This window comes from Phaenicophaeus curvirostris, chromosome 18 (genome assembly GCF_032191515.1).
Source record: "Phaenicophaeus curvirostris isolate KB17595 chromosome 18, BPBGC_Pcur_1.0, whole genome shotgun sequence".
NCBI lineage: Eukaryota > Metazoa > Chordata > Aves > Cuculiformes > Cuculidae > Phaenicophaeus > Phaenicophaeus curvirostris.
The window spans coordinates 3,241,564-3,383,330 of record NC_091409.1 but is presented as its reverse complement, the minus strand read 5'-3'; the positions used below and the strand labels follow the sequence as shown (position 1 = coordinate 3,383,330).

At 42.4% G+C, this 141,767-nt stretch overlaps 8 protein-coding genes and 1 long non-coding RNA gene across 13 annotated transcripts in view; 2 read left to right on the top strand and 7 right to left on the bottom strand.

The window, feature by feature from the left end:
* TFAP2C (transcription factor AP-2 gamma) overlaps positions 1-3,354 on the bottom strand; it is a 9,901-nt gene extending 6,547 nt beyond the window's left edge. Inside the window, exons 1-3 of the mRNA XM_069871868.1 lie at positions 3,123-3,354; positions 1,506-1,982; positions 1,041-1,092 (exon numbers count right to left, since the gene is read on the bottom strand). Of these exons, the coding sequence (XP_069727969.1) occupies positions 1,041-1,092; positions 1,506-1,982; positions 3,123-3,170 (577 nt within the window). The 5' untranslated portion in view covers positions 3,171-3,354. The remainder of the gene's footprint in view (positions 1-1,040; positions 1,093-1,505; positions 1,983-3,122) is intronic.
* A 14,704-nt stretch (positions 3,355-18,058) lies between these two features.
* On the bottom strand, positions 18,059-20,530 carry LOC138728510 (uncharacterized). Its single transcript, XR_011338713.1, has 2 exons — positions 20,481-20,530; positions 18,059-18,335 (listed from the first exon to the last, which is right to left on the bottom strand). It is a non-coding gene; the product is annotated as an uncharacterized lncRNA (long non-coding RNA).
* A 7,345-nt stretch (positions 20,531-27,875) lies between these two features.
* RTF2 (replication termination factor 2) lies at positions 27,876-50,683 on the bottom strand. Its single transcript, XM_069871666.1, has 9 exons — positions 50,547-50,683; positions 49,630-49,724; positions 49,436-49,529; positions 49,113-49,252; positions 48,224-48,302; positions 33,624-33,737; positions 31,935-31,989; positions 31,764-31,847; positions 27,876-29,299 (listed from the first exon to the last, which is right to left on the bottom strand). The coding sequence occupies exons 1-9, from the start codon at positions 50,613-50,615 to the stop codon at positions 29,115-29,117; spliced, it is 915 nt and encodes a 304-aa protein (XP_069727767.1). The 5' UTR covers positions 50,616-50,683; the 3' UTR covers positions 27,876-29,114.
* LOC138728443 (beta-1,3-galactosyl-O-glycosyl-glycoprotein beta-1,6-N-acetylglucosaminyltransferase 7-like) lies at positions 36,510-43,844 on the top strand. 2 transcript variants are annotated; one of them, XM_069871804.1, is made up of 5 exons: positions 36,510-36,941; positions 39,410-39,546; positions 40,933-41,964; positions 42,436-42,531; positions 43,255-43,844. In XM_069871804.1, exons 3-5 carry the CDS (start codon positions 40,989-40,991, stop codon positions 43,479-43,481), a joined length of 1,299 nt encoding a protein of 432 aa, XP_069727905.1. In that variant the 5' UTR covers positions 36,510-36,941; positions 39,410-39,546; positions 40,933-40,988; the 3' UTR covers positions 43,482-43,844. The 2 variants fall into 2 exon arrangements, with proteins under 2 accessions (XP_069727905.1, XP_069727906.1); XM_069871805.1 differs by lacking the exons at positions 36,510-36,941; positions 39,410-39,546 and adding an exon at positions 39,771-40,138.
* A 2,242-nt stretch (positions 50,684-52,925) lies between the features above and the next one.
* Positions 52,926-72,493, bottom strand: CASS4 (Cas scaffold protein family member 4). 2 transcript variants are annotated; one of them, XM_069871984.1, is made up of 7 exons: positions 72,073-72,493; positions 61,481-61,909; positions 58,246-58,350; positions 57,166-57,315; positions 54,975-56,300; positions 54,505-54,564; positions 52,926-53,827 (listed from the first exon to the last, which is right to left on the bottom strand). In XM_069871984.1, exons 1-7 carry the CDS (start codon positions 72,115-72,117, stop codon positions 53,414-53,416), a joined length of 2,529 nt encoding a protein of 842 aa, XP_069728085.1. In that variant the 5' UTR covers positions 72,118-72,493; the 3' UTR covers positions 52,926-53,413. The 2 variants fall into 2 exon arrangements, with proteins under 2 accessions (XP_069728085.1, XP_069728086.1); XM_069871985.1 differs by lacking the exon at positions 54,505-54,564 and having other exon boundaries at positions 72,073-72,491.
* Positions 72,494-73,457: 964 nt separating this feature from the next.
* On the bottom strand, positions 73,458-82,940 carry CSTF1 (cleavage stimulation factor subunit 1). Of its 3 annotated transcripts, none has more exons than XM_069871986.1 (8): positions 82,525-82,940; positions 81,432-82,353; positions 80,848-81,018; positions 80,102-80,297; positions 78,559-78,836; positions 77,570-77,767; positions 76,602-76,992; positions 73,459-75,126 (listed from the first exon to the last, which is right to left on the bottom strand). In XM_069871986.1, the coding sequence occupies exons 2-8, from the start codon at positions 81,549-81,551 to the stop codon at positions 74,867-74,869; spliced, it is 1,614 nt and encodes a 537-aa protein (XP_069728087.1). In that variant the 5' UTR covers positions 81,552-82,353; positions 82,525-82,940; the 3' UTR covers positions 73,459-74,866. The 3 variants fall into 3 exon arrangements, with proteins under 3 accessions (XP_069728089.1, XP_069728087.1, XP_069728088.1); XM_069871987.1 differs by having other exon boundaries at positions 82,541-82,940; XM_069871988.1 differs by lacking the exon at positions 80,848-81,018 and having other exon boundaries at positions 73,458-75,126; positions 82,525-82,939.
* On the top strand, positions 82,793-89,472 carry AURKA (aurora kinase A). Its single transcript, XM_069871989.1, has 9 exons — positions 82,793-82,890; positions 83,315-83,399; positions 84,701-84,995; positions 85,558-85,657; positions 86,335-86,526; positions 87,208-87,346; positions 87,688-87,836; positions 88,450-88,624; positions 88,779-89,472. Exons 2-9 carry the CDS (start codon positions 83,349-83,351, stop codon positions 88,968-88,970), a joined length of 1,293 nt encoding a protein of 430 aa, XP_069728090.1. The 5' UTR covers positions 82,793-82,890; positions 83,315-83,348; the 3' UTR covers positions 88,971-89,472.
* Positions 89,473-89,966: 494 nt separating this feature from the next.
* On the bottom strand, positions 89,967-95,834 carry FAM210B (family with sequence similarity 210 member B). The gene is made up of 3 exons (XM_069871863.1): positions 95,692-95,834; positions 94,170-94,342; positions 89,967-92,679 (listed from the first exon to the last, which is right to left on the bottom strand). Exons 1-3 carry the CDS (start codon positions 95,815-95,817, stop codon positions 92,463-92,465), a joined length of 516 nt encoding a protein of 171 aa, XP_069727964.1. The 5' UTR covers positions 95,818-95,834; the 3' UTR covers positions 89,967-92,462.
* A 29,120-nt stretch (positions 95,835-124,954) lies between these two features.
* On the bottom strand, positions 124,955-125,932 carry MC3R (melanocortin 3 receptor). Its single transcript, XM_069871857.1, has one exon. It carries the CDS (start codon positions 125,930-125,932, stop codon positions 124,955-124,957), a length of 978 nt encoding a protein of 325 aa, XP_069727958.1.
* Positions 125,933-141,767: the final 15,835 nt, after the last annotated feature.

The window sequence follows — 141,767 nt, the reverse complement described above, 5'->3', positions numbered from 1 at the left end:
AACCCTCCCAGGTCCTGCTGGAGTTCATCTTCCACCTCGCACACATATAGAAACCATCTTGGGAATTTAATCCCAACAAATTCACACCGGCAATGCCAGGGAGAGAGGGATGGAGCCTTGGAGAGAACTGAAAGTAAAACATCATTCGTTCCTGGCTTCAGACACGAGGACCACAAGGGCTCTGCAAGGAGCAACCCACAGATGCAGCTTTTCCATCCCCTTGCGCATCCACCCAGTTAACCCCCGCTGGTTTGCTGCTGGCTCACACGGACCGCAAAGGGTTAAAGAGCCGAGGTCGGTCCCGCTCCCCGGAGGGGGAAAGATTTTTCAGTGGTGCATCTGACAGCGAAATTATTCTCCCATGAGCTAAAGGCAGCAATCAGCGCTCTGACAAACACTCCTGCTTTTCCTCAGCTCGGTATTTGTTTGAAGTCTTCACAGGAAACTTCCACTGATTTTTTTTTTTAAGCACAAATTTGTTTAAAAACAAAAGTGTGTGTGCGGGGAAGACCGAAGTGACTGTAAATTGCATAAATACATCTTTCTCCTTAAAGCCTCAGCTACGAAACCACTTCGATTAAGATAAAGGCAAACAGGGTTACGCGAGGGAACGTATTCCAAATGTTGTAAAAAAGTTAAAGGGAATAAAATCAAAGAAACACAACCAAACGGTCTTCGAGGGCCATCAACAACAACAAAAAAATAATTTTTTTTTCTTGTTTGTATTATCAACAGCAAAGCCCCGTGTCTCTTCATATTCCCAGCAGCATTAAATCCGGTCCAAGGTCCCGGTTTCAATCAAAGCCTCACGGAGGAGCAGGGATCGCCCTGGGGGGGTCTGGCTGGTCCCAGAGGGTTGTCCCCACCGCCACCTTTCCCCGCATGGGGACAGAAAAAACCCAGCGTGGGAGAGGGCGTAATAAACCCCCTCTAGATCCGAAAGGATCTTTTAGGAGATAATAAGGCGTCAATTCACCGGTGCGTAAATTAACTTCAACAATTGACAAGGGAAAGTTAAACTGCAGTGCCACCTTACTGACCTTTCCTAATGACTGTCTGGTCGTGCATTAATAAGTGTGGATCCTCCACGTTCTGCAAAGAGAAAGGGGAAAGAGTTTAGCACCTCGAAATATCGAAAGGGAACGAACTAGGGGGGGCGGGGGGCTTCTGCACGACCCACCCCGCGCCCCCATTTTAAGGGAGGAAAAGGAGAAAAGGAGCGTTTCGCTACAAACATGGGGATGAGACAGGTAAAGGGGAGAATAAGAACGTTTCTCCGCAAGGATGGGACAGGTAAAGGGGACAAAAGAAGTTTTTTCGCTGCAAAGATGGGGATGGGACAGTTAAAGGGGAGAAAAGGAGCGTTTCTCCGCAAGGATGGGACAGTCAGAGGTGGGCTGCGCAGCAGGGATGCCTGGAGGAGCGCTCGGGCATCTCTCCGAGCCGGCAGCGCCCGTCCCCGCGGCGTCGGGGCGGCCCGAGGGGGGGGTCCGGGAGGCCCTCACCTGCACCTCCTCCATCTGGTGAGCCATGTCGTGCAGGCCCAGGTTATCGGCCAGCGCCGAGGCGTCCAGCCCGTGCCCGTGGGGCAGCAGCAGCTCGGAGCGGCGGTAGGTGTCCCTGCGGCCGCCGGCGGAGCCGCTTTCCAGCGCCGAGAGGTGCGGGACGAGCCCGGGGCGGCCGTGCGGGGCGAGCCCCGGCGGGTCCTGGCTCTGCCGGGCCGGCCAGGCGCTCTGCTGCTGGCTGGGGGGCGGCGGCGGCGGCTGGTGCAGGGGGTTGATGGAGAAGGGGTCCCCGAGGTGCGAGTAGGGGTCGCTGGACTGCGAGTAGGGCAGCGGCTGGTAGGGGGGGGGGAAGTAGGGGGGCTGGAAATCGGAGGCGCCCGAGTGGGAGAGCGGCGGGGCCGGGCTGTAGAGGTGCTGGCTGACGGCCGAGAGGTGCGGGAGCCGCGGGTTCCCGTTGCTGCTCCCATCGTGCCGGTCCTGGAAAGCAGACGGGGCCGGGGGAGAGGGGAGGCGGCGGTCAGCGGGGGCTGCGGGGCCGCGGCGCTCGGTGAAAGGGCTCGTCCCGCTCCCTCCTCCCCTTCCCCGAGGCGTTTCGAGCGAGGAACCAGCCCGGCTGCGAAGGGAGAGGTGGCAAACGAGCCCTTCCCGGCTCTCTCAGCGCGATAAACCCACCGCACGTCGCGGGGAGAAGCCCTCCCAGGAGAAAAAACGCAATGAGAGGCGCAACCCGAGGGCTGGCGCTGCCCCGGCTTGGGGGGGACCCCGGCACCCCATCTCCTGCCCCCCCCCCTACGGTGTTTCCCCCCCCAGCCGCCCCATCTCGGCTTTCCCCCCCCCCTCCATTTCGGTTCTCAGCAGCCCGATGTCTCCATTGAGCTGATCCAGGGATTTAGCAGCTTCTGGCTTCACGGTCGTTAAAACAACAGGGCTTGCTTAATAAGAGGTGAATGGGGTCCCAATGGAGCGTGAAGAGGGGATGAGGCTCATCTGCGGGAGCCCAGCGGGCTGACCCCGAGCCGGGGGGGGGGGAAGGAGGGAAAGGGGGGACGGGGATGGAGAGATCCGAGCCCGGGAGGCACCTCGGGGAGGGTGGGAAATGGAACAAGGAGGCGCTGGAGCCTGGGAGAGCCCGGCTCGCCCCGGTAGGATCCTCTGCAGCCCCCGGGGACGGAGGCGGCAGCGCTACCGGCTGCAGCCGGTAGCGCTGCCGCCTCCGTCCCCGGGGGCTGCTTCTTGTGTCCCCGGGGTCCCCGAGGGGTGCGGGTGGGTCCTGCCGGCTGGGACTCCCTCCCGCGGCTCGTACAAGTGTTTTCAAAAGTCTCCAGGGTGAGAGAGAGACCTTAAAATTCGTATCTCCAAAGAAAGTTTTTAAAAAAATAAAAATTTTTAAAATTTTAAAATTTAAAATTTTTTAAAAAAATAAAAATTTTTTAAAAAAATTTTTTTTAAAAATTAAAAATTAAAAAGAAATTAAATAAAAGGAAAGCGAGGGTGTTCGGGAAGGGATAACCCCGGCCGGTGGGAGGCAGGGGAGCCGGGGCCGGCTGGCAGGGAGGGCAGCGCGGCTCGGGGGGGACCCGGGGCTCGGACCCCCCGTTCTCCCCCCACGCTTCTCACCTCGCAGTCCTCCTCGTACTTGACATTATCTGCTAGTTTCCACAACATGGCGTCCAGCGTCCAGCCCAGGTGCTCGGTGCCGGAATGAGCCGCGAGCTGCGCTCCCCCCCTCGGGTAAATCCACGTCTGCGCTGGGGAAGAGGAGCTGCCCCCCGACGGAGCTCAGCGGGCGGGCATCGAGGCAGATGAGGGACTAAACCTCCGCTCTGACGGTCACTCGGGTTTTTTTCCCCCCTGCCCGGACGCCCTTAATGGCAATAGGATTATCATAACTCCTCCCCAGGGATGGTTTGGGAGCCGCGGCCGCCAGCCACTCAGGAGGGAGCGCGCAGCCTCAAGCCCCTCCTTCCGCGCCCGCGGAGGGCTGGGAGGCAGCGCACGGAGGGATCCCCCCTCGCAGGGACCCCCCCTCCCCTCCCAGCGCCTCGGAGAGCCCAGGGCAGGGAAGGGGGGTGGCGGGGACATCACCCAGCTGCTCCAAACGGCCCCCCCTTCACCTATGGGGAGGGATTTGGGGGAGTATCAACAGTGTCGGGCATCCCCCCCCCGTCTCTTGGAAGGGATTTGCTCGAATCCGCGTGGGGATCCCCCCCCATCCCAGGGATCCCCCCCCCAACCCCCTCCCCATCGGGTCCGACGGCTCCTGGGTGAAATCACCTCGGAAAAAGTCCTGGTGGCAACAGCGAGAGAAGCCCCAGCCCGAGCTCCATTTGCCTAATTGAGGAGAGTTTGAGTTACTGATTACAACTTGTAAGCTACCGATGTTTAAAGTATAATTTACTTAATTATCCGACGAGATTATTGCAGTTCCGTCGAAAAGCAGCGCTGATTCAGCGCCCCCGCTTCGGGGATGCGAGAACCGTGTCATTGATCCCTCGCATCTTTATTATTTCTATTCTTTTTAACGAAAACGCCGCCTCTCTCACCTTTTCGCTCCAAGTCGGGGCTGGGGGAGCAGGTGGGAGGTGAGAGAAGCATCTTGGGACCCCGTGCGCGCTTTCATCTGAGCCGAGAAAATCCTCCCCAGCCCAATTGCCACCTTTCTGCAGCCACTTGATCCGCGCAGCTCTGTGTGTCAGACAAAACGAGCAGCGTTTTCAGAAGCAACGACTTCTCCCAGTGTTTTAAGGTGCATCCGGATCGCTGCTCATTTCCAGGAGAGGGGCAAGTGTTTGTTCCTGGTGGCAGGGACAGAAGGTGCCCCCGGACAGTGCTGGCTGAGGAGATCTCGGCTTGAGAGCTGCTATTAAAGGCCCGAGATAGACCCACATCTCGAGATTTAAACCAGTTCACACTTCGCTTTTATTCCTAAGAATCAAGGGGGGAAAAAAAATAATGAGAATAATACTTAAAAAAACCTACCACGCACACGCACAAAAACCCCATAAAACCTCCATCCGACGAAATGAACGATCTAAAAATAAAACCGAGGAGGACGAGGGTGCTGGAAGTAACTGTTGGAGGTGTTATCTGCCTTATCTAGCAGGCAGGTGCTGATTTGCAGCAGTTGCATCAACCCATCATCAACAGGGACTCCGCATTATCATTTTTGGTGGAGTCTCTGTTTATTTTTTTTAAACGACGGTGTTTTTCTTCCAGGGATGTTTCTTTGAAATGCAGTTCGCGACGATTATTAGCAAGTGTGCTTGCGCTGCTCCTGGCGTCATTAAGACTAGGAATCTAAATAATAAAAGACAGGGGGAGCTTAAAGTTCATTTGTATTAAAGGGACAAGATGGGTTTAGAAAGAAACGAGGAAGGGAACAGCGAGCTTCCCAGGTTCGGGTTCAGCTCTTCTTCCTTTCTAAGAGACACTGAATTACATAGCAACGTTGGTCGGTTTTATTTATAACCTTAAAAGGCAGGTTTCCTTTTCGCTCAGAAATGCCACACCGAGAAGCGACCACGATTTTCTCATTTTTTACAACTGTCAAGGTCCGAACACCTTCGCTTTGTTTCTTTCGGTGACCAAAATCAGGAAGATTCAATCAGTTTCTTATTATTTATTGCGTGTGTATATTAATACAGTAGTGGAAGAGGCATTGAGAAGAAAACAAGGAGACAAAAAGAAGGGCTTGACTTCCTAGAAAACAAACCGTGAGGGCAGAGAGGCTAAATATGAAGAAGTTTGAGAGGAATTTTCCCGTCCGTCCCTCTGCTCCGCGGTCCCTGCCAGGGACAGGCGCAGGGATGCTGCTCCCGAGGGATGCTTGGAGTAAGTGCCAGCGCAAACGGCTTCTGCTCTCGGATCTTTGAGCTTTTTGAGCCTCCGAAGCGAGGTTTCCCGCAGTCTTTCCCGTTTACACGCAGTTCACATCGCACCGGGGCTGCCGGCAAAGTCCACGGGGCGAACCGCCCCGGGAACCCCCCTCCCCAGGGCTCCCCCGGGCACAGGAGCAGCCGGGGCTGCTCCGAGGACACGGTCCCTCCCCGGACACTCCCTCTGAGACGGGGTCAGGGCTGTGCGGGAGCCGAGGAGCAGCCAGGGAGACGGTTCCTGAAGGGTGGCGGCTTTATTTATTTACTAAAAAAAAAAAAATAATAAAAAAAAAACCATGCCCTTACTTCGGGGACATCCTCTGTTTCCAAAGGCAAGTGGCTGTTTGCTTCCTAGGGGCTTAGTTTCCCCGCACGCCTCTCTTTTTATGAGGATGGAATTTCCCATGGGGGACCAAAAAGCACCCCCAGGTGTGAACCTCGGGAGAGGAATCGGAGCCAGCTGCTGAGCCACTGTCACATTCGGTAGTTTTCCTATTTGGCAGCAATTAAAAGAGAGCGTGGGGATGCTAATTAGTTACATCCCTCTTCCTCTAAAAATTATTTAAGCGCGCACATCTGTATCATTAATGAGACCGAAGCAACCTGTCCGGGTTGTCCCTCCCGCGGAGTTTTGCGAAGGCAGCTGCTGCCCCGCGGCCCCGGGAGGCTTTTCCGCGTTAAATTCAACCCGAGACCGCGGGGAGGGGCGGAAAGCGGAGTATTCCCCTCCACCCCATCCTCCTGCACCCCCTGCCACAGCCCGGGGGGGGCAGGGACATCTCACGAGAGGGGGGTCCTCGGGCTGGGGGACAGGGACCAGCGCAGCTGCCTCTGTGCCGAGCCCGCAGGCTCTCCCTCCATCCCACCCTCCCCCTGCCTAATCCCTGGCCCCGGCAGCCCCCCGGCAAGGGGACGAGGAGGCCGCCCCTGGGCTCCCCCCCGAGCCGGGCTTCGCTCCCGGAGGATGCCCCGCAGCGTCCTTCCCCGCTGCTGCGAGGATCCCACGGGGTTGCGGTAGAGCTGGGACGTTTTAAAGAGCCGGGGTGGGGTTTTTTTGCCTCTGATCCGCCGTTTCTCCTCCCTTTGCGGCGCCCCGGGGGTTTTGGTGCGTGTCCCCGTGTGTGTTTGCCCGCGGCGACCCGCACCGGGAGCATCCCTGACCGACGGGAGCATCTTCCCGGCCCTCCGCACCCCGCGAGCGCTCGGGAGGCGCTGGGTTGGTTCCACAGACACTCACACACAATTCCCACCCCCTCGAGGCTCCCGCATCCCTGGACCGGAGCCTCGTGGCGGCCCGTGGATGCGCGGGGGAGCGGAGGGAGGAGATGCCGTCGAGGGCTCATCCCCTGCCTGGGCTCGCGGCCCCTGCAACTGCAGGCAGCGAGGTGAAACAGTGCCCGCACCGCGGCTAGTTTTCTCCCCGACCTATTAATTTGCTTAATAAGCACGACTCCAGCTATGTTTTCTCCCTGCTGCTTCCCGAGGGGCTGGAGGAGCAGAGTCCCCTGGCCAGAGGGTGCCGGGAGCTGCAGCGGGGAGGGTGTTTAGCAATCCACGAGGAGAAGCGACAGGCTCTGACACCAGGCGCTCTCGGGCCCTGGGTTGGATGCGCTTGGCATGTGGCAGAGGTTCAGCAGCGACGCGCAGCTGCCTCGGGCTCCGGCGAGGAGCTTCTCTGGCTCTGGTGTGCGCAAGAAGTGTTGTCGAGCTGGATGTTTTACAGCAGGAGACAGATACCTGGGAGGGAGCACACGCGAGCCTGCCTGCAGCCACAGGATGGGACACGGGAGGTGGAAACCTAGATTCACAGCCTGTCCTTGAGGCAGGGGATGACCACAAATGTGATGCGGCTGCATTTACCTCGGTCTCCTCATTCATAAAACGAGCGTAACAATCCCAGTTATGGCAAGAGCTGGATTCTTATTAGGTGGGACTAGAGAAAGGGGGTTCCTGAGACCACTGCATCTCTGCCCAGTGACCCTGAGATACCTCCCAAGGGCTCTGATGTTTTGCCTGCAGTAGTGTGATCACTCTGTGCTAGATATATACCCTCATATTTATTTTTTTTCCATTCCCTCCATTTTATGTCCATTAGGAGCAGCAGCGTCATGAGCTTCTTTGTTGTTAGCCAGAATGTTGCTCTAAAGGATGCCATAGCTGGATTGTGTGTAATTAAACTCAGTTTGTTAGTGCAGGAAGCAGACTCCACATAAAAAAAAATAAAACAAGATCAAACCCCCAAAACAGTCAAAATACCACAATGCTAAATGTGAAATCAAGGTTCATATATTTAGTCAGGCTCTTTTCTGAAAGCAAAAAGATAAACAGACTTTTGGCACAATATACATAATCCATACTTTAAAAAACAAAGCCTCGTTGGATCATACATTCTTACAGCTGTTTATACTACAATAAGAAAAAAAATCCCCAGTACCACAAAAAGAAATAATCCCATAGGCTAAAATGGCAGAAAAGCAAATATTTCAATTACAGACACAGAAATGACTTAAAAAAATACCACATTGCTCAGCCCAGTTCAGGGTGTAGCAAGTACAAATCTGTCAATGCTAATCTCCCATTCCTTTTGCCCTTTCAGAGAAAGGAGGGGGCATTGTCACTGAGCTATACTCACATTTTAAAAACATCTGCCATGAGATTGTCTCTTTCTCCTTCCCCTGCTTTCAGAGGACATGCAGCTTACACGACACCTTAGATGATGCACCATGTTTTAAGAAAACTGCTGGTGATGTTTTGGGGAAGGTTCCCCCACTGACAGAGATGGGCACCAGGTACAAAAGGTCTCTCCCATCCCCAGCTTTGAGGGGTCCTGCAGCCTGTGCACCTTCAGGGAATTAATTGTGTTAAGTGTGTTTTTTAAAATATCCACTTCTCCATGTACTTACTTAAATACACACAGACACAGACGTGCACAAGTTTAAAATCCTGATAGATAAATCATCTAAGCACTTTCAGAGTTGATTGTGAGCACAATATAAAGCAGTTCAGCAGAGATGCAGACAGCACCTGTACAGTAGGAAAGGAATTTACAGAATAGTCAGATGCCTCATTTCTAGTTACCTTTCACTCTTCAATCATCTTAAATGGGTGATGAAATCAGTGAACTGACCTCAATGTCAAGGAAACGGGTCATGTGAGTTGAAGCTTTTCCCTGTAGGCAATTTAAATAAGTAAAGAAAACAATTTCAGTTACTTTTTTTTTACTTCCATAGCCCAGTTTCTTGAAAGCTCCCAAATCCCTCTGAAGAGCCAGCGTTCCCTGGAGCCCCTCCATTAAAGCCTGGCCGGACAAAATCTGAAAGGTATCACACACAGGGGGGAAAGCTCAGTGGGGTGGGAGAACAACAAATTTTGAGACAAACACAAAACTCTTTGGTCTTTTTACCACCTGGCAGCAAAGCAGAGCACAAGGACACACTCTTCCCTTCCACTCCCCTCTTAATAGATAACCACAGGTGTTTGCTTAATCGTGATGCATTGGAAAATACACAGGGTTTGGGGGCACCACGCTTCCTCCACTGCTGGAAATAAGCTGGTGAGCTGCAGCTCTATCGCATGGCAAGATGAAGCAGAGCTGGGGTGAGGAAGTACTGAACTGCTGGGAAAAATTACATCGAGCAAAGCTCTACACCTAGTGCACTCTGTCATTTATAATCATGCTAATAAGGCATCAGTGAAGGGCTGTCAGCATTCTAAAATACCAGGTGCCAGCAAATACCTCCGAATTCTTCCAAACCTGCTCCAAGCTGCATTCTCAAGTACTTGATTTTGCAGGTATGTCTGAGAAGACAGGAGTCCAGGATGATGTTGCATGGTTAGCAAATCCATGTAGCAAAAATAAGCAGGGTCAGATGTTTATTTTTTCCAATAGCTCTGTTTCCTTGCAAAATTATTCGCCAAACCTCATGCAGCACTACAGCAGCAAAGGCACAAAGGAGATTCTCTAAGGTTTAAGAATTCACAGTACTTAGAAACCTCATCACTATATTCAGCAAATTGCATGAAGGTACAATTGCAGAAGGATGCAGACTTGGGATGTCCAGATGATTTCTCTTGAACTAAAAACCTGCACTCTTAGGTATTCAGTAATACGATGAATTCAGGCAGCCTTTCAGACGTACATTTCTACCTGCTGGAACAGTGAAAAGTGCCCAGTACATATCAGTCCAGAGATGTTTAAGTGGTGTAACAAAGGCATTTGATAGATTTCTAACCTCTGACAGCTGTTTCAGGAAAAAGCTCAGAGTTCCTGTCCCACAGGATTTAGGAGCCACAGTCCAGACACCACCAGGCCATACAGTTCAACCAGTTTTAAATTTCCTACAGCTAGTGTAAAAAAACATCACTTGATAGCACTGTCAGTATAAATTCACTCTACCAATATTTTAAAAAAAAGGGCTGATATTAACTTAGTACAAGTAATTTTATGCTGCTCAAGATGTCTTTTGCCCACACCACTGCAGCCAGACATGGTCCATCATCCTGTCACCAACACAAATTTACAAAAATAGTGACTCCAAAGCCGACCCTAGGTATGCACTTTGACTAACACAGCAGAAAGGCAGCAGTGGGTCCACACCTGACCCAGGTTAAATTCATGCTGTTAAGTAACTTCGTGGTCCAGAAAGCTGAGACTAATGACCCTGGGAGTACAATCTTACACAGCCTAGGAGGGGATCCAAGAAGAGCTGCTCCTTCCCTCTGGGGCTTGTGGGACTAAAATTTTACTCTGGGGAGCTGTGGGGTAAGGGTCTGTTGAGGTAAGAGAGGAAATTTGGAGGGCAGGGAAGAGAGTTTTTACAATGGAGAATCACATTGGTGCAAGGTGCGTGGTTGCCTTTGGAAGCCAGCCCTGATGCTAAGAGGAAAGAGGCCACCTCTTGCTTTTGCTGGGCTGCATTAGAATTGGAAACAATCGCAGCAGCGAAACAAAACCAGCTCAGCTGAAGAGATAGATGCAAATCCAGAGGCAGAGACGGGCGCAAACCAGGTCAGGCTGCACCCATGCAAATTATGGGTTACCCCAGAGCGCGCTGTGTCCACATCGAGGGTGTGTGCTGGGGCGCTGCCAGAATGACCTGAACTCCAGGCTGGGTCCAGGATGTCGGGCAATGCTTGCCCTGGGGGAAGAACCTGGCACGCTGCCCCGCGCGGGCATGGTGAGGCTCTCTCGCAAGTCCCCTTGCCGAGTGCCAAATGCATCTCTTCTTGGAGCCTTTGCCCTTACAGCTACACAGCAAAGCTCAGGAGAGAAGACTAACTAGCCCCAGGGGAGATTTGCCAGTATAGCTAGACCGATAAAGCACTCCTCTTGTGTAAACAGAGAATACACCAGCTAAAGTGCTCTTCTGTCAGCATAGCTTATCCCAGCATAGTTTTGCCAAAGGAATTCTTGCTTGCGTTTCAGCAAGACTGTAAATCAGTTGTAGCGCGGTTAGGAGCCGCTCAGAGCAACATCACCGCAACCAGCACAAATCTCTTCACCAATTCAAGTTTGTTCCTGGGTTTCCAGTGTTCTGGTAGGGCACAGATTGTCTGCTCTTTCCCAGCCAACACACAAAGCCACCGCAGCCACCACGGTGGCCAGCAAAACACGGCCACGAGGCCAAAGCTCCCCCGAGCCCCCAGTGCCCTGGGAGCACGCAGGTTCCTGTCCCTGCCCAGGGCACCAGTTGCTGCTTATGCCTGTGGCTTCTTTCAGCCAAGCAAGCCAAACCTCATCAACCCACAGAGCCTTCTGGAGCCCAAACCTGGCCCTGCTTAGTAATGGTGGCGTGTAAATAGGCACAGGGAGGCTTTGCAATGTATGGAAGGGAGGGACGAGTTCACGCTTCTGCTGTTGGCCAGTGGGGTTTTCTGGGGGAACAGGCAGAAGAGCCCCAGTCTATTGACTGATCTATATAGAACTGCCCTACTTGGGGAGGGGAAAGGTCTGAGCACTTGTTTTTTTAAATCCTGAGCCCTCCCTTCATAAAAGCCATGCCTCAGCTTCTCTGGAGAGCACGTTGTGCCCATGAGCCTGGTCACTAGTGAGAACCACATCTGCACTCAAGCAGGGGAGAATTTACCTCTTCAGCACTCTAAAGGATGGCTGAACGTCTAGCACTCTCTGACACATACGTGGCGTGCTGTCTTCCTGTCCCAAAAATTTAGGGACATGGTATTTCTTTGTTTATGGTGGGGAAGCAGGAAACATGGAAATGTAAAGCACTTCTACAAGCTACAAACATCTCCAGCTCGCCCTGCCCCTGCCCCAAGCTGGCCAGATGTGATGTGGGAGCTCCAGGAGCCCTTGCAGCACCTGAGACACGGATTCCTTACCAGAGCAGGCACACTGGTTCCAGCAGAGCAATGCCTGGCAGCCTCCCAAACCCGCTGACACATCGAACCAGTTCGGAGCAGGCACGGAGAAAGCTCTGCTCTCTGCAGACATGCCCAAAGGGTCTTACTCAACACAGGAAGGCCGCGATGGCAAAGAGGTGATGCCAGCTCTGCTGAGACCTGGGCTGCGACCACAGCCTCGTTTTTTCCTTTAGACATGGGAAGTTCCTGAGTGGAAGCTGTGGGCTGTAGCACCCCCCTTAAGCTCTGCAAGTGAATTGTGCCACACGGCTTCCCATGCACACACCTTCCCAGCGGGACTGGACCATGCCAGAGACCTTTAGGCTCCAGTCTCAGGACAATTTACCTAAAGCATGCAATTGATGCTCCTTGTAATTTTACCAGAGCTGGTGCCATTGCAAATGTCATTCTTATCTACCTAAGTACAGATCCTCTCTTGAATTGTTAACAATGTCAAGTAGCAATTTATTACATAAGCTCATTAAGTTTTTTCATGTATCTATGTTAATAGGAACATAAATATGGAAGGCTTAATTTCAAACCTGTTTCTGAAAGCATTAGCTGGGAAACTAGTCTGAGAAAAAGCAAACATGACCCAGGAATACCCAGGGATTTATTCAGGATTTCACTGTGGTGGATAAAGCAGGAATGGAAGTGCCAGGATGAGCGAATTCTGCTCCTCACTGACCAGCTCTGTGACCCTTTAAAAAGTACTCTCAACAGAAAAACTTCAGTTACTTTGCGCTGTTCTTCCTGTCCTTAGGCACATTACACTGACAGACTACTTCCATTTCTATTATTCTCTTCTTGGAGGTGCATGATTAACACCAATAAATGAACTCTGATTCTCCAAAGAAACATTGACTGCAGCCCACGTATCCCCAAAAACCAAGTTAAGATAGCAAAATGCATTAAAAAAGCATTCAGCTGTATTCCATTCATGCTCGTTTTCTGCATTTATAGTAGTAGATGCTTTTTCAGTGAATTCACATTTGGCTCGACCCTTCTAATTTGGTGGGTAGCAAGGCAGAACACTTACATGTCTCATGATCCTGCCCCAAAAGGAACAAGCCAGTTACTGAGCTTTCAGACCAGGCTCATCTCCTCTGATTCCTCCAGAACACCTTCACCAGGAGCCACTTTATAAGCTATATCCCTGCACAGGCCAAAGAGATAAATTTATACTGTTACTGATACATCACCCCAACAGTCTCAGTACCTGCAGATGGATATTTATTCTTTGTGTAAGTCTGCACTGCCAGAAGATGCCAAATCAGTCTAAAGGCATCTGGGTGCCAGATGACCAATTCCATGTCCACATTGAGGCAAATTCCCAATTTTGGTTAATTTTTTTTTTTTTGAAAGGGGTGAATTGGCTGGAGTAGAGGTGAAATTCATTCTATAGCAGGATAAAGCATCGTGCTGGTGTACATGCTACACCATGTGCTCCATCTCAGCAGAGATAAACACATCCTTGCACTGCTGATGCTCCTCAGATGCCTGACGCTGGCTGATCTGTGGCACTGCCCAGATTCACTTGCGGCCTCAGGCTGCTGTTCTCTGGGCAGCTGCACCAACAGGGCTCACCAGTGCCAAAGAAGGGAGAACTTTCATCTTCTCATTCTTTTCTTTTTCTCCATGCATTGCTTCTGCTGTGTGAATCTTCTGCCACATCAGTGACTTGGAGTGGCCCATGGACACCTGGCAGCTCCCTCCAGCCTTCGAGCCCTCTCACTCCACAGCACTTTCTGCATTACTTTTCCACATCAGCCACCCAGGATATTAAAAGACACTTCCCTCTCCCTTCGCCTTCCTTGTCAGGTAGAAGAAGCTGTTTCTAAAACTCAGGTTTTTAAGCAAACCTTTCAACATGTGACAAATACCACAAAATCCCTTTGGACAGGGAGTGTCCCTCCCAAAAGATACACGTATATTTATATATTTTTATATATATTTATATGCATATAAGACATATTGCTGGTGGCAGGCTGTCCTGACTGGCACATGAGGGGTGCGTGAAGGACCAGGAATTGCTGCTGCTCTCTCACAGGCCTTGTCAGACCAGGAAGACACCTTGGCTCAGCCCAGCCTGGTGTTGATTCAAGCCAAGGATTCCCTGTCTGAGGCCAGAACCTGTAACAGGGAGGGAACGCTCTGAGCACTTTTCATAATTCCCAGCTTTTCTAAGCTCTTTCTAACACTGTGGCACTGGTTGGAAGCACCTCACCTTGCACCCAGCCATTTCTAGCCATGGTATTTATGAGAGTTTTCTCCTGGGAGGGAGGGAAAGGGGAGTCTCCTCTCCCTAGCCTGTAGCCCAGAAGCATCCAGCAGCAGCAGCCGGGGCAGCCACTCCACCTCTGCATCTCCCTGCTGGCCTTTCACATGCAAAGGTTGTCCCCCCACTCCTCCGAATGGCCACCTTGTGTCATTGACATCGATTGTGAAATATTTCAAGTTGTTAATTAGGCAACAATGACCAATGGGAAGGGCATTTCCTGGCTGTTAACTGGAGACTCCTGACCTCCAGGTCAGCATCAGTCACCCAGGGATTATTAAAACGTGGAGGAGGAAGAGAGAAGCAAGCCAAGAAGAGCAAAACCCTCATCTTTCAAGGTGGTGGGTGCTTCTCCATTCCACCACACAGCAGGGAAAGAACCTTACCTGCACTCAGGCTGTGCAGCTCCCTGTGGGACTCTGGTCTCTGCCCTCTCTCTTCCAGTCACTTTCATTTCCCAATTCATCTTTGTGGTCATGAAGAAATGGGACATTAAATATTCAAGGATTATCATTTTGTTAATATGGCTAAAAAGTGAAGACACAATTAGCAATAAACCGGGCTCCTGCTGGGCCTGTATGTACCAATCCCTCCCCACTTCTAAGGGGAAGGTTTACACCTACTCTTCTGGTTTAAAACTGGGACCTTTCTCCTATTTAACCATGGTGCTTGCTCTGTTCTCCCTTACAGGTGGCTGCATTTCAGTACAATGGCTTCTCCAGGTTAATTAAACTAATGTGAATTACTGTATTTCCTAAGGGGTGACCCTATGAAATACTGTGTTTGTGTTTCTACAGAGTGCAAACCACCTCTGGTTAGAGGGCTGCCAGCAACGCATCAACCTCTTCAGCCTGGCCCTGGGCCCGGACTTGAGAGCCGTGAAGGACAAGTAGCAACAAAAATGAACATCCCCGTGCCCTCCTTCCACACACAGGATTTGGCAAATGAACACCACTCCAAATATACTCAGAAGTGAACTGAGAGCCAGAAGGGAGCAAAGAACCAGTCAAACTGCCATGGGGTGGGACCCCCTCTTTGTTCCTTGCTGGGAGGAGGATGCTGCTGCCTGGGTGGTGGCCCAGCCACTTGTACTGGTGCCTTAGTCACCAGCCTCTTCAGCAGCAAAGGGACAGGAGCCAGACACCAGGGCTGGCAGACTCTCCCTCCCACCTCCAAATCCTGCACACATCTCTTGAAAGGTTCCTAAGCAAATTGATTGTACCTTGCTAAACGCAGGCAGTAAAAATAAAAGAAATAAGAAAAGTTTATGAGACTACGTGCAGTTTTGAAAGGCTCCAGCTGCTGTTTGCTCACATAAGGAGCTGGCCAGGAAGGTTTGCCAGTTCCTGAGGAGCTCCATGGTGATCACTCTGAGACCCCTGCAGACTGGGAGTAATAAGTAGTCATACCCAGGCTTATTAAGGACTAGATGGGATGTATTACATTCACATCCCTAGCCCAAAGTAATTTTCATGGTCAAGATTAGCTTTTGGCAAAAGAAACAGTGGTAAGATAACAATATTGAGCAAATGCCAAGTTCAGAGCTTCTAATGTTCAAATTTTTTTGGTTTTGGGGAAAAAAAAAGCTAAGCCCAAAGTTTGCAGCCTTTTTTTTTTTTTTTTTGTCAACCTATCCTTGGCAGATCTGCAAATAGGCAAGGATTACTGGCTTTCTAGAAGCAGGTAGAGTTGGGCAGCACAGAAACTCCATCCTCAGCAGCCTTGGTGAGAAGGTGACAAGCCATGGGTCCTGCAGTGCTGTCAGCTTTGGTCTGCAGCCTCAGCTGCAACATTCCTGAATCTTGTCCATGTCCCAAACCAGGCTACAATCTTGGACAAAGAAAGAGATATGAACACTGAGAAAGTCTCACCTCTATTACAAAAGAAGTGGGTTAGCACTGGATGCCACAGGTGCTCCCTGCCTGCAGACAATCAGACAATTCTCCCTAGAACAATGCCCATCAACCGCTAGCAAAAAATAATACTGAAAAATGAACACATGTAAACAAACTGAGGTTTTTTTTCTACACTATATTTCCTATTGATTTTCCTCTGAGGGATGCTCTGAATAACCCTGTTTAATGCACACTGTATCCAAATGATCTGTCAGATCATCTCACCTGGGTGCAGGAGCGAGTCAGGGTGTTCCTCCCCTTTCCTGTCCAGCTTTGTCTCCCATTCCCAGAAAAAGCAGGTAAGTCCTGTTATCCCGTCTGGTGAACCCTGATTATTTACTGTGATTTTTCAAGCAAATCGTGATGTGCTGGCCCCAAAAGTACTAGAGTATGAGTGGCTTTTTTGGGAACAATTCTTGGAGATCAAAATTCACTGACTTTTTTTCCCCAGGTGACCTTATTCCCTGGAATGAGTGCGTTAAACCAGCAGCATAATCAAAGTATCTGTTATGTTGTGGTGGAACGAGGTTTTCCCACTCTTCATAAGGAGTGCAAAACCCTTGAAACTTACTAGGAATCATACAAATCAGGATTTATATGCAGCCTAGATTGATGAGCTATGTTATGCTACCTTCTAAAAAAAGTCACAAGGTGATCCACACCCAGCACAAATCGGGGGAATAAAGGTTTTTAACATAGTTGTTGCTTGTGAATTCTTTAAAAAATATTCCATCCTGTCTCTACAAAAGGTTAGTGAGGAATTTACAAACCTCCTAATCCACCTCTAATCCTTTAAAATGCCAAGCTGCGATCGCACATACTGTTTTGTGATTATGTGTCTTCAAGAACTTTAGATACTTATTATGAGATGCCAAATCACTTTTGTCATAGAAAGCCAAAATTGGTTGATATTTTTTTTTGTTGCATTTTACATTCTCTGAAAAGAAACACCATGTCTACTTGGAAAGGCAAGCTGTCCTCATCCTGTCTCACACCTCTGTCACAGCTTTGGGGGACAACCAGGAGTTCTTCCACATGGAGGAAGTTTGTTGAAGACACAGAATTGCTCCTCTCCTTGCTCTCATCTCCTCCTTTGCAAGTGGGGTAAAGCAATGGCTCATCTAATTTTTAAAAACATTTTAGGACCTACATAGAAAAAGCTTTATCATATTATTACAGTGTTTGGTGGTGCCTCTAGCAAGCACTTAATGGAGACTATGGCTGTTTTAAGTTGTGTGTGATACTTCTATGTGCACAGATAACCACGGCAGAGCTGACTCTTAACTGCTCATATGTGTTTAATTAGAGCTGCATTTTTAATCCTTTTAATTTGTATCTCTTTCTTAATAAGCTCAGCTTGGCAAAAGTTGAAAAGGAGTTAAGTTGCATTTGAATATTGGGTAAAACCTGGTAACAGCAGAGCAGATTGTTTAGCAAAAAGGTTACAGCATGTTCTTTAAAGACTATGGGTAACTGTTTGGCTCTATTAAACTCTGTAGCTAGCTAAGCCTAGATTTTCATCCTTTGAAAATAATTTCAGAGAAGCTTAATAAAAATACACTGGAGCTCAATGGGAACCTTTGCTATGGGAAGTTTAACTGTATCAACGGGGTGTTATTTGCCTGTAATCTCAAGGCAAGTAAGATCACAGCAACATTGATTAGTTTTTGCAGCGCAGTTCTTAAATCTTAATGCAATCTTGTTACAAATTCACATTTAACTTTTGCCCAAAAGGAGAAAAAGTCATTGCAGGCTATTGCAATCCCTGCTGATGAAAGGAAACATCCTTAAAGGTTAAAAAACCTACAGGAATGCTCGGAGCTGAATTTGTGAAGGTAGTTTCAATAATCTCCAAATCTTGAACCCCGGGTTAATAGAGAGGAATGAATGCATTTCTCAAGCACTTGCTGCTTTGTTTTGGATTAATCTGAAACTTCATTTCAGGGAAAAAAACCCTGCTGTTAAATACAGTGTAACTTCAAAAGATGAGCAGATATAATCAGCAAGATTTAGTTGTAAATACTATCATAAATCTTACCCAGCGTACTGGTGGACCTCAGCCCCAGTCAGTATCACAGGAAAACAGACTGGATTCCTCTTCTGGTTTAGAAGAAACTAAGCAAAGAGATCACATAAAAACACAGCGACTTTCAACGTGGCATTTCATATTTTCTCTGTGGCAGAATCAGTTTCTTGACAGTTTTGCTGTGCCATCAAAATCCAACATTTTGGAGTTAAAAATGACCACACTGGAGAATTGTCTGTGACTTTCAGACAGCAACCCGTAAAACTCCATCTAGAATACAGAAATAGTTATTGGCTGGTTTGATTGTATCTGACTGAAATACTAAAGGAGGCCAGTTCTCAGCATGTTGAATTTTGGTGATCTCCAGACACTTCCCAGTGGATGCCAGGGATCACCCTAAAGAGAGTGAAAGTCAATTTTTCTTTGTTATCATGCACAGGTCACTTGGAAATAGCCCATGACTGCCAGAGGCTGCTGTAGCTGGCTGGAAAGCAGCAGCGTAGATTGAAAAAAGGCCAAATGTAAAAGCAATGGCTTAATTTGTGCTCTGGCAAATCACAGCATCCTTATCCTCAGGACAACTATCACGGCAACAGTAGCAACACAAGCTTACAAGTAATCTCATTTTTAATTTCTGAAGATGTAGGAAGATAGCCTAGTTCATAGACAATCCTCAACCCGAGGCGCTGCCCTGAAGTTGCTCACCATTCTCTCACTTTTTATATGATTCAATATGAATTCTTGTTCCAGATGCAGAAGGCTCACTATTACTCTCCAACAGCATTCCCTCCCCTGTGAGTGCCAATGCCTATACTTAAATTAAATGTAAAGGCAAGTCTCTGCATGAAACTTGTTGCAGCAGTTGCATATCTGCATTAAGCGATCTTCAGCAGTCGTTGTGCGAGCAGCACGTCTGCACCGCTTTGACTCTCTCTGACTACTCCAGTTTTGCCTCAGATTATTGTGGCCACATAGCACTGGGATGTTTTGAAATCAATAATCGTTGCTCTGGTCAAACTTATTGCTCAACATTGCTCCATGTCTGTGCTGTCTCTGTTTGATGGGATATTGCATGCTGGGCATTATATGATTCTTACCAGAAGGCACCAGAGTTCTGAGACAAAATTATATAGTTCTCATAATTCCTTTTGTTCGTCCCATCACTCAGTTGTTTTCATATGGACCATTTTCTGACACTGCTGAAGAACAAGGATAATCCTTGTGATCATGAAATGCCACCATCCTAGAAAAGCACACAAAGTTTACCACACCCACAGAGGGTTGCAACGCCTTTGTGCAGATGGATATAAGGCTTTTGATACTTGCAAATACCCTCCTTCCACTTCTGCTAGGAAAAGGCTAAATAATGCGATTCTAGGAGCTCAGCTGTCGAGGAGAATCTTCTATCAAAGAGACTCTCAGGAGGGTTTTTGCAACAAGACATACAGCTACACGTGGATAATGGCTGGGTCCACGCGTGCACTTTCTTAGGAGGTAGCAGGTGGTATAATCCTGTCTGATGTCCTTGTGTTGGGGTGCAAAATAGTGACAGACTCTGCACCTTTAAAATTACATATTTAATACTACAGAGGGTGGTAGACTGTTCGACCCATTTGGATAGAAAAAGCAGAGGATTTTGCCGTTCTGGCTGTTTGGCAGTGCTGTAGCCCCTCTCTGGCACAGCTGCACTGACAAGCATATCTCCAAGAGAAGTGTCCAGTGCAGAGGTAACCTGAGCAGCGTGTACTGTCCCTCTATCACACCAGCAGATACTCTTAAGGGCCTGCGCAAGTCCTTTCTGCTATTCACCTTTTCCAGTGTACTTCCAAAATCTGTACTGCAACTATCTACCCTTGTTAGCAATACAAATTCTTTGAATTTGAACTGCCTTGAACTGCTTTTCTAGCAATATTGTCTGGGCTGGCAGTCAAGCCAACATTGTCAAGTGTACCTGAGGCAGAACATGATGGCAGCTGTTAGGGGAAAAAAACATGAGAAGCTGCATCTATTCATTTGCCCAGCCAACACTCTTAAACCACTGTCTTTTCTTAGTTTTTGAATTATTTCTTTCAAAGTAACTCCGTGCCGAGCGCTGGAACCTCTCACAGACACAGCCCAGCTTCTCCTGATAACAACAGAGCCTACAAACTTCCTGAAGTCTGACCCGTAACTGCTGTGACGGTGCAGCACCTCTATGAGATATGCAAGTACTTCTCATCTCCAGGAGATACACACACTCCTACCCTACCATAAATCAATGAAACCAAAGCCCATTTCCAAAGCAGGCTGATAACGTGAGCTCAAATACAACAGGGTTCACACCAGGCATTGCTTTCAAATAGAAATGTCTTCAGTTTGAGTGAACACAAGACACCCTAGAGTGATAGGAATTGAAGGTAATCACCACTGGCTGTAGGAGTTATGGGACTTCCACCAGGATAGCAGCTGCTAGAGCACACTGCCCTTCCAAGATTGTGCTGCCATTAAGCAGGTTATTTGTTCAGACCTCTAACACCAAGAGAAGATAGAAGCAAAATTTACCAGACTGTTCCATGAGCAGTTGTATCCCACGTGGTCAACACGAAGGAACACGACAAAAGCAGAGCAATTTCCTACTGCCTGAAATGGTCTGAAACCATATGCTGATGCCAACAGCTTCATCAGGATGTCAACCTGGCAAGCAAGCCAGATCGTTGTGCCATCTTCTCAAAAATCCTTCTCTGCCTTTGATATGTTAATCCTGCATAAGGCAAATTCTCCCATTAGAATATAGTCCATTCTGGTCTCCCTGCAATCTGCATTATCCAGTTCAAAGTTAAATTAAAAATCCCAACCTGTGTGAATGTTGCAATCACATTATGAAATCTGTAAATCTATTTTTAATGTCTTAATGCTGCTCTAGTTGAACAAGGCAACCAGACTGCTGCATTGCATTTGCTTTACACTTTTTTAGATTCTCATGCACTAGTTAAATATTCACTCTTCAGTGTTTGCATTTCCAGTACTGCAAGACCCTAAAATAGAAGACAAGTTTTTCTTTCCCTCTTTTGTTTTTAAAATTCCATCTACGGGCAACTTGACTTGGGGATCTCTCCAAATCAAATGTGGAGCACTAAACATTCCAAGAGAGCTGCTGAAAACATTTCAATGTAATACAGATGCCAGAAAATAGGATTTAAATCCCATACATGCAGTTATTTGCAGTGGTTTTAGGGGGTGATGAAACTAAATATTTTATTTAATTTCAAATTTAAGATACACTTGACGGTAATCCTGTGAAAAGCTTATTTTTTTTTGAGAGAAAAATATTTGAACATAGCTGGAACAACTCAAGCGACAGCCTGGCTCAGCCATCCCAAATCAACATTTTACAGAGCATGACTTCGAGGAGTAGTTTGAACTTTTCATTCTAATCTGGAATGGAAACAAGCTCCGAAGCCTGGGATTTTTAGTGGTACAAAAACTATTATCTGATCAACTCTATTTTAAAAAAAAATCAGTGAGTTCAACAGGCAGAACCTGCTGTTTGCACTCGAGAATCACCTTATTAAAGGAGAGGCACTCTCTTCCCTGAGATCTCCTCTAGATATGTTCCCCCTTTTTTTATAGCCCAACTCTTTATTACTATTAGTATTTATCCACTGATAATCACGATGCATTCCCCGATATAAGTACACACAAGCTACATGCACAGGACAACATCTAAAAGAGGAAAGGATGATAAAGCCGATAGGTTTAACCTGCAGTCACAGATTCTTCGGGGTAGCCCTATAGCAAGTTTCTGAGCTCCCCAGGTCATAAGCAGCAGCTTTTCCTGCCCTGGGGACCCCTCAGAGCTGTCGCATCTCCTCTCTGCTGCACGGAGGGACAGAAAAGGTGCCTGTTCTGCAGGTAACTCGAGGGAAAGCTTTAGCGGAGCTGGTGGCATCTATAGCCACTTATTATTGAGAAATGGAGATGACTTACAGCACAGTTAAGGAGTCTGAGAAACTTTGGGCAGCAGAGAGAGGCAAGAAGAAGGTTTAGAAGGGAAGGAGCTGAGCGAAGGGGCCGGGCGGGGCTCCCAGCCTGTCCCTGGGCTGGGCTTCGGCTGCCACCGCATGGGAGAGGGGACCAAGTGCAGCTCCGGGCTGAGGCTGCACTTATTTTGGCTCAAAAGCAGAGAAGGGGGAGGGGGAAAAAAAAAAAAAAAAAAAAGCAGCCTTTAAGGAATAGATGCAGTTCAGCGACCTGCTGCGGGTTCAGCTCAGCGAGCCCTGCTTGGGTTTGAAGCTGATGCTTTTTACGGCCCCGCATCCCCCCCAGGGATGCTGCAGATGCACCGCGGAGGCTGCATTCACCGAGCACACCCCCTCACACGCATTTACAGGTACTTGTTCTCGGCTGTGTGACGCTAAATCTTCATCCATTCAGCCAAATTCCAGCTCTCCCCCGCGGTTTGTAGGCTCAGGGACGGCTCTGCCTATCGACCGCTGCAGCCAGTCCGACGGGTACGTTTGGAGACGGTTTAATGATTCCTTAAAGCACAGAAACATGCAAACCAAATGAGCTACGAGTGGCTTAAATCTCAATGGGGAAGTCAATGGCTGCAGCTTAAGAGATCCAACCAGCCCAGCACGCCCGCTGCTGACCGCAATTCAGATGCAAGTAGGTGCTGTTTCACCGAATTAAACAAGGGTGCTTGTTCAAATATTAGGAAAGCCAGGAAAAATCTTCTTGGAGAAACAAATCCTGCTGTGCCGGATCAGCTCCATGGATCAACGAATCCGGGATTCTGTTCTAGGTGTCAGCAGCACCACGAGCTGTGAGAAAGGTGCAAGATGCAGATACATCTCACCTCGAACTGTAGGGACGGCAATAGTTAAGGGTAACAAACATTTACAATAAATACATGAGCTAGGTTGTCTAAAGGGGACACTACGAAATATTGGAGTTCAACTGTGTAAGCTTGAACGGATAATGCAGTTCTAACGACCAGGTTTTCATGTTTGTTAGTGTAATTTACTGATCGCAATCGGATCCAAGCAGGGAAGAGGAGAGCTAGCTTTTAAGGACAGTTATAGGCTCACTAACAATATATGTAATCACATTAGGAATACCACGTCCTCACAGCAACATGGAAGGCAAAGCCTGACTGGCAGCTGCTGCTTGGACAGACAGGACAGGGGCTGGAAGGGGGTTTGGGGGTGAGAGGAGCACATGCAGGCTTTGCAGCTGGCTGGTTATTAATCATTTCCATTCATAAGCATAAAAGAGCCAAGTATTCCCACCCCCCATCGCCATTTAAAAAAGTATCTGACCTAATTATTACTATTCCTGTTGTGTAAATTCAGCGCTTTGTCAGTCTGAATAAATGTACATTAGCCTTAACATGAGTTAAACAAGTTTAAACAATGAGGGAAGCTTTGCAAAGCTCCCTTGCTTTTTAACTTGTTTGACACCACACTAAAGAGCCCATTTAGACTGAAGAGTTCAGCACATTTTGGGACCCATTAAATACCCAGGTTGAGACTAGATATTCCCTTTTTCTGTTTTTAATTTGTCCTACCTAGTTGCTAAAGTCAGCATAATTGAGCAATAAGCTGCTTTGCATTTCTTTAGCTTTGTAGGCAAGTTGAAGAAAGCTACACCCATCCCGTTCGGTGCAGCCCTTTCAATGCTGACAGGGCAAACCCCACTTATCACAGCCAAGTGATTCCTCAGAATTACCCTTAATTAAAAAAAAGAGGAAACTCATGGCATAAAAATGTGACATTCATGGCTGTTAGGAAAAACTTACACAGTCAATTTGTTTCTATTTTAGGCTAATTTTAGGCTTCTCTCCCAAGTGAAGTCAGTCTTTGACAGCCCGCGGAAAAGTTTTCTGTTTACAAATTATGCTGTGCCCTGATATGGACATCTTCTGTCCTCCAAACATAATAATTAAGTCTTAAGACATCCTTTTACAGTGGGGAAATAACTTACACGGGCGAGAAGGGAGTGAAAGACTGGTCACTCATCCAAGACAAGAGAAGGAAGAGGGGGACACCTTCTAACCAGTAATACAGAAGAGATTGAACATCCTGTTGTTCTGCACTGTAGACACAACTCTGCTCTTTTAACAATTGCCGCACAGAAAGCAAAATAATTAATCTGTACAGTGACAAGCTACGAGCCTATCCCTGGCTCAAACTGCCACCAAATTCAGAATGTGGCCTGAAAGATGGAGACAGTTCAGCTGTGGCAGCCTGTCTGGCTGCATAACAAAGGCAAATCAGCCCCAAAGAACAGACAGGGCTGGAAACCAGAGTGCATCACCCTGATCATCGTCAGGCAAAGCACTGTCTGACATCTGTAAGCAGCAGGAATGAAAGAAACAAATGAGAAGGGAAAAACTGGGTGAAAACAGTAGTAGCGCAGTCTGACAAATGAAAGCTTCTACAAGGGGCTGTTTTTCACCAACTCACATCCTTAACTTTTCAGAAAACTTCTTCAGACGCCCCAAATACTACACACGGGTTTGAGCTCTGCTGGATGTGTTACAAAGTGCTGGCAGGGCAATATTTTAAAGAGAATTTCATAACGAAATCCGTTCTTCTCCCCAAAAGATCTGTGGTCAATTTGCTAATGGAGCTCTGTCACTGACCTGTAAGAGATATTTTAATCCACGTGAAAAATGCTTGACAAAACCACAGCTATGAAACTATTAGTAGTACCTCCACAGTAACTGGGCAGTTGGATGGATATTTAGATTAAAATCCTAGTTTACATGCAGAATTCCCATCAACTGCAGATGCGTTAGGATTCCATCCCTCTTGCTCATTTTGAAGGTTGGTAAAGTTTAAAACAGAATAAACCCAACTCAATTACAGTTCCTTCCTGACAGCTAGAAATTCTATCAGTTCCATCTTACAGAAGGAAATCTGCGCTGTCTAGCAGTAATCAGTTCCATATTTGTGAAGCCTTCCAACAAAACACTTTTTGTCTACGATCTGTATTCATTTTAGGACACTGATTTCAGACCCTCTGTGGATTGTAATGTATAAACAGCCCTTTTATTTTTTAAACGCAACTAAGAAGCTAATTGGCAGGGTCACTGCAGTTCTGAATCTTGAGAAAAATATACCAACTGCAACTGGCGTCGAGGCTGCAAAGCAAGCAAGACAGGACACTTAGAGACAATTGTGTTCATTCAATTTAGCTCTGAGGGCACAAATAAGAAATATTTTAATCTAACAAGCATCACGTTTTAAAAGGAACTTTAAGCTTTTTTTGGTCAATGTGGCAGGCATGTGATGATCTCATGGCACAGAATGTGGAGACTGAAGCAGAGAATTTCTGAGATTCCAATAAAATCTCCCAACCATCTTAGCAAACCACATGGATTTTCCCACTGTACGTCTCTCAAACTTTATTCCCATTAGGGAGAAGACAGTTCTATGATTACTTCTAAAAAAAAAAGTCAAGAGAAATAAAATGTAACATAGCCTTCCTTACAGAATAAACTCTATCCCTCATAGCTTACTATTCACTAACTACAGAGTTTTATCGTCAGGATGTCACTAAATTCCAGTCTTTCTAGAACAGATACTACATATTCCTCCCTCTTCAACTCTTCCTTCCCATGGCTGTTGAGGGGCTGCTTCTTTGAAGGATTTTAGTCTAATTTTTGGACATTCAGGGCTGCTAAAACCAAAAAGCCAGAGTATCAGCAGCTCAGCGCATGGCACAGGCCAGCACAAGGTGGTTTGGTTTATCAGCTGCAGCAGTGCATCACAGTTGCTCCTCAGCATCCGAGCCTGTAGGCAGCCTTACCAGTGGGTGAATTGTCAGGGCAAACAAAAAAGGGAGCTTTTGGATACCCTGCGAAACAGCATGAACTATCACACCCAGTTTGGTACGACTAGAGTTAAGCTGCAGTGCTGAATGCTGACACCAGGCTGATCTCCACTAAGTCTGAAGGTGTGAACACCCTCAGGTTTTCCATTTTAGAGGCACTGAAAGGACTGAATGCTCTGCAACCGTGCAGAGGCAGCTGGTTCACAGGACTGTCAATCAGTATATGCATCTTCACATTCCCTTTTCACCCCTGCATACCTGGGCCACGTTTCATGACCAACATTTGATCATCAGGCTCCAGGAAGAAAGTTGTTGCATTTCAGTCCAGTTCCCAGTGGGCAGGTTCCACATCACAAAAAAAATCTCCCTATTATACAACTGACACTAAATGGATCCTTTTTAAGCTCTTCAGAAGAGAAGCCAAGTCTTGAACATCATGGAAACAGAACTAACTGTTCTGTGAACTCCATGAGAACACAGACACATGGATGCAATGCTGCGAGAGACTTATGTGGCATCTCAAAAAATATAGGTTTCAGATTCTAAGACTTCTGCAGTCAACTTTCACCAACATTCAAATTCACCTACATTAAAAGAAAATTAAATTGCCCTCCCCCACAAAAAGCAAACCACAACAAAGCAAACATCCTCCAGCAAACTATTTGCTTGAATCTATTAAAACTTGCCAAGTCAACGTTCCAGTCTCAACTGTCTAACCCAGCTGCCAACAACAGAAGTGTCGTTTTTTTGCTCCTCTATTTTACATTAACAAAAGTCAATTGTGGTGAACTGCATTACATGCCAACCATATATCACATTCTTTCACAGCTGTTTTTTGTAAAGGGAAGGAAAAGACCTCATCAGTCACTGACAACACTTCTATAAACCATAAACATTTTAAGAACTCCAGCCACAAAGTCCGGATGGTAAACTACCAAGCAAAATCCTAACAAAGCAGCATAGCACAAACTATCAATTCCAGATAATAAAACGAAGTGTAGATTCCATACCTTATCCAAATCATGGTAGTCACAATCTTATTTAATAGATGAGCAGGCCGGTTGTAAAAAAGAAGTCACTACTATGCCCCAATAAGCAGAAAGCTTGTTAGCAAGTCAGCAGGCTGGACTTTGTCTAACACGCTACCAAGAAAAGGGAAGCAAACTTGCTTATTACATTTTCTCATATTATTTAGCAAAGTAATAGCTAAGTAAAAAGCATTATGTTGATTCCCGTTAGGATTTATAACTCATTTAAATAAAAGAGAAATGCATGCCTATAAAACACTACTTGGGGTTTAACATATATTGTCAAAATAAAATTAGATTGCAAATAAGGGGTCTAACAATATATCTTTCCATGTGGTAATTTCATTATCTGACTCTAACAAATAAAGGGTAATAACGAAGAGTAAAAGAATATAGAATGGGGAGAACAAAGCTGATTAGTAGACAAGCATATAACATGTGGCTGAGTGCTTCCTGAAAGCTTGAATAAACCTCAAACCATTTGATGTCATGTATATATGCATTCACCTCTTTGGAAAACAAAAACACTTACCACCATATAAATTCTACAACAAGCCAATTTTTAATTATACCTATCAAAGTAGTAATAAAATCTTAGCAGTTTCATTCAACTTGCTTGAATCACGGAGACCACCCTATGCAAATACAAACACAGCATTTGAATCTCCAATTAACTATTGCCAATTACAAGTGGGGACACTTTTAAAAATAAATTATGAGGATAATTAATCATTTTTGCACACAAAAGCAACAATGCTACATCACGCAGTGGTTTTCAAAGCCTCCTACCTTCTGCATTTCTATTCTGGTTAGTTTATGCCAAAATTATATATTTTAATTTTAGAAAAGGAAAAGCAAAAGGCGAAAACTTTCCATCCCTCTCTCTGGTCGTTTCATGTAGATATTATTGGATTAAAATATTCAGCCACTAAATCATGGCTATGGAATAGTAACATTTTAAAAGGATTCCTGTGCTTGGAAAAAAAGCTAAGAATAAAAGGGCGAAAGGAAAGCCCATAAGTTATTCTGCTGTAACACTGACAAAATAAGCATTTGTGTAATCTGTTCAACTGAACGTGAAGTGTTATGGTTGTATGACAAGCAAGTTTTATTTAAATCAATGTCACAGGGATAAAAAGCATAAGTATACAAGCAAAACTGAGTGATACACTATGCTTAGTACCTTTCTGTTGCAAGCAATTGACAGTCAAATAGTTGTTTGCTGTTAAGAACTTTATGTCAGAAAATAAAACGTGTACTACAGATGATGCGAAAGCAGCACATTTCAGTTGCCTTGCAAAGTGAAAGAGAAACATTCTCAGAAGACAACTGGAGCCTTGAAGGTTCTCTCCATCAGCCAACAACAGGTTTGATTCGCATAACACCAGTGCCCAATTGTTTCTCCCCAAAAGCTAGTTAAGCAGAAAAGTTTGCTCCTATTCTCTCACCCCGTGAAAACATTCATATTTTCAGGTAACCTGATGAATTAAAAATGTCAAATTTCTCCTCAGAGAGGTAAACAGAACCTACCTGTTTCAGCAGAAAAGTAAGGAAACTCATACTTTTGTTCCACTATATTCTGATCCTCTGATGAAAGAAAGCTCAGACTCGATTCTTCTAACCTTAAAACAGACACCTAAAAAGAAAAGCCCTAAAACCTTTTTGGGAAAAAAAATCTTCACTATTACAGGCTAATCTTTATAGATAATTATTTACAAGTGAATATGCTGTTGCTAAAAGCAGGCTACAATATGTACAAAAAGACCGTCGTAAAACATTTTTGTAAATGCCATAAAAAGGTGAATTACTTGAAAATACCTACAGAACCTTTAGAACACATGCACTAGTTCTGCTGAGGGCCCAGTTAACGGGTACAAAAGAAAAGCATTATCACTTTTTTTACTGTCAGAAAGTTTCAAGAAGTTTGAAGTTCTTTAATAATGAAAGCTACAATGATAGTTGCAGGAAGTATCAATAGAAGGCAACACCCGGCAGATCCTTCTACCCTCCCCTCCTACTGCTGAGGACACTGGCTGGTGGGACTAAGAATAACAGCATCCAATTGAGAGAAGAAAAACGTTTGTGCAAATAATCCATCACTTTAGTATGAGGTCTGCTGATACAACATGGATTCCAGTGATCTATTTCTTATTTAACAGAAGTTGCAATTAACACAAGTTCATTAGTTATTCACAAGTTTATAAACAACTTACAAACTGAATAATTCCAGGTAACATCCGATTACAACAGAAGGGCTGTATCAGTTGTAAAGAAAAAGCCTTAGGGAAGGAAAGCAGTAATGAATGTTACAGTCAGGCTCATCATTGTTTCAGAAATAGTATGCTGTGTGAGTAACCCAATTTGAACACTCTTCCTTTGAACGTTTTGCTGAGCTGTGCGTTGTAAAAATAGATTTGTATGCCTCAGATTTCTCCTCGCTGTCTGCAATGGATCTCTTCGTAGCAGTAGAAGAGGCCTTATTGACTTTTCCTGGTACAGATGAATCTCCATTATCTGACAGAGAAAAAGGAATAGAATGAAGCACCCATCACAGCTTACAACTGACAGAGGTATTTACATAGACAGAAAAAAATATTTGAAAAATAATATGTACAGAAATGAATTTTTTTTTTAAGGGCTATTGCAAATATATTCCATAATTGTACTCAACAGCAAACATGTACCAAAGAGCAAACATGGTCTAGCTTTCAGATTTTATGCCCAAAATGCATTTAGAAATCTTGGAGAGAGAAGAATTCATTCCTGCCTGTGTAAATCCTTTGCCCTGCAGTTTGGCATTGACAACATTTATTCCTCTCAGTGAAAAATGGCTCTGAACTCTAGTCTTAAGAAAGAAGCGTGAAAGTATTCTACCACTCTGAAGTATTGTTTAGAAATTAGGTATCAAATGACAAAAGCTAAACTTGTGACATACCGTTCCCAGGGAACCTATCTCCTCCTTTTAATCTCTGTGAAGCAATTTACAACCAATAACAATGGTCTGCATCATTTTATACTTGGGATAGGAAAATGCCCATCCCTCTGCTTCTGATACCATCTCTCTCAGTGTATTACACCTACTGCTACCTCACCCACCTCTTCATTAACAACTAATTAATCTTTTCCAAAGTTGAAGGACAGCATTTTAAAAAGCGTGTGCGAAGTCTCTCGTGCAGAGAAATGAATACATAGAATCCTACAGGAACTCTACATCCTTAGTTTAACTTGGGCACAATGGCAGGTAAACAGTTAATAGGGAGCCTGTCTGATAATGAACTTAAGTGATTTCTGCATGTAGTCATAGCAATCCTATGTGCAATCCTAAATCATCATATATCAGACCCCTTTTATATTTTGCTTTTAATGCCACTAACAGCTACCTGGAAAGAATTACCAAATACTGGATTTGAAAGAATGAATATACATGCTGCAAGTCCAGGAACTTTAGCTGCCATGTTCACAAATTAATTCGTATGCTACTGGCATTCCTCAGGCCACAGTTCTTCCTTTCTTTTCCCTCTCTCCTCTTAATCTCTTGCTGGTCAATATAACTGCTGCCATGACCTGACATTTCAAAAGGCATATTTTTTTGTTTTACACTCTTGAAAAACAAAAATACATCAAATGTAATCAGAATTACTAGGCTCTTAAATATCCAAGAGCTATTATAATCATCTGGAATGAAATACTTTTAAAAGTCTGTCCTTTATGAGAACTTGACAGCAGGGGGCAGGGAAGGCATTCCTGAGGGAAGTTCTCCCACCTTCTCACATAGTTTGTCCACAGTTCATCAACTAACTAGTCTCAGATTCTTCAAACAAATCATATAGACTTTTTCTCTGGCTGCAACCTAAACTATTTAACACTTCACATAGGAACTTCAGACTTATTTAAAAAAAAAGTATCCATTCTTGAAGTTCTGTATGAATTTGAGACATTAAGTAACATAATACGTGTTACATAAAGAGAGGGCACCACCCTTTGGACTACAGGACTGCCAAATTTATTAGTATCTGCATGACTACTGGAGGTACATTAGTACATCCTGAAGTTACATTCTGCTGCTCCCAGTGACACACAGCAAATTAGCAGCTAAAACAGAGGACTAGAAGTCAAGGCATCAGCTTGGGACATTTTAACACACTTCATTGAAATAAACTCCCGTAACACATTTTTTGACCACATCTACTTCAGGAAAACAACTACTAATTCTCCTCACACTACCTCTTAGCCAATAAAACAGATATACCAAACCCTCAACTAGAGATTGTTATTTACACAGTGGTATTGTGTCATTCATTCCAGTTGGTTCCCACCAAGCACAGCAATACTGGAATGACATAAATGAGCAAATCTGGCTTATTTCATAGTGAAAAAAACGTAGCGTGGTGAAAAGCGTTTATTGTTTTCTTTAGCTGGATCACTACAGCACTTGCCAGTCACAAGCATGAGCACAGACCCTGTTTAGATATTTTGAGAAAGTATAAGTAGTAGTCAGTCTATCAAAGTACAGGATGATGGATAGCCGGTGGGACAAGGGCAAATGGGTAGAAAAAGGAAAAACAGAAGCGCTTGCACACTTTCTGCAGTCAGTTCTGTTGATTTTGCAGATTGTAAAACAAAGCTTTGTTTTAAAAAAAGCTCAACTGACTACAGTTTCTACTGAACAAACAGCTTTGTGCATGTTTGTGAAGCAGCTTCCTACTCCTGCTTGGAAAGGCAGCCTGTTAGGAAAGACTTCTGAAAGAGGGAGTTGTTTGAAAAAGCGAGCCACAACATTATGGCTCCCTTGAAGACAGGAGTTGATCTTTTGTTACTGAGAAACATAAAGAGAAGACAAGAAGGAAAAAAAAAAAGATATTAGAGAGTATTTTCTGAAAACTATGGTACAAAATAGCCAGAGAATGATCTCTCCTACAATATTTTTCAAAGAACTATTTCCAAATTCACATTTTCCAAATTTAGATTAAACACCAACCTGAACTTTTGGTGAAGATAATCTGCCTCTTTTCTCCAGAACTGGAATTGAGACAATCCTTTCCATTCTTAGTCTTTGATGGACCTGCAGAATGTATTAAGTTAAAAAATGACATCATTAATCTGCTCCATGAGTTGGAAGGCTACACATGATTTGTAGCTGTGACATTACCTTCAGCGGTATCTTGCTGAGCAGCTGATTCTGCTGACTTACATTTCTTTGATTTCTGAAACAACACAAGCAGAGATCTGGTGAGGTACTGAACAGATGTACAGTTCTCGCCTCGTATTTGGTAGACACACAATTACACTCAGAACGTTTCTGTGTCTTACACAGTGGAATTCTTCCTTTCACAGTATTGCTCCACACTTTTGGTATCATTTCTATATGGAAAAATAATAACCTTGGCAACCTTGAAAGCATCTGAAAGAAAATTGCACAGGCCAAAACTGACAACAGTTCTGATCACTGGCACAGACAAAAACTTGAGCAGCCTGATCCAGCGGGAGGTGTCTCTGCCAGATGATCTTTAAGGTCCCTTCCAACCCAACCCATTATATGATTTGATGAAAACTAAACTGTCTGGGTATGCTATTTTGGTTTGCATATTTTGCAGGGTGTGTGTGCATGTTATCATCATTATGGTAATCTGATACTCACAACCCACATGCCAGGACAGTAAATTGCATGACATTAAACAGGACACAGTTAACTGTTATCAATAAAGACATTTTTCAATAAAAATTTCAGAATAATCCTGCTTTCATATCCACTTAACTTTATTTAGTTAATAAAAAAATCCCTCCTGGGTAACTTCCAATAATATGGCCCTTTGTTGCAAAACTGCTTGGGAAGAAAGGATGCAAATAGTTAATCTAAATTTTTTAAAGGCATCTGTGGACCACATTTTCCAAGTTAAATTATGTTTGTCCAGATTAAAAACCACAAAAAACAACCAGCAGGAACAAGAATCCCATTACTGGCTTTGATTATACAAATTCCAAGATGAAAAAAAAGATGTATTAAAACAGCGACTGATGTTACTATCTCAAAAGACGACTCAGTATACATTCAGAACGGTGTATGTATTTCAAAAAAGCAAAAAAATTCAAACAATAAATACATTTAAACATGTTATAAAAATTAGGAGAACCCATACTGTCAAGCATATGATTAAAGCCTGAGGAAAAAGATGCCGTACCAATGTTGCTGCAGAGCTTGGCCAGGAGGTGGTGGCAGAGGGTTACTATTGGAAAAGCAAACTCGACTCTCCTAGTGTCCTTCAGCTACAGGCAAAATCGCTTCTCAGGGTGCTTCCACCTTTGCTGTTACAGGTGGATTTAAAAAGAAAGGTTACCTTCCACTATGTGGCATCTGAATTACGAGATGTTTGTAAATGTTTGCATGCATATACATCATACGTATTTCATCATGGGTAAATATGATGTTTGAATAATTTTTCATGCTAGTGTAAGCTGAGTCTTCCTTATGTTTTGTCTCATGGGTATAATGAAAAGGAGTTTGTGCTTCCTGCTCCAAACACTATAGATCCACTTAGACTGCTCTCCCAGCTGAAAGAAGGAATTGAGGAAGAGGTCTGAACAGCAGTGACAACAGACCCCAGACTACAAACTCTAGCACTGCCTGCTAATCAAAAGAAAGTTTCTGTATGTACAACTTCAATATGCCATTAGAAAAATACGCACACAATCTCATAACTTTTAGAAGTCCTACTGAAGTACAACAGTGTTTACTGAGTAAATCCTCCAGGCTGCAGAAAGATTAGCAGAAAAAGCTATGCAGTCCAAGAGCAGGTTACGTTACAGATAAGAACTCTTTCAATTTTGATAAAGAGATTACCTTTTCTAATTTACTTTTAAGCCTTCTATCCTCCATTCTTTTCTTCAATACTTCCACATCTTCTTTACTACCATTAAGGATAATCACATCTTCCTCTTGAAAGGCAACACCACACTGCAAGAAAAAAAATCAAAAAAGACAAAACTATTTTTTTTTCAGTATTTTTATGCTGCTGAATCTTTGCTAGAATTAATACTGTGTTCAAGCTTTCCAAGGAGGTCTCCAATCCTTCCCTTTCCCACTGTGTCTTTTCCAATAGCTTTCTATTTTAGTACAGTCTAACACATCTTCTCACCTAAAACATAAAAGGGAGAATCTCAGTTGTTTTTACCATTGAACAAAATAATACCGATTGACAGCATCCCTCTTCAAAAAAAGGAGAATAAATACTCATCTTGCTAGTGAAGTGTGACCTTTAGATAACCACATTTACAAGCAGCTCACATATCAATCTGCACAGCAAATTCTGAAAGAATTTCATTAAGCAGTGTCCTTTAAAGAAAAGGTCCCATTGCATATCTTCTTGTTTTACTAGCATAAAATGTAGTGACCCGAATAAACAAAGCAGCCCTAGAATCTTGTCCGTTTTCTGAACCTCACAGCTAAAAACCAAAACACTAAAGAACTTTCTGATTTTTCTTTCTAAATGCATTTGATTAAGATCCAACTGTTATGCCACTCTGCTCTAGAATTTGTCTTTCAACTTAGTAATATAAGAAATAACAACTGATAGGAGCAGTTCCTTTACACTGAGTAGGAACAACATTTAATGTGTTATTCCTCTGCATGTAGAACAGACAGCACCAGGGAGTTTTTCTACCCAACAGCTAGGCAGGAAACCCTGCCCTGTTTGTGCTTTCTGCATTATTATTATTATTATTACTACTACTACTACTATTATTACTACTACAGGAAAAAAAAAGATAATAAAAGCAGCATTACTCATTAACCCAGCCTTGCCTACTCATCATCCTTCATCTGATTTATTAAACGCTGCCAAGTTTCAAAGTACATTTATAAATTAATTTGGATAATGCATGTGTGGTGCTTCAGGTAATTCCACATTTGTTTGCTGGTTGTAGACACAGAAGTTTCTCTGCACACATCTTCAATCATCTGGTGAAGCCAGCACATTAACTATGATGGTTTCTTTTCTCAAATAACTCGATTTGTCTTTTTTTTTTGTTGTTATTTTGTTAAATCCAAAAGCTTCCTGTTAATCTGCAAGATTAGTTTATAATCCTACCTTTGTCATTACTGTTCTGTTTTCTAAACAAAGGTGTAGAAAGGTTACTCATGTATTTCCAGTACAAATTAAACAGATGAAAGGACATACGGACAGTACTCTGACAATGACTGCAGTCTGCTCAAGTGGTGAACGCAGTTTAAAAAGTGGTCAATGATATTATGAAAGAGATGCAAATTTAGTAAGAGAGGCTGAATAATAAGTCACATAAAAGAAATGGGCAAGAGAAGCCCAATTTTTTCCATTGTTACTCAATGAGCTAGTGTTAAAAATACCAGCTTGCTATGATCTCAGACACTTGCAAGTGAGAAATCTAGAAAGTAAAGAATCACAGAATCACAGAATAGTTTGGGTTGGAAAGGACCTTAAAGATCATCATGTTCCAACCCCCCTGCCATGGGCAGGGACAATTTCCACTCAACCAGGTTGCTCAAAGCCTCATCCAACCTGGCCTTGAACACCTCAAATCAGTCCTCATACTGAGGCAGGAGCTACTGGCAGCTGCTTTGGTTCTAATGAAGCTCCACGCATTCACTTCTAGTGGGGTATTCTCCAAATACAGCATGAAATACCAACACCCTCTTACAGGCCAGTGACTTCAAAAGTAATTACTGCAATAATTTTTTAAAGCATACAAAAGTAACTGATCATTTGCTCCAAGCAGAACTTTATACCAAAGGACTCTCAATAAACACTGCATTTTGAAAAAGCAAACAAATCCAGGTTCCCATGTGGATAACACAGGTGGAACTGGTCTAAAATTAAAATTATTTACAAGGAACGGGGAAATAAGACAGTGTCCTTTTTCCAGTCAATGAAACAGATTTTTTTTTGCTATGACAACAGTCAGATTATATTACAGAGACCATACCCTTCCAAATATACTACAACTACAGCAAGCTATAGGCATAGAACCAATCCTACCTTCCTAGGTTCCAGTAAGTGCAGTTGGTATGATCTGTTGTTGCATCATACATGTGCAAACATTTTTTACCTGTCAGTACTGTTGGATGCAAAGCTTCAGTTCTGATTTTTTAAGAAGCTCACTACCCATTAATGAAAAAAAGGACAGATTTTTAGCTCAACATTTTGAAGTGCTGAGATAAAAAGTGGAAAGAAATTTTGCAGTTTTGCAAATTCAGAAAGATTGTTCCTTCAGATTAAGGTCTTCTGGAGCAGATGCCAGTTTCATGACAGCACAGGGTTTCCCTCACTGCCTCTATTTACAGAGCTTCCCTTAACGTCCGAGATAATTTTCTGTCTGTCATACCTGCAAACCCTGCCTAAACTTGATTTGAGGTTTTCTCGATTTATTTCTGACTAACAAGCTATTTTTTATCTGAACATGTCTAAAATACACCAGCCTTCTTACCCATTTCTAGAACCACAAAGCTTCCTAATTCCACTAAATTTAAGCTGTTAATTTTTTACTTATTAAAACCAGCAATAACCTTTATAAAAGTAAACACAGTAAACATTCTCTTTTGGAAGGAAGTATTGCATGTTACCTTTTCAACTTCCAGCTACTGGAAATCACCACAGGCAATTCTTTGCCATTCTTATTTGCTACAAATTGGAAAGTTTCAGCAGGCAAACAGTTAAGAACTGAGGGAGGGGGAAGAGGAGGAGAGGGATCGTTTCTTTTCCAGTTCTCATCATCCAGCATGCTCTGTTAGCAGCGCAGAGGTTAAAGTCTCCAAGGTAAAGCAACACTATTTATAAACAGCAGCAACGTACTCTACATATTTGAAAGTCTGATTTCTGTCCATTATAGTCTGTCTCGGAAAGAGGGGCACATAAATTTGGAGAAGCGCAAGTTTAGTCTCTTCATTGTGAAGCAGAGGACGTTTCTGAAGCTAAACAGCATTGCTGCAGAATAAATACGCTAAGCATTGCGGGAAGCCAGATGAAACCTTAAATGAAAACATTCGTGTTAATGTTTAACCCCTTTCACTTACGCGGGACCTCCACACAAGCGACAGAATGAAGAACGCTGTCTGAATTCTGCTGAAGGACAACGGGACTCTCTTTATTTTCATTATGCTGCCGTCTCCTGGCTAATTTTGTACAAGGTAAGACTGAATAAATTAGATTGCAGGACTTCAGGTGTTACCTTTTCCTTTATTAGAACATAATATATTTTATTTTTGTGAAGTGACAAATATTTTCACTTCAGAAAGACCATTCCACTTCAGAAAATACTCAAATCTGCAATAAGGTTAATTTCCCCCGCACTTTGTCCTAGATATACAGTAGGGTGGAAGCCTAGGGAGTGATGTTTGTATCATAAAAATCACAATACAAATGATACTTGTTTTGCTCTGTAGAAAGCAGTTAATTTTCTTATGGCCCAATAACTTAAAATAGCTTTCATAGTATTTGTTTTAAATTGCTATGAGGTCAACTACAGCACAGCAATAGAAAAAAACAAAAACCCAAATCCCAAACCAGGAAAACAGACAGAAATACCAAGGATGAACAGGTAAATTTCCATAAACCTGTTTAATGTTTGTCAGTAAATACTGACGTAATATTTTCAAGTAAGAATGATGTAAAATTCCTAACACAGTATTAATTTGGTTTGATGAAGGATTTTTTCTTTTACTTGATGCATGTCACAACACAGCAGCAGACTCAGCACACTGACCCAGGCTTCAGGAAAAAGCAACATAAAGTAAAAAAGCAGTAAAAGCACTGATTTTAACATTAAGTTTTTAGAGGACTGAGTATTCACTTGCTTATCAAAATGTCTACAGAACTGCTTGCATAAACACTTCACAGATGTTAAAAGATTTGGAAATAAGGAGTTAATGCATTTTAACCTTTTTAATAAAAGGCTAAGTATTCTTAAATTTTTTGCTTCGCTGAATTACAAAGGCATAAGAACTGGATTTTATCTAATATTAATATTAAATTAATGCAAAGAGTACAGACAAAACAGTATGTAGAAGTGCAATGATGCAGTCCAAAATCCTATGGCAGGAAGAAACAGTGAATTGTACAATGATTTTTTTACTACAAAATGCACAGCAATATAGCTAATGGGATCTTGATGAACTGAGATGATATTTCACAGGCTTATTTTCAGGCATAAACATAATCCCACTTTCCTCTAGAGTTCACCTTTATAATTGAGGTGGAGGAGTTTAGGCTTAAAACCACGATTTTCTGTTAAATACTATCCATAAAGGCAGCCATAAAGGTGCTTGAAAATCCCTACAAACACATTTTTTTAAGAATGTCAAACATTACTCTCAGCACTTTTAAAAATTATGATAACTTCACCCTCCAGATTTAGAAAACCTTTCCACAATGTAGGAAAGGTTGAGCATCAGAGAGAGGTTCTGATGACAATACCTGAAATTGCACTCTTGCATAACAAAAGGCAGGCAAGACAGGCACAGACTGGGTGATGCCTGGGCAGCAGATCGACATCTCACTCTTCAAGGGTAGGAGGAAATACGGTAGCATAGTCTTCCACAGCAGACAATAGCATAGGGGCATGTCTTCTAACTGGCAAATTTCATACACAATGGGTCTAACAGCTACAATTCTAGCTCTAAATCTGGTAAAACACTAGCAGAAAGCCAATGCTTTCATTTTGTAATATGTCCTGAGGCCGAAAGATGTCAAATTATGTTCTCGTAGGCAAGGCTTCATTATTCAGTCACCCTTCAGAAATGTTATCACTGGAGAAGGGATTGTCTCTTCTTACCTAATACTGGAGTCTTCATACACTTCAATGCTTCCACTTAAAATACATCTTCTAGATGCCACGCAGTTCAATAGCTAAAGTCCATAGAAAACACTTAACAATAGGAAACAACCCTGGAAGCTATTATTTGAACGGTAATAACAATTTTAGTGTATGAAACAAAGAGGTTCTAGCTTGGTTCCCTAGGGAACTATCCTTTGCAGCCTGTCCACAAACACGTATTTAAGGAAAAAAGCCTGACAAGAGCACTTGTGATGAACAGATGTTCTATATTCTAAGCATGTGTAAAGTTCCAAACATTTCTACAGCTGTCCAATGTCTTCAGTGTAATCCTTATGTCCAGAACGAAACTTCCCTGTGACGCACCACAGAGATCTCACCATATTCACTAATTCAGAACAACCTCAAAGCTTCTCCTGTAATTATTTATTCAGAATAAAACAGTTTTTCTGACTCCAGGTCCACAAAAACCAGTGCTTCCTGAACACAAGCTCTCATTCCCTACCTTCTGCTAGTGGGTTCATAACAGTCCTCACGCAAATCTATTCTCAGCTCTGGTAGAAGGCAACAGCACTGCTGTATTTAATTTTTACTGTGAAACATCCTGTTCTTCATCTTTAAGTGGCGTTCCTTTTCTCCTCCTTTCCACGTAATATTGAAAAGGTGATGTGGCTTTTATTTGCTGAAGTTTTTCATTCAAATGGAGGAAGGACTCATATCAAGCTTGTTTACCCAGTAAATGCATCCCTTAGGAGCTGTGAAGAAAAAATATTCTTCTGGGACCTATTTCCTAATGTTTTTCTCTGGCCTATGCATTCGATGCAGACTGAAGAGCGCTACTGACAGAACATAGAAGCAAAATGGATGAACCCTCTACCTAACACAGCATTCCAGAAAGTGGATTTGTAAGTGGAAAAGAGGCATTCTTCCAGCATGAAATCCAGGGCATACCAGGAAGGACAGTAAGATAAATACATTCTTTCCCAACAGCCTAATAAGATTTTAAAATTGTGGTATTACAGAGTATGCATTTTCTTGGTTCAAATTATGTATTTTAAATGCTTTTTAGATTTTATGCCTCATTTCTACTTTAACTACAGCGCCCTCTTATTTTCAAGCTTTTAAGAGAGATGTATACTGCATTTTCATCTAAAAAAAGAAAAAAGTATTCTCCACTTCTCCCTAATGAAAACATAGAGCCTTCTAACTGCTTCCTATAAAGAAACTACCATTAGAAAAACATGCTTGTTCTCTGATCCTAGGTAATAACAAACACCTTGTGAGGTTGACAGCTGCAAAGCATGAAATATTTACAGGAGAAATAGAAATTTTGTTAAAAACAAATTAAATGAGTAAAATAAGATAAATTTAACTGTCTTTAAAATAAAATCTTTAATTTAACTACGAAGCTTAACGGCAGTAGGTGGACTCTTCCCCCAGCTCTGGAATTTTCTCTGGAAAGTTTTATACCAAATGCTTCAAGGATAAAGACTTCAAGTAATTGCTGTGGGATTCAGGACTGCTGCACTCCTGTTCTTCTGACTTTTCACCAAGGTATATATAGGAAAAAAATCTCAACAGAAAAAAATCCTTTGCCATTACTGATATAAATTACACGGTTATCTCTGGATGCTAGTACGGGCAGTATTAAACTTATCTTGCAATACGTACATATGCTAAAAATAAGAAGTGAGTGTTGTCCACACAATCTGCTTTCCAAAGCACTAATGCAAAGATATTAGAGAAAAAAAAAAAAAAAAAGAAAAAGGTCTCTCAAAGAGTTAGAAACATTTTCTGACTTTATAAGGACAAAAGCCCATGTATTTTGTGGACTACATTTTTGCTTCTTCCTTTTGTTTATTTAAGAAATTTTCTGCTGATTTAATTCACTGAATTCTGGTCCTCTAGCAGAACTTAAAGTTTCCCAGGCCTTAAGGAAATCTCAGCAGCAGCTTTCCCTTAACACGCAGTACTCGCATCTTCCCCGCTCCAAAGCTAGACCTCAATCAACCAATGGTACTGGACTCACCTATGGGCACACACATCTCAAAGGAGGAGAAACTTCTATCTGATGGGCTAGGCTTGCCCTTTCTCACATAAAAAGTGTAAAAAGCCATTTGGCTTTCTTTGGATAGTTTTGTTTGTCCTAAAAGGACAGCTTCATGGCTATGCAAGTCCCCTTTACAGTGGCTGAGTACACCGCAGCATAAGCATGGGCACAGTGTCCCTCTTAGTGACTGGAAAGAGAGCGATCTCAATCTTTATTTATAAATGCATCACCAATGTGTCTTATATATTGAAAAGTCAAAAAGGCTCTCTCCCTCTCTTTATCTCACTTTTCCTTTCAGATAACCTGAACGCTTAATTAGACTATGATGAGAAGACAGTACCCGGAAAATAAAAGATGAACCCACTTGATGCTACAAAATCAGGATTTTTACTGTGCATTGCTGTCTGTATGTTCATCTACACTTTTATCTACCTAAAGGATGTGCTTTCTGAAGAGTCAAATGGACAAAAGTTTAACGCAAATACAGCAGAGTGTGGGTTTTACCCAGATGAGCTTTGTTCAGCTCTCTTCTCAGGAAAAACTGCTGCCTTAAAAATTGGAAAACTTTGTCAAAATACCTACCAACCCAAACCACTCAAATGCATTCAGACTTCATGCAACTGCTCCATGGTTTTGAAGACTCTGCATTTTATCACAAGACCACTGTCAGATGAAGAAGGGAATTTCTCATTGGCATACATTATTACCATTCACAAGGAGCTGGAAATGTTTGTAAAGCTACTGAGAGCTATTTATATGCCTCAGAATATTTACTGCATACACATTGATGAAAAGTCACCAAAAGATTATAGAGCTGCTGTACAAAACATTGTTAATTGCTTTGAAAATATTTTTATTTCCTCAAAAACAGAAAATGTTGTTTATGCAGGATTTTCAAGATTACAAGCTGATATTAACTGCATGAGAGACCTAGTTCATTCCAAGATCCAGTGGAATTATGTTATTAATCTATGTGGTCAAGATTATCCCATTAAAACAAACAAAGACATTATACAATACATCAAAAGTAAATGGAATGGTAAAAATATGACTCCTGGGGTAGTCCAACCACTTCATATGAAACACAGGACACAGGTTAGTTACAGGGAGTATGTACGTTCTGGAATGTCATATGTATATCCAACAAAGAATATAAAAACTAAACCTCCATATAATTTGACAATATATTTTGGTAGTGCCTATTACGTACTCACTAAAGAATTTGTAGAGTTTACATTGACTGATGCACGTGCAAAAGATTTGCTTGAATGGTCAAGAGACACGTACAGTCCGGACGAACACTACTGGGTGACACTGAATCGTTTAAATGGTAAGACCTATGTTATTTCTACTATGAATAACACCCGGGCCAACAGCACTGTAAGGTCTCTGATGCAGACAGCTAGCAAGCTCTAATTCAGAGCTAACAGCACAACCACTTAATTGAGTTACATTGCATAAATAAGGTCATTTCTTCAGCCTTGATGCTGCCCTTTCCAACAGTAACATCTTCTGATGGCTGAGAAACAAAGTTCGATTCCAGAAAAGTATTACTTATGGCCTTGAACAGTACCTACAAGGCCAGAAAATTGTTGATTAAAAAGAAGTATTTTTTCTTTCTGGCTACGTAAAACCTCGTGCTCTCAAAGAATATAAAAAGCAGGAAAACTGAGAATGATTTCTGTTCTTATGACATAAATACCTGTAAAGAAACATGGCTACATTTAAAAAGCCTTCAGCAGTGAAAATTTGCCCTGTAATAAGTAGAAAGAAATCTTATCAGATCCTTATGTTTTTAAAGATGCGCCGGGGGCTACACCCAATGCAGGCTGGGAAGGACACATAAGAGCCATTAAATGGAAAGATCAAGAGGGAACCTTGCATAAAGGCTGCAAAGGTAATGTAAATGTTGATCATGAATTAAAATTTGATTCACTGGCTAGCATTCATTGCAAATTACGTATTATGCTTTAACCTAGATGTTAAACGCGCCTCAGTGGTTATATATATTTTATTTTGGAAGTATCAAATAAAACAGCAAACCATCCTACCAAATTACTCCACTGTATCTAATCTAAACAGCATCTGATATATCTTGCATGGATCGTCACAGTATCCACATACTTACAACTGCTCTTTCAACCTCAACCACATTTACCTGACAAGTGTGTTTGCCAGGTACTTTCATCAAGATTGGGTTAAATCCCTTTAATCTAAATAATAATAAAAAAGCAGAGAATAGTGCTGACCATACAGATATAATGCAAAAAAAAAATTTAAATATGTAACGGTATAAACTCAGCACAATAAAGTACTGCATGATTAAACAGGGATACAAACAGAAGTAAGAGATCAGTACTTCAGCCTGCCCGACTACAAGACACAAGATTAGGCAGAGCAGCTGGAGGTTAACACGCATCTAGTTGCAAAAAAGACAAAACCAAACCCTCACTTTTATGTTTAAACCCTAGCATTATCTTTCAGAATCATTTCAGCTACAATCTATGTGAAATCATAAAGTAATTCTTGCTGATAATGCTATAGAGTGCAATTATTTTTTTTTTTAATTATTCTGCTCAGCCTTCTGCTGCTTTCAGGCACCTTCAATTTGTCTTTGCAGGTCATTACATCAGAGACATTTGTGTTTACGGATTAGGGGATCTGCAGTGGATTATTGAGTCACCTCATTTGTTTGCCAACAAATTTGAGCCTGCAACATATCCACTTGTTATGGACTGCCTAGAGAGACGCCACAGGCTTAAAGTACTACACCAGGCAGAAATCCCCATTGAAGAGCATTGGCGTTTTCAGGAAGAGAACTACTTCAACATGAAACTGAATGTTTGACCTTCGCTAACATCAAAGCAAATGTTCAGACTGACAGAAACCATTAACATTTTTAGTCATAGACTTCACCCTGCCCATTACAGCATGAGGGTCAGCACAATACCGTACTACCAATCCGCCAGTGAAATAAACAGCTTTTATTTATTACAGTAAGATAAACAGCAACAACTGCTAATGGATTAATTCTCAAAGATGACATGCCTAAATCTATACCTTATTGAAGAGAAGGGGGAAGTTCATAATCCTTTAGGTGACTTACTTAACTGGAAAAATACATACTCCTCCTGTCTGCAGCCAAAGCAGGGACTAACTGGTATGAAAGTGATAAAATGGAAGCACTGACTGAACAAAGATAAAATATTAAGAGCACAAATTAAAGTCATGTCTACTGTATGTCTTATGAAATAGATTGTTTTTGAATAATGAAGTTCACACTAAAATTCTAGAGCTTGTAGATACGCAAGTGACAACCAATTCACTTCACTGTTCTTTTTGAGGCTTTTTTTCATGGCCAGCTGCATCTCTAATTTCATTGTGTAGCATAGCAACATCACTCTAGTGCTACTCAGGCTTTGCTCCTGATGAAAATGGAGTGCGTGCCAGCAGCAGTAGCAGGGGTCCTGCAATCCATGTTTACCTTTAAATCTCTGCTTCTGAGTCTCCGTAGCAGTTTAAGGCAAGGAGACACGGGAAATTTGAGGTCAGGGAACAAAGAAAAACTGAGTGAAAAGTCATCTTTCAATCCCAGTGTGCTTGACCAAGGGAAATAAGTCTTCCCTGAACCTTGCAACAGTCTGCAGCAATTTGAGATAACACCTAACAGCAACCAGGACAAGCATCTTGTTTCCCAAACCCTCTGCAGAGCAACCACAGTGAGGAAGTAGCTTTCAACACACAACACAGGCAAAAATCAGGGAACAATAATAAAGAACAAAGATCCAGCCCTTTTTCCAGGCAAGATTTGCTGCTTCCTCTTCAGGACTCCTAAGTTAATAATTTCATTTGTGCAACCAAAAAGATTGGGTGAATATAAGGAAACAGAGGATGTATGACCGCTCTTGCACTGGATTAAAGCTGTCCAAAGCTCTTTAGTTAGGTGCTACTGATAGAAAGAGAGTAGAAGAAACTTGAATTGCGAGAAATCATTCCAAGCTATTCATCTTCTTCTAGAGGTATTTTGGGAAGAAGGCAGATGAAACTTTCATTTCAGTAAATCCAATTAAACTGCCAATTATTTTGCATGAACTCTGATGCGAACAAATTAAATACATCCATCATGTTACTTATAAGTTCACTTGACTAGAAACTATGAATTATAAATAAATGTCTAGGAGAAATTTAGATGTAAGCTTCAACATGCACCCAAAATAGCACTCATTTTACAGGAAAATTCACTTATAGATTAAGCATTTTTCCAAAATATCAAATGAATCAACAAATGACCCAATAATAGAACATGAAAGTTTCTTAATACAAACTTATTCCCAGTTTCTTGGAACTGTACCGCTCATTTTCCCACATGAGTTTCTCGGAAATGTAATTTCTTTCAAATGAACTTTAACCTAAAAGAAAGATCATCTGGTCCCTATTTATTTACACAAACTTACAAACTCAACCCAAAGGCCTGTACTCAGTTTCATGGATAATCCAGGACTTATCTCGTGGCTAAATATTGCTGCAGATGCTTTTTTATGGAGGGAAATAAAGAAGCGGGGGGGGGGGGGGGGGGGCGGGGGGAGGCAAAAAAAGCAAAGCAATCCATGCATCATGCTCAGACTGAGCTTATTGAAAGTTGTTCTGAAAAACATTGCTTAAGCTAATGGGTCTCTGCTATGTACTAATCACAGCAATATTCATAATTAATTTCTCTCCAAAACTCTCTCAATCCAGTCGCGGCTTTGCCAGTGTTTATCCACTCCATATTGTTTTTCAAAATATGAATGGAATGCACCTTGTTACCACTGTTGCAGCAAATCCAGTATCGAGCTTTCACCTTTCATCACCATCACACAAAACAACTGTCTCACTTCTGAACTGAATTAGAAGGGTAAATTCAATAGAAAGGTGATATACATAAGGCTGGTTTGCAGAAACTGAACCAGTCAAACTGGGGAAAAAGAAAATTTGCACAAAAAAATCCTCTTCAAAGATAATTTAGGTATGACTTCATCCATGTCAATCCACGAAATCATTGGAACATGGTCTTCCCTCCATAGAGGATTTTCTACTTTAAACAAAATTTGACATAGATAAACCCCCTAGAAAAATCATAACTAAAGCACCCCTTCTCTATCATTAAGATACGGTATTTTACACAATATTCAGAGTGACCAAAACCAAATGATATACTTGAAAGATTTTCTTACTCCTAACAGCAGCTGAGAATTAAGCAATGAAACTGTGAAAGCTAAGAGCATTTAACATACGTAACACTATAGTGCATACAGAACAATGCTTTTTATGAATAGCTAGATCACAACCTTTAGGTTTCAGTAACCAATGTTTACTAACTTTTGGTGACTGTTGATCTAAGAGAGCACATAGTGTCAATGTGACTTTGTTCAAGGTAAGGTTATGCTTTATAACATACTGCAGACACTTTAACTCTATATCTGGAAGGCGTATGCATAATTTCTATTTCAAAATGCCTGAGGCACGTGTCCAATAGCTCTATATCTACATTAAACATTTGACTAAGTGTTTTACATGGCACAGACTTTAATAGTTAAAGTACTTTTTCGATGTGTATTAAGAGTCTGTTGACTCTGGCAACAATTCCAAAATCAATCTTAAAGTGACAAAAGAAACTACATTTTAAAACATAACCTTGTCCTTAGCTTCCAGAGTGACATCCTGAACCCTCAGGAGGATTTCCACCATGGATACAATAGCCACTATCCTGCCTCCAAACTGCCTCTAGCATGCTACTACACCAACAGTAACTTCTTAGTACAGTTAACACCAAAAATTGTCAATGGTGCCTTTTTCAACCCCCCAAAATGTGGTTAGACAGATACTACAACACTGTTAGGTAATTGCTTCATTCCATCATCTCTAAAAGCATATTTTTTGTCAAATACCAGACTCCCCAACAAAAAGGAACTGAAGACTGCCTTTGCAAGAATCAGGAAGCCGGTTAGAACAGCAGTTCCAAAACATACAACCAGTTTGGGCCCACTAAAATCAATAGACCACCACAGATTAGCACTACCTTACAATCTACAAGATCCTATCAAATACAAAAGGAGAGAGTAGAAACAGTCTTGCTTGTTCTTTCAACTTCAGTCTGTTGGAGAATTAAACACAACAGGTGAGAACATCTTATTCAAGAGAACAAATTTTAAACTGATAATTTCCATGCCACATATCACTCTACCTGAAGAACGGAGAGCAGAAAATTCCTGATATTCAGGGCTTCTGCTACAAAATACACATCAAACTCCATCAACTAGAATCAAAGTTGTTTCTCTTCTTGCTGACTGAAAGTTCTATCCTGTACATTTTAGCATGCGACTTAGCACTGATGCATTACTAAAAGTCCTCCACCCGTAACAGTTTTCTCTCACATTCTTGCGCCTTTCCCCAGTATCTATACAGTCTTTTTAATAACTCCAGTAAAAGCAGATAAATATGTATATTTAATACTGTCAGCTCTTCACAAAGTTTCCAGCAAGGCAGAATATTTGTTTTGAAAGAGAACTCTGATAGAAAGACTACATCATCCTCCCTGTACCCAGATCCCATAAAGCCTTTTAAATCTAGTACTACAGTAAACATTGTTGAGATAAACCAAAGAATGCTGAAATCCTCATCTTTGGGTTTTCCATTTCCTTGAATTAGACAAACTCTCTATATGCATTCATTTTTTCCTAAACACTTATTTGTTGATCTGCATATCGCTGAGCAAATGGATTGCTCTATTTCTTGTAAGAGCTGCCAAAGAAAACTGAGAAGAAAACTGAGCAGTGAGACACTCATCTGTGGGACTTCCACAGAGTATTAAGCATTCCCATGAGCCAAACCTGAGGCCTGGAGAGGAAGCAACCCGCTGCTGAGCACAGGAAAGATTTCCTACAGTTTCACAAAGACAACATTTTTGATAAGCATCTTGTAGCACAGAAAGGCTCGTTCATTATCCAGTTCAGATAATACATGTTAAAGTATACAACCATGAAGGTGAATGCTGCAGAACTGTTGTTTGGGCTGCTGAATATCTGTATCCTCTGGGGAATGTTTTCACTGCACCATTACAGAATCTGTTTGACAAAGTTCTTTGGGAAACTGTTGCTGTTTACAATTTAGCAGACTAATAAGACTGCTCCGTAGGCTCACAGGCAAAATTAATACACAAGAATAGTTTGTTTTGAAAGAGCTCTCTTGAATTTCACAGTAGTGGGGAAGAGAATTGCCAGACAACTTCTAGACCAACACCCAGTTTACATCCATGCTACAACCTTGTCCACTGCCATGAAAAGAGAACAGCATCTGCTAGCTGAAAAGAGAGCCTGAATGCACAGTGTAAACCAGCTGGGGGAATACTGGCAATTAGTGCCTTGGATATAAACAAAATGTTAACTACCAGAAAGCATGACAACCAGAACTCCATGATCCTGTTTAGAAAAGTTACGGGCCCTTTCTTGATTCTGAATACAGAATGAGAATGTTATCAGTATATATCCAAAAATGTACCAAATCACTCTTTGCCCTTAATCAAAGGAAATGTGGACTAAAGGAAAGCTCACCTTGTGACAAACTTCTGATTTAATTTCTTTTAAAGCACGTTCAGAGAACACGCAACCACAGCTCCTCAGGAAGCAAAACCTTCAAAGAAAAGATGACAAGACATACAATTGCTTTTAAGAAAAACTCTAAAAGATACGTTTTCTAATTTAGCTGGATTTCTGATTTAACACAGAAACAATACTGCAATGGGCTAGCTGGACACAGCTCACTTTCTCTTTAGAAATTCTTGCAGCTGATCAAGGTATCAGCACATTTCAGCAGGCACTTATTCAATTACACAATTTAAGACTCAAATGAAAAACATTAGGTACATTAAGCACATTTTGTTATTTCATTCTCTGTATGATTCAGCACAGGTTTATGACAATCTCTCAAGGGGATCTTGGCAAAACAGAAGCTCTCAACATGTGTTCGTAATTTGCTACATATTTAAACTGGCTTCTCTGGAATCATCACTACAATCAAAGTTACTACGAAGTTCTACTGCTTGAATGGTTCCACCTTTCACTGAGCTTATTGGTTTCCCTTAATCTGACTCAAGCTGTACAGCAAAGCTGTAACGAGTGATCCTGGCCATGGTCTGCTCTCCTCAGATTCTTGCAAGACCACCAATCTCCTGCGATTTAGCCTCCAAACAACTTTTAGTCACTTTGTCTCTGCAAACATTCTCCTCTACTCCTTTATTATGCATACAAATTCGTTTAGGAAAGGGTTAACTTTCCATCTTTCTTCTTGGAGGTGAAATGAACAGTCCTGTCTCTCTGACAGGGGGGCAAATCTTCTCCATAAAGGCGTGAGTGCATGAGTTAAGATATTATCGATTCAAACATTTTTACTTGCTCTGTATTCAGTTTAGCTTCTAAAAACAAACGCCAGAAACTTATTGACCTGTGTCTTCCATTCATTTCCAATCCCACCACAGGGCATATAAAGCGTGCAGACTGGATGTCATCATATTTGTCACCTTTGATACTCTCTTTATCACCACTCCAAGCTGGATTATCCACAAGGTTTAGTTCTGTTACACTCTGCAAAATAAAAACACAAGCCTTTAGCTGTTTCTTAATGATTTTTGAGCCACAACAATATTCCTTAAGACTTTTCTTACTGTTATGTCCTATTTTTCCATATAAAGTGAAAGCACAAGCAAATTGACGTTTTCTAGCATGTTTTAACTTTAGTGACACTAACATTAGACAAAACCTGTTTACCTTAATGCTCTTGATATGTGATGCGGCTTCCATAGGAGTTTTATCAGCTGACTTGTCCAACAAAAATTCAATGATGGCATCTTTATTATATAACCTATAAAAAAATTATAGTAGTAAGGTTTGATTCTCATAACATTCTTGTATTTATAAATCAGTACCTTTTTATATAGTGGTCTTTATGGAAACATTCATACCTGCCTAGCTCACAGGCTACAATTGGTCGACGTAACTTCTCCTGACTCAGAGCGCAGTAGAACCACCTTGCCACCAATTCAGCATTTTTGTCAACCTGCAAGAAGAAAAATACTCATAATTTTAAAATAGCTTTTATATTTGCAAATTATTTAAACATAAAATCAAGAAACACTTGAAACTTAAATTCCTGCGTACCTTGCCAAATCAACTTTCTGCATTGAAATCTGATACGTAAAATAATTTTAGCAAAACCATTAAGCGAAATTTATAATCAGTTTTGAGGGTTTGCCTCTACTGAATGAACGTGCTTCTGCATCTTGGGACTTGGTACTCAGGTTCCTAATTCTAACTCAGTTTTCTTATTTGTTACCACTTCCACTTGCCCCCTTCCTCCTTTATTCTTTTTTCCTCTAACTTTGCCTAACTTTTCCACCACTTTCTGTGATATTTTTCCCAATATTTACCCACCCACTATTTTATATCCAGCACCCTAGCCCGTTCTAAAAGGAGAGGAAAGCAAGCAGGCGGAAGGCAGAAATAGCCATACCCAACACCACCAAAGGTCTGACCACACTACATAACTGTCTTCTGGAAAGCTACCAACAGATACCCCGCCCCGAGACGAAGGGAGGCTCCCAAGCCTCCTCACATTCAGCAGAACGTGCCCAGAACGGCCCCCAGAAGGCTCGGGGATCCCCGCTGCGGCTGTCGCTACCGCGCCTCAGAAGCCAGGGACCCGCCGGCCGACCCCGTGCCGGGTAGAAGAGCTCCTGTGCTCCACTGGGAGCGCCGGGCCCGGCTCACGGGCACCACGGGCCGGGCAGCGCCGACCGGGCACCGGGCAGGCCCCGGCTCGCAGGGCCGCTCCGACAGCCCTCGGCCGCGCTCCCCCCGCCCTCACGCAGGCCCCTCGAACCTTCTCGACTTTGCGGGGCCCCTTCACCAGCTCGTGTCGCTTGGGGATCGTGCCCCCATCGCACCCCATCGCGCTCCCCGACGCGCTTCAGGCCCCGCTTCCGGCCCGCGCGGCTCACTTCCGGGGGAGCAGAGCGCTTCCGGCCCGCCCCGAGGCCCCACAGCGACCGCCGGCAGGGGGCGGGCGGGGTGGGCGAAACCATCGCGCCGGACGGAGGTGGGGGGGGGCGTGGGCCGTGCCACTGCGCAGGGGGTCGGGGGTGGTTCCGCAGCGCCCCCTCCCGGCGGCGTGGGAAGCTGCTGCCTCTGCGCTGGCTTTCATTGACTCATAGACTCGTGTGGTTGGAAAAGGCCTTTGAGATAGAGCCCAGCCGAGCCTCACCGCTACCCAACCGTGTCCCTCAGCACCTCGTCTGCCTGCCTCTTAAATCCCTCCAGGACTGGAGACTCCATGGGCAGCCTGTTCAGTGCCCAATAACCCTTTCATGGGCGCCGTGGGAGGTGGCCCTGACCATGTTAGGGGGTTGGACCTGGATGGTCTTTAAAGTCTCTTCCAACCCGAAGTATTCAATGATTCTAAGATTCTATGAAACCATTTTTCCTGATATCCAGCATGAACCGTCCCAGGCACAACTTGAGGCCATTCCCTCTCATCCCATCACTTGTTAGTTAGGAGAAGAGACCAACACCCACCTGTACAACCTCCTTTCAGGCAGCTGCAGGCAGCCTCCTCTTTTCCACACGGATCAACCCCTGCTCCCCCAGCCGCCTCTCATAGCCCTTGTTCTCCAGCCCCTTCCCCAGCTCCGTTCCTCACCTCTGGACACACTCCAGCCCCTCAATGTCCTTCTTGTAGTAAGGAGCCAAAACTGAACCCAGGGTTCAAGGTGCAGCCTCACCAGTGCTGAATACAGGGGTAGAATCCCTGCCCTGGACCTGCTGGCCGCGCTGTTTCTGATACAGGTCAGGATGCCATTGGCCTTGGCCACCTGGGCTCACTGCTGGCTCAGTTCTTTCCTCAGCTGGAGCATTTATAATGCTGGCCTCAAGCTCCACCAGGGCAGGTTCAGGCTGAACATTAGGAAAAAATTTTCACAGAAAGGGTCATTGTGCACTGGCAGAGGCTGCCCAGGGAGGGGGTTGAGTCACCTTCCCTGGAGGGGTTTAAGGGACGGGTGGATGGGGTGCTGAGGGACATGGTTTAGTGATTGATGGGGATGGTTGGACTCGATGATCTGGTGGGTCTCTTCCAACCTGGTCATTCTATGATTCTATGATTTATGCCCCTTCTTTTGAGAAACTTCCCACCCCAGATACCCACTTTAGGGGGTTTATGTCCAAGTGAGGTGTGCCCAGGCTGGCAGGGGCCGAGCTGCATCCTGCCTTTCCTGCCCTCATCCCAAGCGGGCACTCACAGACACTCAGTCTGTTAGGAAGCAAGTTTAATATAAAAAAACCACAAAGCCAACATGAAATACAGTTACTGCCTTTATCAAGTACCTGCAAATCTTGAGGTTTAAATAATGGCATAAAACACAGTGAATGCCAAGTGAAGATCAAACAGAGGAGGATGATGGAGCTGTTTTTTCCACAGCCACACTATAAGCGCGAGTACTGCCGCAGTCTGAATTTGCTCTACCTGCTCACAATGCTAATTGTCTATTTTGAGAGCAAAGAAACGGGTGTGATGTTGCCAAGACAGACCCAGTTTTGAAACTCCAGATAAAAACTTCAAAATAAATTAATTGGGAAAAATACAAATAATGCAGGTCTATAAAGAAGCTGGCTGGGTGGTTACAGGGCCTTCATCGCTGTATTTCAGGTCCAGCAAATCTGGGAGTGAAGTTAAAGAGCTCTGCAACAACGGTGGGTCCAAGCCCCATGGCGGCTTCACCAGTGCGAGACAAAACATCAACTTCCCTGGCTGCAGGAGAGCTTGTCCAAAGCCTCTGGTATTTAGCAACTCAAACCAGTTCTGCTTCAGCTGGAGCACTGCTCTGAACAGCTTCAGGCTGCAATGGATGATGGCCAAGGTGGCTCCCCGTGGATTTTGTCAGGAGCCAGGACTCTTAGAATCACAGAAAGGTTGAGGTTGGGAGGAACAATGAAGGTCACCCAGTCCAACCACCTGCAGTAAGCAGTGTCATAAGTTTGCTCAGTGCTCCATCCAACCTGACCCTGAATGTTTCCAGGGATGGGGCATCTACTGCCATACTCCTCCAAGTCAGTTTTTCTTCTGTGCTCAGATACCAGCTGGATCATTTCCCACTAACATCCAGGCTATGCATAGTACCTGCCAGATTTTGCCTTGTAATACATTAATTGCATTTGAATACGAAGAACAAAAGTTAGCTTTGGATCTGCTAGAAAATACATTGCAATTACAAATTTTGAGTGAAGTCCTCAAGAAACAATTAATAAAGGGACAGCATATCTTACAGAACATTGTGCAGCAAAATTTAGAGGGGAACTTTACATACCCAAATATAAAATAAAATAAAATATATTTATTTGACCTATGTAAAAATAAAAGAAGTAAGAAATTGGCCAGATAATAAAATAGTTTTGCTCCAATACATCACAAATATTCCTGGCCAGCCACTAAGATGATGACACTTCCAGGCAGGATCTGAACAATGGAGAAGAAAATACAGATTGAATTCTACAGCTCCTCTTCTGCATCTGCTGTTGTGTGGACCTTCACCTGATAAAAGTGCACCAACAGCCAGGGAGCTGCCCACCAGGAGTTTTAGAGGAGACGAAAAAGTTAGTGTCACTGAGCTGCATTTGTCCTCCTTGGCTGCCAAATGTCAAAGGAGCAAAGAGAATCATAACAATAGAGATTTTGTAAAACCAGCAAAGTGCCTTTCATTCCATCATTGCTCTAAACTGCTGTGTGTACTTAGACAGCTCCTCAGTTTGATCCTGAAGTTCTCTTATGGCATCTGCGTTTGGATACTGTATTGCAGCATTTTTGGTGGCCAGAGCCAGATTCTTCAAGAGGCTGCAAAACTGGCTGCTGCTGTGGAGAATGTCATTCCGAGCATCTCTTTCTTGAGTTTCCTGGCAGAGAGAATCCACCAGCTTTTGTCCCACCATAATGATCAATTTGCTGTGGGATATGAAGACTTCAGGTGGCTGGTTGTTGCTCAGACTATAAGTAAATACACCAATTGCCTTGTGAAGTGCACCGAAACACAGCCTACAGTGTTCAGGGAGAGCGATTTTCTTTCCAGAGTCCTGCTTGCTTTGAATTACAGCCTTTTTTGCAGATGGCAAAACCTGGGGGGAAGAAAAAAAGAGGTTAAAAAGAGACTCAGCTTGGTGGCACACTGATTGTTTATTTACTCTATCCTATGTTCTTCGTATCTTTCTTCACTTACAGGGAGTTTTGTTAGTTAATAGTTTCCAAGTTGCCTGAGCCCAAAAGTCTTTTACAGTCATCTCTCTTTCCACAAGTACTGGACTTCAAAATGGTATTATCTTCTGATTTTGAGCCTAAACAAATTCCACTGAACGAGATTTTAATAATGAATAGCACACAAAGTGCTGTAAACATCAATAATTTATATAGAGTCTAGTACAAAGCATTTAGACCTGATCTTTAATGGTGCTGACTTCACAAGAGTTATGAATGATTAAAATTGTACAATAACAAGGATCAATCCTTATACCAGTGCACGAAATACTAACTCTCACAGCCTTAGCCCAAATGATACACAAAGGTAAGCAAATAAACTCTATGACTTTGAACAAGAGCGGTTTGTTACATCTGAGGTAAATAAAGGTTTTGGATGGGTTTCCAGCACTATTTCTAAGAAGGAGTTCTGGGAAATTAACTATGAGAAAAGAAATAGATCTCTATGTATAGATATGTGTGTCCAACTACAAATCATTTTGGATTTTAGCAAGCACAGAAAATCAGGGACTAGAAGTCCTCATGAGTAATAGTTTTCAACCTTTGGTTTAAAAGCTGTACTGTTCTTTGCTACTTCTTTACCTGAAATGATTTTCTGTGCCTGTTACAAATGAAAATGAAAGCAGACGTGAAACGGTTTGCATGAAATATTTAAATACAGTGATTTTCTATTACTTCAGGGGAAACAACTACTTGCTATGCAGCTTTCATGTTATGAACAACAATGGTACATTTATTAGAAGCAACTCTATTTTTTTCCTACAAAAAAATTTACGTCTCATACTGCAGGATCTAAGACTGAAACCAACATCAACAGAACATAACATTTCCTAAATTCTAATGACAAGCCACCATTTATCTGTGAAATCAATAGTTATATTCTTAGTAGACATTTCGGTAAGTCTAAGGAGAATTGTTCTAACACACAAATTTAATAATTCATAATAAGGGGTCAATTTCTTAAACCAAAATTTTCTGCAAAAGCATGCTTTCCAATCCAGTTATACTAACCTGTAACTGAACGTAATCACAGTCCTCAGTGGCATTTTCTTTTGGTTTCTCAGAAGAGGCCTGACTTTGGTTTGCTTTATTAGGAGTATTTCTTTGAAGTGAATCTACTTCTATTCTTGGCAATGTGATTTGTTTTGCCATTTTGTGTTCTGGGTTAATTTTTGATAGCTTCATTTCTTGTTCCTTCTCATTCTTTCTGAAGAGAAGCCTTCCATTGGCAATGATGATGGATACAAACCTCTTGATATCGTCCGGAATCGTGCGGGCTACCATAACAAAGCGATCAAGATCATCCGGGTTGTTCTGAGGTTTCCTGAGGACCAAAGTCTCCAGTGACCAGTTGCAGTTGTTTAGAGCTTCTCTTGTTTCTGTTAAGATTTTGAATGAGTTCATAAGAATTTCCAGCTGTTTTTTAATTCTGGTCTGAAGGTTATTATCAGTGAGGTAAGAGGCATTTACCTTTACAACTTGAGCAAAGGCCAAGAATTCTCCCAGTGATACTTTTATGTGATCGACTGCTCTGTGGATTTCTTCAATGCTTTTCTGTAGGTGTTCTTGTAATCTCCATTTACTACTCACAAAGATCATTAAACTGGCAACCGAGCTGGATACGCTGTGCTGCAATCTAGTCAGTGTCTCTATGGCTACATCAAGGTCCAGTTTAATTTCTTTGACAGGTTCTTCTGATGCTGACAGAGAAAACGACTCTGCAGAAGAGTTTGAGGATGTAGAGAGTGTGCTGCTTCTGCTATCCACACTTGAAACTGATAATCTGTCCTGTTCTAATTTGGCATCTCTTGAGAGCTGTGGAGGAGCACTGGATGCTTGGTCTCCAGAACTATCGCTGTCTTTTTCCATCTCTTTCTTCGACTGCAAAACAGGGGGTAAACCTTTTGGAATATCATAAACATTCTCTTCAGAGATCTGATTCTCAGCTTTTGGAGCCGGCAGACTTGGGGGTGCATCACCGTTTTGTGACAGAAGAAGCACATCCCGTGAGGATGGAACATCATAGAGATGGATATCTGGAAATGTTAATTTCCGTTGTGTTGGTGGAACATCATATAATTGTGGATTTACAACTTTGGCTTCAGAATTTGTTGTCAACGCCTTGTGCCTGGCTGGTGGTATATCGTACAGCACCTGGTTCTCCAAGGAATGACCAGAAGGGTTTTGTTTTAACCTTGTTTTTTCAGGTGATACTGGAATATCATAAATCCATTCTGACTTTCGAGGATTTGGCAGTGTATTGTAATGGCCCCAGAACTTTTTCTGAGATTCATTTTCTGAAACATCGGTTTCTCTTTTAGGAGGGACATCATATAGCTGCAACAGAGCACACAGGATTTATAAACAGTGTTTTGAAACAAGAACTAAGAAACGAAACTGAATTCTCAGGGCATATAAATGTGAGCAACTCCGGTAACATCAATGGAACGGCACTACAGAAAGGTCAGACCATAATTTTTTATTTTCTTTCTAAAATATGTCGTGAACCTACAGCACTTCTCTTTAAATTCACCAAACCAGGAAGCCTCAGATTTCCTGTGCTGGGATGGTCTGCCCCAAGATCCTGCACCTCAGTCCTGGGCCTGTGCACTAAGGAGCCTGTCAAAATTCTCTGGGATCCTAAAGCCATTCAGGAAACCAGAAATATCTGACACACAACTGATGAAGAATTTCCATTGAAGCATTTTATTTTTTGTTGTGAAATTTCATATCTCCTGTTTCTTCAATAATGGCACTTGTCAAACAGTGGGAAAGAGATGGGAAGCTTGACACACTGCTCCCCCAGGTGTGCTCCATTCCCCTAAAAGATAGCAGAAGACTGCTGCATGGAATGGGAACAGTTAGTTTCTTTCTCCTTAAATATTATTATACAAATGGACAGTCAAGAATGTAAGGTATTCAATTTGCTTTTCACACTGTCATAAAAAGAAGTTAAGGCAAGAGTTCCTGTTGCCTGCACTCTATAAAGCAAATGCAAATGCAGTGGTACTCCTAGTCTGGGTAAGTAACCCAATTTATCAAGGAGTCCGGTAGTATTTCTCTCTTTATTATGAAGGACAAGGTACCTCACTGAAGATGTGCTGGTTTTATCCCCGTGATCACCTTGAGGGAGGTTCAGCACACACCCCCAACATCACAGCAATGAAATATTATTTTCTTGTGTCCAGCAACTTTTACTTACATTGCCCACTGGTGAGTCTTTCTGGATAACAGCTGCTGCTTTTTCTGGGCTGGATGAGATGTTATAAAGCTGCTTCTCCTCTTCCTGGAAACACTCGGTTGATCTAACCAGCTGCGAGCCCTTTCGTGCACTGGGTGGAGTGGCACCACTCTGCTCAAAAAGAAAAAAAAACTGGTTTGCTTCAGTCCTTTTAGAGCCCACTGAAGAATTCAGTTCAGCACATCCTGCATAGCTTCTTGTTTGACCCATGCTGTCCAAATCCAGCCTGCTGGAGAACTGCTGGAGCTCCTTCCACAGTGCCAGTTTGGGTCTGAGCAGGGATCACCACACAATGTAAAGTGGGTAACAGAAAGAAGTTTGTGGATAACTTGACAATAAGTGAATTAGAGTGGAACGAACCCTGCAGTATCAGGTGCTGACAAGGAATGGAAGATACATGGGGAGGCTCCACGGACGCACTGCAGTCCCTCCCCAACCTTTGCGTGATAGTGACCTGCAAGGGCTGCAGTGAGACATAGAAGAAGCATGATGACATTCACTCTCTGCAAGGAAGCACAGTATCAAGAGCAAGATCATGCAACAGGATGCTTCAGCGGTAGATGTGATCTGTGTGTTGCCCTGACCCTGAGTGCATCTTGGTTACAGGACTCAGCCCTTGCATTTTCTTGCCCAGGAGGTGGGTGGTGTGGGTGATATTTAGTCGGGTTTTTTGTACACGCACTAGTGACTTTTCTGTAAGCATCCTGAAATCTTCCAAATCAAATGACACAGAGACAAAGCACATTTTCTGATGAAAAAAAACAAGGTAGAGACATTGACACTCTGATACTTAGAATTAACCTGTGCCCTGCAACTCAGTAGTTGTAAAACTGAAACTGTTTATTAGAAATGTACCAAATCTAAAACATATTTCTCTTAATGTCCAACAAATTCAAAAGAAATCTGCTTTAGGTTTTGAACTTCCCTAAAAATATATGGAGTTTTGCCAAATTTTATAAAAAGCCAACAGGAAAACAGTAGAATTTGACTTGCAATCTATCCTGAGGCCCTACAGGGTCCCAGTTCCATAGCAGGACTCACCTTCGTGAATAAGGACTCCCGGCGCTGTGTGGATGGAACATCATACACCTCACTCCTGATATTTGGGACTGACGCTCGGCATGCTCTTGGGAGAGTAAGCAGGTGCTTAGAGGGGGAAAAAAAAAAATCCAATAATAAGAAAGCTGCAGTAATCAGTAAGCTCAGGACATCTTTGAAAACTCAATTAATTGAATAAGCCACTGTTAGAGTAATTACTCTTAAGTGATAAAAAATCTTTCAGCTTTCCACTGGCTGTGGTAGACAAGAACAGACCTTACACATATGCATGGTATTTTTTCCTCTTAATTCTCCTTTGACACCATTTCTGCTTTATTTCAGATAAGGATTGGCACTTACAAATCAAAGGTGATCTGCTTTACTAACCAAGTGAAGGGAAAGAGTTGGAGAAAATCCAGCTTCAGTTATCACTTAGATCTTTAGACACCCAAAAGCAGAACCACTAATAAAAGAAACTGGGGGAATTTCTACTTCTCCAGTCTCTCAGAGCCATTAGGTCAAGCCACATTTAGTGGGAGTAAGAGCAGCAAAAAGGTACAGGCTGAGACACATTATTCCATAGTTACGAAAAACTGACTCATTTGGAAGGAGTAAACATAGTTACCTTGTAAACATAGTTACATGCACGTTACACAGCTCCATACAGGCAGCAGTCTGATATGGAAATTACACTATTTAGGCCAATTCTCCTGTTTGCTTAAAACATAGTTTTAAGAGCTATGACCAGATCTGTGGGACAATTAGCTAAGATGCCAACATGTGAATGTTGGGAAAGAATTTTTTTAGAACTCAACACAAAACTATGGACGTTTGTTCATTTAGGATGAGTTTATCTGCACCTCTGCAGCTGGTTTATACATGGAGCACTGAAAATTACTGACCCGCAGACACACCACTGCGTTACAGTAAATTATTTAAAACTGGAGGTTATGGTCTTCATCAGTGACAACATTCAACATAAATATCGTAGAGGACCAAGAGTCCAGGTTTATAGCTGGTCGCTTTGTCTTCGTGAAAGCCCTTAGCTCTTATCTGAAGAGAGGGAACAACGAATGAACACAAATCCCCTTAGTGCCCTGCATACGAGCCTTTTTGCTTGCAAACACAGGCATAAAAGAAGAGACTTTACTGAGTAGAAAGGGTAAAAAATAAGTGTATCAAGAAAGACATCCTTAGCCAGGAAACTTACCGAGTATCACATCTTACTATTTTTTAAAGTACTTTCAGTCACAGTAGAACAAGAAAGTGCCCCGAGTATTAGGCAGAAATTACGAAGCTTTTGTCTAGGGTGAAAACACACAGACTTTGAGGGATTTTCTTTTGTTCTATTGCTTTCAATCAGGTCCCTCAAAGACTTGCAGTGGCTTTACCCAGCTGCTCAGGGCACAGCTGAGCATGCCAAGAACTTTGCCAGCTGTCCCATAGGATCTACACGCGATGGGCTGGAGCGTCACAATCCGTTCTGCACTCGCACAGGCTGTTCACCCCCGAGCCTCCCTGGGCATCTGCATGCGGCTTGTGACCATCACCGTACAGCTGGGGAGGTAACAGCTGTGACGCTGTGCAAGAGGCAGCTTAGGAAAATCTCAGTTTCTAAATAGTAAAAGCCGGCTAGGACACTTTTTTTCCCCTTTCTCTGATAAACAAAGCTTAGGCATACAAACTCATGAAATGACAGAGAGACAGGAATAGCCAAGGAACTCTTCTGATGGACCGTTCACTCAGATAAAGAATAACAGATGACATCTTCAGCCAGATTTGCTGGCACAACATGTAAAATTTGTATCAGGCTTGTGTTTGATTCGCAAATGTCTCCTTTAGTGTTAGGAATGTGGAGAAATCAGATCACAGCAAGTGCTAAAGGGTCTTCTGTAGGTGTTACTCAGTTTAAGCTTGCATTTATGGGTAATCGTACGCAAAAGCTGGATGTGCAGCTGCAGTGCTGAAAATTAAGTTTTGGTCACCAGAGATGCACCAAGCTTGTGTGTTCTCCAGCGTTTGTTTGCAACACAGAAGGAATCAGCATTTTGGTTTCTGTAACTTGCTTTTTGGCACAGTGGGAGGAAAGGGGGCCAACTGAGTCCCATAAATGAAATGATCATTAAAACAGCCTAAAAGGCTATATAATTGAGGACTGAATTTCTTTCCTTTTCCTTATGTCAATAAACATTACTAACATGGTTTTCATACACTAAATAAAGAGCCATTCAGGGCTGAAGAGCTCATAGGACTGAATAAAAAACTTGCACTTGTGCTCCCTCCCTACTTGCTCTATTTACCTTTTATCATTAAAGATTCCGCATTCATTTCATGCTGAAGAAAGCACAAGTTTTTGATGTTAAGACACTCGATGCAACATTTAGTCAAATTACATATTCCATATACGTGTTTTGTTTGAATGCCAAACATAAGGAGCAAGGAGAAAGAAGAGGATAGGCAGACAGCGTAATGAAACCCTGGCAAACCAGATTTGGAACTCCCTTCCGTAATTGCCAGGACTAGTGGCTGCTCTCATCCCATACAACCTATTCGCTGTCTCGGCAGCACCAAAACCAGCCTGGGAGAGAAATTGATTCAGGCCACACAACCAAACCCTCCAGCATCTCTAAAGTACTTCGTGCAAACGCAGTGACAACCTTGAGTAGCATGAGAGAGAAGCAGCAGCACTCTGAGCTTGCTGAGGCGCTGGAAATAAGAGAAGCCAGACTAAAGGCAGCAATCACACAGCAAAGGGTGATTTTGTTTTCTTTATTACAAATCATCTTCCTGTGCAGATGGATGTAAAGACCCCACACATGCCCAGAAGATTCTGGATGGATGCATCCTGTAGACCATCAGAGTAGAAAGTTCTGTGTCTTGTTATTTTAACCTTGGGATGGGTTTGTAAATAATTTCTGGATTCTTCCAAACAAATGGTATATTCTTTACTTCCTGCTCTATTTTACAGGTGCTTTAAACTGTCAAAAAGAGTGAGGGACTACAGAAAATATATATATGTGTATATATATACTCATATATTGCCCAGAGCAGCATTTCTCAAATAATGCTATAAACTGTAGCAGAATTGATGGGAGTTTCCTAAACACCATTTATTTCAACCACTTTGCTGCAAATTCCGCAGGAAGGCTCCGGCCAGCAGCCTGTGTTATTTTCCTGCTTCCAATGATTGTTTTAATAATAATAATAACATTTGTTACTTTTAGCTGCTTAATCTTACCTGATTTGTTGAGCTTTGGGTCCTTTCACTGAGCAGCTGTGCAGCCAAGGGTGGTACCTGATATATTGCTGGAGCAGGCAGAGTAGAGACTCTCGCTGGAGATTTAACCCATCCCTCCATCTTCTCATAGGTCGATGATGACACAGAAGGCTTGGGGATGGAGGGAACCTGGTAGATGTTTTGTTGACCGGATGGTGACTCTGCAGAGTCACTCCAGGAGGGAGAAGACAGCAGGGCAGCTGGAGGGGTGGAGAGGAGCTGGAGACGGTTAGCTGGGGCCAGGCCCTGCCTGCCGTGGAGGGAACATTTCCACCAGCCCTCACTGCCAATGACGTGTTGGTCCAGAACTGTCAGGATGTCTCCCTTGCGGAAGGCCAGCTCATCTGAGCACTCTGCCTTGTTGTCATACAGCGCCTTCGCCAACGTGGTCTGGGGAGAGAAAGAGCACCAGCATTGCACCGTTACACCAGCAAGAACGTTCATTGGTGTCTAGTTTGGTGTTAATCTCCATTCCAGTTTAATTCACATCCACTGTGTTTCATGTGAAACATTTCTCAGAGCATTGGTTTCAGAGAGTTAAATGCTTGTAGCCTGTGTTTGCTGTGTTCTCTGCAGTAAATAAATAGGTAATAACAATACTGCGATGTGTATCTTTATCACCTCTTCCCCCAGGGCTCCTGAAGAGTACTGCTAACATTCATTACTTACGAACATTCCTGCATAAAAAAATAGGTAATTTTCCCCACTGGCATTCTGTGAATTCTTTGCCAGAATCTGCAGAGGAAATGCAGCACCCATCCAAAAAGAACACTCATTCCTTCCTGCCTACTACACAACTTGTCTGAGGACTTCAACTGCACATGAAAAAGGCTTATTATTTCTTACGTAAAAAAACAATAAAAAAAAAATCCAGCCTTGCTTATTTTCCTTCAAGCTCTCAGTAACATCAGTACTAAGGGGATTCATAAGTACCCAGTGATGATATCAGTGGCAGAAATACTGCTGAAGTGCAGGGTGGGCTGCAGCACCTGAAGACCTGGACTTCAGCCCTGACCACTCCAGACTGGAGAGTTGCATCCTACTGATTCAGAGCATCCTAGGCTAGGCATCCTATTTATTTTATGTACACAGTGATCCCAGACAAATAGCTCTGCTGGCTGCTAAAGCGTCCCAGCAGATCACTGCGTTTGTGAGCGTTTCATCAGGTAAGTACACCTGAAACAGTGTCTGTGTTTCTCTCCATCCCACAGACACCACCTGCATACTTCTGTCTCCACTATATCTTGCAATATCTTCATAGGGTGCACTTACTGTGATTTTCTTTTAGACAGGAAACCAGGGAAGAATAAATGACTTCCCCAAGTTTACATAAAAACTATGAGACAGTAAATATTCCTATTTCCCAGGTTCTCCACCACAGGGCAGCCCTACCTGTCTCAACTGAGGCCCGTAGATTTCTGGCAATCATGACTGTGTAGATCACCGCATTTTATTTATTTGGGTATTGCTTATTCATTGCAAGATGACAGTTAAAAGAATAATAAATAATAGCAGCAGGTAGCGAAATTCACCCCGGGGCATTTGTGCTAAGGGCTGAGTGTTTTTCAGTACAAGATATCACTTGCTTTCAGCTTGAAAACGAGACTGGCTGCTTCCCAGTCTGCGAGGCTCTAGCTGTGGTTCAGCATTAGTTTATCAGAAAGTGCAAGTAATGTCCAAAGCGATAGCACCCAAATAGGAAACGTGATGCCTTATATTTTTGTCCAGAGCATCTGCTGTAAAACAACAGCTGGCTTGAAGTTGCAGCAGAAGAAAACCAGTTTGCCAGCTCAGCTGACGAGTGGCCTGTTGTTAGCAGGACGCGTTTCTTCGTCAGGATGGCCGAGAACAATGGCCTTTTTATGATACATGGGCTGGTCAGCAGCTGCCAGAGATGGACACCCGTCCCATTCACCTTATGCCCTAGTGTGAAACAGCTTTTTGCCTTGAACACGGGAGCCCACTTTCTATTTGAACCATACCAAATGTTCTGAACCACCAGTGTTGGAGTCAGCCCTTCAGGAATCCCACCACAGAGCGCAGCCCAGCGTGGGCGTGAGCTTCGCACATCGTTGTAGTTGTAAAAGAAAAAAAAAAAAAAAGGAAAACAGCCAATTTTTTATATTATTCATCAGCAACACCTCTAAATTGGGCTTAACATTTGATCCCTTCTTGCTGGGCACTGTACAGCCACACTGAAAGACAGACCCTCTTCTTCAGACCGAACGCGAGTGGACAGAGGGACGCTGTCCTCCTTTAGCAAACAGCCAGACTTGGGAGACCGGGGCTATTAGAGTTACATGGGGGGAGGTTATTTGTAGTACAGGGTCTGGCTCATCTAATGTGAGGGTATTTTTTCAGAAATCAGCCCCTATCTACACTTTCAGCTGTCTAGGACATATGTAAAGAATCACTGTGGCAGCCGCTTTCTATCATGTAAGCAGAAGCATCCCTGAGCTTCCATTCACTATAAACAAGTACTGCATTCCCAGGATCGCAGAGACCTTCAGGGATGCTTAGCTAGGAGGAAGCTGTGCTTTGGGGCCAATGGGTTCTGCATTTTTTCTTTATTACCCAGGGAGCGGAAACTGGCTGTCTAACGTTATCATCCACAAAATGCTACCCAGGGCCAGCTGTGTAAAGTTCTTTGTTATTTTATGCGATCTTGTTAATGTGTCCTTACAGTAACCAACATGCAATAAGTACTAAAGCAACACAGATGTGATCAAAGTGTTTGTCCTTCATTGACGTTTCATAGAATCACAGAATCATAGAATAACCAGGTTGAAGAGACCCACCGGATCATCGAGTCCAACCATTCCCATCAATCACTAAACCATGTTCCTCAGTGCTTCGTCCACCTGTCCCTTAGACACCTCCAGGGAAGGTGATTCAACCCCCTCCCTGGGCAGCCTCTGCCAGTGACCAATCACCCTTTCTGTGAAAAATTTTTTCCTAATGTTCAGACTGAACCTCCCCTGGCGGAGCTTGAGGCCATTCCCTCTCGTCCTGTCCCCTGTCACTTGGGAGAAGAGCCCAGCTCCCTCCTCTCCACAACCTCCTTTCAGGTAGTTGTAGAGAGCAATGAGGTCTCCCCTCAGCCTCCTCTTCTCCAGGCTAAACACCCCCAGCTCTCTCAGCCGTTCCTCATAAGGCCTGTTCTCCAGCCCCCTCACCAGCTTTGTTGCTCTTCTCTGGACTCTCTCCAGAGCCTCAACATCCTTCTTGTGGTGAGGGGCCCAGAACTGAACACAGGATTCGAGGAGCGGTCTCACCAGTGCCAAGTACAGAGGGAGAAGAACCTCCCTGGACCTGCTGGTCACACCGTTTCTGATCCAAGCCAAGATGCCATTGGCCTTCTTGGCCACCTGGGCACACTGCTGGCTCATATTCAGTCGGCTGTCAACCAACACACCCAGGTCCCTCTCCTCCAGGCAGCTTTCCAGCCAGACTTCTCCTAGTCTGTAGCACTGCACAGGGTTGTTGTGCCCCAAGTGCAGGACCCGGCATTTGGCCTTGTTAAACCTCATCCCACTGGTCTCAGCCCAGCGGTCCAGCCTGTTCAGATCCCTTTGGAGCCTCCCGACCCTCCAGCAGATCCACACTTCCACCCAGCTTAGTGTCGTCTGCAAACTTGCTAAGGGTGCATTCGATGCCTTCATCCAGGTCATTGATAAAGACATTGTTTGTTGCCTCTTCCCTGTCAGCAGCCCTGAAAAAAAATATCCTAAGACAAAGAACATCTTAAAAGCCAGCCCATCGCCCCATGATAAAGCACCTCAGCAGCCAGCACTGTTTTTCTTCTCTCACTGAGCAGCTTTTAGCAAGATGATGACAGAGCAAGCCTAGGAAATGCCCTCTGCAGCCTCTTCTGAGACTTTGTCCTCCGCTATAGAGTCCAAGACCTCATTAGAGCGATGCAAATTACTCTCATCTATTGAGCCAACCATACTGAAAGGACGTACAGTATAAGGCCTCTGCAACACAGGTTCAGTTAACTCAGGAGTGAAGAGACATTCTTGTGTAGCTGGAAGTGTCTCCTTTTATTAGATTGTAGACCAGATGTTAAGATAGGAACTCTCCCTACAAACTGGAATTTTCACATCTTTGTTGTTTGTGTGTCCTTATCCAGCAACACTCGCACTATAAAACCTCCCAGCCCTTGGGAGTCCTCAGAATGAAAGCTGTTAACTCATGTTTATTAATGAAGAATGGGAAGTTTTAATTAAAAGTCGGTAAGGCTGCTAATTGTGTAATCCTATAATATAAAATTCTATAACCACAGAATGGGAGCACTCACACAGAGTGACATCTGTGCTGTATACGTATATATAATAAATGTCTGCGCTAAGGCAACCCCCTCCACTATTACTAAGATTTCCTGATCCTTTTCCTATCCCAATCTCCATCCTCAGCCTATAGTACAATTAGCAGAAAAAAACACCCCATAAAACATACACAAATGTTGCTAGAAAAAACTTCACAATTATCAAATAATTTGAGCATCCTCTCTGCAAGTCTGCCACAATAATTTCTGTGCCCTCCTTCCTACTCGTTTGTGTTTGCAAACTTCAAGTCACTGCTATGTACTATTTCACATTGTATGTACGTAATACGGTGTGTTTCAGCATTTTAAATTTTAAAAAATCTAATGTCTTAAATTCGATTCTTAAAAAAACTGTTGAAATAATAAAAAAAAGATAAATTTAATTACAGGAGATTCTTTTGTGGATGAAGAGAAGTATTTTGCACATTGAAAAATATCTGTATGCACTTTTACTGCAGGAAACCGAGTCTTAAAATGTTTGAGGAGAAGGAAAAGATACAATGAAAGGCAGCGGGTTGTGTTTGCTAAGCAGTTATGCTCATGCATCAGGGACACCCTCTGACATGTTTACAGAAGGGTTTCCAGTTAATCTCTTCTCCTCTGAACAAAGCTGAAGAAATAAACATTCTCCATTGCCCCTTTAGCTGGGAACAGACTTCCCAGAGAATTCTCTTTTAAATAGACCAAGCTGAGTTGATATAAGTTTTGCCCAACTCAGTTAATTGTAGAGAGAGTTTATATGGTTAACGCACACACAAACACACACACACATACACACGACAAAGAGTCTCCCTTGAATCCCAATTTCTTTCTCTACCTGCCTGTGCCACGCTTCAAGCTCACACTTCTAGGTTATTCTTTCTTTTGTTTGCATATTTTGGAAGATATAAGTGGTTTTGTTACACAAAAAACATGTGAGACCTCTGTACAAGCTTTGACAAGGAATGAATCTCGGGTTTTGCTTGTATTGCCTGTTCAAAGGGTTAATTGAGTTCTGGAAAGTGGAACCAGGTGCTAATCAGCAGGTTTTAAATTCTGAATGGTCGGATTTTTAAATTTCTGGCTGAACCACTTAGATGGAAATTGTACAGCTCCACACTCCCTTTTCTCCCCAAATGTAGTTAATCAGATTCTAATTGTACTGAAACCAACAGAACCATCCCTGCCCCGTTTTCAGTGCAATCAGGATCTCATTCCCATTTGTAGCATTTTTGCATGTGTGGTCTTAGACCAACGTTCAAGGAAAAATAAACCACCGTTTCCTGACATTCACAAACGGAGCGTGTCTGTGTTTCTGGATTTTGGCTCCTAAATTTTTAATTTGGTATCTTAATTACATTTTACCATAACATTTCTCTTGAAACATTGATTTAAAGCCACAGAAAGTTCTGATGAGCACCAATTTTCTCTGTTTGCCTTTAATCAATAGATGCTCCACAGACACTCATTAGGGGTCCTTGCTCTCCTTCCTCCCCCTGCCCACGGACACGGCAAGAAATTCTGGTTTGGTTGTCAGAACCCAATTGCTGATTTTTCTTCTGCAGCGACTGCTGGCTCTTCTTCCTCCTGGGAGCATGGCAGATGCTGTCCCTGCATCCCACCTGAGCCGTGGTGGAGCTCCTGCAGATGCCCTCAACGCGGCAGAAGGGCAGAGGCACAAGTCTCAGGGTTGAGGGGGTCTCTGATTCATAATGAATCAGCCACAACACCCAGAGGCTGCCACTTCCTCCAGCTCTCTCACTGCAGTTATCCGTCCAGAAAGGTTAAATCTTTTTTTAAGACCACTGTTTCGGAAGAAGTTGCCTTTATCTGTAATTTTGACTTATCTCTAGGAAAAGAAGGGGGTGTTTTTTCACCTGCACTGATCTCTAATGTGCATCCCCGCTGCTGTGCATCCTCTGTACACACAATCCCTTCCCTGGCCGTTAACACAGGGCACACGGGGACTGCGCAGACCCTGCCAGGGATCAGCTGTAACCTCAGCCTGAAGGATTCAGTTAGTGTCACAGCCAAAGGAATTGTGCTGAGCACAAAGCGAGCTGATGCTGTCTGCACGTGTGCTGTGCTGGAAGTCCGAGCAAAACCATTAACTGCAAAACGGATCCGATCCACCTCCTCCTTCCCTCCTCCTCCCATAGCAGAGCAGTGTTTCCTAAAAATTAACATTGCCACCGCTCCTTTCCGCCTTTGAGTTTCAGTTCTCTTTGCAAACAGCACTGCAGGACATGGTCAAGCATTATCCTAGAGTTCACAGGCTTCCCCCGGCTCACATAACTCATTGAAATTACTTGACATTTTCCTCATCAGAGAGTGACTCAGGTTGTTAAAACATTTCCATTACCCATTTGCCAGTAATCAGCACAGACCTCATCTCTTTTGACATAACGCATGATTTAAGTGTTAACCATTAAGTTCATTATTTCCAAGACAATATGGAAAGCAAGGAGTATCCCAATAGCCAGGTGGGGTTATTCACAGTAACTTTTTTTAATAACACATAGCATTGCCTAACGTGCATGGCACAGAACATTACCCTTCTCAACCATACTGTTGTTCTTGATAAAGCATTTTTTTCAGTTTATTGTGGATTGTATTTTAAAAATGAGACCACGTGCTCTGTTAGTAACGTGCAAATGAGATCAGCAGCACGCTTTGTGAAAAAGGGACCCTGACAGACATAGATTTTACACTACGGACGCTTCCACTACAAATGAAATGAGAAAAGGGATTAAATGAAGTGCAATAGAAATAAAATAACCCAGTACTCACATTGACCTTCATTGTGTTGTCTCCGGTTTCCCTGTTAGCCCATCACCGAAGGAGGAGGATGAGATCTCCCCACGCCCAGGGCAGTGGGTTGGAGCACTGGAGGGTCCAGCTGGAAGCAAATGCCCAACCTCCTTCCACCTCCCCGCCTGCCCAGGGAGCCCCAGAGCAGCTCAGCTCTCAGGAACAGAGCTAATTACGTAGCAAAATTATCTCCATGGTGCAACTGGCCTGCAGCTGCTGATGCTAATGAGGGGCTGGGGAGGACACACAGATGTCCCTCCTGCAGACCCTTGGGAAACCCCTTTTCTGCTCTGCAACTGCGACTTAACAGAAGATCAGAAAGCAGAGGTTGGGTTTTGAAGGATTTTTGCACCTTTTACGGCATCGCTTTTTACTCTTAATTTTTTTTTTCACTTACAAGGGTTTGATGTACTTCAAGATTTCCATGTTCAGGTCTCTAAAACACTGAACAAATCTCCTTTGTAGTTATAGAAATCCCTGCAAAATAATCTCGCTCTTGTGAAGCAGAAAACCTGAGGAGGAGAGTTAAACATTAACCGCAGCTGAAGGGTTTTGCTTCTCTGATTATTTTAAAAAATCCTTTAATATTATTCATAATAGAGTTATTTAAAATTATTCATAACTGCTATTTGCTTGGCTCTGCCCAGGTTATGCTTGTGCAAATACAGGTTTTGCTGCTTTGTGCCTGTGAGTATCGTGGGGTCTGCAAACTTTGACTGGTTTTGCCTTTGTACACGTTGCCTTTTCTCTGGCAAAAGCCTTTTCCTTCCTCTTTCCACAGCAGCTTCAAGATGAAATTAGACGCTCACTCCCAAACCCACAATCACATAACAAGAAAAGCAATGTGTCTGAAATAGAAAACGCTGAATTGAAAATGCTTTCTCAACAAAATCTGCACCTCTGGGCTGGGGCTCCGAGCAGCCAAAGAATTCCTGGCATGGAGCAGCTCACTTGAATGCCTTGGGGGGTTCTTTTGTTTTCTTTTCTTTTTTTGTTTGGTATTTTTTTTACTATTACAACCAGCAGTTTTACTACTTTGAACGCTCCGCTTCATGCAGAAGATAAATAACAGCCATTTGCTCTACTACACTGGAATTTTTCAGGTGCTATCAGCATTTGAAATGATCCAGAAATACAAGTAACAGAGCCACAATATCTGCCCACCAAACTACTTCCCTGTATAATAAAATGTTCTGTTGAATTAATCCCTACCGGGGCGGGGACAGCAGGATGGAGGAACAGAGGAAAAGGGGCAATAATCATGGGGCAGCAGCAGCAGGCAGAGATCCTTTCCCCAGCCCCGCGTTCCTGCACCATCATCACCTCCTTGAAGGGAGTGGAGAGGACTGAGCATGCCCCACTCAAAAATAAGGCACTAGGAGGGAGAGAAGTGTTGACTTAAATATTTGCTTAATGGTTCATGGTTTATTCACCCAAAGCAGTTTGTGTTAACAGCAATAAATTACTTAAGGTTAAAATTTCCTGGGTTGAGGCCATTTTTGTTCACGACAACTGAAGTTTTGCCTCCAAGATTTCCCAAGGAAAGCAAGTCTACTTGCACCCGACTGCATCCCTGGGAATAGCCCCAAATTTATTATCTAAGTCCCCAGAAAACACAGACTTCACCATCCCCTCCAGTATTTCCTGTTGGCTATTTAAAGTAACTCTTCGCTCAGTATTTTGGCTCTGGCCAATCCGATTTTGAAGCACATACTTGTGTTTGAGATGGGGGGGGTGACAGCAGGTGCCCTGGAGCCGTCGATGCTCACACCCCCAGGTGCAGAGGAGCCCACAGAGACAAACCTCATGTTGTTCTTCACCTGCTTGCATGGGGATACATGAACTGGGCAGTTTGGAAGGAGAGACAAACTTCAGATCAGCTTCGTGTGTGTTTAAAAAACAGTCCTACTGTTCCCTGGGCAACAGCACAGACAGTGTTGTCCAACAATACGAGGATGATTTCCCAAGTGCACCCGTCACACTGGGTTTTAAATTGCACCAAGGGTGCAATGTTTCCTGGGCAGGCTGTGGCACAGATGTATATGCAACAAGAAAGAAATAACATCATTTCTTTGGCCGCGCTGAAATACTGAATTCATTCTCAGAAATGGTTTTCCTTGTGAAGGTGACTGGGGCACAGCGATAACCGCAAGGAGTTACCTGTCACATAGGGCTTCAAAAAGCCCAGGCAGTAGAAAAACCACATCCTTAGTGTTTCTGTATTAAGTTTAGTGTTTGATAAGAATTGTTGGACTTGATGATCCGGTGGGTCTCTTCCAACCTGGTTATTCTATGATTCTATGATTCTAAGTATAGCATTCAAATAGAATAATAAACAGTACTGCCAGGGTAGTAGGAACCTTATAAACAGCTCATAAATTACATAGCAGAAATAAATTTGACTTTTTCAGTTGTTACTCAGCTGAATTTGACTGGGTGTGTGGTGGCTGCGTCTAAAGGTCTCAGTGTAGAGCAGGAAATCTGCTTGCTATCATTACATTTATTTAGCCACTGGCAATCCATTTACAAAAACAAAATATCATTCCTAGAAACAGAAACTCTCCTCCCTGTATAGAAATGAAAAATGTCGTGCATCAATTTCTGATGGCTTAACTTGAAAAATAGTCCTCTTATCTTTACATGCCTCGATGGAAAATTCTGAGTGAAAAAAAATTACTCATCAAGCTAGTACTAAGCTTTCCCCCCAATTATATTCTGTATCATATTTCCAGGAAGCAGTTTATTTACAGTATACACTGAAATAATAATCCAGGATGAATATAATAATTCCATCACACTGCTTATTAGATGTGCAGACAGTAGGACAATCAAGACACTGACTTTGAATCATGAATTCTTTCTTTAACCCTTATAGGTGCAGCAGGGTATTTTGCGCATCTATAACATTATACTAGATGCAATACGAATACATAAATAAACGTAAAGAACACCTTATAAGCTACTTCCACTCTTTCAAAATAAATGAATAAAGTACTTCAAAATGTGTTCTGTTTTGCATGGAATGTGGGGAAATTAACTACCATGCAACAGGTCACCTGGACTGTCACTGGAAGCCTCTGACAATATAACCGTGTCTCTAATGCTACTGCAGGATAGCAGTAAGACAGCCAGAACCTTGAAGCTATGTATTTATTATTTCACAAATGTGTTTATTCACAGGTATTTGCTATTTGGGAATCCTGCTTCATTCCTCTCCAAGAAGACATTGCTTGCAGTTAACAGTTTTGTCACAACAAAAAGCACAGGGAGAGATTAGGTACCTCAGCATCGTGAAGAGCCCTCTGTCCACCTCAAGATGAGAATACCAAACTTATCCAACATCACCAAGCATCATGCGGAACTCAAACACCAAACCCTACCCCAGGACCCTTTTTTCTTAATTGTTTATACATTGTACTCAATAAACGAGACATACCTTGGCCATTCTGTCGATTCTTGTGTTTTTATCCATTGTCGTCATTCACCAGCAGCGTCACTTTGAGCAATGCAGATTATTGAGGCAGGATAAAGAGACTTCAGTTTTGCACGGTCATTGCGTGTCAGGAATTACGTCTCGAAGACCCACGTCTGACAGCCCTACCCTTACAAGCACTTAGGAATTTGTGAAAAGATTCTCATGAAAGATGAATTCTGGGGCAACACATAAGATTAAAAAGAAGAGAATGCTAAACAGAAAAACCCTATTAGCATCTAAAAGTGAGAAAAAGAGTCTGTCTGCAAGTGGAACTTTCCTTCATCTCTCTGTCACCAACTTGTCGCAATTAACCGCAGCCAGAAGTCTCACACTTCTGTTCTGCTACATGTTCCTGTATTTCCTCTTTTAGAAATGCGATGAAGACAAGCCTGCTGGGTACCCCAAGGGGCTGCACAGTGCCTGGTTGAAATAAAACTGCCACAATCTTATCATTTCAGGGTTCCGAAGCCAACATCTTTCACGCCTTTCAGAGTTGTCTTAACTTTTAAGGCACTAATACAATTTTTGGTTATAAAGGGGCTTTGGGCAAACCCTTTGAGTTACCATCCATACCTGGAGACGAATACTTGGTGAAACACTCCTCCCTGCACCAAGGCTTAAACATGTACATAGGAAATGCATGTTCTGCGGCTCCTGACCTGCAATATCCTTCTCAACAGCAGTTGTGCTATAGCGTGTTTGGGGGGCTCGCATAGCCACAGGAGAACTTCCTAACCTGAGCTACAATTATCTTTATTTTCCCGTTATTGCACTTCAGTTTTCCCTGGGATCCAGTCTCAGAAGGCAGCTCTAGTGGAAAGACAGCCTGCGTCAAGGGAACGAGAAACATTGATCCCAGACCACAGAATTAAGGAAACTTGAGGTGAAGTTAGCATGCTGGTAACTTATCAACCACGGCAGTGGTTTCATACATAGAACAGCAAGAGAGTGTTTTGAAAACAGGAGTCCAAACACCGGAAGCAATTGTGTTACTTAGGGACAGCTTGTTTACTACTTTAACAGAATCAAAAGATGTGGCACTCAAAAAAAAAAACTAACCAAGAACCAGAGCTCGGTGGGAGGGTGAAGACAAGTTCTGGCACACAGTTATTAACACAAGCTGTATTTGCTCCGCGACAGCAGCCCTCTGCTTTCTTGCCTCCCATGTTTCTAAATTTATAGGAACGTGAGAGGAGACAGGATTGCTAAGCATTAGAAACATTTTGCATAGCAGTAGCTTTTAAGAAGAAAATGAAATTTCATTCTCTATCTCTTTTAAATATCCATTCCACCTTCTATACCATAAATCTATAGTTGTATCTGATTCGCAACACAACAGAATAGTTCATCAAGCTTTAATAGGTCCCCCACAACCCAGCCTTCCACTATTCCATTAATTTCTCCTTTGTTACACAGAAAACTCATGAATTTCCTTCTTTATATATTAAATAATTTTTAAAAGGTAATCTTTATTTAAATATAGACAAAACCTGTACCCTCATCAGCCTTTGACAAGACACTTAATCGGGGCAATAGAAAGTTAATCCAGCAGCAAGAACAACCTTACATTTCAAAATTCTCATGAAAACAAATGCTGAACTAAAGGAAGCCCAGAAGCACTGCACAAGGATGCTTGAACAAACCCATTTAAAACTCTGCCCAGGCAACTATCTGTAAAGGTAGTGGTGAATTTTCAAATTTATAAAATGCCGAAAGCACAGAGTTTCGTAATGATCTGTATTTCTGTCGACTAGGATGAGATCTGAAAAACTTGGAACTATTACAGATAACAGAGACAAGAAACAGTGAGTCTGGATTTTTGAAGAATAAAAAAGAATGTAATTCAAGTGCTGTGTAACAGACATTGAATGAAAATTCCTCAGTAAAATAAAGCAAAGTGACATTTCTGATGTACATATCAAAAAATACGCACAACAGTGTTTCTCTTTGAGAGGACACTAAAGGTCTGTGACAAAATTATTCTCATTTTCACATGCTGCAGGCCCTGTCACATTTTTATAGTTGCCATGTTTTATTCCTTGAAAATACTATGAATTGGAGATCTCACTTGTTAAGATAAATTCAAAAGAAGATGAGATTTCAAGTCTGAGCTTTAATACCAGAACACAACTTCTTGAAGTCATCTAATCAATTGAAAATCCCGTTTCAAATCCTTATGGCACAAGATTGGCTCAAAACTGAAGGTCCACTTGGCCAACACAAAGAAAAAAAAGTCCACCAAAAAAACTTCAGGCTAAAAGATAGAAAGCAGAGCTTTACAAAGAATGAATGAGAACTGAAGGCAGCTTAAGGCTTCATTAAGATATCTGCCAAGTTATGCTGTTACTTGTGTAATCCATTCTTTAAACAGACTTCAGTGGGATTGCACAGATACAATGCAGAGCAAAACTGGCTTATACTGCCCAGTTTGAGCAAGATACAGTTGTACATCTTTCGCAGGATTTAGAAAGACAGGAGAACAAGTTTAATCCTTCCTGCAAGGACTATTTTATTCTCCCACCCACACTCCTTGAGTACAGTTAGAGATGACTTACAAAAATTAGCGCCACACACACTAATAAAAAAAATTAGCGTGGGGCAATACTTAAGTCTCAGTTTTCAGATAGTTTTCTGCCATGATTGACAGAATTAAAAACCAGACACAGCACGGCTTTCGTCTAGGCATCTTTTGGCAGTACAATCAATACAAGATGATACAACGAATCTGGATAATCACTGTTTTGTGAAGCTGTCCTTAGTCTGTTGTTGATCTTCTGTACCAGAATCTAGCCCTGTAGTCGTCACTGCAGGTCATGAAGCCAGGGTTGGTAGGGGAATGGACAATGCAACGAACAATGCTGTTGTGCCCAAGAGAAAGGAGATTTCTTCGTTCAGCAGTTCTTGAATCCCAGCAGCAGAGACTTATGGTCCTTTCATCTGGAAGCAGCACATAATCTTCTGTGTGGTTGAAGACAGCTTGCGTCCTGTGTACTTGTCGTCCACTCAAACCAGCTCCTAAATATATGCAGTAAAATATTAGCCCAAATAAGATAAATTTTAGGAAGTTTCCAAGTACCTAAGAATAAACTTCCCACAACTACCAACTTCTCCAGTCAGCAAAGAAGCCTTATGTTTTCAGCTAGCCTATCATTCCCACACACATCAGGTCAGTAATGAATATTCTTTTGTACAGTACACACGGCATATGCTAACATTTCTTGGAGAATAGAAAGATTAACTACTCCAACTGTGTCAACGAAGTCCAACCACTCAGTATGAACGCAACCACTTAACTTCAGGTGCATTTTTGCCTTATTTTTTGTGGTATGATGCTTACAGAGTAACTAAGGGAAAAGACCACAGACAGTAAAATGCAGATTCTCAATACCAATGACAACTTTTGTTTTAAATGTATATATCACATAGTATTTCATATGACCTACTTTAGCCCTACCTTCCCTCAACACCCTTCAACTAAAATGTGTTTTATACATAGGCATTTACTTGCAATGCACACACCTCCATCCTACACCATATTTTGCAAAGGTTTATTGAGGACATGCTGCACCCTGCTGGTTGAGCTACTGTACAGAAAAGGAGCAGGGGCATCCCAAAAGCTGATTATATACAATTTTCAGCATCCTCTCCTCCTTCATGCTGACTCCTAATGCTTAAGCACATGACTGCTTGACCCATTTGCTTCCCCTGTCACATAATTGCTATCGCATGCAAGGCTTCTACATCCTTCACCATTTCTTAAGACACACTAAGATCAAAGCACGGTATTGCCAGCGTGCTCAGAGTATGACTACCTTGACCACCACCTGCATCCTTAGCAGAAAAGAAACAAACCAGCTGTAGCTATTTTTCAGAATATTGCCATGGCTTACTAGAGTAACCTTTGCACAAAAGTATAATGGTTAAAACAACTGCCCCAAAGTAGGTTAAATTCCCCCTGCCTGGGTGGGTGCTCTACAGGAAAAGTTGCCTACTTTAGCCTAAATGGATTAGGTGTTAGTTTTGACCCTTCCAGTTTAAACAGCGATCCTAATTCAGCACTAAATAGAAGAGTCAAAATCAAAATGATCACCAGCAAGGAAAGTGATGATGCTGTTTTGTTTCAATAATTACTGTTTCAAAACACCCACTGAAGAACTACAGAACAAAATCTTCTCCATATACGTCCTAGTCCTTAGGGCAGTATTCCTCTTCACTTTTTTTTAATTCAGTGATAATTTCCCTCTAAAGCAATAGAGTGATTATGTCAGAAGAATCTCAAATCTACTAAATATGTTTACACTGACTGACAGACAAGAATCATAGCTTCTCTTCTATAAATAACCTGCAGTAAGTGTCTTCAAAAAATTGGCTGCTAAAGCAGCAGTTTGCTCTTGCCTTTAAGAATTATAGTTCTTCTGACATTCAATACCCCTGCTGCTGTAGGTCAGTATCTGAAAAAGAAGACACCTGGAAGGTCACCTGCCACATACCTGTGTACTTGACCAGTGTTCGACCAGTGGATATCTCCCACAGTTTAGCTACAGAGTCTTTTCCACTTGACAGGATGTACTTTGAATTTTTGGAAAAAATAGCAGAACAGACTTCAGCTCCATCATGTGCCTTCTCAAAAGTAGTGATACAGCGGTTTGAAACACCATCCCAGAGTTTGATGCATCCATCCTTACTTCCCGTCACATACATGTTTGCACTTGCGTTGTAATTTACTGAGCATATAGCATCAGTGTGCTGATCTTGAGGATTGCAAGACACAAAACACTGGAAAGTGTTGATATCGTACAGTCGTAGAGTAGGGTGCTGAGTACCAACAAGTATGAAATCTCCAGAAGGGTGAAAAGAAATTGAGCGCAACATCTCTGCTTCCTGTTTGATCAGAAATACATAATTGGTGTAAGAAAGAAAAAAAAAAAATGAAAGGGAAGTGTCAATTCTGGTGGCACTGAAGTGCCAAAAAACCTAACTAAATTATCAGTTAGCACAACGTGTTCTGTTTCTGCGAAACAGAAAATGCTTCCTACAGAATTACTGTGACAGGCTACCTCAAAATGCATCTTGGTTTTTGCTCTAGAGCAGCCTGCAGCGCCTGCTTAGTTTTGGGATATCGCAGAAAAGTGACAGGAGGCTTTGTCAGCCGCTCATGCATCCCAAAGCCCACAACGACATAATCCCAAACTCTCCTCCAGAAAAAAATTAAAAATAATTAACTTCAAATTACGCATTAAATTTGGTCTAGATTAATAAAAAGCAGACAGGCACTAGATTTAAAGAGCATAAGTATCCATTATGCACAAACTCTTAGCATATAATTACCATAATGTCTGCGAATCTTGTAGCTGCATACTCCTACACACCTTATAAACTCAGACGCAATTCAGCTCACTGATACCTCAGTACTTATACATTCAAGCTTTGTTTGCTCTGAACTGGTATTGTATCTAACCTGTATATATTTGAAGGCTCTTTTGGCAGAAGGTTTTGAATAATCAAACAATTTAAGTGTGTAGTCCCTTGAACCAGATGCTAGGATCTGTTCTGTTGGGTGGAAAGCTAAACACGTAACTTCATCCACATGATCATAGAGAGTCCGAATAACAGGGTGATTTTCCATGTTTTGCTGTGCTGTCTCATTCATCATGACCTACAAAGAGCATTCAACAAGTTAGCCTTAGAAATCAGAACATGCTTTTGACAGGAGTAGGTTTTATGCTTGCTAGTGTGGCCAAACAACAGCTACCTTTCTGACATGCGACAAAGCACATAATCATTATTATCTTAATTATTTGAAGGCTCATTACATATTGTTATCAGAAAAGATCCCTGTATCTTTATGAAGGTCAACTGACCTGCTGAAGGACAAACTGCCTTCAGTAGCAGAGAACTGGTGCAACAAAACAGATCACCTTCATCAACAGTCCACACCAAAATACTGCATTGCCCTGACAGCGGAAGCCGTACCAACCAGGAAACTAGCAACTTCTACTCACGCAGAATACTGCTGAGAATTGGCCAAACCCACCCCTCCCTCTTAAATTGCTCCCTACTAACTGTATCGGGAGAAGAAAGTGAAACAGATCAGTATATATTCTGTGAAACTGTTCTAAAACACAGAGCCACTGGAGGCTGCAGAGACCACAAGTATAAGGGGATTTAAAAATCGAACTGTGTTCATACAGTATAGAAATTAGCAGCAAGTATTGAGAGCAATTCTGGCTCAGTTCTCTAGACTGCTGTCAGAGGTTATACATATACTTGCCCTATTTCTTCTTCCTTTTCTTCAAGGGTACTTTATGAGCCGTTGTTGGAGTAGGAAATGTGGCGAGACAGATATTTAGTCCAACCCATCGAGCCAGCCACAAGGCATAGACATGGCACGAAACAGACAGCACCTCAAGAATGCACAAAGTGGTTACGATTCAAGACATATTTTACCTCAATAGGCATAGCACTTTTGGCCAACATTCTCTCTGTATCGAGAATTTTTATTGAGGCATCAGCAGATCCTGTAGCTATTAATTGTCCGTCTCTGCTATATGTAGCTACTCGACATGGTCCTTTATGAGATGTGACATAACAAGTCTCATATTCAGAAGCTTCAGGAGACATGGTCTGTACATCTGCGTCAAATTCCAAGTCAATTCCTGTGCCTGGAGCTACCGTATCCGACCGTCCAATCGCATATTGAACAGCACTGTCATCGTTCTCCATTCCTGAAAAAAGAGAAGTTGATGCACTTAAATGAGGTTAATGCTTTCCTTAGACAGAAGGGCTGTGGCCAGATGTATGCTACAGACTTCTCTGACAGTTTCAAGACCGGTTTTGAGAGAGGCAGCCCACACAGAACAAAGCTAAGCTAGCAGAGCAGATTCAGTTATAGAGCAGTACTCCTTGTAAGAAATGAGAGGTACTTTGGTTATGCTAGAGCAGAATACAGCTCTTAAAACTGACTGTGGAAATACAACCAGCAAACATTGTGGGATGGCAAGTACTAATAAATACACTGACAACCAGTTACTGAAGCCATCAACAGGCCTCAAGTCACCTTTCCAGAGAGGGAGAAATAAGCCCCAACATTATTATATCAGACTTGAAGTAAAACACTGAAGCATTTGCTGATTATTTCCCTTTGTTTCATTGCACTGAAGAAAAACCCCACCCCACAATCAACTATCCCAACACCGTAAATGAAAATTTTTATTCCTCCTCACACTCACTCCACAGCACTGGAAGCGGTAATGAGGCAGACACAAGAATTTTCAGCTCTGTGCCCAACTGTGATCATCAGCCGATCAAATGCAATAGAGCAGTTTTTGTTACTTTCATCTACAAATTGCAAGTCTAGCACTCCGATTTCAGACAGACACAAGGCTTCACGTATTTGTACTCTTGGAATTCAAGTAGTTCAAGCAGCAGAACCAGTTCAGTTACAATATGGAGAAGCCATAATGTTAAAGCTAGACCTCCTCTAGTAACTTGGTCAGCTTGTTTCGACAGCACCCCACGTATTTTGACTACGATCTGCAGCACAGATGTATTTTCAGAGAAAGACACACAGAGAGAGAATAGGAGATACTTTTGCTGAGACCCTAGGCTGTGGAGACTGACATATAAAAGCTAGCAGAGATTGTCAAGAGAAAGGCTTGCTCCTTTTCAAACAATGTCAGGAAGAATCGTATAGAAAATATTTCTAAAGTTGGCAGAACTATGTGGGTCAATTTTCTATTAGGTCTGTGGACTCAGTGATCTATTTTGCTTTTGGTGCATACTGAAGGATGAAACACAGAGCTGGAATGCACTTTAAAAAAAGCTATGGAGGCAAAGGCTGTATCTAAACAAACAAAGTGTCGTGCTATTACTAGACACAACCTTTGCATAAAAAGATGTCTTTTCAGTAACATTAACCTCTTAATTCACAAGGACTTAAGGTACAGATTTAGAAACTGGACTTTTGTGTTAGCTTTGTATTCCAGCTTACCTAACTTAATTAGGTGCAGCAGTTGTTCAGATGGTGCACAGACTGACTGTGGTTTTATCTCGTTTATCAGGCCATTGGCAATATTTATGTATCCATCATATAGCAGCTGACTAATTATCAGTTTATATAGTTGCTGACGATCTTTCAAACTGACTTTTGTTCTATACATTGTAAGCAAGGAATGCCTTGGAGGGGCCTGAAATGAATAAAGAAGAAAAATCACATACAAGAGAGTTGCACGAAACAGCCACAACCTTTAAATAAAGCACATCCTGCTGAATTTCAGTGCAGACACTAAACACTGCCGTGTTTCAGGTAACAATCAAGGCCACAGAAACGAAAAGGAAAAAAAAAAAAAAAGGGGAAACCTGTTGCACTTGTTTGCTGCCGGAACGGCAATCTCGGCAGCGAACGGCACACCGAGCGCGCTCAGGGCAGCAGAGAGGGCAGCGCAACGCGGCGTTAACGGGCATAACGGCCGCCTCCGTGCCCGCCCCTCGGCCCGAGCCCCCCCTCCCGCCCGCCCTTCCCCTCCGGGCCCCGGAGCCGCCAGAGCCGCCAGCGGGCGGGGAGGGGGCGTGGAGCAAAGGGACTGAATGAGGGCGGGGAGCGCTCGGCGGCCACGGAGAGCGGGCTCCCCGCGCCGGCGGCGGACAGGCGGCTTCGGGCGGGAGCTGCCGGGGCAGAGCCGGGCCCGGCGGCGGCGCCGACAGCGAGGGGGAGCGCGGAGCGGCCCCAGTACCTACCGACCCTTCCTTCTGCCTCCCTCGCTCTCCCCCTAAAATGGCGACCGGAGCCCTGAGCGCATCGATTGGCGGCGGCGGCAGGGGAGGAGGCGGCGGCGGCGGCCGGGACCGCAGAATGCTCCTCCGCGAAGGCTGCTGCATCGAGCGCCCGCAAATCGATTGGAGGCGACTCTTGAAGGAGAGAACGGCAGCATCACATGACCGTGGCACCTCGCGCGCGCGCCCGAGCGCCGGCAGGCCCACCCCCTCCCCGCGCGCGTCACGTGACGAGGCAATCACGTGACGCGGCGCAGCACCCAGGGAGCCCCGGGGTGTTGTAGGGGGGGTGTCGGGGTCCTTCCCCCCCCGAGCACCGGGGAGGCCGCGGGCCCCGATGGCCCGGCAGCCGCCCCCCAAGTAGGAAGGGAGGCCGGGGGTTCTTTTGTCCTCCCGCTGCGAAGCTGCAGGACGCCACTTCCGGCGGGGCAGCGGCCCCCGTGCGGGCTGGGGAATCACCCCTGGCCGGCCCAGGCCCTCGGGGGGCCCCCGGCCTCTCTCGTCCTCACAGCCCAGCACGCCGCCCTCCTCCCCGCCGCCCCACTCACGTCAGCCTCCAGAAACGGCAGCCGAAGAGGACGCGGGTCAAGGAGCGGGGAGGCCATGCTCCCCATGCCCCGTGGTAGCTGACGTCGATCACACGCTGCAGCGACGCGGCGACCCGACATCTTTTTTTTACCTATCCTGTATCCCTTGTCAACACCAACACACAGACCAGGGCCGCCTCCGCGCTTGTTTTCGGCGCCGCGGAGACAGTTAAAAGTTGCCTTCAGTCACGGTTTTTTGCAGGCCCGAAGTACCGAACCTCGCTGCGGCTGCCGCCTGCCCCTCGGCGGCCCCGGGTCCCCCTCACAGCCGGGAGCAGGACCCCTTGGGTGGTCGGTGACTGCGCTGGCACAGCAGCCCCGCACTCCCTGCACAGCAGTATCCACACAGTGCACTCACGGGCCGCCTGCTGACAGCGTCGTCCCGCTCAGCGTCTCCTCAAGGACCTGTGTGGCTTTGGAAGCACCTGTGGGTCACTGTGACAGAAGGGCTTCTTGTGCTGAGTTCTGGTGTCACACAAGGGCCTGTGGGCTAGGAGTCAATGCCACACGAGGGTCTGCGGACCGGGTGTCAGTGCCACACGAGGGTCTGCAGATGCAGAGTTGGTGCCCCACGAGGGTCTTCTTGGGCCAGGTGTTGGTGTCACACAAGGGTCTGCAGGGTGGGTGTCCGTACCACACAAGGGTCTGCAGGCCAGACACTGTTGTCAGACGAGGGTCCACGGGCCAGGTGTCAGTGCCACAGGAGAGTCTGCAGGCCGGTGCTGGTGCCACAGGAGGGTCTGCGAGCCCGGCGTCAGTGTCACACGAGGGTCTATGGGTTGGAATTCAGTGCCACACGAGGGTCGCCGGTGCCACACGAGGGTCTATGGGCTGGAATTCAGTGCCACACGAGGGTCGTCGGTGCCACACGAGGGTCTGTGGGCTGGAAGTCAGTGTCACTGGCGGGTCCGCAGGCCGGCACCCCCTCGCCCTCAGGCCCCGTCAGCACGTGTAGCGCTGCCCGGGGCCGCCGTCCCGGCGAGCAGGAGGCCGAGGCCTGCTTCGCCCCGCCGCCCTCCCTCCCGCTCCCGCGAGCTCCCCCCGCCGCTCCTACCTCTCCGGCCGGACACAATGGCCCCCGGCCCCACTCGCGCTCGGCTCCACGCGAGGTGGCAGCAGCGCCTCTTCCTCGGCCCGGGGCGGCGGGTGCGGAGGAGGAGAGGGAAGAGGCCGGTGGCTCGCAGGATGCGGGACGTGCCCCGGCGCCCTGTCCCCGCGGCGGCGGCGCGGCCCCAGGCCCCGGCGGCTGCGAGGAAGCGGCGGTAGTTGTAGCGTTGCCACAGGTGGGTGGTCTCGGCGTACGCGATTTGCGTAGCGGAAGACCCGGCCGAGGCAAGAGACTTTGCGGAGAAAAGTGTGTAAGCGGGGCGGCGATCCACGCAGTTGGAGTACGGAGGCGGCCCGGCGGCGGAGAGAGACGGTACGTAAAATACGCAGGGAGCGCAAACACCGCCCTCGGGGCGGGCGGGCCGGAGCTATTCTGGATACGCAGCAAGGCCGCCGTTGCGCACGCGCCCCAGAGGTTCGCGACGAGCGCGGCGTGCGGAGAGCCAATCGGCGGGCGGGACGCTCGAAAAGGAACCAATCGGCGTGGGCGGGCGGCGGGAGAGCAGCCAATGGGGAGCGGCGGTGGTTTAAAGGGTATTTAAGGGAGGGCGGTTTGAATCCAAACAGTCGCGGCGGCCGGAGGGAGCGGAAGCTGCGGGTGAGCGGAGCGGGGAGCGAGCGGCGCGGGGGTGCGGGGCTGGACAGGGCTGGGCCCCGGAGGGCAGGAGCACGCGTTTCGCAGAGGAGACCCGCGTTGTATTGTGGAACTGAGCCCTCTCTGCCCCTCTCGCCCGCAGGCCGAGCTATACGCAGCCTTTCTCCCCAGGCGTCATGGATAGGATGAAGGAGAACCGTTCCGGTCACCCCAGTCACACTACAAAGGTAAGGGACCCTTGAAGGGAGATCTAAACTAGGTATTTGGAAGGAATTTTTGACTGAGATGGTGGTGAAGCTCCACTGTAGTTTGCCCAGGGTAGTCGTGGCCGCCCCATCCCTGGAGGCGTTGAAGGCCAGGCTGGCTGGGGCTTGGAGAGGCCTGGTCTCCTTGGAGGTGTCCCTGTCCACGGCAGCGGGGTGGGACTGGATGGTCACTAATGTCCCTTCTCACCCAAACCATTCTAGGACTTGTTTGGTTGGTGGGTGCGTTTGTCCTGATAGCAGAAGACCTACGGGTTTCAAACAGCCTGTGGAAACTATTAACCCTACTATAGAGTAAAAAGAGGAAAAACTGTCTTAAAACAATGTTCTCCCTTTGCAGGAAACAACTGCGAGTTTTCTTTCTCTTGGAGAGAGCAGTGCCCAGGCTTTACTTAATTTTTAATTGTTAATATTACAACGAGGAAATCTTCCTCATATTTTAAGTACAAGAGCCTTCAAAGAGAGAGCGAACGTGTGTAGACAGCTTATTCCTGACACAGCTTCCAAAAGCAAGGGCTTTGTTAACATTGATATTGAGGTGCCTGTGCAGCTGTGTTCAAGGTCACCCTGATTATGTGTTTTCTCTATGTAGAAACACAGGCACTTTCTCACTATTTTAACTTAAAGCTAAACAGGTCTTGGTAAAGTTCCAGAAGAGCATGAGCAGAGCTTGTTTTTTTAACCAAGCTGCCAATACATAACTTATAATGGATTGAACCAGAATAATTAACAGGGGAATAGAAAAAGTACTAATTGTTGCACAGGTTATCACTAGAGGGTCAAAAATGTAAGAAGCTATTCATCAGTATTTGAGCTTAGCTGTAGGCAAAGTATCCTACAACAGCAAAGGATTTAAGTGTAAGCCTAAATTGCCAAAAGACCAAAACCAGATAACTTAACCTTGCTAAATAAACCTGTATTTTTCTACTGAGCTCCCATTGCAGTGCAAGATTTAAGATGAACAGCAGTAAAGGAAGCAATGACTTACAGTGTATGTTATAAAAACATGCAAGGATCTGCAGTCATAGTACTGTACCTGGTGTTCTCCAGATGTGTGTAGAAAGTAAATAAATATACTGCTGTGGAAAACAGCTAACTTCTTGTCAATGTAGAAATCTTAAGAATGTTTTTATTTGTAAAACTCAAGATCAGACTACCCTGATATCTCCTGTTTGTGGTTTGAGTTTTTCCCCGCTATAATGAATGGGTCATAAAGGTTGTAATATGCTAGTCTACAGTTCATATATAATCTTTTCTTTTTGTAGATTGCTAATCCCATTGGGGATGGCCCGAAACGTGTCCCTGTGTCTCAGCATTCTGCCCACAGCCGCTTACAGAACAGTGGAGTTCAAGCACAACATGTTCTGTGTCATTCAAACTTTGCCCAGCGGGTTCCTGTGCAATCACAAAAACCTGTACTGTCAAACCAAAAACTGTCTAATAGCCAGACGACACAGCGGCCCCGACCAGTATTTCTGATCCAAGCAAATGCCAAGGCTCAAGGTCGAGGCAAGAACAATGAAAAACCTCAACAGGCTCCAGTACCTGATAATTCTGAAGGTGATGTACATGTATTTATATGGTTGTGACACTTGGGATACTTCTGCTCTATGATGTGCAGTGCAGAAAACCTAAAGCTGAAGTTGATATGGGACAGTCCTGTAGAGAAATACTTGGTTGTGCCCTGAAATGGAAGCACATATTTTGTTTTAGACATTACTGTGATACCCTTCTTGCCAGGATTACCCATTTAGAGCCAATATGGGTGTTTGAAAAGTTTCAGATGCTCACTAGCCAGCTCTGAGTTCATTGGCACTTGTAGATCTTAGTTTACTACTGTTCATGTTAATTTCTTATACACAAGAATGCTGTGGTTTTTTTAAGGAGAAGCTTAATGTGTTTTTTTAATTAAGAAAGCATTTAACGTTACATTTTGACAGCACTAATAAATGCTGTGGTGCTTTGTCAATAGTAAGTTATGCTAGGTTGTTTAAAATGTCCTTGAATGTATTCTAAGAACTGTTTCAGATACTGCGCAGAGGTTATATTTGCTTCCATGGAAATTTTTGTTATTGTGTTCATGGGTCTGGGGTATAAAGCTGATCTACTTCTCTATACATAGCAAAAAATTCTGAAGCAGAAAGTTCCTCTAAACAGAAAAATGAAGAGACTGCTAGAAAGAAAAATGAAGAGGCTCCAAAGAAAAATGAAGAGACTAAGAAGTAAGTTTTAAGCATAAATTGTTCTAGCTGTGTCCTCTTGAATTAGTCTTATTTTTGACTTCTAGGACTTCATGCTGCAACTATGCTGCAGCTTAGCTGAACGCTACCTCTTGGTTGGTGAGATCAGTGGTGTTAAACTTCAAAGGCAATGTGGAAGTCATAAGAAAGCTTACTTTGACCTGATAATTCACAGGACTTGCTGTAACCTAAAGGACTTATGGCTAAACATGTAATAGCTCTTCCTGTGAGAGAACAGATAGCCACTGCTCCATGTACATAAGCCACTGAACATGTGAAAACAAAGCCTCCTTCACATGTGCAAGAGGCTGGAGGCTAACTAAGGATGAAGTTAGATTTGTAGTATGGCTGCCTGAAATGGTTCCGATGAATACAGATGTATTACAAGCACCCAGCATACTGAAATGAGCCTGGTGTGGTATATGGAGTCTTGATTTTTGTAGTAGTGTGGTTATTAGTATATCTGTGCATAAACTTTTTAAAGCTAGCTTTCAGGACTTCTAAGAAGTCTCAATGTATGTGTTATCCTTTTGGTGTTATCTTAAAAGATTAAAATCTAGTTCAGACCACTATGTATCTATTGAACAGGAACATAACAGTAGGAGTCAAAGCCCACACAAGTATCTAATACCTAGCTTATGTAACTTTTTCTTTTGCAGAAGGCAATGGACTCTTGATGATTTTGAAATTGGTCGTCCTCTGGGGAAAGGAAAATTTGGAAATGTGTATCTGGCACGTGAGAAGCAGAGTAAATTTATTCTTGCATTGAAAGTGCTCTTTAAAACACAACTTGAGGAAGCTGGTGTAGAACATCAACTACGGAGAGAAGTTGAAATACAGTCTCACCTTAGGTAAAGTTTAGTGACCAGTTACGCTCTTTGCTTTGTCTTCATTTAAGTAAATGTAGTAGCCTTGTTAATGAGAACATCTTCTCTTGAAGGAAATAGAAGCTGCTTTTTAAACATGTGACACCTTGAAATTGCTAGTTGGGATTCTTGCCCTTCTGCACTAAGATTTACCTTTTTCTACATTACAATTAAGTAAACTCTGGTAACAAATCTTCCCATTACAAACTCCTGCCCTTGTCTGCTGCTTGGGTTTATGTGGGTAACAATAATTTCTCAAGAATCTGAGCTTGTTTCTGGTATTCTGCTTCCTGGAACAAAAGCCAAACTGGCTGGAGAAATTAGTTTTCACAGTAAGTTTAGTGTTTAATCTTAAAAGCCAAAATCCATAGGAATTGGCACCTTCAGTGGTAAACTACTTTTCCAGCTGCTGTAGAATGGCATGGTCTAGAAGATAGTAATTGGCCACTCTTGGCTACCTGCTTGCTAGTAGGGAGTCTAAGCTGCTGCTTTGATAAACACTGTCTATCTGCTATAAAGCTTTATTAATGGATATGTGGCGAGATAGAGGAACACCTGGATGATGAAGTTTCTGTGCTTGCCTTGAATGAGGGGAGGCAGGAAAGAGAAATTAAAGTTATATGGACAAATACCTCGTTCACAAGCATACTTAAATATTTTTTGCAGGCACCCCAACATTCTCAGATTATATGGCTACTTCCATGATGTTGCAAGAGTCTACCTTATCCTAGAGTATGCACCTCGTGGAGAAGTCTACAAAGAACTTCAGAAGCTTGGCAAGTTTGACGAGCAAAGAACTGCTACTGTAGGTTGTTCTAGCTTCTTATGTTACTTGGTCTTCATATCTGGGATATTTGCAGCATAAAGTTCTGTATTCTGTGTTTGAAACTGAGTTTCCTTAGATGCTAGCTTGCTTGTGCACTTGTTACAAGGAATAAATTGGGAAGATAAGTTACTGTAAAGCACTAACATAACTATGTTTAGCATTGCTTAGTATTGGGGGTGCTTGGTAACTTCAGGCAGAGCCTGTATTGCCAGACTCCAAGGGTTTAAGGAGTAATTGCTCTAAGTTTATCCAGTAAAGGCTGTACTGTAGCTAGAGTGATGCCTTAATACTTCAAAGGTTTGTTTCCTTTCTAAATGCAGTACATCACAGAGCTAGCAGATGCCCTTTTGTACTGTCATTCAAAGAATGTGATTCACCGAGATGTCAAGCCAGAGAACTTGCTGCTTAGCTCAAATGGAGAATTAAAAATTGCAGACTTCGGATGGTCTGTGCATGCCCCATCTTCTAGGTAAGAATGTAGAGTATATGTGTGTATATATATATATATTATGCAGTGAAATACTTCTGTAGTTATGATGTTAGAATTATTGTCCACTATATGCAGAATGGTGGTAAATGTGAACTTCCTAAAATACTGGGGGAAGTCATTTAAGAACTGGACCACTACAGCGAAGGTTTTGATAGTTAACTGTTGTACAGAGGGAGTGTTGTTATCCTGTTTGTTTCAACTTGGCTAGTTCAAAACTTGCTGAACCCGAGAGAAGTGAAGAAGGCTGGTGTAGTGTTGTGGGGTTATAGTGGTCCCTGAGATGACAGACCAGCACTTGTGCTCAAACATCACATTAGCAATATACTTAGATGTTTCCTCAATTAGTCTGAATTGCATCTTATGAAGGAACACTATTTAATCTAATAGGGGGATGAAGAAAAAGAAGGATAAGACCGAGACACTTTAAAGAAAAAGTTGAAAATTCACTGCTGCAACTTGTTTGCCAGGTATTCTGGTGGTGCTGAGCTTATCCAGGGCAGACTGCACTGACTGCCAGCACTACCTTCTCTGGCTCTGGAAGTGGATTCTACAATTGCCATAATTAGTAAATGATTAACTTCCTTTTCTTCAGGAGAACAACTCTCTGTGGGACACTCGACTACCTGCCTCCTGAAATGATAGAGGGAAGAACACATGATGAAAAGGTGGATATTTGGAGCTTGGGAGTTCTATGCTATGAATTCCTTGTAGGGAAACCACCTTTTGAAGCAGAAACATATCAAGAAACCTACAGAGCAATTTCCAGGGTATGTGCCAATGTTTATTTGGATTAGCTGAATAACCCACACACTGACACATCTTTTCTATATCTACTTTGGAGGGTAGAGAGAGCTCTTTGCCTCTCTGGTTTGGTTATAGCTGAATTTTTGCATCATCCTCAGTATCTTTCCCTTTCCCTAGGTGGAATTCAGGTTTCCTCCATTTGTAACAGAAGGTGCAAGGGATTTAATTGTGAAGCTTCTAAAACATAACCCATCTCATCGACTGCCCCTTAAGGATGTGCTACTTCATCCTTGGATTACAGCAAACTCTACAAAGACGCTTAATGGCAGAACGAGTGATGTCGCTGCCCCCTCCAGAACACAGTCCTAGCAGGGATACGCTCATGGGATCAACAAGAGGTGTCTTGTACTGTGACTACTGTAATGCTTACAATAGGAAAAGCAGGTCTTGGAATCCAGTGGCAATTGGAATATGAATCCTTGGGTTGGCCATTGTCTTAATTTTACATTGCAGTTAGCCTGTTAGTGAGAGGTTGTGGAATACTTAATATACTTGAAATCCAGTTACATGTGGGCCGGGTTTGTTGATGTAAGTATTAAGCTGTTCAGGGCTCTTATGATGTGGTCTGTCCTGGTAATGGTTCGTTGTTCCAACAAAGAGGAATTTGTTCTAGCTTATTGAACAGTGCAATATCCTGGAGATACCTGCCTCCCAGCTTATTGGGCGGCTAAAGGTATCATGCCTGTGGTGTAATCTGAAAGAGATGAATGCATTTCTTTAAGTGTCCTAAAATGATGTATTATTTGTCTTTATTTTGTCTTAAATGAGCACTCAACTTTTTAAATAAAAACTTTGTTACGTACTGCCACCAGCACGGTAAGGTGCTTTGTTTATCACTTTTCCTGGCTGTCTCCTAACTGCCTGTCTTTACCATCAGTACAGTCTGACTTCCCTTTTCTAATCACAAAGTTTACTTTCCATCTCTGTCAGAAAGGAAGCTGGTATAATGTTCTTGGTCAAAGTGCTAGTACCACAACGTTGGTATGGTCACTTTATTCTATCACAGGGTTACAAGGTAAGTACTAAAGGTGGTGTTCCCTACTGTGTGAGTTTTCTACAATTATTGAAACCTAGGGCTGCTGCTGCTTTTCTTTTTTACTGCAGTTATTCAAAGATAGAAGTGCTTTCAGAGCATGTTAAGAAAGGCCTGGAGAATGTTATCAAATGGGATATTAACAGGAACTAATGTCAACATCTGTTGTAATATTTTATTCCCTAAAAGGTAGCAAGGGTCAGGCCCCTTGCCATCAAAACATGTGAACTGACTCTTTTCCAGTAAAAACACTTCAAGCAAAGTAAGAGAAAGCAGTTTATTTTCATTATAAGACTTGAAGCTCATCTTCACTATTTTACAAAACTTTAAAACCCAATCCTTTTACAAGTAAGGATTCTAGAATCCAAAATACATTCTCACATTAATTTAAAATATACTTTGCAAAAAAATACTTCATCTGAACAAATTGCCAGTAGTTTATACAACCTTATTTCTTTTAATAGGTAATCTGAATTCTCATTATGATTTAAATGAAGCTCTTTCCTGCAAGCAAGTCTCTCTTATTATTAGTGCTGGTGATTCATAGCTGCATTTGCTTTAAACAATTCCTGCTTTACAGAATGTGACTTTTTTTTTCCTAATGTTTTGAGAAAGGAAAAACTCGACTACTCCTTTCCTAGTAGCTTTAGGAGAAAACATAGTTATGACTGATTAAATGAAGAAAACAAGGCTGCCTTGTGATTATTCTGGAATTTTCTTAGTCTTAGTAAGAGAACACTGCCCTAAACTGATAGTAAGAGAGAAGGCATGTAGTGTTAAAAAAAAAAAAAACCCACAAAGGGCTATTGTGAAGGCTCAGGGGGAAGCCCAGGTAAGACTTACATTTCAAGCTGGCAATCAGTATTTTATAAGAGTAAGTCTCTAGCTGTTCTAGAATGTAGTAGCGCAGGGGAAAGCTACACTGTTACTTGCGTGTTGTCATAGAATAAGCAGGTTGGAAGAGACCCACTGGATTATCAAGTCCAACCATTCCTCTCAAACACTAAACTATGCCCCTGCTGCAACTGTTTTCATTTGAAGATGCTGAACCCTGATTTAGGCTAACAGCACAGCCTCTCTCTGACCAAGCCCTTGCCAAAAGGGGTTCTTAGTTTTCAGGTGGCTGTCTCTAGTATCGCCTTGTTTCCACAGGGCAGAGAAAGTAAACTGCGTCTCTTCCAGTTTTCCCTCTCTTAGAGAAAACATCTGATTAACTAAGTGGTAGCAGCCTAGGGGTTGGACTTTGTGAACAGGAAAGGAGTTAGGGTGCAATTTAATGTTATGGATGAATGGAGTTAATAGGTTAAAGATAAGAAATAAGTTGCTTCTCCTTCCATTCCTCAGCCAAATCTCATCCTGACCATGATTCCTTCCTTTCAATTTGCTAAATTTCAGGAAATAAAGTTTACTTTGATTGCCTGGGTAATTTCCTGCTATTTTACTTTGATCAGATTCCCATAGGGGCAGAACTATGTCAGAGCCACCGTGGGGTAAGAGTAAGCACAAAACCAGAGGCAGAAAGTAACATGAGCAGACCTGGAAGGAGGAACGTGTCCTAAAGACTGACAGGTCTGGCTTACACATCTCTCACAAGCCCAGTACTAAGTTTACCATGGAATGTTACACTGACTGCCTCGTTTTGGCATACAGTCTTTATGTTAAGTGAAAGGTGGTATGTAAACATACGCAACTACATTCTAATAAGAGTAGTGTTCAAATAAGGAAATGAAAAGTACCTCTAATTCATACATTCAACAGTCTGACAGACAACAGTGTACGAATTGCTCTTGAGAAGCTATGAATTGTAATGTCTGGACTTCAGATGGAGGTGGTAATTTCATCTGCAGGAGCAGAAAGCTGCTAGGGTAGTTTTGAGATAAAAATGTGTCTCCAGCACAAAGCCACATCTAAGTACATTAAACCCCCGCCCCCAGGTACCTTGCTGCTGACTTGGTGATCTTTGGAATATGTTCATGTAGGAGGTAATTCTGGTTACATTGATTTTAGTAGACTCAGAATTCCTTCTGAGTGTACAGGCATTAAAAAAAAAATTAAAAAAGGACTTCAGAAGGGCCAGTTCCTAGCCTAAAAACAAAGCACATTTTCAGCCAATGAAATCTTGAAACATGGAAGCACCACAGAGGAGCTGTAGTTTCAGAACAGTGCACCACCTCATCTAGGTCAAACAATTACTACTGTGCAATAAGCAAACACATGGGTACTCCCACTCAAGTTAGTTCAGCACGTGTGTTGCATTGCAGGACTGGGGTTATAACATGTCTTTTATAACAAAAGAAACGCCCACCTGCCACCTTAGATTCCACTATATACATTTAGCAAAAGAACTATTCATATAGTTGGATACTGTTTATTCCACAGAATAAGAGGAAGAGAACCTCACTCTTTCCTAACTGCATGGTAATAAACCAATGTTGCCACTTTTGACAAGAAAAATATTAAGGCCCCAAAAGTGAGATTTATAAAACCCCAGAACTGTGTGTTTTAGACTCCTCACTATTAAGCACTTCTATTACCACTTGCAGTGGAAATCAGATACCATTTTAACAAGTTTTTCTAAAGAAGTGGTGGCAAAAGGGAATGAAGATAAGGACAGCACTTTTCACAGTGTAACATTTACCTAAAAGAAATACAAGAGGAGGTCAGCATTAACATGAATCCAAATAAGTCTTTTAAGGAAATTTAGCTATATGGAAAGCTACATGGACACAGAGCGTTTAAAAGACAAAGTAAAAACCAATAAGAAATCATCAGGGATTTGAGGTAGGAGGTTTAAAGAAACCGATCTTCCGACAGTATCGGACGATAAATGGCACAGAAACTATAGTAATGCTAATTCGTACTGGAGCAAACAACTTGTGAATAGCATATGCCAACACAAATGTGCTTGTACCAGCAGCCATTTTAGATTGCAACGATGATTCACTGAAACCAAGTTTGTAGAGAACTGCAGTCATATCCACACCGCTGGGGAAAAAGAAAATAAGATTTTTTTTAGTTTATTTTAAGGTTGCATGCTGAAGGTTATACATTAGAAGTGCTATTTTTTCATGGAATTTAACATGGGATACTTCCAACTGTGGTATTTATGTTTAAATCTACAAGTTCTTAAATAATAAAAACAATGAATTATTTCAGCAGTAAGAGCTCAAGTTACTTCTGTAGCAACAAAACAAGCAATGTTTTTACATGCACATTTTTTTCTCAAACTGACAAGTTTGTATAGCTGCAGCATGTGCTTGAAGAATACTCAGCCCCATGCTCAACCTTCTGATAAAATAATAGATGCCTCTCTTTTAAATTTTAAAAATTAGAAATCTGTAAATTTGGGTTTGAAATTCATCTTTGCAAAATCTACAATTTTAAAATTTACATTTTTTACAAAATTTACAAGACAAAAAAGTCTACCCTGTGTTTTGATGAAATTTATTATGTATACATAGATCAACCCAAATCAAAGAAGGTACCTGTTGTTAGTCTTGGTGTTCTAATGGAGGAGTATAAAGCTGTTAAAATGACAAGTATCTATCTTACCTAAAATCTAGAAAGTGAAGGGAATAATATGGATCTCAAATAAGCATTATCCACCAAATCCATTAATATTTTAATTCTATAGAGACATAGCAGCTTTCTTCAATGTTCACATGTTCAGAGTAATTTTTCAAAAGATGTTGCTACAGTAACTTCTCCCCCTTCACTTGCCAGTATAACATCTGGTAACTGGGAATTTAACCATACCTGGAGGAAAAAGTTTTCATTGTCACCCTGTGCCATGATGTAGTAAATGAGAGAAATCAAGCATTCCTGCTGAAGGCAAGAGCAAGTGGCAGGGAATGTTTTGAGAAACAATGTGTTTCGAGAAAGAATGTGTTTCTTTATTTTCTTAGCTGAAATAGATACGTCTTTTGAACATGAGGTAACTGATACATTCCCACCAGAGGCCACATACACAATTTCCAACTGGTCTCCTACACGGTTATCTAGTATTTTCTTTTTTAAATCTAATCCTGTTTTAGCAGCTGTTCCTTTCTGTAGTTTCAACTGCAAAAGCTGAGTTCAACACACAGAAAAATAAATTTATCTCTAAGCTCCAGCACGTTCGTAAGGCTCTATCTTTACTGACCATACTACTGTTTGACAACAAAGATACCTCTGCAGAACAAAAATTAATTCTCTCATCTGGCAAGTTATTCTGGTGCAGTCTGTACTCTGCTGTTTTCAGGTGCCCACCATGGACTGTGAACCTATGCAAAAAGACTGTACCATCTATCTTCTCTCATGCCCGATGGGAGATTAGATCCCTTTGTGGATCCATTTACACTCAAAATTCAGAAGATTACTGTGTATAGATCAAGCAGGCATAGACTACATCTCCTTCCAGAAATAAGTACAATGGTAAGACATTTTCCTTGGCTAAACCATTACCTAGAGGTTACAGATAACTGTACAAATCTCACCTTGACACAGCCAGATAGAAGAGTCCTAGAGATACTAATGAAATTCCAACATGGAATGAAACCCCTACAGCACCATATTCTTTAAAAACTTGTTTCAGCTGCTGGGATTTATTGAGTTTCTTGTTTTCACCACTAGGATCCAGGGCTACCTTTTTGGGGGGTCCACCTGCATCCTAAAAAGAAAACAATTAGAAGCATTTATTAGCATTAAGCACAATGTCATATTCAGGTCAGCTGAACCAATCCCAAATAATGAAAGAAGTGGCTTGCGTATAGTGTTGTTCAGAATGCTTTGAGAAGAGCGCGACACATTTTTGCTCTTTCACATCAGGAAAGCAGATGCCTGTGGCACAGTCCCCGCAAGCCCCCTTGTCCCAGCTATTCATATCAAAGGGATGCACTGAGCTCAGTGCAAGCTCTTACATAATGCAAGTTTCATAGTTGAAAGGAGCTATTATAGTCCCAGTCTCTCTCCCTGCCTGCACCCTGTCAGCCTGCCATGGGCCAAAACCCACGGCAACTTAAGAAAACCCCTTAACCACTCATACCAGGAACACCTAGGCTTCTTAGTGTCTTTTTTTACTCTTCATGACTCACCTGAAGTACTCAAACTCTGTAGCCCCCAGGGAAAACACACACCACAGCCCCCCACCACTGGGGTGGTCCAGGCCACCTGAACCCGTAATCCTGAAAATATCCCCAAAAGCTGGAAAACACATCCAAGTCATCGCAACTTGTGCCTTAATGAAACCCAAGATCATACAACCACAGAATGAGCTGGGTTGGAAGGGACCTTAAAGATCATCCAGTTCCAACCCCCTGCCATGGGCAGGGACCCCTCCCACTGCACCAGGCTGCTCACGGCCTCATCCAACCTGGCCTCAAAACACCTCCAGGGATGGGGCAGCCAACACTTCTCTGGGCAACCTGTACCAGTGCCTCACCACCCTCACAGTCAAAAATCTCTTCCTAATACCAAATGTAAATCTGTCTTCTTCCAGCTTAAAACTGTACCCCCTCCTGTCCCCACACTCCCTGAATAAGAGCCCCTCCCCAGCTTTCTTGTAGCCCCTTTCAGGACTGGAAGCTGCTCTAAGGTCTCCCTGGAGCCTTCTCTTCTCCAGGATGAACAACCCCAACTCTCTCAGCCCATCCTCGTGTGGAAGGTGCTCCAACCCACGGATCATCCTTGTGGTCTCCTCTGGACCCGCTCCAGCAGATCCATCTCCTTCCTGCCCTCAAGACTCCAGAAGCGAACGCGGGGCTCCCGGTGAGGCCTCAGCAGAGCAGAGCCGAGGGGCAGAATCCCCTCCCACACCCTGCTGCTCGCAGTTCTCTGGATGCGGCCCAGGACACGGTTGGTTTCTGGGCCGCGAGGGAACGCGTCGCCTCCCGTCGAGCTTCTCACCCCCCCGGCCCGCCCAGCCCGCAGCTACCCGGGGCTCCCCGCTCTAACCGATCCCCACCCTCCCCGAGCCGAGGCCTCCAGCGCTGAGCGCAGCCGCTCCCCACCGAGCCCCACCTTGGCGGAGGTGCCGGCGGCCCATCGCAGCGCCACGAGGGGCGGCGGGGCGGCCCCGGCCCGGCCGAGGCGGGGGGCGGCGAAGGCGGCGGCGAGCGGGCCCGGCGGCCGCAGCAGCCGGTACATAGCAACGGCGCGAGCGCGGCGCAGCCCCCACTGCCGCGCGCCGAGCGGGCCGGGCGCCAGGCCTGGCGAGTCGAGCGCCCACCCCGCCCCTCGCGGCCCCGCCCGGCTCCTTAAAGGCCCGTGAATGAGGCGCAAAGAACTAGAGGGTTTTCACTTCTGTATGGACTGTGGCTGTTTGCTGCCTCCAGAACCCCAGCAGGAGCTTCGCTTAGAAGCAGAAAGGGAGAATTATGAAGATGAGACAATATAGGGAGTTGATAAGATTAACATGAGTTGAAATGATACCAGGAAAGGAATATCAGACAACTTTGTTTCCTTGAAATTAAAATATGTGTCTGCACAAATATAACACAGTGCCTGTTTAGTATTTGAGGAATCCATATGCAGTTTATAAACATATCTAGTAGGAAATTACTGTGTTATGAATCATAGAATCACCAGGCTGGGAAAGACCCACCGGATCATCGAGTCCAACCATCCCCATCAATCACTAACCCATGTCCCTCAGCACCTCGTCCACCCGGCCCTTAAACCCCTCCAGGGAAGGTGACTCAACCCCCTCCCTGGGCAGCCTGTTCCAGTGCCCAATGACCCTTTCTGTGAAGAATTTTTTCCTAATGTCCAGCCTGAACCTCCCCTGGTGGAGCTTGAGGCCATTCCCTCTCGTCCTGTCCCCTGTCACTTGGGAGAAGAGCCCAGCTCCCTCCTCTCCACAACCTCCTTGTGCACACAACCGCTTGAGTACATACATTTGGCTTTCAGGGACATCTTCCTTCTCAAGCAAAACCAGGAAAGTCAATAATACTTGGTATGTTCTATCGAATGGTAGAACACTGCATGGCCCTAATAGCTAAATCCAAAGGAAGCCTGTAGCGATTAAGGCACAGACCTCGTTGATAGGGGCGACAATCGAGATGAACTTTATTGAGAGGGTGCAAACTTTATATAGTTCCTCTGTATTCAGTAACAGCTATCCCAGTGAATTTCCACCCGTGAGAATCCTGCAGTGCAGCGACAGAGTGCAGCCCCTCTGTTTTCCGCAGGCGTGCCCCTTATCTTCATGTTTTCCGCCTAGTGCATTTCCTTCCTATTAACCCACAGGTCTTAATAAAGATCGCAAGGTCTCAACAAGCTACAAGCATGAAAACACCAGCTGTTTGTTCTCTGCTTGCGGCTAATACTGCAGGTTCACCAAGGCATCAGCCGTTTGCCCCAGCATACACGCAATACTGGGATCTTTATGCCCACAGAAGCCAACCCAGATATTTTTGTCTGTGAGAGGAATCTGGAGAAAAATCTCCAAACAGGACAGTAAAGAAGGAGTGATTTGCTTTTTTTTTTTACCTGGAAATCCTTGAAGAGTGGGGTTGTGTGACCCTGTTTTATTCCAGTGCCCAAGAGATGTGTGGGAAAATCCATTGAAGAGCACAAGATGTCCAAGCAAGGGGAACTACAGCTTCAACCCAAATTCCCCTGAAAGTGAATCTGGCAATTTAGGGTGGGAGTCTCTGCACAAAGATGAATTTCATCAGCTAAGCAGATCTTGCCTTTTGCCTGTTGACTCCCTAGTCTCATTAGGCAAGGAAGGTTCTAAAGTAAAAACAGAAGAAAACAGAAGTGAAAACGTCCAAACTGCTTGCATTTATGTGACCTGCTGATGATTTCATGTGCCCATCGTTGGCACACACGTGCATGAGCAGGCTGTCTGTGTTGACCAGTGAAGGTCTCTCTCATCGAGGAAGGATAGCTCTTTCAGGATCTTTGTGCCTTAGTTGGTGCAACAAGTCAGCAGCATTAGCTCTGCTCTCCACAAGAGTCCTCTCCAGTAATCTGATGTGACCTTTTTTTCATTTGGATGGTGTGATGTGTAGCCGTTTGGGTGTGTGAGTGAAAATCACATCCAGTGTCTCCTGCTAGGTGTGAGATTGACAGCCTCAGCAAAGAAAGCAGGTTATTTGTTCACAGAACAGATAAACTACAAGGAGTGGCAGCAGAGGCACCTTCCTTGGCACCCACTAATGTGTTTCACCTCAATGTTGAGGGTAGCTCAGTCTCCACGTTCAAAAGGCTCTTGGCCTTTTTGCCCTCTCTGCACCGAAGCCCCACACCACTTTCTTCATAGAAGTCAATGGCTGTTCTTACCTTTCTTTAACTATTAACCTGGATTACATTTGAGGCAGAAATAACTGCTGTACTCACTGCTAGTTCCTTCACACATGTTATCTCGTACTGGTTCACAGTTTAGAAGACAGGCTTTACCATTTAACTCAAGTCACCTTTTTCATTATCCAGCAGAGTTTCCATTCTTCAGGTCTGTGAAGAAGTTACCATCTTCTGATCTTAGATTGATATTTATTTTGCAGTGAAGTGCAAACAATTCATTCGGGTACCTGGGGTTTGGCATTTGGATAAGACTTCAACTGGCTATTTAATTTATCATTCAGTGCAACCCACTCTGAGGAGAGATTTAGTCCCCCACCTCTGGAAAAGAGCTAGCAAACTTCTAAATAGATTAAGTCAGGTACCCCAGTGGAAGTGTGGTGCCTTGTACTGATGAATATAACACAGAGAGGGATGCAAAATGATGCTCTTTCATGACTTTTTTTTAATGTCTGTTGCTATTAAAATGGATAAAGTGGTATTTTGCGAGGTGGAAAATTATGGGGCAAAATTCACTAGCTGAATTAAACTGCTTTGCCTTCTCAAGCTGTTTCACACCTCTTGGATTCCCATGGACATTCAAATCTGCACAGAGTCCTTTGGATTTTTTTTTTTTAATTTTTTTCAGTACTCTACTGGTCATAATTTAGCTTTATGAGAACTTAAGAAGAATTAGGCAGGAGGTGTTTTGTGTTTGCTTTTTTAAACATTCGGAAATGTCAAATTGTTTTCACAAATGAAAAAGCCAGTTGTCCTTTTCCCCTTAGGTTTAAAAGCTGTGTAAATAGTTGATAACATTCTGTGGTAGAAGCCCATGACTCAGATTCTCAAGTGCAGTTTTTTCTACCCTTTGCTCCTTACCAGTATTGCTATAAAGCAAATTGTCAGCGTATTTAGATGAAACAAGTAACAGTCAAGGCCAGATTCCCTCTTTTCTACCTCTCACTGCATAATGACATAATAAGATTCTGTCCAAACAGCTCAGTGCAATGCAATATTCAGTCTGCAGCATACTCAGAAAAGGCTGATGTGAATTACTAAAAACAGTCATTAGCCCCTATTTATATGAGGTTACTGGAAATTGTTCCCACATCTTTCAGCTGGTTATGCTGCTGCACCAGGACGCATCCTTTCAAAATGTGTGACGCACTGAGTCTGTACTCTTTGAATATACACATTTAGTTTGTCAAAGAGATTCTGACGTAACTGGCCGTCAGGAGAAAAAAAACTTCCATTAACTTCCTTAAAAGTATGGGGAAAGGGGTCAAAGTGATCACTAACAGCCAATGGCTCTATAGAGTTAGTGCTGAGGAGCAGTGCAACATGGAACCTTTTGTTGAAGGCTAATACCCCATGTTTGTTCCTGATCTCTGTTCTTGCATCAGAAAACTTGCATCAATAAGTTTCCTGAGACCAGAAGAGGAGTAAGTGCAGGAGGACGTGCTTTCATCTGGTGTCTTATGTTCTTTTTTTTCACACCGAATTTGAGATACACCCAAAATTGTAGCTACTTTGAATGATCAAACTTTAAATAGTAGTAGTATTACTTGTATCGATACTAGCATTTAAACAATGTGAGTAGCTTATAATACCAGCCAGTAGCTGGTGAGCGTCACAGCTTACAAATGATAGTTATAAGCAGGGATTATTCATTTAAAGCATCTAACTTATAGTTTATAAAAGATTTATGTCATATTTTTAAGTGTGATTTGCTGATGTGGAACCAGTAGAAATAGAGTCATTCTGTATAGGGTTGTCAGCTGTGAGATCTGACAAAATAAGGAGCCTTTTCTTGGGCTCTGGCATGTGATCGCTCTGTTACTAACCATATCACTAGTGTCCTGTTACTGTACCTGGTTCTGATCTTGCGTTATGTTGGTGCTTGTTACATGATCTCAATAGGAGAAAATAAAAGAGCCTGTTCTTTGGCTCTGGGCATGTGAGCACCCTGCAACTTGTCATGTTCTTCTTGTGTCACTAGCTGGCACAAGTGCCCATCTATCATGAGTCAACAAGTGTGAATGCAGATATTCTGTCTGTATGAGCGAAGTCTCTTAGCACGTGTGGCAGCTGTTACTTGAGAGCAGGCACTGTAGGAACTTGTTTGGGACCAGAGTCCAACGTATGGAGACTTTCTTTGGCAAATTATCTGCAATAGCAAGAAGGCAGAATGCAGCGATGTTGCTTGTTTGGTGATAGATATTCCTTCTCTGCCAAACACATGCCGTACAACGTTTAGTCAATGGATGGCACTGCTGACTTTTCACAGCTGGGCTAGTTTTGGGAGCTGGCTTGTGCAATGCATTCGTGACTCATTGTTCAGTTTAAACCACATCTGAAAACTTGCTATTGCAAAGTTGTTACTTTAATAGTAGCCACGCAGCTAAATCCCCTGGGACAAAGAGGGAGCAGATGTTGTGGGCCATTGAGAAGCTCTATTTGGGAAACATATCTGAGTCCCCATCCAGTCCTCATTCATCATTCCCTACTTCTCATTAGGAAAAGGTCTTGCTGCACATCATCCTTTGGGTGCATAAAACAGGGTGGGTCTTTTTTAATTGAGAAGCCCTACAGCACATTTTACTGAAGGAGTTCAACCTGCCTGGGCTCTGAGATAACCAGAAGTCATGTAACAGTTCTGTGCTGAGATAATGAACTCTGCTGAGAAAAAGCTGTATTATTTCAGGCCTGATGCCATGTCAATGTGGTTACCTGACTTCTAATAAAACTTGAGGCCACTGCCAAGTATGAGCATATCTGCTGGCAATATGGACAGATATAGAATAAATTGCTGAATATTTTTTCTACTGCCACAGAAGGTTCTTTACTTGTTCTTCAGATGTGCATCCAGTTGCCAAAATATGCTTTCAGGACCGCTGTTTAAAATATGCTACAGTGGCATGTCTGGAGGAAGGAGAGCTCAGCAGGCATCCTCAGCACTACAGAAAGAGGGAGGAAGTCCATTCTGCTGCATTACATCCAATTTTTCCTTACTTATTAATAATGAAAAGACATTCTTCATTATTTGTTATCCTATGGAGCAGTACCTGAGAATTCACTCATTATTGTTGTACTTAGCAAGTTTATCTGTTTACTGTTGACTGCTTCTCACTTGAACTCGCTGAGGCAAATTCTTAATTACACTGTTGTGAACCTAGAGTTCATAAAATGGGAGAGAAGACCAAGGAGATATAGCAATGTGAATTTAAATGGAGAATCAGAAAGGAGAGATGAAAGATTGAAAACGGTAAGGATCTTGGATGTTACGCAAAGGTTATGAAGCATTCAAAGAAAAGAAGAAACAGGAAAAAAGGAAAGGGAAAGGTTAAAGAAAAGCTGTCTGTGAACAGATCCTCTTATTCCAGAAGCCTGGATGAGTTTGAAAAAATAACCCAATGCCAAAAACTCCTAAAGAAACTCAACCTTATAGCACTCCTTGTTTAGCTGGGTGTAGGTAAGTGAAGCGACTAGTGTTGGAATAGTGTAAAACTGGCATAAATCAAGGAGTGATCTGTGTCCTAATTACCAGTCTGCCATAACAGCAGACTCAGTCCAGTAGAAACCCAAAGTGTTTTCCATGGCACATCATCCCCCACATACTTGCCTTCTACAAATACTTGCCTTCTAGAAGCACTTTCAAGATATTGAAGAAAAACGATAAATTGGGAGACCATTTTGCTTCTAATTAGCAGGTCAGAAGTATCGAAGCCTAGAAAATCTGAAGGCTTTGCTAATAATCAGAAACAATCAGCATCCTACAGGGCTGCCTGCTTTGTTCTTAGCTGTGAAGTATCAGATTTTTAATGGATGCAACATGCACCACAGATAACCAAGAGATTATATTTATGCGGAAGCTGCTTGGAGAATTGTATTGGACAAAAAGATCAAGAAATATACATTGTCTGCTAAAAACTTCACTGGGTTAAGCAGTTCTGTTTTGTACTGGCTTGTGAAGCAAAGACATCAGTGTTTATCAGCTCCTGCTAACAGTCCATATGAATTCAGCTTTTTGATGCAGCCATTGGGGTTTGAAGTTGCTCCTGGATAATTTCTGAACATATAAACATTAGGCATGCGGTTGTAAGCAGTTTCCATGGGAATAGCATTAAAAGCTATTTAAAAATGAAAGAAAAATAAAAACATCTTTTGTAGATTTTTATGCCATAACAGTTGATGCTAAAAGCAGGTGGGAAGCAGTTCACTCACTGACACAATGGTGCACAGAGGTGTTTATTTCTGTGTTTATTAAGGGGGGAAGTATTTATAAGTATTTGTGACAGGCAAACACTGTGGACAGTAGTTGTATGAATATTTATAGTTCTACCCTGCCTTCACTCTGTGTGCAGAGGAACTGCATTGATAAACACGGCAGTCTTTCCTAAACCAGTATTTAGTATCAGTATTTAATTCTCAGTGAACAGAGCGAGCCTGAGCTTAGTTCAGTTTATTCCCTTCGTTTTTTGTTATCAGAATAAAGTCAGGGATTTAGAAGGAGAGCTAAACTTTTTGGTCTTTTTTGAATTTGAAAACGTGGCACAGGAGTAACGAACCAGGACATTCAGCACTCACAAATGCTCTAGAATAATAAATCAGCATATAAACCAACAGTGAACAAAAAGGGGGAAAACCAGCCTGTGTAGTCCCCCTGAATAACTCTGCTTTTACAGTGGGTAACTGCAGGGTGCAAGGAAGGGAAAGAAGAGCAGGGGGGAACCGGGGATGAATCGATTCATGAAGTAGGATCTTATTGCAGCTGCCAGGGAATAGTGCCTAACAACAAATGTAAATGATTATTTCAACAAGATCTGAATAATGCCTTGTTAGTGTCATTTTGAATTGTGCAATTTCATTGTCAGTGCTGAATATGATGAAATTAGTAGAAACTAGGAATGTTAACGATGAACCAGATCAGCCACCTTTGCTATTAGTGACAGTGTCAGTGATACAGGAATAGACTTTCTCACATGCCATTGGCAGACATTTATGTTTTAGGAGCTGATAGACCCCAGATCAGTAACTTGCTTACCTAATACATTTTCTGAGCCACCTACCAGCATCTTCACACACTTGAGAATGCAAAGCAATAGCCTTCAGTTTGTGAGACCCCATTCTCTTTCAGCTGTTTCACTTGGAGTAGGATGTTTTCTCCAGCTGTCTGAGGATGCTGGTCCAGGGCTGCCTCTGCAGAAGTTCAGCTCTGGCTGTGCCTGGCGTGTATGCCCAGCCACACAGAAGCATGTCCTGCCTGCTTATTTGAACAGTTCTGCATTGAGCATCACTGTCAGACTGGGAGGCCAGGGGAAATTCACTCATTTCAGGAAGTTTCCTTTTCAGAATTGAACAGATACAAAAATGTGACCCTTGCAGCATATGCTTTTGTTCGCCTTGGTACGGGTTGCCACACAGGGCAATCAGGCCCTGACCTTGTAGCAAACTCTGTGTGTACTGCAAGAGATGCTTAAGAAACCTTGGGAATTTTCAGATCTTTATTTAAAGGAATGAGGAGATAGTTCACAGGATGTACTTTAGTGGACGATACCAATCAAATTGAAATTCTAAGCTGTATATTCATGCTCAGCAATAGGTTTTTGGTTTGTTTTTTTGTGGTTTTTTTTTTTTTAATTTTTTTAAATGATGTAAAATGCTACCTAGGAAAATAGTTTCCATCTAGGTTAACAATAGGAGCTCTTGCATAAGCCACTGGAGCTTTAAAAATGCTTAGAAATAATTTCCTGAAATCTTCTAGATGGGACTGAGTGAGGATAAAAATTGGAAGAATTTCCTCTGGAACCTGCATTGCATTTAGCTTGTTGCTGTCAACATCCAAGTAGCATTTCTGAGACGGAAACCATATGTGCTCACAAAGTAGGACCTGTATTGCATGCCTTTTTTTTTTTTTTTGTAGTTAGAAATGCTCCAAATAAAGGAAAGAACCTTTGTTATTAGGAAAAGTACTCAATGATAATTAAAAGCCCTCACTGGGTCCAACTTGTTATTTCCTGCTGTAGACTACCAGGTGCCAACTTTATATTTTTCTTCTAAAGAATTCAGATTTCTTCACTTTCTTTCCTGAACCATAGCATAAGGCATCTGTGTGCTCTCAGGCAGATGTTCCAGAAGATTTTGGTGTCTTTTTGCACATTTCTAAAAGCATGTAAAATAAAGAGTTATATTGGTGAGCAAGTACTTTATAGCAGTATTTGGTGCTGTGTAAAAAAAGAAACAATCCTTACCTGCTGTTGTAAAGTATTTTGAACTTATTAGCGTGCTTATTTGTGTGAAATTTTATTCTTATTTATAAGTACAAATTTGCTTTATAATGTGCACTCTGAGCTGTTTATAGTGCCGAGTTGCTTTCAAACTGCTGCTTTGGCACGGGGATGTGGGACAGTTTCTTGCTGGCCAGCTGCTTCAGAGAATTAATTCAGTATGCAGATCCTGGACTTTAATGAAAGGCTAATTATCTGGTAGTGGCTGAGCCTCAGAAGCCTGCCTGTACCTTCAGGCTCTTGACTTGAGCCTCCATGGAAGGCAGCTGCTACTGTCATGCTGTGTTTTGCGTGGTGAGGTCCTGGCTTGGTGTGTGCACACTCTTGTTACCACCAGGCCTAGGAGCTGATGGAGAAAAACATCAATTTCCTTTAAAACTCACTTGGAGTTCAAGGTGGACGTTAGGAGATGTAGTTGCTAATGACCTAGAGGTGATTCATCCATTATCGGATAATCTACGTTTATCTGAAATTATTTAAATACAGTGAGGTGAAGACAAAAACAAATTTCCCAGAACAGAGAGATCTTCACATAGGAAAGAACAAGTATTTTTAGTTAATTGAAGACTTCCAGCCTTTAAGAAAATCTGGCTGCTTTGGACTGCTCAGTGGAAGCAAAAAAGAAGGAAATTTGATTTACGGTGTATTTAGATTTGCCTTCCAGCTTGTTGGTTATCTGAGTGCAAAATTGCGAGCTGAGGCTGGTATATGTGGCTGCTAGATTAAACCTAACTTTTGCTCTTTTTTTCTCTTAAAAACCAGTAATTAAGGAATTAACATTTCTTGGACTTGTTTTACTGTTTAAAATGAGTAGATGCTCACCTGACATGACTTGACATCTGTCGATTTCAAATTTTGGTTTTGTTCCATCTGTTGTATCCTGATTAAAATGGATGGACCATCATCTAATGTTTGAGGCTAGAACTTAAGTTTTGTAAAATCTCTTGGGTTTTAACATTCAGTAAACCAAGAAGCAGAGAGAGATGCCTGAGTGCGGAGGGCAGCTGGCAAAATCCTTGGACTGGCACAACAGCTTTAATTGGAAATAACTTGACTTTATGTGGCTTTGGACCGTGACATTTATTTTCAAGGATTTCTCACTAATAAGGTTTTTCTTTCTTTCTTTCCCCTTTGGATTTAGATAGAAATGTTTTATTTAATGGATTTGTTAGCTTTCTTATCTTGTCAGAAATCAGATGAACAGCCACTCATTTATAATGGAGTAAGTAAGGCGAAGAAGCGGTTTACGTATCGATATTTTGTGCACCTAAAATATCCTAAGGAAGGAAATAAGTTCAGTGTCTGATCCTGCAACTCTCTTCACAGAAAATCTCATATGAATTCTTAACTTTTCATGAAGGAGTCCTAGTCTAACAGAGTATTAATAAATAAATAATTTCTTTGTCTTACAGAGCTGACAGTGGATGAGAAGCTTCGTGTCTCACTTGATGTATCTGGATAACAATGTAGCCTGGAAAGCACACTTAAAACTATTTCTTCATAGCTTTACATAGTGTCAAAGGTTATTCTTATCATCTTAGTTATTTTTGTGTTTATTAAGGAATACGTTGATGAGAAACTTTATAAGCTTTTGGAAAGACTCTTCTTGAGGGATCAGAAACCACACCCAGGCTCTGCCAAGGCCACACCAGGGCTGTTTACAAGAGGCAGGGGGTATCCAGAGAGGACTGAGACAAAAGGTGACAGTAGTGGGTGAGGAGAATAGCTGCTCAGTGACTCAGTGCTGCAGTCAGTGTATGCACAGAGCATCGGGCATCACGTCATCTCAGTCATACAAATAACCTGGCTGTCCTCTAATGGTATGATGTGTTACCATGTAATTGCACAGCTAATTTGGCAGCAAGACCAAATTAATTCTTTAATGTAGAGGTCTGTGAGATACACTAGTCTTTTATGTTGTGTTTCTCTCAATTAATCTGGAAGGTAGCCAGATAAACAACTCGTGATAGTAATGGTGTCATTGTTCTCTGTCAAATCTGGAATGTTAGGAAGAAAAAGCCCAGCTTTTCTGTGTGGCAGCCAGACATAGTCATCACTCTTGTCTGTTCCACCAGGTAAAGAAGCTTACCAGCACAGCTGAGAGGAAAGGGAAATAAATGCTAAGCAAACTCTGCAAAACAAACCCCTTCCTGATCAAGAAACCCTTTGTATTATTATAAGCCAAAATATACATTTTTATTTTTAAGAAAAAAAGAACTGATTAGCAAAAGCATCAAATATATTGTTTTCTAATGGAGGAAGATGATTTTCATATCCAAAGCACCATGTCACAGCCCTCTCCTAAAATAACATGGCTTATTACCAAGACTTAGTAGCCTTTCCCACCTATAATTCTTAAACTATTTTTTAAAGATGGGTAATTTTTTTAACCTCCTTTTATAGATGGAAAAGCAAATATAGGCTAAGCAGCTTTCTCAAGATACACTATAGATTCCTAGTAAACACAGTGAATCATCCAATTTTGAGTCATGGCTAACGAGACTAGAGACACTAGCAAAGGAAAACTGACAAAATACATCATAATCCTGCATGGATTTACAGTGAGCGAAAACATGCATCATGAGCAGTCCTCAAACTGAGGTGCCGAATTTTATTCCCGGTTAGGTGACAGTGCTCTGTTTGCCTTTGCCATTGAATTGTGGGCAGAGGTTGTACCCACTGAAAGAACAACCTTTGAAAACTTTACCAAACCAGGCAGGAACTGGAGGCTTTGTTGCAATTAAAGGATAAAGGCTCGGCTTTGTTGTTGGGATTGGGTGTTAAGCCAGGCAGCACAACAGGAGATCTAATCCTAAAGCTATTATGCATGTGTGGGATTCTAGATGCCAGACTGAAGATATACCAACACTAGCAGGAGCAGACAGACATGAAGCATCTCTGGTTATGTTAACCCTCCAACTGCAACTGCAGGATCATTTGCACCAGGCTCTTTTGAGCTGGCAAGACGTGAAGCTATGTGAATGATGAATGTTCTAGCTGTCCTAGGGCAGGATCAGGGCTTACCAGCTAAACTACAGCATGAAAATAGTCAGAGTGCTATGCCAGCTATGTGCATGGAACATCTCTGTAATCTCTGGCACTGTGACAGATCTCCACAGGGACCTTACAGGTTAACGAATCAAAGTTCTCTTCCAGGTTTCACTGTCTTGGGAGAAATGCTTGACCTCATGTGTCTCAGTTTACTTAGCTGTAGGATAGATTTTACTATTTTAACCATTTTGAGTAGTCCAGCTGGGTAGTTTAAGGATTAAGTGATACATGGAGCAACAGGTGATTCACAAGAGTTTAGTCTTTTGAAGTATAATCCTGCCTTTTAATATGGGTTGGCTTAAACTTCAGAATTCTGGCTCTGGGGAACTGGACCTTAACCCTACTCTGAGAATTCCTGAATGTGTCTTGTTCTGAATCTTACCTTCCTCACAAATCTCAAGAACTGAGATCATGACAGGTAGATCATGATAGTTTTAGGTTGCATCAAGATGAACTCTATACTTTCAATCTGTTATAATGTTTGATCTCTCTGACCTCAAATCAAAGCTGTTTTCTGAAGCATTACCATGGTGATGCACAACACAGTGTATGTCATTGACAGTGCTTTTAGAGCTTTATTGAAATGCTTTTTAGCTGAAGAAAAAGCTGTATATGAAATAATAGCTCTTTATGTTGGAGATTGACTTACAATGGGTTGCTATATAAAATATTTAATAGAATCTCTAAAATTGTATCAAGAGAAGTTACCAGGAAATTAAAAATACCTAAGTATATAGAGCTGCAAACACAGACATTTGTGAGTGAGTACAACCAAGCCTTTCCTTCCAAAACACCAAAGGCAAAAAATATTTGCTAGCAAATTAGGTATTTGTTTCTGAAATTTGTCTGCTATCTAGTTTCTGGGTAAGCCTTTAGTAGTACCTGTTCCTAAGAAACTTCTTTGGATTTATGAAGTACTTACTATTGTGAAGCTAATAGATATGTTTTTGATGAGTGTATTTTTCCATTTGAATTGTGAGAGCAGTAACCTTTAGTCATACACAGATGAGATCATTTCAATTCTAGGCTTAGTCCTACAAAATTACTTGATTCAGAATCTGATATGCACATTGGCTTAATTATTTTTGAGGTTTTTTTCCATAGATTCTTACATGATGATGAGATTGTGAAGTTTATTTACGTGTATGTTAAATTCATTTTAGAACTGATGAATTCATTTCTCCTCTGTTGTCCCCTGCTCTTAAAAAATACGCAGGACTTCTTTTATTGCCTTTTAGAACATTCTTTGTAGACATCATATTCTGTTGATCTCATCCCATCTTTCCCCATTTGATATGAAATCTTGACCATATTCAGGATTCAGCAGTAATCTTAAAACATTAACAGGCAATTCAGGCTCCACTTAGTGCAAATGAGGGCCAAACTCCATTAATTTTCCTAGCTAAGTCCTAAGTCCCAAGTCTCTGTTGTTGAGATGTGCAAGAGTTGATTGATCTCACTTGAATCTGTGTGTCTGCTCTGATTTAGGCTGGTAAAATGCAGTCTGTGTTATATATTTTGTCTTATATATGATTAATTTGAACATATTTTCATATTTCCTCTCAAAATTCATTGATGAGAAAAGAACCATTAAATTTACATACACCAATGACTAAGCAGTAATTTTAACCAGATTGTTGGTATTGAAAGTAGATCTAATTATATACTGCTTCACATATTGGGCGTTGTCTACGTCTGAATTGTAATGTACCTAAATTATTATTTTGATTAAGCTGATGAGTTCATTCTCATTTATCACCATTTATCTCCTTCATTTTGATTGATTGCATTCAGAAGCCTTTTAGGTCTGCACAGCTGACCCACTCTGAGAAGCCTCTCACTAAAGACCACACAGTTCTTCACAGTTATTCTTCATGAGGACAGTTATTGTGAACTGGGAGGAGGAATGGGACAGGGTATTGTAAGTTACAGTACTGAAGTAATGGTAGTGGATCAGGGAATTAACAAGTCTCCATTTTATTCACTTCTCTTGTAAAACTTCCTGAATTCCCTGAGGCTTTTAGAGGGAGAAAGGGCCTCGTAACTTGACTTTGGTTTCAAATAGACAGAAAATCAAAAGTCCACATCCTTCTTCCCAAATGCTGTGGCAATATCGGGGCGACCGGAATTGCACTGATGCTAGTGGAAGAAGACCTACTTCAGAGTTTTCCATTGCAACAGGAATTTTGAGACTATTATAATTCTTAAATTATTTCAAAAGTAAGTACTGTGTGCTGTTTCAGGAGCTGGCTTAAAAATCTGTAAGTCCAAACTCATTCTAATGTTACTTGTGCTGAACCACATACTGGGCTAATTGCAAAGCTTTTAGTTATGTTGTTGTCCATGCACTCCCCACTTCCCTACCCAGGAGTCCAAAATTACATATAATGGAAAACATTAAAGCATTAAATGGGTACTGCAAGTGGCTTAGATTGCAGTCTGCCATAACATCTACGTCACCTGTATAGGAAACAAAAAGTGATGTTGTCTGGAACGTTTCCGTTCATCTAAAAGACATCAGGAGGGCCTAGCACTTGACTTTTACCGTGAGAAGTTCTTTATCTCTAGATGCCACAAAACAGAAAAAGGGGATTTACTTGGAATATATTTATGATTCTGACATACATCAGAAAACTTGTACTTAGGGACTGTAGTTCAGGTAGTAAAAAGCCTTAGCAAAATAACAGAAATTCCTCAGTTTTTGTGGCTAACATTTTAAGTATCACGTCTTTATGCAGCAAAGTGGTATATTATATTGGTGAGGGGGCTTGTCATGGGAAGAGAAGGACAAGGACTCCTGCCTGTTCCCTCTCTAAGTCCTCGAAGGAGAGGATTCACCTAAGTGACAAGGACACAAAGCTGTTTTTCTGTTGAGGCTTCTGCTGATGCAAGAGAAGCTGGGAGATTTTCAGAGCGATCGGAAATACGTAACCATCTCTCCTTTTCTTTGGTAAACGACTCTCATACTGACTAGATGCAGTCTGCAAGTTTGGTCTGGACATATTCCAAAGCTCCAGCAAAACCAAGCTCTGGTACAGTACAAACGAGGTCATCCAGAGGAGGTCAGGCTGAAATGTCTTCAATACGTTTTAACTGCACCTGGCACTGTGAGTACCCACCTGATTTTCTTGTTGTGGAGGTCAATTACTTGTGCTATGCAACAGAATTGAATGGCTGCAAATATTTACCCACCTTTAGTTTTTCCATGATTATTGAAGTAGTGCCTGACTTGAAACTGCCATGGAGAGTGATATTTTCACCACAGATGAGAAACAATCAGCACAAATGATTTTTCTTTGCTTCTTTCTATTCCCTACATGCTGGTAATGAACTCTGTAACCAGGCACCAGGTGGACAGTCCAAAACAAGTTTCTCTGGGACTGCAGCAAACCGGAAATGTTCGCTGGTGAGTTATCTTCGAAGATAATAAAAGCATTCTTTGAACCTGTCAGTGAGCAGAACAGACGCTGTTGGGGGTCTGTGCTTGACTGACTGCATCAGCATAACCAGAATGAATGTATTTATGGTGCTCAGCAGGTATCTGAAAACAAGTTTTCCTTGAAAACACTGTGCTATATTATGTCCTTCAATTGCCTCCTACTGCTGAAAGTGCTTGGAGAAAGATCTTCGCTGCTGATAGCAGAGGTGTTAAAATCAAACAAGCACTCCAGGTTTTTGCTTCAGTAGATCGTAGAAAAGAAAGCAACTGAGTCCTCATGGTTCTTTGAATTTGTGACCTCTCCTGACAGTTCTGCTGAGCTCCTCATTCTACACTGTTCTCAGACATTACTGGCTGGTAGCTGCAACCACAAACTCCTTCTGTGTTGCTTATTTTTTAAAAATGTCATACCATTTGGGAAACAGCGTACAAAGTCTGCTTTTGTCTACAGAAATGGCAGTATCTTCCTAGTCTTTCCTCCTTTAATTATCTGGAGAAATAAATCCCTTTCAAATGCATTATGGCAAACCTTTAACTGACAGCATCTCTGGCATGAGAGTGTTATCAGGTTGGTGCAGTGAGTAAATTGGAGTGAACTTGGATGACCTCTTCCCGTTGTTCAGAAACAACACTGCAAGCCTCACACAGCATCTGGTTTTTCGCTTTGCAGGAGCACCCCAGAGAAATGATCATTTGTCAAAACAGAACAACTTTTCTAACAAGAACAGTAGAATTAGAAGCACGAGTCTGGAATTATGGCAGCGTATTATAAATGAGAGCAGCTAAGAGACAACCAATGCACAGATCTTTGCTTTGTGAAGAAATGATGTGAAAGGTACGGTTGATATCAACCAAGACAGTAAAAGCTGCATGAAAAGAAACTACTGATGAGTATAAGAAGTGCTGATGCACTGAAAATGCCTTTGCTGTCATTCATTCTCCATGGACACTTCCTTCAACATGCTTAGTAATCAACTACAGTTTTATTCTGAGAAAGCAGTTGTAGATACTTGCATTTTATCAGCCAGTATCAACGTCTATGGGGAAATGGGCACTTGTCAGTATTTCTGGGAGGGCTCTTCTCCCAGTGAGTCTTCCAGAAGCAGTCAGCAGGCTGAGACCTCTGGAAAGCACACTGACAACGCTTGGGATCGGTGACATCTTGAGTAGTGAACTTGCTGTTTAAATGCTTAGATAGCAGCTGATCTGTTTTGAAAAATCTGGCTCAGCAAAGTCCACATGGCAGGACTCCCGACACCATAGAGCTTGAAGCATTTGCTTATGCGGACCTTGCCAGCGTCTCACAGTATGGTGTCAAGAAAGCCTTTATTTTCATGTGCTTTACATTAAGAGTTGATTGATTTGTAATTTGTCTTGCGTTTGTTGTTTCTTTCTTTTATTTTTTTAATGAGAAACTTCTCCAATTGTCATTTAATGTACACTGTTGTAATCAATGATCATCTTATTCCACTTGATTGACCCTTCCCATAGTGGTCTCTAATTCCGTTTAAAACTGAGTTTTTTATCAAAGCTAGATTCACCATGGCTCTGTAGCCTTCCTCCCTTGAAAGAAAGTAATTACTCAACCAAAATATATACACTTCGACTATTATGTCAACATATCCACGTCCTGCTGTATTAAACTATATTATTCCTGGAATCTGGACTGGCAAATGAAGGCAAAGCAATAGTAATTTTTCATTTGAATCACAGACAAATTGACTGTTTTGCAGTATTTGTCTATGGCAATTATATGTTGTTTTCTTCTAATACTGATTTCCTTCCACAGTTTATTAGCATGAATGTCAGGGAAACAAGCATATTGTTTTTGTCTGTGAATACTTCTGGCTGGGTGGAGAAGACAGCCCTGTGATTAGATCTGCTGATTGGATCGGTTTGAAGTCAGGCACTCCTGCGTGACGGTGCTTTTGCTGAGCATCCTCTCATCCTGCCCCAGGTATGACCGAGCAAACCGCTCACAGCATCTGCCTGTGAATGGTTTGTGACCCTCTGGGGAAAAAATGTGCAAAACTTCTGCAGATCCTCCTTCTCTGCCTTGCATGAGTCACCCTGCTGAGCTTAAACTGCAGGTTTGCGCTCTGCTGTGGAGCGCTGTCAAGCTGCTCAAAAGACTTGTCACTTTTTCTGTTATTCCAAAATAGGATGTTGAGGTCTTCAGAAATGTTAACCTGCTGAGCTAGGTTTGCTATCAAACTTTGGCTGGATTTGCAGCAGTTCACCTGTTGTGGTGCTTATGGGCAAGATCCTATATTCTTCCAGAACTCAACGTAGGAATTTTCCTGATTTCTTAAGGAACTTGGCCCCAGTGTGCCTTTAAATACAGAGAAACTGAAGGGAAGAGAAATTAAAAAGGAAATGCTTTTGTTTGCTGATTTCTCCATTAGAACTGTTGGATTTTGTAGTTCCACAAAAAAAAAAAAAAAGATAATAACAATTGAACCAGAAGTTGGATTGACAGGGGGTCTAGAAGAGAGATGATTTAAGCTTCCTAGAAGAAGTAGGTAGTGTTAATCTTTCCAGCTAAATTGTAGATTACTTTGTGCCAGTTTTTCTTAAAACAACCCTTGTAAATCTGTGGCTCTCACTTGTTTTTCACATTTTAATCCAAACTCTCCGGGTGTAAAATGGAGCCAACCAGAGGATGCTTAAATTCTTACTAAAACAACACGAACAAATAACACTTTCATACATGCAAAGAACAAATTCGGCTGCAAAACAGTCAATACCAGATTTTTCACGAAGTATCAGTGACTGATTCAAACTGTACCGTTGTATTGAAAATGAGTCTGTGGTTTGTGACATACGTATATAAATGCACAGCTATGTATGTAAATATACATGTTATTTAATTTATGATGGTGAGAAAGTTCTTAACAAACTGCTGTTTTTTACTGTGAGTTACCAGTTGCAGGATGTGGAAGTAAACACCTTAGCTCCTTAGACACCATGAATGTACACATTAACATGACCATGCTAAGCAATACTTTTCAAACAAATACATATTTTGTCATGACAATTTCTCATTAAGATATGGCTTGTTTCTATATTTTTCCTCCCCTCCAGAAATGACTTTTTGCTTTTAACACATGCTCACTCATTATGCAGATGGCTTAATGATCTTGCATTCATTGCTGTATCAGTGTGGGAACTGTATTGTTAATTAATTCCATCTTTTCCTTTATTCAGAAAATCTGATTGCTTGAAGTTCTTTGATGTGGTGGTTTTGATCATGCAGAGCTTTCACTCACCATTTACAAAGCTGTTTTAATGTACTTATCTCTTCAGGAAAAGTAATGTTAAAACCTTGTGTTACATGTGCTGCTCTTAACCATCTTCCAATAAAACAAGTAGCGAGTATATCAGTGAATTAATTTTCTATACAACAATATTTGTGCATATGCCTAGGAAGCTATTTGCCTTTTCTGATTGGTAATTATACAACAAATTGGAGGTAACTGTCACATTAGGAGTGAAATATTACTTCAGTATGTCAGAATAATTTTTAATTAAGGAGAGCTACCAAAGGGACAGCATTTAAGAAAACAAACCACAAACCTGTCACATAGCTCCAGCTGACCCAGAAAATTCTGTTCCCTGAGCTGTCTGGAAAGTACTGCTCTCTGAATTAAATATCCTCCGTGTGAGCTTTGCCAGCTTTGGTATTTGATATTAATTATGAAATGGCCCCCTACATTTTTTCTGATCTCTTCCCTAAGCTTTACAGAACCTTCAAAGACGAAAACTTATAAGCAGCATATTTTGGTGGCTAAATAAGAAATCCTGTTCATTTAGGAGGGGGCAAGAGCAGGGAAAGATCCTTCTGCCCACAGTACCAATTAAGTAATATTTGGTCTGTAAGCCAGCAATTAGGGAAAACCAAAGCCTTGTTGTCTAGTTTTCCTTGAGCAAAGCAGACCAAAAGTGTCCAGTACAATACTCAAAACCTCTTCACATATTGTTTTTCAGATAATAATTGAGTTGAGTTTGAATATTTCTTATGTATTTGGACTGTTCGTAATTTCCCTGCTCTTAGATTCTGGTAAGAAGCTGCACTTGGGTCAAAAAATGATATTTAAAATCCAGCATATCTGAGAAATAATTAGTTCCATTTTGATTACCCTGTCTCATTAACAGAGAGAGCATTGATTTTCACTGTACTTGTGCTATCATACTGAATTTAGATTGTGGATACTTCATGATGGCTCCTACTGACACTACACAATAAATAATCAGAGATTGTAGAAATATAACCAATACCAGTTTAAATTAATATTAGATGAGATGAGAGAAGAAAATGATACATTGAAACTCTCAGAACATCATGTTTTCCCACTTTGTGAATGAATTTTTAAAAAGAATATTTAGTACCTTTTCTATGCACCATACAATCTTTTTTCTCGAGAGAAAATCACTGCCCTATGAAAAATACGCTTTTGTTTCCAATGCCATTTCCATTTCTTCTACCTTTTGATTCAAAATTTAGGTTTTGTAGTTATTAACTTTGCAATAGAATTTATGACATATCTGGTTTATAAGTTTAAGAAATGTTTTTTAACAACAAAAGAATATATGCATTTTAGGCAATAACAATATGATAGAATTATCAAATTGCATGCCAGATCATCCATAAAAAGGTTAAATTATATGAATCAGTGGTGGGAACAATATTTGAATTGTTTCTACACCCACAAGTCAACTTGTATATGCTCTCAGTTGTATATGCTTGTATATAATTTTGGTTTCAACTTAGCTTTCTTAGTTGAAAGAACAAAGCTCATGCTTTCTGATCTAAATACAGTTAGAAGCAGAGAAAAACTGCTGAGTAGTAAAACGCATTTTAATATTGAAATATGCAACTATCACTTTGTACAAAAATGCAGACGTGCTTCCAAATTTAGCATTCTCAGTGCACTTCTTTCTTCTTCATCTAGTTTGATTTCAATCAATGGGAACTTCTTTAATTTCATAAATTATCCAGTATAGTGTCTTACTGACTAATTGCACTTACCTAAGTTGAATTCAAATGTTTACTTCTGTACTTTTGAAAGTATGTTTGTCTATATGAAACTTTCAGAGTTACTCCTGTGCACAGACCTGCTTTTTTTGCATAAATGCTAATGGCACACCAGCTTATAAACTCTAGCCACACAGTCACAAGTTTAGTTATAGAAAAGGCAGGTTTGTGTCAGTCGTGTGCATGGATTATGGGTATATTTTCTTTTTTTTTAGACCTCATCCTGTGAAGTTTGCATTTGCTAAGCATGGCATTAAACACGGGAGTAGTGTCAGTACTGAAATACAACAGTACTTAGGAAATGGAATTTTTTGCCTGAATTATTTGCCTGTTCAGCTGTCATTGGAGCAACAATAGCCGTCAGTACATGAAGGGGTGTGTTTGATTCACAGGGCTGCAAACCCTGTGGCGTGGCTGGCAAAGAGGCACAGAGTAACAATCAAATGACTGACCCAGCATCTTCTAGTCAGATTTTGTTTGTGACGACCTGCTGCAATAGATGTCACAGGGAGCAGCAAGCTAAAACGAGCTTGAGAGAGGAAAGCTGTTTTTAGAGAATTTTAGTTGATTCTGCTTAAGAAAAAATCTGTTTTGAGACTGCTTTGGTGACTGCTGAGGGATGCTGCCCCTCATTGCTATTCCTCTCCCCTGGAAATGTATGTTCAGGTCATTGTGTAATGCAGGAGTTTGTATTCTCCTTTGTTTTGCGCTTTTCAGTAGCACCTGCTTTCATGAATTTGGGGTTAAGAAAGACGTGTGTTTTAGAAGAAACAGGCTGGGCTCATCGATACCTGTTTAAAGTGGCCTCTGTCCCAAGATTAGCTGTGTAGTATTCTCTGAGTCCTCAATAAAAAAATGCCAGGACCAACCCGGTTGAGGAATATCATTTTCTTAAAACCCTCATCTTTTCCAGTGCTAAATAGTTTTTGCTCATGAATCAAAATAAAACCAAACACAACAGCAGCAAACCCCAAACATCTTCCCTCGCCAGAAAAAAATAAATAATCATTTATTAACATATACTAAATCTGTTTGGACATTCAAAAGCTTGTGCCAGCCCTATCCAAATTTTCTTCTTTGCACACCCCCAGCTTTATGCAATTCAGATGGCTCATCACCATAAATTAAATCATATGTTGATTTACTTTGCCCATGATCTCTTAGAAAAACTGGATGATTAATACCCTTTCAAGCTTGTTTATGCATTTGACTTTCATAACTCTATGCAAATGCTTTTCATTACTGGGATTGCACTAGAGTTGTGGTAGCTAGTTTCTCAAATGAGGGATATGAAAGTAGTTAACGGTGTCTGTGATCGCTTTTGTGGAATACGTGATCATAGCTAGATTACTCATTCTTGTCTCAGAAGGAATTGAAAACCAGTAAAGTCACAAAGGCAAGAACTAAGGTCTCCCACCTCATACCTGGCTGCAAATCTGGAAATATAGTAACAGAGGATATGTAACCCCACTTTCTTTTAACTTTGGGAGCATCTTTATGTCTTAAAGAACAAACTTGGTGTTATTTAGCATGCCTTTCTGATTAAATATGTTTATTACATAAACATAAAAATATAATGCAGTAGTCTTTATAACAACATTAGTGCAGTATTTGGTTTAATTTTTATACATCAAGTTGTATATGCAAATCCATTCATTGCTTTCTTTTGTATCAAGGTGTTTGCTGCATGCCTCCTGTTCTGTCTTGCCTCCTGGTTTATTTTACCAGGAGTTTTGAATTCCCAAGTCTACCTGAAGTGCTGTCATGTGGAGAAATGTGAAACCGAAAGATCATCCTTCTTTTCTGTCCACATACAACTTAAGAACTTTGAATGACAAGTCCTTGATTTACAGCACATTTCCAAGTACACGCTGTACAATTTTAAGGTTACTAAAGGCAAATCTTTTCACAGGTATCACTTAATTGACTGCAATGAAGAGGCAAGCAATAAAAGGCTACAAGGATCGGTCTGCTATACAAAATGGAGAAGAAATTCAACCTCATTTTGGGACACAAGTGTTGTGTGAAGTGGTGCTTTGTTTTTAAAGGCTAAAGACAGAAGTAGCATGTAGGCTTTGTGAAATAAGACAGTAAAATGATACAGGTGAAATCTGCACTAATTAGCTACATGCTCTTAATTTCACAGTTAATGGTTCTTATCTGTTGATAGACACCAAAGCTATCCATCCTCAGGTCTCACCCTCTCCCATGTCTCAAATGTGTTTTGCACAGCTTTTCAGACTTTAATTTCCCCTCCAGCTTTCTCTTGCCTCTCTTTTTTTTTTTTTTTTGCCAGATATTTTCTTAGATGTGCTGATCCCGGTGGTGATGAAAATCTGAATTGCAATGATTTGTGGAATTAACTCATTGTGTGGTGGAACTCCTGCCTGCTGGCAGTACTATAGCTCCAGGTCTTCCAGTGTTTAGGCAATCTCAGAACCAGATTTTCTCTATCATCTCAAAGCTGACAGCAAAACTGGAAGGGGCAGGTTTCATTTCAAATTTGGAAAGGTCATGGTCTACAAGGCTGGATAGAAATTCACTGTCTTTCACTGAAGCAGAAATAGAAAGACTTCTTAGTTACCCAAGCAAGCAGTTTCAAAAAATCATCCCCCTTCTCTGTTTTTATTTTCCTGAATATAGAATTTTGGTTGACCGCTTACCTTGACAAAACTAGCAGTTAGGTAAAAATATTTTGCATGCTATGTGTTAACAGTCCCTGTTGGATCTCTCTGTAGCTGAAGAAGAAAGTTCCTGGCATAGACATGGTCAAGCAGTGACCTAATTTGACTTTTCTAGACAGCAAGTAAAAGAATCTCATACTCTTCAGTGACTGCTGAAGAGGAACTGCCTTGCCTGCAACATTTACCTTTGGGAATACCCACCAGCATGCAATAAGGTATTATAAAAAAAGAAAAATACTTAAATATAATGCACTTAGGGCTGAAGAAGTCCTGAGGTGGCCCTCACAGCTGTATGTTAATGCCAGAGGAAGCACTCTGTTTCTTAATTCACTTATTCTGAATCACACCTGGATGCTTTTCTCAGTGTGCACTTGAGCAGCTTTAAGTCATACACACCAGCACTCATGCAAAACTCTGTTAAGGTGTAATATGAACCCCTAATGAAATGAGTGCTAATAGGCCCTCAGAGCCTTTTCTCATCACTAGAAATAACTGTTTAGACTGATTCTCCCAGCTGCATCTTTTCACTGCTTTGATTATCAACTCACTCAGTATAATGGCTCCTTTGGGGGAAGCTGCTTCAGCAGCACAGTGTTTGAAGGTGGAGAGGCACTGCAATTGCTGCTCAACTGCTTGTATAAAATGGGATTGTGTAGTGTAAGTAAACTCAAATGGGAAAATGCATAATAAGAGGTGTGCACACATGAGAGGTCTGGAGCTGTTCTGCCTTACCTGCAGTTTCTTCTACCTCTGTGAATATTTAAGTCTAAAGAAATGTTATTTTTTTCAGGATACCTGCAAGTTTACTCAGGCTTAAATGTTAATTTCAGTAAAGATAGTGAATTTGGACAGCTGGAAATATTTCTAATTCAGTGTATATGTCTTTATTTAAAAGCACCCTAAGCCTTTATCCTTTTAATTTAAACTATATTCCCTGTTGCATCAATTAATACCTAGTTATGATATTTATATGTTAATCTAGAGTAGTCTCAAGTCCATCATATTTGGCCTCTGGCTCTGTCGTTCAGTTGCAGCTTACCCAGTATGCACCCTTAAAATTGAAGTGAGTATGTTAGTAATGTGTTAAAAGTGTTGTACTGCTTATTGTACCCATTGCAGTGCATGAGGACTGCTCTCTATATTTTATTTTTTTCTAGAATGTTCATTTGTGACCTTGAATCAGTAATAGGCACAGAACAAACTGAAATTGCATCAATTAAGCTCGAAGCTGAATACTTGACTGTGTTTATTACTGACGGGGACAGTTTGAACAGTAGGATCAAGGATTTATGGATTTTCTAGGTAAATTTCACTTTAGCAGTGACTTTGTTTTGTAATCACAAGAGAAGAATAGTCTCGAATAAAAGCTCTGTGCTTTGTCATAAATGAAGGCAAAAGTGCATTTTGCTCAAACGAGCCCTGGTGCTGGTAGCAAGGTCCCGTGTTAGTTCCCTACTGAATGATTTTATGTTGATTCTAACAGGTTTATGTTGTGGAAGTGATGAATGAGCATAGTCCTGTACTAAAATTTAAATTGCTTATGAGGTGTATAATGGCTGTGGTGATGTTAAGGTGGGTGCTTATGAAAAGTGGATTTTAAGCAAGCTTCCATTTTGCTTGCTATTTCTGGAAAAAATAATTTTAAACATGAAGAATGAAAGATGTTTGTTTTTCAAGCAGATTTAAAGCATGAAAAGCTATGTTTTTCTCTTTGGAGAGAATCTGATAGAGCTTGTTTTCATTCACCACTCTGACTTGAGCTGTGACCTCGTTACATGGTCGCAGCCTAGGAAAGCACACAATGAAATGTGCAGATGTGATGCTGTGCTGCTCCTGGTGTAGCGAGCTTTTCCTCTGCAAATGATCTTTAGCTGTAGCTCTGGCTTTAAGAATCTGCTTTATCTTCCTTCTTCAATGCCTTTCTCCCCTTAAGGTGCATTATTGATTCAGCTACTTAAAAACAAGGCTGTATTTTAACCTCTCATTTTTTAACCTTCAAAACTGAGGAGAACAGCACCATCTTGGATGTCCTTCAGAGATCTATATGGACAAGATTTTTTAGCCTTTGTAGTGCTCTTTAAAAGCTGTGTCTTTCCTCTGCTTTCCACCTGAAAGCCTATTGACCATGGGCATTGTGTTATAGTTGTGATTAATGTCAGATCCATGCCTGTACCCAAAGCTCTTCTGAAGAGGGAACCCCAGAGCTCTGTTCTAACTTGGTAGCAACATTTACAGAGATATCACGGAAGCATGGAATGGTTTGGGTTGGAAGGGACCTTAAAGCTCATCCTGTTTTAACCCCCCTGCCCTGGGCAGGGACACCTCCTACTGGATCAGGTTCCTCAAAGTGCCATCCAACCTGGCCTTGAACATCTCCAGGGATACCTGCAGCTGACCTTCAGATTGCTCATACAAGTTATGTGAGCCCTCCTGCCCCTGCCCTGCACCCTGTCACCCCCTGAATGCTGTCCATGCTTCAGTGCCTTATTCAGAAGGGATCAACATATATTGGTCCGTCTGAGTGTAGCTTGCATCTACTTTTGGGTGGTGGAGGCAGGAAGGAAAACGCTGCTCTGGAGCTATAGCATCTGCTGTACCCGTACTAGGTGTCTGTGTCCAGATTACCTGGTTTCTCTTATACTGTCTCAGAGGTGTGGAACTGAGATGGGACTGGGCAGCAAAGGGGTTTCCAGTGCATGTCATTCCCTTGTGGGTGAGCTTAAAAATCACCTTAATGCTTTAGGTGAATCTACCATACCAAACGGCTAACCCTGGTCCCAAACTAGGCTTTAACAAATAGAAACATCTTATTTCATTGAAAATGTAATCAAGATATTTGTACTAATGGCCCCACTGACGACCTTGGTTGACTGTAGAATTCTGTGCCTGGACCTTTTTATTTATCCATTAGGACAAATGCTTTCAATTATAAAATATTTAGACAGTTATTGAAGGGAAAATTGCATACATAGTGCTGAATTTCATATAAAAGAAGCAAATCTGGCAGTAATTTGAAGAATATGCTGTATTGAATTGACTTAGTGGGATAACTCCTGCAAATTCAAATATTTGTCTGTGTATATGAGGGGTTTCTAACAAGTCTTTAGAGTGAGGATAATCCTGCAGTGCTTGTGAACTCCCTGATTTTCTTGCAAAAAGCCCTGAATCAATGAATCCATATAACTGGCACCTTTAGATGAAAAGGATATTATCTGTCTGCCTTGTCTCGTACGATCAAGGGAGCAACTGCATGCATCCTGTCCAGCCCAGCACACTTATCAAGGAAGAAACATTTCTTCTTATGGACAGATTTTACATTATCTTAATAGTAACAACTCTGGAATTGTTCACGTTTCACTGCAGTTACAAACAGGGGCAGATTCTCAGCAGGTAGAAATGCTGCTCTGGTTACTAGCGTGAGTTAAGGGCTACTGATGTCTGTGTTTTGCTTTACGTACACATCTATAGGATGCGCTGCTGGGATATGGTGCTGTTTTGGAGGACTTGAGCTGATGATCCAGTCCTTGTGTGTACTTTAGGTGAGTCCTGACTTGATCCTCAGCTCTCTTCCTGAGGACTGAGGGGGGCTGAATGCCAGTTCCAGGACTCCTTTCTCAGTGAAGCATTAAGATTTCCTGAGAGTGCAGTCCTGTTCTTCCCCTTGCTTCTGTTTCACGTGAAGACTGTTTCTTTCTTTCATCACAGACTTGTGATGGCTACCATCCCAGTTCCATGCAGAAGGCTGCACTGTGGATTTCCAAAGCATGAGCTAGAGCTGGGAATCTGGAACTGGGGGTGGACAAACTCACCTCTCAGATCTGTGGATAATCTGTGAGGAGAAGCTGTACCTTCACCAGAAAGCGTGAGAGATCTTTGATGGATTTTATGGATTCTCTTTCTATCATTTTTGCATATGGGAGAGAGAAGTCTGGCTTTTTTTTTTTTGTGTGTTCTTGTGTAGCTCTGTGAACAGCATGTGGAATTGTGAAGTTGTTTTCCAGTGTTAGAATCTATTTCTAGTTTGTGAGCTAGACCACCAGGACTGTGGGTTGACATGGATTTGTGCTCTGATAAAAATGAAAATGACTCTAAGGGATGTCTTCAGACTGATTTATTCAACAGGTGTATGTTTTGCTTAAAGGCAAAGCACAGTATGAATCAATCTCATCTAAAATCACTTTTAAAAAGAGAAATAAATAGGGCATCAGATGCAACAGAAGCTAAATACACAATAACCTGAGGCAGAATATCATGGCAAACCATGCTCCAGAGTATAAAGGTACATAACACTGACAGCAGGGAGGGTTTTCTACCACAAGTAGGTACAGTCTTTGCACACCACAAAAGGCCAGTTGTGTGGTTTCCTATGCTGATTTATTTCAGTTCATCTTTATGTGCCACATCGGCTGTTGCAGAAGTGAGGCAAACTGAGCTAACAACATAGAGCTCAACACTGCTAAATTAATTTGTGAGACACAGATAAGGCTGCAAGCATTCAGGTTTTGCTTAGTTGCCGGTTGTTGGGTTTTTCTCTACTCTCTACCTGAAATAAGGTGGAATTTTCACCTGTGCTTGTTCTGCCACATGCTCCACAGTGACTTTGGTGTTTTTTTAGTTTATTTTTTTTAAAATTAAGGGCTGTGAGGTTAGGTAAGTGTTTCAACAATGGGAGTGCTGGGAATGTGCAACTCTGGTGGATGGAATTATGGGAGAAAATGAGAACTCGATTAGGGCACTTAAGGTGTGATCAGAGGGCAAGGGAAATGGAGCATGAGGTTGGTTTGGGCTGATGTGACTAGAGCACAGGGAGAAATAGTTCTTTGCCCCATGCAAATTATATACTACATAGGGCTAAAAGCCTACGTAGGTTGTAGGATACTGAGAATAAAACGGAGTCACACAGTGGCCAGTATTTGCAGACTGTGGGGCAGTCAGAGCTGGGTTCTGGAGCCAGTAGCAGTGAAAAACCATCAGCCTGGGTTGTACCGGGGCCAGTGTGAATGCAGAGCTGCAGGCACAGCAGGCAGGGGAGATCCAGCATGGATAACTGTTCCTAAACTGACAGTACTGGCAACATAGCAACTCCACTCAAATGGAAAAAAGTCTTAAGTCAAATGAGATCTTTTTGAGGTTTGAAAGCATTAGGCAATATTTGATCCTCCCCCCCAAGAGCTTCAGGTTACTGCTCTTCCTAAAAGTGAGACACCAGAAAGGTGCTAAGTAGACTCTAGAATGGCTTAGAGTTTTCTTAGCCTGGCACTGTCTGTGATGCTACCAGTACATTGAATCACACAGAAATCATGTCAACCTTTGTTCAGTTATAATATGCTATTTGAAGGCTAATTACATGACTTATTCCTATAAAAAGCAGAAGACTAATTTAATGTAGCTGATGTTGCAGGCTTTACATACCACCAACTTGAACACAGAGTTTGAAAACAATTGCAAACACGTTGCTTTCTTGTTTCTAGTACAGCAGTTTCCATCCACTGAACAGGGAGTAAAGCTTTTTAAAAAGAAATTGACCCATGACATGTATTTCTTAATGCATGGAAGTCATTTTTGCTCCATACATCTTGCATCTTCCAGGTACCTAACTGAGCCAAATGGATGTGTCTAAGGACTCCATGCAGATTTTACACAAAGCTAAATTCAAACTATTTTGCGTTTTAGCTTTCTATATGTTCAGATATGTGCAGCCTTCAAAATTCTATAGGGATGGCTCTCATTGGTCACAATTTATCAACAGATTTCTGTGAATTATTTTATTAACATACCCAATACTGCATTGATTAGTGCAGTCCAGTTTAAAAAAAAAAATTTGAGGATATAATACTCCTATATCTCTAAGTAATGTAAATGCCTTCTTAATATGAGTCACTCCTATCAGGCAGCTAAGCTGTGCTACTTCTAATACAATAACTGTTACTCTTCACTTAACTGATTTCTACTGAAAGAGTCTTCTGGTGTAAGAGGGATGTTTACTTTCACTCCTCAAAGATTTTACTCAGGTTGCCTTGTAGCAAGCAGATAAATGTCAACTCATTCCTTTATTAAAAGGAAGAGGCATGGGACTAAGGGTAAAGCAATGCTGTTACCTGCTGGTGTTTGTCTTGCAAGTGAATAGCTTTCCATAGAGGTTACTAATGGAATCTTTCATAAGAGATAAAGCAACAAATTAATGTTAGAGAGGATTATTATTTTGGTCTCTATAAGGTGGCATTCCATTTCAGGATTTTTTTTTTTTCTAATAAGTTTAAGCTGTTTTGTAAGCCACTCCAGTCTTCATTCTGTTTATAACTAAATAATTTCAGATAATTTAGTTGAATCTGGTTTTCATTTTGAAAACAATAAATGAAGACATCAGTAGAAGGTTATTTTTTCTTTCCTGTGCCCTTCCTTCAAGCACTGCTTTTAAAACAGAGCTGCCATGGATCCAGACTCACACACACATATATATTCACACACCTATTGTGTGTATCCTCACTGATGCTGATGTTTACAGCATGCACTGTCCCACATTCATGCCGTAACAGCAACACACTATTTCTTTGAAAGTCTTTCTCATCTCCAGACTCCGGAAAGCATAAATGAGTGGATCAATTACTGAGTTGCACATTATCAAGACCAAGTAGGTATTAAAGTGTGAAGTGTAGCAGACGCAGTATGGATTCATTGGGCAAGAAATGATGAGAATGAGGTGAAGGAAGAAAGGTGCCCAGCAAACAATGAAGACACCAAGTAATATGGTGATGGTGACAGCTCCCTTCATGCAAGTACGCTGGTAGGGCACCCCGTCCATGGGGAGGGCTGCGATCCGCTTAACGTGCAGGCGTGCAAACAAGAACATGTGAACATAAAGGGAGGCCATGAGAAAGAGCATGGTAAAGAACATGGTGATGAGACAGACAATGACCGTTTTGCTTTCTGAGTAGGCAATGAACATGATGCCACAGATGATACAAGCAATCCAAATGACCACAATCAGGGTTAAAGCTTTCTTCACAGTCATGATGCTGTGGTAACGGAGAGCATAGAAAATAGTGATGTACCTGTCAATGGCTATAACCAAGAGGTTGCAAATTGAAGCTACCAAAGAAATACAAATCATTGAGTCAAAAATATTGTCCATATGCTGAATAAAGTGGTCATCAATGATCAGATAGCCGCTGCTCAGGATTGCAATCATGATAGTCTCCAAGGCATTTGACATGCTCACTAACATATCTGCCACAGCCAAGCTACAGAGGAAGAAGTACATGGGAGAATGTAGGTTTCCATTCTTCAGCACTGCAAGAATGACAAGGATGTTTTCCAGCAGGCTGACGATTCCTAAAGTCAAGAAGACCTCTGCTTTTATGAAGACCTGCTCACAAAATCCATCGCCGCTTCTGTTGTTTGGAATTGAGTCATTGAAGTCTTCAGTGACATTCAGCAGCACAAGCTGAAATGAAAAGGTGAAGCGTGTGGTGTTCATTGCCAGCAAAGGACACGAATTCACGAGTTGCTATGGACCTGATAGAGTCCAGGTTAAAGAAAGAAAAAAGAGAGTAAAAAGAAAAAGAAGTTCTTCCAAGTTGTTTCTGTGCACATGTGATGGAATCACGCAGGACTTTTCTTTAGTCACTTTTACAGGTAGAAACAAAATCTGCATTTACAGTGAGTTTTGTGTCAGTCATGGGCTGCTTTTCTCCTTTATAAGAAAGTGAGCTTCAAATCTTGCAAGTACCAAACAGTTTTCTCTGAAGGGAAAAATAATCATCAGCAGGTTGTTCGTTCTAGCTCTCCTGATGACTGAAAGCAGGGTTTTCTCATCGTTAGCTGGGGCCAGTGCAGGTTTGCTCCCAGTATGTTGTAGCCTAGTGAGGTATCTCTGGCTATTTCAGTGGCAAGAAAGGAAAAGATAACTAAGGGGTTTATACATGCATGAAACAAAAACTCCTCCTGGATCCTCCGTGCAGAGCATTGGCCGTTAGAGAGCAGGCACCTTCCTGACTGACAGCTGAGAACAGCGGGTGCAGCATCCACGCTGCTGCCACATCTGAAACTGTCTGGCGCCCTCTGCAGATATCCCATAGCCTTAAAAATCGTCTGAAAAATATGATTTTTCATCCAGCAAAACTTTATGCCTGTTCTTTGGTTCCTGCAAAATAGTACGACCATGATATAGTTGCTGAGGTGCTCCAGAGGCTGTAATTATCTGGATAATGTTGGTTTCAATCGAAATAATCTCGGAGAGATTCAATTCCTTGCCGATGCGTGGCTTGGGGGTTGTTTGTTTATTTTGGTTCCTAAATTCCTTGCTCATGAGCGAAGCAAAGTGCCGGTGTGGGTCTTCACTGTGCTCTCCGTGTCGTGACTCTCCAGCTCTGCCTAAAGGCTTAACCAGCTCTTGCAAGTTGATCTTCCCCTCCCCATCTGCAGGAGGCTGCTCTGTTTTACTGACAGAGGAGGGTCATCCTAGGAAGGCCAGTGGCTCAGCTGGTTATTAACCAGTCACATGGATGTTAGTTTGTAGCTGAATTTAACTTCTAAACAAACTCTGGCAGCACTGGCTTTGTGGCCAGGTTTCTTCAAGTTCTATTGTCTCAGCTCAACCTTCTCTTTTTCTTTTCTACCACTCCCATGCCATGACAGGGAAAAGATATTCCTTCTGTTCAAGTGTAACAGTTACGGATTTATGCCTAAAACAGTTGTTTTTATTTTGTGCTGTGAGCCCCAATTGTTTCTTGCCAGATCTCTCAAGGTGATGGAATGTGCTGAAGATAGTGTTTTCAAGATGTAATGACTATAACTGGCTTTGTAAATGTCCTTCCAACTGAGAAGGAGACTATAGAATCATCAGGTTGGAAGAGACCCACTGGATCATCGAGTCCAACCATTCCCATCAATCACTAACCCATGTCCCTCAGCGCCTCGTCCACCTGTCCCTTAAACCCCTCCAGGGAAGGTGAATCAACCCCCTCCCTGGGCAGCCTCTGCCAGGGACCAATGACCTTTTCTGTGAAAAATTTTTTCCTAATGTTCAGCCTGAACCTCCCCTGGTGGAGCTTGAGGCCATTCCCTCTTGTCCCCTGTCAGATGCCACTCCCTTCCAGCCCTGTCCTTGGCTAGTGTCTTGTGAAGAGGTGGGTAGAGACCGTATGCTCCCATGGTGAGGACAGGATCGAAGGCAAGGGTCCCATTCGTGAAGAAGAGCTGATCCTGGAGGAATAGCATCCTTCTGGGCTTGGCTCTGGTTTATGTGCTGATGACGGGGCACTTATGTTTTAAGCACCCATGTCTAAACCAGTTCATAGGAGCACCTTGACATTTACGTTCCAGTCCCATCTTCCCCATCTGGTTAGTCTTAGCAATATACTGCACTAGTTCTGTAAATATCGACTCCAGAATTCTGTCCCTTGTTGCTGCACTGTTTCAAAAGACCCATACAAATTTCTCTGCCTTTCAGCTGCATCTAAGAATAAGAAGTCATTAAACATATTTTATTGTGAATTTCTGAATGTATCTGATGGCAGGAATCAAGCTACCATTTGCACTGAGATGCAATTTGAAGTGGAAATTGAATGTTATATACCGAAGTGGATTAATGGCACTATTAGCTTTTCCATTAAGTGCTAAAAATAGTGGGCTAGAATCTCATGTATCTGATTGTAAGCTCAAACTGGCTCTAAGGTCTTTGCAAAAAAGGGAAGAAGGTGTATTTACACAAAGGCCAGAGACATCTTAGGTCTTATTTTTATAGGATGTAAGGGGTTTTCTCTGTTCAGCATTGGAATACCTACGTGATCTGCAGTTTTGCAATAATAACATAACAAGAGGCTTCCTCTCTGCTGTCAGTTCCTGCTTAATTTCTAGAGATACAGTTAGTGGCCGTGTCCATTGCAGTGCAGAATAGACAGACTGTTCTACCATCCACTGCAGTGTTGCAATGAATTTACATCCTGACAATTGCTACGTTACACCTGAGGAGTGTCAGCTTATTAAAATGTACTAAAACAACAGCAGACATTCACACCCTTGATCTCCTAGATAGTGAAGTCCACTTGTCGTGGGTAAGGGAATAGAGCCATGGCAATTGTTGCCACACAGGGCATGTAAAAGTCAATAAACTTGTTTTAGGTCCTTCTTACACCAAAACCTGGTGGAGAGAAGATTGGAAAGTTAGCGAGATGAGGCTTCTGTGTGTACTCTCAGAAGTTTGCCTTGTGCATAGCTGTTCCCACCTCCTATTCCTAAGGCCACTAGGGAAAACTTTAAACTGCTGCCTGGAATGTGCTCAGGCTGTTGTTTAGAGGGGATGGAGGTCATGTGGGTTGAGTGGTAGCAATCAAGGTTTTGGATCTTTGAACTTTTCTAGGTGATGGTGAGCCAATAACCTCACAGCACACCTGAATGACCCATTGCAACTCCCTTCAAGTACAGAAAGTGTCATCTCCTACTTTAAATCAATGAGTAAGATGCCCTTCTCACCTCTTGTCTTGGGCTCTGCAGTCTGTGATTAGTATTACATTTCGTAGCCTTCTCTCCAGGAGCTGTGAGAGCACGTTCATTTGACACCCAAGAACAAGTGTCCTCTTTCTGCTGTCTTCTTGTTTATTCCCTGGACTCAAACCCAAAACTCGCTGTTGAAATTATTGACAATGTTTTTTAATCTTCCAGTGTGCTGAATAAGAGAAGTCCTTGGTTTCTGTCCCTGTAGTTGCTATGCAACTGTCATCTACTCTGTAGTTCATGATGTTTAAGTCAGATAGCAACTAGAGCCAGAGGTCAGAGGAGAATAGGTGTACAGGAAGGGAAATAACCTCTTGCAGCATTAAGTTCAGTACCCTGCTGTGTCAGTTATCATTGACAATTATATCACCTCCTTCTCATATTTTTTCTTTAAACTTTGAGCCCCAAATCCCTGAACTGTGTTTTTCCTCGTAGATGGAGAGGCATCTGCGTGTTTCACTGCTTCGGCATGACTGCTTCCGTTAGACTATCATATTTGTAATGATCAGATAGATGGTAAGAAATCTCTGTGGCTTTGACCTCTAGAATTACCCCTCTCCTTTTCTGTTTTTTTTTTTTTTGTTGATGTAATCCTTATGATGAGTCTTCATATACTCCGAAAAGTTTATAGAGGCAAGGGGTGATTCTTACGCTTGTTTTACTTTGGTTGACTATACAGACTTAACCCCCTATACTCTGATTCTGAATGCAGAAATTTTCTTCAGCCTCTGGAGTGATTTGCTGGAAGTGCATTGTGGAGATGGTCTTCAGGGTCTTGCTTAAAGGCTCAGCAGCAGAAATCCTCTGAAATACACCTAGAGTTCAAATCTTGTTTTGGTTCTGTATAGAAATACTAGAACTTGGGAAGAGTGCTACAGTTACACTTGTTTAGAGAATTTGTTTTAACCTAATCATAGAATAACCAGGTTGGAAGAGACCCGCTGGATCATCGAGTCCAACCTAAGACAGTTTTTATGAGGAGAAACACCCTTCTTTGCTTCTATGAACAATAACTTAAGAACCCATAAAAGTGAAAAGTTTTAGCAGCTTGAAAGCAAGATTGCAAAAATGAATATTGAATTTCATTATGAAAATACCTGCCTAACTGTTGAGGAATTTGAATTCAATTAGCACCAGCATTTTGACCCCAAAGCTTTCTAGATACTAAGATATCTGTGCCTCAGCCTCTGCATGCCTCAGGTTTGGCTGATAGAGCCCCTTGTGCCTAAGCCTGGCCAGGATCCATAAGTCAGCTGGATGAACACCTACAGATAATCTCTTCTCGCTGCGCTCTGTACCTGTGACCAGATTTGATAGTATTTAGCAGTGGCCAGCTCTTTTTAGAATGTGTTCAGAGGAAAATGCATCTTTGCTGTTTTGTATTCTGGGCTCCTGATTAGAACTCTTGCTCTAGTGTGCAAAACCTAACTTCCATTCCTTTCTTTGCCTGAAACGATGAGACAGTTTATCTTCAGGTTAATATTTTCACATATCACCAGCATGAGCCTCAATTTGTCAGGGTTTCACCCTGTGCTTTCAGGGCAGCAAAGAGCTCTGTGAACTAGCAGATTGTTTCTTTAACAGTATCCTCTAATGCACTCTTACCATCATCTTTGCTTATCTGCCAGTGCCAGGGCCATCCTTCACTATCTGAGGCTTCCAAACTTAAAATTATTACCTAGTCCATCGGTAATATCGGTAAAGAATGTTGTGTGCTTCACTTCAAGCAGATGGCTCCTTAGAAGCATCATTGTCAGGGCAGCCCACCCCAAGACCACAAAGATGAAATGGGTAAATGCAGCGATTGGATCTATTAGAATGTCTCCTACCCAAGGAGGCTTTCATTCACGTCCTTTATCTCATCATCTTACCCTAAAATAACTCCCTTTCTGAGGGAAGAAAAAAAAAAAAGCTGTAAATAAGATGGTGAAGACACAATTAATGAAATATTGGCTGAGATGGTTTACAAAGCAGTTAATATCATAAGGTTTCCTTTTTTTTGTTACTATTACTCAGTGATTGCTTCACTAGTTAAACTATTTAATCCTCGGGTAAAGAAATAGTAACATCTACTGCCGGGTGTAGATAATGGAGTTTTTTTTTCCAGGGAGAATTCCCTTGTGATGTTGTTGAATGAAGCACCTTGTTTAACACTTCGCATGAGATGATAAAGGCTGATAAATGCAGATAATTTTGCTTTATTTTCACTTTTATTAAGTAATAGTTTATGCCAGATGAATTTGGAAATTTTAAAGGAAAATAGAGGATAACAGACAGTTGCTCCCATGCAGCAGGTAATTACTACTCTCTTGTGGTTCCATGTAGCCAAAATAGTGAAATACTCTTAAAGACGTCTCCTTGCTTTTATCCTTTTTAGGAAAGGACTTGGCAGATAAAATACTTTATCTTAGCAAAGCAAAAGCAAAATGCACTGTTTTCCTGGGCGTGCTTCTAGAGTGCCCATTACTTTACAGGTATTTCCAAATCAAAGCCTGTAAACATGTGCTTGAATTCATCACCTGGGCACTTCATGATGGCTGTTCAGCACTCAGCTGACATGCAGAGTCATTCAATGCTGAAAAGCTGCCTCAGTAGAGTTCTAGTTTTCGAGAGTAGAATACTTGACAACTGCAATAAATTAAACTTCAGCTCTTATTTACCAAATAACCTGTGGATCAGAGCCTCTTGAGTATTGACTTAGTTCAAGAAAAAAACATGTTTAGTAGTTTTATCTGAAATCACAAATATATCACTAGTTATAATAAATAGTGGAAATAGGGGTTAGGCTGTATTTTACTTGGAGATTATCAGACTCCAACAAAACTGGAAGCAGGAGTCTTAAAAGAACCTGGCAAAGAGAACATCTGCTGATGGCACAGTAAATGCTGTCTGACTAAAATGCTGTTTTTTCATTAATATCTTAGAGTAACAACTTTCCCAGAGCATTTTTACTACTGTCAGATTCAGACTACAGAATCAATTGTAATAGGAGATGTCAGATGCAATAATGGAAAGATTTCAGTTGTGTTCTTCCAAGAAGTTGTTGTTTATATACTTCACAGTCATGTCTGTAGCAACTGATGTTATTTGCTAGTCTGAGGCTCCCTATCACTTGAGGCAAGAATGAATCAGCTGAGATCAGGGAAAGTTGTGTATGTCTTTACCAGGTAACTTTTGAATTGGAAGAATACATCCTCACCTAACAGAACCATCTGAAACCCTGTTGAAGCAGAGCACTAGCATTTTGCATCATTTGCCATCTAACCCGCTGAGTTTTCTCTCAGCCCTGGCTGGAGCAAAAAGCACTGGTACTGCAAGTGAAGAGGCAGCCCATCAACCTTTGTGATTAATGAGAAAAAGGAACATGTAGTAGTGATTGAAACGAGCTTTCAGATGAGTATTCTTGTAATTTCATCCAGTTAACGGGTTAATTTAAACAGACTCAACTTTTGGACATTATATATAAATTTTTCTTCTCATTCAAGGGTAAAAGGAGACAAAGCAGACCTGATTGCAAAACACTTGCCAGCACCTGCAGGTGCTTTGTCATGTTCAAGGGATTTTACGTGCTTTAGACTAATAGTACTCAGTATCAGTTTTGTCCTCTCGTTTACAGAGTGAAAGACAAGCAGATGTGATTGAGCCAGCTGCATTCCGCTATTCAGCTTCATCAGTGCCAAGAATATATCCTTGGAATATCTTCCTCATCTCCCTGGAAGCCCTTGTCTTTATAAACCTCTTTGCCCTGTGGTGCCGGGGCTGAGGAGTGGGTGCATTTGGCCTTTTAAAGCCTAATAACCTAATGCTGCTGGCTGATTTCATTCCTGGCACTGTTGATAACTGTAAGACTTTGGAGACTGGCAAGCTTGAAGGTGGTTTGACTGAGTTGTCAGATGCTGTGGGTGGATGGATTTGGGGAGAGATTTTTCTGCTGATGCTTAGAGCACCTCAGTTTGCTGTAAGCTGGAGATGGGCTGTAAGCCTTGTCTGTCACCAGCCCCTCCTAGACCTGCAGAAGTGTTTGTCTATTGGCGTGTACCCCAGGTGAAGACTGCGAAAGAAATGACCTCAGCTGACTTAACCCATCCTGGTTGGGGGTGGGGAGGGGGGAAGAGAAAAAAGAAAGTTGGGGGGGAAAAGCCCCACAAGTGTTTACTTGGTTCTAAGCTCACATTTCAGAGTATGGGATTTTCCTGAAATTGGTGGTTGGTTTCTTCTTTCTAGGTCTGTTAAGACAGCTTCTCTCACAAAGACTGTGATGAGAAATATTAGAACTTATCCTTTGTTTTTCATCACCAGTTGGGTTTAACTTTTGCCGTGTTAATTTGGTTCAAGGGTTTCCTGTTCTACTCTTTTTGTGTTTGGACTATGCTGTCCTATGGTGTAAAAAATTCAGCTTCAGTGCTTTTATCTGCATTGCTTTTTACAAATAAAGTCTAGAACATAGTGAGGCAATCTTTACTTACTTCTTACAGTTTAGATGTAACTAGGAACAGCAAAGGCTGTGTTCATCTGTTAAACTAACCATACGTACACACTTGCACTGCTGCCCCTCAACAGTAAAATGGGACTTAAATGCTCTGGTTGGAGAGCTTCCCTTTTCTAGATTCTGAAATTTGCAATATGAGCCAGTTTGTTGGGGTTTTTTTTGAGTAATATTCACACTCTGTAGCTTGACATAGAATACTTCGTTAGAAACAGAATCTTGATTCAGAAAGCAAAATATAGTTAGAAAACAAATATGGTTTGTGAAAATTTGTGGGTAAATAAACATCAGAGCAGGAAGGGAAATAAAATACTGCTTTTACCACTTTGCAGTAGAGAGATGAGATTCAGTGCTGGGGTACCCAATTCCTGTATATTAACTATGACATACATTTTTTTTTCCAGAGGTGGTTCTTTCTCACTGAGAAAAGTAAGCTCATTCAAGCCTGAGCTTCATGTTTTTTCCTCTGTAGCTGGCCAGGTATTTTTCTTGAAATATCTTCCTCCATTTTCCATGTTAAGTGAGGAGCAATGACTGAATACAGGCAAGCTCTGCAGAGTTCCCCTTGCTTTTTCCATCGCCCAGCAAACAGCCTGACGATGAATAACTTGGGGACGCTGAGGTTGGAATTTCAAAAAAGCTTTTAGTAATAACCTGCCACTGGCAAACATCAGTGGCAAAGGTTTCTAAATAACAGCTCTAGCTAAAAGTACAGAAGAGTGCAGCTGAGTGCTCCGTGTATTGTAAAATTGAGGCTAGTGATGAATATTTCCTGGAGGGAAAATTGGCAGGGCAGGGGCTCGATTTAGCCTATTTCAGTTTTCTGCTGCCTTCCAGGACGTGCCTGCAGACCTGTTTTCTTGGGAATTCTCTTTTAAAATCTGTGCCAGAAGCGGCTGCCCAAAGGCAAGTTTTATTTCAATGGAATCCCTCATTCTAATACCGGATTTGATAATAATTTTAAAAGCTAATGTCTGGTGATCTGGCTTGTGTTAATGGAATTTAGTGATGTTTAATAAGACCCTTTTAAGAAAAGGTAGGCTTGTAACTGCATGGGGTGATGTTTTTCATGCAGTGGTGTAATTTTAAGCCCGGGCAAGACGTAAGTCTTGCCCGGGCTTAAAATTACACCACTGCATGAATAGAGAAGGGTGAAGATTTTAGTAAATGTGGAGCCTTTAATGTTTGCAATGCTCTGTCTAAAGCCTGTTAATGGGATTAACCTTGTATGCAGCACAGATAGACAACTGCATGGGTAGCTTCAGCCAACACCATCACTTACCTGAGACACAGCGACTGTGTGGAAGCCTTTTTGCTTTATTCTTCCCCTGCCATGTGCTGACCAGGACTGAAAACAGAGGAGGTGACAGTATTAGAGCTGTACTGGCACCTAGTGCAGTGGCCAGAATGAAATGGGGGGAGGAGGGGAGGCAGCTGCAATCTCCTGTCATCTTTTTTTTTTTTTCAGTATTTGCTTTTGTCAAAATCTGTTTTGATTGATGAAAGGACCAAAGTTTCAAAAGGAGGTGGCAGGAGAAGGAGAGTCCATTTGTCATAGAGTTCTTCACAAAGGCTACCAAGGAGAAGGGAGGATGCAGAGGTGACTACCCTCTCTGCACCTCATTAAATGGGTGCTTCAGCCTGTTTCACAGGTTTCAGAAGTGATCTGACTCTTGCCCTTAGAGGCTTTCAGAAGCCATGACTGCTTCAGCTCTCTTTGATTCCACAGCCAGTGTTTTGCTGTTTCAACCCTTCAGAATTTACCACAGTCATTCCCAGGAGCCAGTGTACATCCTGGACACAGTCACTGTGTTCTGACTCATCTCACTTAAATCTGTATATATGTCTCTTCCGAGTTAAACTCCTTTGACATTCCACTTTTTTGACATCCTGAAATTAAGGTAGTGTCTGGTGCCACCTTGTGTCACAGAGAGGTAAATAAATAGAGCAGTCACTTAACTTATTTGGTTGAGGGTGCATCACTGGATGCAGTATCAGTATTAACAAGGCAAGATCACTAGTGACATTCAGAGGCTTAGGAATTTGTATTAAATATGTTGTAGGCAGTTGAAAAATCAGTCAAAAAATGAAGTGGTGCAGTATCACCAGCTTCAGAAAAGTTTTCTTGAAGTTTTCTTGAAGTTTTCTTGAAGTTTTCTTGAAGTTATCCCCCATAGCTCTCGGATGTGAGCAGTGTTGGCTTAAGGCTGTCAAGCCTCAGCTAAACTCGAGAGGAAATTTCCATGGGGAGCGCTGCTTGGTTCCACGTTACTTCTTCACAATTTTGCAAAGTTGTTCTTGTCAGGGCTAGATCAACGCTTTCAGGCAAGAGGTGTTGCCTTCCCCATCCTGGCAGAGGGGATCACGGATGTGGTGGTTGCTGCTGGGAGGGGGCAGCTACGGCTCTCTCCTCTTCTCCGGTGTGGGTTTGGGGTTTGGGGTTGGTGCCATCATCCTCTGGAGATGAGCAGTAGGTTGGGATGGCACGTCCCCTCCTCCTCACTGAGAAGAGCCCCCAGAAGGTCCTGGGGACCATAGGGATGCACCATGAGCACGGCTCTGACATTTCCTTTATTAATGTTTGTTGCACACAATGGGAAGCTCAAAGGAAATAGCTCAAGTAGATGAAGAACCATTATTTTTAGAAAAGCATGGGTTTTTCTTTTCTTTTCTTGTTAGTGATAATGAACCGGTACTAAAGGCAGACTGCTGGAAACATTTTGTTTTTCAAAATTCAGCACCTAAGTAGTTTGTGCATTACCAATTCACAAATGAACACCTAACAGCTCCATTGCTAATTACTGATTTGCTTTATTTATGTATCAATTTGTCACTGTGCTTTGCAGAATGTGCTGTGCCAAAAAGTGAAGAATGAGAAAAGACTCTTTGCTTTTATAAAAGAAGCCAGAGAGCGACACTTCCATTGATTAGGCAGCGTGTACCTACTTCTTAATTTTAATGAATAGGTGTATTATCTCTGTGTTCTAGTTCCTAGTTTGTTTGGTTTTTTTTTTCCATTTATCTTTTCTGGATTCTCCCACTATTCATTCAAAATGAGCACAGTCGCTTAATGATAAAATTAACCTGAAATTGCCTGAAAAATAAATAAATTAAAAAGTTAAACCCACATTTCATGGGAAAGCATTTGTTTTATGCTATTTCTGATGAAGCATATAGAAAAAAAAGTTTTGGATACAAGACTCTGATTTCAACAGGAAAAGCTGAACATAAGCTGTTCATTTTCATATTGAAATATATTATTTCTGCTTACAATTTAAGAAATTTACAGAGGTGTAATAGATGTATGAATTTGTGTACCTTAGGAGGACTTATGAGTTAGAATACTGCAAAAACCGGAAGATTTTGTGAGGATTGTGCATTGAGCATCACTAGATGTCACTCTTGACTTGAATTTACTTTCACAATGTCAATCTCTTCTCAGAAGTTTTACTTTTAAATGATTGTCTTCTATTCATCCTCCCCTCCTTTTTTTCCCTTGCATTTAATGCACAGAGGAACTTTCAATTCAGGGTAGCATAATCTGTTGTGTATAAATATTTTTCTTGCTTAAAACCAGGATCAACATTAAATCAAATAGAAACGCCTAACATTTGCAATACCATCGATGTCTGTGCTCTATGTTCACTGGGGAAATAGAAAAGGCAACACCCCCTGAAACAGGGTTTCCTTCCAACGTGTTTGGTTGGGTTTCCAATTTCATTCAGACCTTGTTGGCACCATCGTGTTACGCATCACATGAAACAAATAGGAGGGTGTCCGTTTCAGCTCAGAAAATCTCCTTTTCTTCAGAATACTGGATTTTTGCTTGTGTTTAAAAAGCAGAGGTGATATTTAGGCGATTTATGTGACTTAGTTTAATAACCTTCTCTTTTGAATGGCCAAGTTTTTCTGTTTTGATACATCTTGGCTCTTCGCTGAGCTAAATTTCTTTAATGCATTCAAAGAATGTTGAGGGGAAAATGCCAATTTCTTCTTTTGTTCACCTGTGCTTAGTCAGGCAGAACGACTTTGGGGAAGAAAACAAACATTCCCCTCCCTGCACTTCCTTTTTTTTCTTGCAAGTTGTTGTTTCCCTTTTGGTAAATACCTTTCTTTCCTTGTACCCAGTCCAATGTGTGACTGGCCGCTTCTGCTGTTTGTATCCCTGCTACTTCTGAGGTGCAGCCTCAGAGGCAAGTTGTGATGCAGAGGTCATGAGCCCTGGAAGCTCTCATAGTGACTTTTACTCTGCTTTTTACAGGGTCACATGCTGCCTCTTGTCCTTCTATAACACATCAATCCCACTCCCTGAAGTGCAGTCCCACTGCAAGAATCTGTAAGGGCAGGAGCAAGTGGCTACCAAACAGGCTCTGAGTCCAGACCAACTCCTTTTGGTAGAGACAGAAACAACCGTGAACTTCATTTCCTAATAGAGAAGCAGCTTCTCTCCAGTGCAGGGCTGGACCTCACCAATGCAGGCAGCTGGGAATGGGGATACCTTGTTTATCTGTATCCACAGTGTCTTACTGGGACTTTGAAAATAAAGTGAGGAAGAAGGAGCTATTCACAAATGAAGGCATAAGGAACCCTTCTTGACTTACTTTGTTGAGCTGCAAAGATGTGTCTGGTGTGTCTACAGGACCTTACACCTTGAAATGCTTTGGTGACCTTCTGCTTTTCTTGGCAGTCATTTGAGGGAGAACAAAGGGACTCTCTTCACCCTGAAAACCTAAACAACCCCTGCAATATAATGCCAAGTGTTCGCTGTCTCTTTAAAAATAAATGTTTACATGATGCAATTATCCTTATCAGGTGTGAGAAGGACCAGGATGACCACTCCTCCTTATCCCTCCTCTGGTCAGTGATTCCTAACTCTGTTTGTTGCCATCTCTGACTTCAAAGGAGGTGCAGAGGATCTGGCTGAGGAGATAGGGGCTGGAGCACCCTGGCTGGGCAGCTCATGTAGTAAATGGAGAGTGTCAGTATCCAAGGGCTGCCAAACTGGTAGCTTTAAAATAGTAACTAAAAGAAAATTTTTGAGAGCCCCTAAACCACGAAACTTCTATGGCAGGGGAAGTGAGCGAGTGAGAGCACAGGAGGATGGACAGACAGGCAGTTGAACGCCAGTGCTTGGACAGATGGTGACTGCAAACATTTGATATAAAGCACAAGACCATCATCCTACAGGTCAGTTATTTTCCTGCTGGTTTCCTTTGCACCTAGGAGCATCTCTCAGCCTGATGTCTCTTCTCACTGTGGAGATCTAGGCTATGCTGCAGGTAACATTTTTCACTTGTGTTTGCAGTTCAAGGCACGTTTTTTCCTTTGGTCACTGAGCAGTACATGTAAGCCCTTTTTCATGCCAGCCCTTAATGTCAGGATGTGTTTTATCCAATATTTCAGTCAATTCCTTGATGTACCCATTAACCTAGTCTAAGTAATGACACTTAAAATTGCAATATACTTCCTTTGGAGTAGATACTTTACCCCTCCTGGTCCTTTCAACCTTTTCTTCCTCTTTCCGTTAGAAAAATGAACAGTTTTCTCTTCAGTTACTCATCTTTTCCAGCCATAATTCCTTTTTTTTCTTGATTTACCTTCAGCATGTCTCCCCACATCACTTGCAGCTGATTAACACCCTTGGTATGCTTGCTGTCACTCTAGGTCAAAATCCCACATTACACAATGAAGTCATTAGGAGCTCTGGCTTCTTCTCTTTTTCAGCACTGTTTCACAGGAAAAAAGAATCCATTTATAAAACAGGTTTAGGCAGTAATTTTGAGGTGAAACAAGTTTCTAGTTGAAAGGTGGTGTTTTTCAGCGCTGAGATATTTTGTGAGAGCGTTCCAGTTCTGCTGAAGCTTTCATGCTTGAATGAGAGGCCAAAACACTTCTATGAAGTTAATGTGTTTGTTTTTTTTTTTTTTAAATATAATAATTCTGGTAATGTTTTTTAACCTGAAATGACTTCTTTCATTATGTCCTTTTCTTGGGTATGAAAATGTTTAAGAAAATTCTTTAAGGAAATGAAAAAAGGAATGCACAAACTTCTTTTGAATTTTGCCTATTAAACAAATATTTCAGGGTGATTGAAAACATACTTGTCATAGGACAAAACTTTTCCAGAAAGCACAAAATAATAAGTTCACAAAGGGTTGTCCACATTATGCCAGTGAAAACTCCTGGGGACTTAACATTTTAAAAAGCAGGTAGGGAAATCTCTGATTTTGGGCATGTGAAGTCCTTCCCAGGACTGTGAGGGACTTGGTGAGCAAGAGAAGCAAGAGAACACAAAGTAGGAGGTTCACACTATGTTGTTGGATATGGAAGCAAAGGAAACTTGGAAAAAGCTGTTCAAAATCTCTGCTAGTAAACCTGTGCCACCTGAAATTTCTTTTTAGCCTAAAAAGCAAGCAGAGCAGCTGCACACTGGTGGGAGTGGGAGCAGGGTTGGGGATGGTGAGTGGCAGCACTTTCAGAGAGGCTCTGGTGAGGCAGGACACGGTGCTTTTCCAGGCAAATACTCCCTTGCTTGGCAGCAGGTGCACCCAGGGCAAGAACTAAAGAAGAGAGTAAAGTGGTTACGAAGTCATCTTTGACACAGGCTTTGTTCCTTATTGTCAGTCGTTCATGTTATTCTGAAATAAAATATATATTGCTGGTACTGCATACTTACTTGTGGATGAGTTAGACAATGCACAAAGTGGTTTTGTTCTCCTGTGTTGGTTCAAACATCTTTTTCTTGTACTTTTTCATCTTCACTGGAGAGGAGTTTAAGTACTGAATTTTCCTGTGTCTTTGCTGCAGCACGTGATTCTGACATATGTTTGAATCGACTAACTGAGAAAGAAAAAAGAAAATTACACCAGAGCCTTTATTAAGGGAAGGTGTAATTAACGACTTCAGATTAATTGAAAATGTTTGCGCTAAAAGTAGTAATTGAGCTCAGTTCTGATTAACTGCTTCCTCATAGACTTTGTAACCTTGCAGAACGTGCTGTTCAGCAGGCAGCGGAGGGGAAAAGACCATCTAATATCTCTGCAGAACCTTTATAAAAAGAAACCTGTCATTTTCCCACTCTGAAATGTTCTGTGGTGCTATAATCACATTATAAAAAGAAGTTCCTTGGGATTCTTTAATTTAAAAAGAAAATCATAGTTCCTTAAGGGCTGAGGACTGTAAGGGGGAATAGGCCAATACTAGAAATTTGATTCTGAGTGAATGAGTTGCTATTTTATTTTAACCAAATTATTTAAGATAGCTGTCAAAGAAATGCGTTTCCTGTGATTTCTTCTTCCAGTTTAGTGAAAAATTTCTACCCTGTTGTACCAGATATAAAATTGTAAGAAATGAGAGCATTGACAGAAAGACAGTCTTTTCTTAAATGCTTCTTTAGAACATCTGGACTCAGTCCCTGTTTCAAATAATGTTAGCATAGTAGTGTAAGAATAGGACTTATTATTTTAATCAGTTCAAATGATTAGAAACTGTTTATATTAGTGTATATTTGTCTTTCTTTTGATTTCTATTTCCAGAAGTGATCCTGGGAGAATTAATTACTCATCTTTTCCCTCCCGTACGTTGGCTGTTATGGTCTCTCTTGGGCCCATCTACAGCGTTTAGCGAGTGTGAGCTTAAGGGCTCTTGACTGCAAAGCTGGAGGATCCCGCGTGGCTGTCAGAGCCTGCTCTTAGGCACAAGTTTCAGATAATTTTCTAGTGAGTTGATGACCTGCCTACAAGGCGCATGGGTCAGCCAGCTCTGCAGCGTGTCGCTCCCCACAGCTTGTCTCTGGCTTCCAGCCTGAGCTTGGGCAGTTGGCACTTGCCTTTTACTTTTGCAGCGCTGCCTTTTGGCTGAGGTCTGAGCTCTAGCAGATAAATCAGCTGAGCCTCTAAGCAAAAGGCCCATAACTCTGCCAGCTGAAAGAGCAGATGGGATTTATGTGTATGGGTACAGAAAGCTGGGGAGCTCTGCATTCTGCTCGTACACAAGGAGTGGTCCGTTGACACATCTTCTGAACTTCTCAATTTCCTCTCCTTGTGATGCTTCTATTAAAATATTTCTTCTAGGCCAGTAGAGGAAGGAGGCCTGTCATTGAAACAAAATTTCTGTCACTTCTTAAAAAATATGTATATACTAAATGGCTTTTGATTTTCTCTTTTGTCTCTGTTAGGAGGAGGAGAAGTTTCAAAATATGAGGAGTCCACCCTCCAGCCATGTTTATTCAGAACTTTTAATTTCTGAATTAATTTCAGTATGTTTTTGTGTCATAACAGAAATCACCAGAAACAAGTCAGGAAACTGAGCTCTGTTTTTTCTGTAGCTGCTG

Coding starts and splice junctions, on each gene's coding strand:
- CASS4 (XM_069871984.1), bottom strand. CDS start 72,117: ATGACGACAATGGATAAAAACACAAGAATCGACAGAATGGCCAAG. Junction 61,910..72,072: donor GAATCGACAGAATGGCCAAG/GTATGTCTCGTT, acceptor TTCTCTCCCCAG/ACCACGTTGGCGAAGGCGCT. Junction 53,828..54,504: donor GTACAGCTTTTAAACCAAAG/GTTGAAAACTAT, acceptor TCTTCCCCCCAG/GTTTTGCCATCTGCAAAAAA.
- AURKA (XM_069871989.1), top strand. CDS start 83,349: ATGGATAGGATGAAGGAGAACCGTTCCGGTCACCCCAGTCACACTACA. Junction 86,527..87,207: donor GAAATACAGTCTCACCTTAG/GTAAAGTTTAGT, acceptor TATTTTTTGCAG/GCACCCCAACATTCTCAGAT. Junction 87,837..88,449: donor GTGCATGCCCCATCTTCTAG/GTAAGAATGTAG, acceptor CCTTTTCTTCAG/GAGAACAACTCTCTGTGGGA.
- MC3R (XM_069871857.1), bottom strand. CDS start 125,932: ATGAACACCACACGCTTCACCTTTTCATTTCAGCTTGTGCTGCTGAAT.
- LOC138728443 (XM_069871804.1), top strand. CDS start 40,989: ATGAACCCACTTGATGCTACAAAATCAGGATTTTTACTGTGCATTGCT. Junction 41,965..42,435: donor GACACTGAATCGTTTAAATG/GTAAGACCTATG, acceptor ATGTTTTTAAAG/ATGCGCCGGGGGCTACACCC. Junction 42,532..43,254: donor CTTGCATAAAGGCTGCAAAG/GTAATGTAAATG, acceptor TTGTCTTTGCAG/GTCATTACATCAGAGACATT.
- RTF2 (XM_069871666.1), bottom strand. CDS start 50,615: ATGGGGTGCGATGGGGGCACGATCCCCAAGCGACACGAGCTGGTGAAG. Junction 49,725..50,546: donor GGCCCCGCAAAGTCGAGAAG/GTTCGAGGGGCC, acceptor TTCTTCTTGCAG/GTTGACAAAAATGCTGAATT. Junction 31,848..31,934: donor TCAGCAAGATACCGCTGAAG/GTAATGTCACAG, acceptor TACATTCTGCAG/GTCCATCAAAGACTAAGAAT.
- FAM210B (XM_069871863.1), bottom strand. CDS start 95,817: ATGTACCGGCTGCTGCGGCCGCCGGGCCCGCTCGCCGCCGCCTTCGCC. Junction 94,343..95,691: donor CCGCCGGCACCTCCGCCAAG/GTGGGGCTCGGT, acceptor TTTTCTTTTTAG/GATGCAGGTGGACCCCCCAA. Junction 92,680..94,169: donor TTCTATCTGGCTGTGTCAAG/GTGAGATTTGTA, acceptor CTTTTTCCCCAG/CGGTGTGGATATGACTGCAG.
- CSTF1 (XM_069871986.1), bottom strand. CDS start 81,551: ATGTCGGGTCGCCGCGTCGCTGCAGCGTGTGATCGACGTCAGCTACCA. Junction 78,837..80,101: donor GCTGCACCTAATTAAGTTAG/GTAAGCTGGAAT, acceptor CTCTTTTTTCAG/GAATGGAGAACGATGACAGT. Junction 76,993..77,569: donor GAGCCTTCAAATATATACAG/GTTAGATACAAT, acceptor CTGATCAAACAG/GAAGCAGAGATGTTGCGCTC.